At 37.7% G+C, this 142,997-nt stretch overlaps 12 protein-coding genes across 14 annotated transcripts; 9 read left to right on the top strand and 3 right to left on the bottom strand.

Moving 5' to 3' along the window:
- Nucleotides 1–37,062: 37,062 nt before the first annotated feature.
- On the top strand, nucleotides 37,063–38,828 carry LOC130719854 (putative F-box/LRR-repeat protein At1g56400). Its single transcript, XM_057570457.1, has 3 exons — nucleotides 37,063–37,995; nucleotides 38,201–38,437; nucleotides 38,538–38,828. Exons 1-3 carry the CDS (start codon nucleotides 37,063–37,065, stop codon nucleotides 38,826–38,828), a joined length of 1,461 nt encoding a protein of 486 aa, XP_057426440.1.
- A 3,971-nt stretch (nucleotides 38,829–42,799) lies between these two features.
- LOC130719853 (pentatricopeptide repeat-containing protein At5g39710-like) lies at nucleotides 42,800–44,599 on the top strand. The gene has a single exon (XM_057570456.1). It carries the CDS (start codon nucleotides 42,800–42,802, stop codon nucleotides 44,597–44,599), a length of 1,800 nt encoding a protein of 599 aa, XP_057426439.1.
- Nucleotides 44,600–51,365: 6,766 nt separating this feature from the next.
- Nucleotides 51,366–53,137, top strand: LOC130719852 (putative F-box/LRR-repeat protein At1g56400). The gene is made up of 3 exons (XM_057570455.1): nucleotides 51,366–52,307; nucleotides 52,570–52,737; nucleotides 52,847–53,137. The coding sequence occupies exons 1-3, from the start codon at nucleotides 51,366–51,368 to the stop codon at nucleotides 53,135–53,137; spliced, it is 1,401 nt and encodes a 466-aa protein (XP_057426438.1).
- A 16,574-nt stretch (nucleotides 53,138–69,711) lies between these two features.
- Nucleotides 69,712–71,502, top strand: LOC130719851 (putative F-box/LRR-repeat protein At1g56400). Its single transcript, XM_057570454.1, has 2 exons — nucleotides 69,712–70,644; nucleotides 71,209–71,502. The coding sequence occupies exons 1-2, from the start codon at nucleotides 69,712–69,714 to the stop codon at nucleotides 71,500–71,502; spliced, it is 1,227 nt and encodes a 408-aa protein (XP_057426437.1).
- A 9,962-nt stretch (nucleotides 71,503–81,464) lies between these two features.
- Nucleotides 81,465–83,248, top strand: LOC130719848 (putative F-box/LRR-repeat protein At1g56400). The gene is made up of 3 exons (XM_057570452.1): nucleotides 81,465–82,424; nucleotides 82,645–82,758; nucleotides 82,961–83,248. Exons 1-3 carry the CDS (start codon nucleotides 81,465–81,467, stop codon nucleotides 83,246–83,248), a joined length of 1,362 nt encoding a protein of 453 aa, XP_057426435.1.
- Nucleotides 83,249–86,126: 2,878 nt separating this feature from the next.
- On the bottom strand, nucleotides 86,127–92,351 carry LOC130720107 (probable U3 small nucleolar RNA-associated protein 7). Its single transcript, XM_057570720.1, has 8 exons — nucleotides 92,196–92,351; nucleotides 92,055–92,120; nucleotides 91,844–91,933; nucleotides 90,454–90,586; nucleotides 89,233–89,351; nucleotides 88,794–88,861; nucleotides 88,121–88,169; nucleotides 86,127–87,353 (listed from the first exon to the last, which is right to left on the bottom strand). Exons 1-8 carry the CDS (start codon nucleotides 92,232–92,234, stop codon nucleotides 86,325–86,327), a joined length of 1,593 nt encoding a protein of 530 aa, XP_057426703.1. The 5' UTR covers nucleotides 92,235–92,351; the 3' UTR covers nucleotides 86,127–86,324.
- Nucleotides 92,352–93,717: 1,366 nt separating this feature from the next.
- On the bottom strand, nucleotides 93,718–101,843 carry LOC130718417 (phosphoglucan phosphatase DSP4, amyloplastic). 2 transcript variants are annotated; one of them, XM_057569002.1, is made up of 14 exons: nucleotides 101,686–101,843; nucleotides 101,498–101,570; nucleotides 101,354–101,398; nucleotides 100,626–100,728; nucleotides 100,084–100,160; nucleotides 99,919–99,995; nucleotides 99,732–99,812; nucleotides 98,771–98,903; nucleotides 97,690–97,749; nucleotides 97,049–97,105; nucleotides 95,624–95,719; nucleotides 94,665–94,724; nucleotides 94,323–94,430; nucleotides 93,746–94,057 (listed from the first exon to the last, which is right to left on the bottom strand). In XM_057569002.1, the coding sequence occupies exons 1-14, from the start codon at nucleotides 101,709–101,711 to the stop codon at nucleotides 93,926–93,928; spliced, it is 1,128 nt and encodes a 375-aa protein (XP_057424985.1). In that variant the 5' UTR covers nucleotides 101,712–101,843; the 3' UTR covers nucleotides 93,746–93,925. The 2 variants fall into 2 exon arrangements, with proteins under 2 accessions (XP_057424984.1, XP_057424985.1); XM_057569001.1 differs by lacking the exon at nucleotides 101,686–101,843 and having other exon boundaries at nucleotides 93,718–94,057; nucleotides 101,498–101,632.
- A 1,472-nt stretch (nucleotides 101,844–103,315) lies between these two features.
- Nucleotides 103,316–109,152, bottom strand: LOC130717935 (SEC12-like protein 1). The gene is made up of 11 exons (XM_057568348.1): nucleotides 109,020–109,152; nucleotides 108,638–108,908; nucleotides 107,928–108,028; nucleotides 107,404–107,536; nucleotides 107,199–107,290; nucleotides 106,811–106,910; nucleotides 106,648–106,720; nucleotides 106,398–106,518; nucleotides 105,968–106,087; nucleotides 104,174–104,244; nucleotides 103,316–103,826 (listed from the first exon to the last, which is right to left on the bottom strand). Exons 2-11 carry the CDS (start codon nucleotides 108,812–108,814, stop codon nucleotides 103,642–103,644), a joined length of 1,173 nt encoding a protein of 390 aa, XP_057424331.1. The 5' UTR covers nucleotides 108,815–108,908; nucleotides 109,020–109,152; the 3' UTR covers nucleotides 103,316–103,641.
- Nucleotides 109,153–114,081: 4,929 nt separating this feature from the next.
- On the top strand, nucleotides 114,082–123,464 carry LOC130717458 (uncharacterized). The gene is made up of 14 exons (XM_057567688.1): nucleotides 114,082–114,767; nucleotides 116,476–116,562; nucleotides 116,781–116,884; nucleotides 117,054–117,104; nucleotides 118,139–118,310; nucleotides 118,433–118,753; nucleotides 119,503–119,706; nucleotides 119,803–120,309; nucleotides 120,470–120,679; nucleotides 121,108–121,296; nucleotides 121,750–121,922; nucleotides 122,218–122,370; nucleotides 122,478–122,562; nucleotides 122,632–123,464. The coding sequence occupies exons 1-14, from the start codon at nucleotides 114,237–114,239 to the stop codon at nucleotides 123,019–123,021; spliced, it is 3,177 nt and encodes a 1,058-aa protein (XP_057423671.1). The 5' UTR covers nucleotides 114,082–114,236; the 3' UTR covers nucleotides 123,022–123,464.
- Nucleotides 123,465–124,313: 849 nt separating this feature from the next.
- On the top strand, nucleotides 124,314–129,252 carry LOC130718906 (uncharacterized). 2 transcript variants are annotated; one of them, XM_057569551.1, is made up of 5 exons: nucleotides 124,314–124,469; nucleotides 125,279–125,438; nucleotides 126,260–127,331; nucleotides 128,570–128,727; nucleotides 128,846–129,252. In XM_057569551.1, exons 2-5 carry the CDS (start codon nucleotides 125,305–125,307, stop codon nucleotides 128,952–128,954), a joined length of 1,473 nt encoding a protein of 490 aa, XP_057425534.1. In that variant the 5' UTR covers nucleotides 124,314–124,469; nucleotides 125,279–125,304; the 3' UTR covers nucleotides 128,955–129,252. The 2 variants fall into 2 exon arrangements, with proteins under 2 accessions (XP_057425534.1, XP_057425535.1); XM_057569552.1 differs by lacking the exon at nucleotides 124,314–124,469 and adding an exon at nucleotides 124,527–124,804.
- Nucleotides 129,253–130,122: 870 nt separating this feature from the next.
- Nucleotides 130,123–131,847, top strand: LOC130718908 (F-box/kelch-repeat protein At3g23880-like). Its single transcript, XM_057569554.1, has one exon. It carries the CDS (start codon nucleotides 130,225–130,227, stop codon nucleotides 131,479–131,481), a length of 1,257 nt encoding a protein of 418 aa, XP_057425537.1. The 5' UTR covers nucleotides 130,123–130,224; the 3' UTR covers nucleotides 131,482–131,847.
- A 1,407-nt stretch (nucleotides 131,848–133,254) lies between these two features.
- LOC130718907 (elongation factor 1-alpha-like) lies at nucleotides 133,255–134,880 on the top strand. Its single transcript, XM_057569553.1, has one exon. It carries the CDS (start codon nucleotides 133,282–133,284, stop codon nucleotides 134,623–134,625), a length of 1,344 nt encoding a protein of 447 aa, XP_057425536.1. The 5' UTR covers nucleotides 133,255–133,281; the 3' UTR covers nucleotides 134,626–134,880.
- Nucleotides 134,881–142,997: the final 8,117 nt, after the last annotated feature.

The raw sequence follows: 142,997 nt of genomic DNA, 5'->3' as shown, positions 1-142,997 counted from the left end.
GCATGCCCTAACCGTCTATGCCATACCCACTGCTCTTCATTAACAGACAGAAGGCACTTCACATTCTGAGCCTCCAACTCAGATAATCTGATCTTATAAATGTTGTTCTTCCTCTTGCTGTTAAACAGAACAGAGCCATCGATCTGACTTACAGCCCGGCAGGACTTTTGATTGAATATAACATCATAACCCTTGTCAGCTAATTGACTTATAGACAATAAGTTATGTGTTAAGCCGTCTACCAATAAAACATTATCAATGCATGGACTACTATCTACACAAATAGTGCCAGTACCAATAATTTTACCCTTTTCATTTCCTCCGAAGCCAACTTCGCCTCCAGGCTTAAGTTTTAGCTCTCGGAACATACGCTTTTCTCCCGTCATGTGACGCGAGCATCCACTGTCCAGATACCATGATTGGTGTTTCAGTGGAGCTATCAAGGATATCTGCAACATAGATAATTTTGTCCTTAGGTACCCACTTTCTGGGTCCTCTTTTGTTAGTTACCCCAGAGGTTCTGATCACCTTGGGTGTCTCAACATAATATTTTAAAGGAATATTTGCATGATATTTAGTCATAGAGAAAGATCCCTTTTTAAGAGGATGTTTAGTAACTTTAGCAGGTACAGGATCAGGCAATATGGTACCAGAGGGAACAAAGCATTCATACAAGGATTTAGCTTTAGACACAGAAGGCTCATTTCTAATTGGTTTAGAATAGCCAATGCCATGCATTCCATTTCTGCTTACGCCATAGATCATTGAAGCCATTAAGCTTCTATCCACGCTTTTAGCTAGGAATCTTTGAAAAGACTTTTCATACTTAGATTCATTTCTACAATCAGAGGCATCACAGGCAACAATTTCTTCTAACTTAGCAATCTGGTTCTTAAGCACAGAGTTAGAGTTTACCAAAGCATGATTTTCATTTTTCAAATCAGAGATAATTTTCTCATGTTCAGAAGGAGTCTTGGAGACAGCAGATAAGTTCTTTTTCAACTTTTTATGCTTAGACAATAAAGAGTTATACTTATCCATGATATCAGACAAAGCATGTTTCAGTTCAGAGGTAGAGAAAGAAGCAAATACCTCATTTTCATCGTCTGAGTTAGGATCTCCTTCTGATTCTGAGTCAGAGTCAACAACTTCCTTTGACTCTGCTTCCTTGTCTTTGACAATTGCCATGAGTCCTTGGACTTCACCATCAGAGTCAACATCCTCTGACTCTGATTCATCAAATGTCACCATCAGACTCTTCTTGGTCTTGAAGTGCTTCTTTGGCTTCTTGTCCTTCTTTAAATTTGGACAGTCACTTTTGTAGTGCCCTGATTCTTTGCACTCAAAGCAAGTGACTTCCTTGATTGATGACTTCTTCTGACCTGAGGATTCAGACTTTCCTCTTGCCTTTCCAGAGCCTTTGAACTTGCTCTGCCTGTGCTTCCAGATGCGGTTGAGTCTCTTGGAGATCAGAGTCAGCTCATCTTCATCAGAATCTTCTGATGCTTCTTCAGATTCTTCTTCTTCAGCTTGAAGAGCCTTTGACTTCTCAACCTTAGCCTTTTCAGATTTGGATTTCAAGGCTATGGACTTTTTCCTCAGATCTTGCATCTCTGAGCGCTTCAGCTCATGGCATTTCAAAATGCTGATGAGTTCTTCTAAACTCATATTCTCAACGTCTCTTGTGAGCTCTATTGAAGTCACCAAAGGCATCCAACTTTCAGGAAGACACCTGATGACCCTTATGACATGATCTTTTGTTGTGTAGCTCTTGTTGAGAGGTCGTATGCCAGCTACAAGCAATTGAAATCTGGAGAACATTTCTTCAATTGACTCATTTGGCTCCATGATGAAGGATTCATACTTTTGGATCAAAGACAATGCCTTTGATTCTTTGACTTTCTTGTTTCCTTCATGAGACATCTTCAGAGAGTCAAAAATGCCTTTAGCAAACTCACGATCAGTAATCTTCTGGTACTCCTCATAGGAAATAGCACTTAGAAGAATTGCTCTTGCTTTGTGATGTTGTGAGTACAGCTTCTTTTGATCTGCAGTCATCTCTGACCTTGGGATCTTCTTGCCATCTGCATCAACTGGACGCTCATAGCCATCCACAATAATATCCCAGAGATCTGCATCGAAATCCAGAAAAAAACTTTCCAGTCTATCTTTCCAATATTCGAACCTTTGACCATCGAACATAGGAGGCTTTGCGTTGTAACCATCTCTTTGAGTTTCACTGGTGGTGGCAGCCATTGTTTTTCACACCGGCCCGGATCACTGAACACTGTTAGGTGTGGTAATCAGAACTTGCGCTCTGATACCAATTGAAGGTATGAAAAACGGTAGAAAGGGGGGGTTTGAATAACGTTTTCAGTACAAAACTACCACCTTAAAGATTTAGACAAATCTTTCGAGAACTTAAGTGCTAAAGATAAGAGATAGAAAAGCACACAAGGATTTTATCCTGGTTCACTTGTTAAATCACTCAAGCTACTCCAGTCCACCCGTTAAGGTGATTTCTTCCTTCTTAGAATGAAGGCAATCCACTAATCAGGTAAGAGTTACAACTGCACTTGAAACCTACAAGTGACTAACAATTACACTGACTTAGCTCACACTAAGATTCACTCTCTTAGTCTTCTCTAGGATCCGATCAACCTTGATCTCCTAAAGGAACTAAACAAACTGTTTATCAAAGGAATGTTTACAAGAGATTTGCTTCTAAAAAGCTGATCGTAAACACAATGAATTTTAGATGAAAGAAAGCTTAGAATATTTTGAATATGTCTTGCGCGTGTGTATTGCTTCTTCTTAGTTTCTTAGCCGCTTCTTTCAATCTTCAGCCTCTATATATACTCCAAGGATTAGGGTTGAGCGTTGCATGGGAAATGCTACCGTTGGAGGGCAGTTCTGGAAAATCCAGCTTCTGCTGTGGCTGAGAACGTTAGGTAGGTCGTCAGGAAGGTACACTTGCTTTTGTACTTGGATAGCGACTTGACCTTTTAACCTAGGAGACTTCTGATCAGGGAAATACTTCATATTGGAACTTGTGAAGCCGGTTGATCAGAGTCAGAGCGAAAGCACAGATCCTCTGACCATTGTATCTTCTGATTCTGAACTCAGAGGGAAGAACATGGCCTTCAGAGTTTCTTGCTTCTGGACTTCAGAGTTTCCACTATTCAGCTTCTGGATCTTCAGAGTCTTCTACACCATCAGAACATCTGAACCTTCAGTGTTTCTTGGTTATCAGAACTTCTGGATCTTCAGAGCTTCTAGCGACTGAGTCCACATCAGAGTTTGTATAGCTTCAGAACTTCTGAAGCTTTTCCACTGTTCATACTGAACATGGTGAATGCGAAAGCGTTGCTTGGGTTACCCTTTATACACAGTGCTTCTGATTTGTGTGAGATTGAGTTGAGGTCAGAGCCTGTAAATAGCACACTCAGAAAAACACGTTAGAGTACCACAATTGTTCATATCAAAAGGTTAACTTGTAATCATCAAAACATAGAGTTGTGCTACTAGATCAAAACTTGATCTTACATCAGAATGTTGGAAGGTGCTATGAGAAGCTTGTGAGAGAGTTCTTGGTGAATCTCTCTGTTGATGTGGGACTTCCTGATAGTGCAGAATTCAGGAAAGTCTATGTGCGGGCTGAATGTGTGATGTTCTCACCTGCTGTGGTCAATCAAGCACTTGGAAGAAGTGCTATTGAATTTGTTGATGAAGAAGTGTCCATGGATAATGTTGCCAAGGAGCTTACTGCAGGTCATGTGAAGAAATGGCCTCGCAAGAAGTTGTTGTCTACTGGAAATCTGAGTGTGAAGTATGCTATCCTTAACAGGATTGGTGCTGTGAATTGGGTTCCTACTCAGCATACCTCTGGTGTTTCTGCAACGCTTGCTAAATTGATCTATAGGATTGGCTAGTCTATTTCTTTTGATTTTAGAACTTTTGTGTTTGATCAGACCTTGAAGCATGCTGATACTTGTGTTGTGAAGCTGCCTGTTTCATTTCCTTCACTTCTTACTGAGATCATTCTTAAGCAGCATCCTCAGATTCTTAGGGCTGATGATGTGGCTATGTCTCGTGGTTTTCCAATCACTTTGGATCAACGTTTGTTTATGGAGCCACATGTTCTAGACATTGCATTACCAACCAACAGAACATCTGCTCCTCGTGTGAATGAATATGGCATTCAGGCCATAATTGCTGAATTACAGGAAGTTTCCAAGGCTTTGCAGGAGACAATCAGGGTGAGCACTGCCAGGAAGCTCAAAGTTGATGCGTTGCTACACAAGCTTCAAGAAGAAGAACGTCAAGGTGGTGAGCACAGTGCTGCTGCTACAGATGCTTAGAAAGCGAGTAATGAAGAGGAGGAAGGATCTGAAGAAAGTGCAGAAGGGTCTGGGGAGGAGTCAAGTTCTGAAGACTAGTTTGCTCTGGTCTTGTGCTATTTTCTTTTGTTTTTGGATGCACCCTTTGCAAATTTGTGCTAAAAAGGGGGAGTAGTTTGAGTTTGCGTTGAGATTGAAGATTCTATCTGCTATGTGGTCTGTAATATTTTGTGGTACTGTGCTGTGAAGACCTATGTTACTACTGTGAAGTTGCTTCTGTGCAGCCCTATGTGTGTTCTGAGAGTGTTAGCATTGATCTGTTTAATTGAAGACAAGTTCAAGACAATGGCTATGTTTGTTTCAAGAGGCATGTTCTGATAGCAGTATTTTTTTTTTCTGATGGCAGTATTTCTGAAACGTTACTTCTGAAACGTTACTTCTGATAGTAGTACTTCTGATCATGTGCTGTTAGCTTCTGATAGTAGTACTTCTGATCATGTGCTGCCAGCTTCTGATGGTGGTATTTCTGATACGATGATGTTCAAGCTGATCTATTTTGGTGTCATCATGTGCTAAGGCTGATTGTACCTCTGGTTGTGTGTTTGTGCTGCTAAGTGTTTTGTTCCGACTATGCTTTCTGAAGTATGGTAGTTGGTTGTGTAGTTGCATCAGTTGAGAGGGAGCTCTGACTAAGGGGGAGAATTGTTTCTCTAGTTTTTTTTTATCCTCTCTGATTGTGAGTTGTTTTAGACAAAATTTGACAAAGGGGGAGATTGTTGGAACATGTTTCCATGCATTTTGTCAAAACAACCGATTGTCGAAGCAGATGTCGTGGCATCTGACCTCGTGAAGCTAGGGCATCAGTCCTCAGCTTGTGTTTCTGTTGTGGGCCCTCTGAAGATTTATTGAAGATATGTTTTTGAGTTACTTGAGGAGCAAGTAGCTATTCCATAAGGGTTTATTTGTTGGGTTGTTATTTGTTGAAACAATCTTTGTTAAAAGATTGGTTTCTATCTTTTCTTGTGCAATAAGAAACCGAATCTATCAAGATTGCGTTTTGAATTGCTGTTACTGCAATCTGTTTCTTCAGCCCATGCCAACTCTGAAGCCCATGCTACCGCTGCTGAAGTCTATAAAAGGATGAAGACCTAAAACGTGAAGACGACCGAAGCTGATAGAGAGAGATCGAGTGTTTTAGGATTTGTTATTGTGCTTCGTTCTTTGTTAATTGTGAATCCTCTTTGCTCACTAATTCTATAAAGCAAAGAAGGGTTCTGTGTTGTTTGATTGCGTTCAAACTTTTCTTGTTCATTGTATTCACCAGTCACTGTGGCAGTGATTGAGAGGAAGTGAGAGGGGCTCTCATACTTAGGTTGAGATTCTAAGCAGAAATACACTGGGTAGATTAGGAAGTGAACTATGAACTGAGTTGTTCATGAGTGTCTGTAATTCCTGAATCTTGAGATAGTGGATTTCCTTTCTTTGGGTGCAAACCCTCCAGACGTAGGTGAAAGTTTTTCACTGAACTGGGTTAACAACTTCTGTGTGTTACTTTTTTTGTTGTTAAGTTCTGTTTTATTGTTAAGCAGTTGTCGAACCTCTTGTCCCAGCATCGTGCAGGACGATCGTATCAGAGGGAACCTGAATTACACAATCCCTCACTCTATTCCTAGAAGCAAGCAAAGAGAGGTCAATTTCAACCCAAGTCCCCAAATTACAACAATCTTCCAATATGATTGCAATTTAGCCTTAAGCAAAGGTGCACCCAAGCTTATCATGCATAAAAGGATTGAAATATAAGGTAGATTCAAGAACAAGAGCATAGAGATAGGAATTAAGTCTAGAAATTCATGAAATCACATTGAACCCAAAGCAAAAGAGAGTACTAGCCACTCATGGCTAGTGAATCCATACAAGAAATGTAAAAAAAACCTGGAAAATACAAGGTGGAAGCCTCTCACAAGCCCCAAAAGCACTTCCTAAGCTTCAGTACTTGGTAAAAATCTAAGGAAAAATCAGAAGTTCTGAACAAAATGGCCTAAAGCCTTATTTATAGGCAAAAAAGTCGAGCTGGGGCGCTTGAGCGCCCATGTTCCAATATGAAGTATTCCCCTGATCAGAAGTCTCCTAGGTTAAAAGGTCAAGTCGCTATCCAAGTACAAAAGCAAGTGTACCTTCCTGACGACCTACCTAACGTTCTCAGCCACAGCAGAAGCTGGATTTTCCAGAACTGCCCTCCAACGGTAGCATTTCCCATGCAACGCTCAACCCTAATCCTTGGAGTATATATAGAGGCTGAAGATTGAAAGAAGCGGCTAGAAGAAAAAAACACATATACGCGCAAGACATATTCAAAATATTCTAAGCTTTCTTTCATCTGAAATTCATTGTGTTTACTATTAGCTTTTTAGAAGCAAATCTCTTGTAAACAATTCTTTGATAAACAGTTTGTTTAGTTCCTTTAGGAGATCAAGGTTGATCGGATCCTAGAGAAGACTAAGAGAGTGAATCTTAGTGTGAGCTAAGTCAGTGTAATTGTTAGTCACTTGTAGGTTTCAAGTGCAGTTGTAACTCTTACCTGATTAGTGGATTGCCTTCATTCTAAGAAGGAAGAAATCACCTTAACGGGTGGACTGGAGTAGCTTGAGTGATTTATCAAGTGAACCAGGATAAAATCCTTGTGTGCTTTTCTATCTCTTATCTTTAGCACTTAAGTTCTCGAAAGATTTGTCAAAATCTTTAAGGTGGAAGTTTTGTTCTGAAAACGTTATTCAAACCCCCCCTTTCTACCGTTTTTCATACCTTCAATTGGTATCAGAGCGCAAGTTATGATTACCACACCTAACAGTGTTCAGTGATCCGGGCCGGTGTGAAAAACAATGGCTGCCACCACCAGTGAAACTCAAAGAGATGGTTACAACGCAAAGCCTCCTATGTTCGATGGTCAAAGGTTCGAATATTGGAAAGATAGACTGGAAAGTTTCTTTCTGGGTTTCGATGCAGATCTCTGGGATATTATTGTGGATGGCTATGAGCGTCCAGTTGATGCAGATGGCAAGAAGATCCCAAGGTCAGAGATGACTGCAGATCAAAAGAAGTTGTACTCACAACATCACAAAGCAAGAGCAATTCTTCTAAGTGCTATTTCCTATGAGGAGTACCAGAAGATTACAGATCGTGAGTTTGCTAAAGGCATTTTTGAATCTCTGAAGATGTCTCATGAAGGAAACAAGAAAGTCAAAGAATCAAAGGCATTGTCTTTGATCCAAAAGTATGAATCCTTCATCATGGAGCCAAATGAGTCCATTGAAGAAATGTTCTCCAGATTTCAATTGCTTGTAGCTGGCATACGACCTCTCAACAAGAGCTACACAACAAAAGATCATGTCATAAGGGTCATCAGGTGTCTTCCTGAAAGTTGGATGCCTTTGGTGACTTCAATAGAGCTCACGAGAGACGTTGAGAATATGAGTTTAGAAGAACTCATCAGCATTTTGAAATGCCATGAGCTGAAACGCTCAGAGATGCAAGATCTGAGGAAAAAGTCCATAGCCTTGAAATCCAAATCTGAAAAGGCTAAGGTTGAGAAGTCAAAGGCTCTTCAAGCTGAAGAAGAAGAATCTGAAGAAGCATCAGAAGATCCTGATGAAGATGAGCTGACTCTGATCTCCAAGAGACTCAACCGCATCTGGAAGCACAGGCAGAGCAAGTTCAAAGGCTCTGGAAAGGCAAAAGGAAAGTATGAGTCCTCAGGCCAGAAGAAGTCTTCAATCAAGGAAGTCACATGTTTTGAGTGCAAAGAATCTGGGCACTACAAAAGTGATTGTCCAAAGTTGAAGAAAGACAAGAAGCCAAAGAAGCACTTCAAGACGAAGAAGAGTCTGATGGTGACATTTGATGAATCAGAGTCAGAGGATGTTGACTCTGATGGTGAAGTCCAAGGACTCATGGCAATTGTCAAAGACAAGGAAGCAGAGTCAAAGGAAGCTGTTGACTCTGACTCAGAATCAGAAGGAGATCCTAACTCAGACGATGAAAATGAGGTATTTGCTTCTTTCTCTACCTCTGAACTGAAACATGCTTTGACTGATATCATGGATAAGTATAACTCTTTATTGTCTAAGCATAAAAAGTTGAAAAAGAACTTATCTGCTGTCTCCAAGACTCCTTCTGAACATGAGAAAATTATTTCTGATTTGAAAAATGAAAATCATGCTTTGGTAAATTCTAACTCTGTGCTTAAGAACCAGATTGCTAAGTTAGAAGAAATTGTTGCCTGTGATGCCTCTGATTGTAGAAATGAATCTAAGTATGAAAAGTCTTTTCAAAGATTCCTAGCTAAAAGCGTGGATAGAAGCTTAATGGCTTCAATGATCTATGGCGTAAGCAGAAATGGAATGCATGGCATTGGCTATTCTAAACCAATTAGAAATGAGCCTTCTGTGTCTAAAGCTAAATCCTTGTATGAATGCTTTGTTCCCTCTGGTACCATATTGCCTGATCCTGTACCTGCTAAAGTTGCTAAAAACCCTCTTAAAAAGGGATCTTTCTCTATGACTAAATATCATGCAAATATTCCTTTAAAATATTATGTTGAGACACCCAAGGTGATCAGAACCTCTGGGGTAACTAACAAAAGAGGACCCAGAAAGTGGGTACCTAAGGACAAGATTATCTATGTTGCAGATATCCTTGATAGCTCCACTGAAACACCAATCATGGTATCTGGACAGTGGATGCTCGCGTCACATGACGGGAGAAAAGCGTATGTTCCGAGAGCTGAAACTTAAGCCTGGAGGCGAAGTTGGCTTCGGAGGAAATGAAAAGGGTAAAATTATTGGTACTGGTACTATTTGTGTAGATAGTAGTCCATGCATTGATAATGTTTTATTGGTAGACGGCTTAACACATAACTTATTGTCTATAAGTCAATTAGCTGACAAGGGTTATGATGTTATATTCAATCAAAAGTCCTGCCGGGCTGTAAATCAGATCGATGGCTCTGTTCTGTTTAACAGCAAGAGGAAGAATAACATTTATAAGATCAGATTATCTGAGTTGGAGGCTCAGAATGTGAAGTGCCTTCTGTCTGTTAATGAAGAGCAGTGGGTATGGCATAGACAGTTAGGGCATGCCAGTATGAGAAAGATTTCTCAGCTGAGCAAGCTAAACCTTGTCAGGGGCTTACCCAATCTGAAGTTCGCTTCAGACGCTCTTTGTGAAGCATGTCAGAAAGGCAAATTCACAAAAGTCCCTTTCAAGGCAAAGAATGTTGTCTCAACCTCAAGGCCGTTGGAACTTCTGCATATCGACCTTTTTGGACCAGTGAAAACTGAGTCTATAGGTGGCAAGAGATATGGGATGGTTATCGTTGATGACTATAGCCGCTGGACATGGGTAAAGTTTCTAACCCGCAAGGATGAGTCTCATGCTGTGTTCTCTACCTTCATTGCTCAAGTGCAAAACGAGAAGGCTTGTAGGATTGTGCGTGTCAGAAGTGACCATGGTGGAGAGTTTGAGAATGACAAGTTTGAGAGTCTGTTTGATTCCTATGGAATTGCACATGATTTCTCTTGTCCCAGAACTCCTCAACAAAATGGTGTTGTTGAGAGGAAGAACAGAACTCTTCAGGAGATGGCTAGAACCATGCTCCAAGAAACTGGCATGGCTAAGCACTTTTGGGCAGAGGCAGTAAATACAGCATGTTACATTCAGAACAGAATCTCTGTGAGACCAATTCTGAATAAGACTCCTTATGAATTGTGGAAGAACATAAAACCCAACATTTCTTATTTTCATCCTTTTGGCTGTGTTTGTTATGTTCTCAATACTAAGGATAGATTGCATAAATTTGATGCTAAGTCTTCTAAGTGTCTATTACTTGGTTATTCTGATAGATCTAAAGGTTTTAGATTTTATAATACTGATGCTAAGACTATTTAAGAATCTATTCATGTTAGATTTGATGATAAGCTTGACTCTGACCAGTCAAAGCTAGTTGAAAAGTTTGCAGATTTAAGCATTAATGTTTCTGACAAAGGCAAAGCTCCAGAGGAAGTTGAGCCAGAGGAAGATGAACCAGAGGAAGAAGCTGGTCCCTCTAACTCACAAACTCTGAAGAAGAGCAGAATCACTGCAGCTCACCCTAAGGAATTGATTCTGGGCAACAAAGATGAACCAGTCAGAACCAGATCTGCCTTCAGACCCTCTGAAGAGACCTTGCTGAGTCTGAAAGGATTGGTGTCCTTAATTGAACCCAAGTCCATAGATGAAGCTCTTCAGGACAAGGATTGGATTCTGGCCATGGAAGAAGAACTGAATCAATTTTCCAAGAACGATGTTTGGAGCTTAGTGAAGAAGCCTGAGAGTGTCCATGTTATTGGAACAAAATGGGTATTCAGAAACAAGCTGAATGAGAAAGGAGATGTAGTCAGAAACAAGGCAAGGCTAGTTGCTCAAGGCTACAGCCAGCAGGAAGGAATAGACTACACTGAAACATTTGCTCCAGTAGCAAGACTGGAAGCAATCAGACTGTTGATCTCTTTCTCAGTAAATCACAACATTGTTCTACATCAGATGGACGTAAAGAGTGCCTTCCTAAATGGTTATATCTCAGAGGAAGTCTATGTTCATCAACCCCCAGGTTTTGAAGATGAAAAGAAACCAGACCATGTGTTCAAATTGAAGAAATCACTCTACGGTCTGAAGCAAGCTCCCAGAGCATGGTATGAGAGACTTAGCTCATTCCTTCTGGAGAATGAGTTTGTAAGGGGTAAAGTAGATACAACTCTTTTTTGCAAGACTTATAAAGATGATATCTTAATTGTGCAAATTTATGTTGATGATATTATATTTGGTTCTGCTAATCAATCTCTATGCAAAGAATTTTCTGGGATGATGCAGGCTGAATTTGAGATGAGTATGATGGGAGAATTAAAGTACTTTCTGGGAATACAAGTTGATCAAACACCAGAAGGAACATATATCCATCAGAGCAAGTACACTAAAGAACTTCTGAAGAAGTTCAATATGCTGGAATCTACAGTGGCCAAGACTCCAATGCATCCTACATGCATTTTGGAGAAAGAAGATAAAAGTGGTAAAGTATGTCAGAAGCTCTATCGTGGAATGATAGGTTCACTTCTATACTTAACTGCATCTAGGCCAGACATATTATTTAGTGTTCACTTATGTGCTCGCTTCCAATCAGATCCAAGGGAAACCCACTTAACTGCTGTTAAGAGGATCCTAAGGTATCTGAAAGGCACCACTAACCTTGGCTTGATGTATAAGAAAACATCAGAGTATAAGCTTTCAGGTTATTGTGATGCTGATTATGCTGGAGATAGAACAGAGAGAAAAAGTACTTCTGGAAATTGTCAATTTCTGGGAAGCAATCTAGTCTCATGGGCAAGCAAGAGGCAATCAACCATTGCACTATCAACTGCAGAGGCAGAATATATCTCAGCAGCAATATGCAGCACTCAGATGCTCTGGATGAAACATCAGCTGGAGGATTATCAGATCCTTGAGAGCAATATCCCAATCTATTGTGATAACACTGCTGCAATCTCATTGAGTAAGAATCCTATCCTACATTCAAGGGCAAAGCACATTGAGGTAAAGTATCACTTTATTAGAGATTATGTACAGAAGGGCGTACTTCTTCTGAAGTTTGTTGATACTGACCATCAATGGGCAGATATCTTTACAAAGCCCTTAGCAGAGGATAGATTTAATTTTATTCTGAAAAATCTAAACATAGACTTTTGTCCAGAGTGAAGATGGATCAGAACCTCTGACTATGATACTTCTTGATCAGAAGATGTCTAGTCCAGAAGGTAACTCAATCAGAGTGTGTGTGCCCACTGGTACTGACTCTGAAGCTGAGACAACAACACGTGTGTCAGAATTTCTGATGCATAATTCCTTGTGCCCGTGTGACAGTCTGTTATGATTGCGTGTAGATATGCTTATCTCCTGTGTGTGATTGTGTATTTTACTGTTACTATCTATCTTTAATTTTCAACCGTTGATCTTAAAGTGCTTTTTGAATCAACAACTGTTATTTGATAAAATCCACTATACACACACGTTCTCGTTCACTTCCGGTTTTCACTCTCGCACTCTCTGCTTTTCAAAACCGCCTCTTTCTTAATTTCTCTCTCGATCTCTCTTCATCCTTCAAACTTCATCTTCTACCTCAAACCTTCAACCTCTTCAAAATGGTGAGACAAACCAGAAGATCTACTGCAGATGCACCTCAGTTCCCTCACATGGAAGTTGGTTTGGCAACGGGTCAAAGGGGCTCTGAGAACCCGGCACAAGAACAAGTTCAAGCTCAAGAGCAGTTTGTTCCAATTGCAGAACGGGGCTGTGCCGTTCACTGTGTTTATCCTCCTGAGGAACTCCAAGTCCTGGCAGAATGGAGATTCAACCTCGACAACTTGGCTGCAAATGGGTTTGATCTTCGTCCTGAAGTCCAAGCTCAAGGTTGGGGAAATTATTTCAACCGACTTCGAGGACCGGTGTATGAGAAATTGGTAAAGGAATTCTGGAAGCACGCCGACTGCGATGATACTCAGGTGGTCTCTCACATTCTTGGAAGGAAGATCATCATCACTGAGAAGTCATTCGTGAATCTGCTAGGTGCAGAAACTGCTTATGGGTATCGGTTCCAACTGACGGAATCGAAGCTGAAACCCAGCACCAAGGACATAGTCAACCAGGCTCTGTACACCACCTTCAAACCGGGCAAGACGAGTTACAAGGTGATGGATCTTCATCCCAAACTCAGAATCTGGCACAAGATCCTGCTCAACTGCATCAATCAGAGACCGAAGGGCAGTTCCCCAGATTACATCAACTTCAACCAGAAGGCGATGCTGTTCTTCATTCAAGACAAGGAGAAGATCTGCCTTCCCTACTTCCTGTTCTCCTACTTAAAGGAATGCATCCGGAAGTCTCGCACCACCGCCTCCATCAAGTCTGCAATCAAATATATCCCTTTTGGGAGGCTGCTCTCAGACTTTCTCATTGAAAGCAACTTGGTGCAAGATTTGATCAATGCTGGTTGCACAGAGGACTTGAGCACAATTGTCAGCGATGTCTTCACTGCCAACTCTCTGAAGAAGATGGGTTTGGTCCAGAAGAAGATTGCTCCTGCTCATGAAGACACATCTTCTGAGATCAGAGGAAGAAGGATGCCTCTGAATGACTACCCACTGTGGACTCAAGCAGACAATCCTGAAGCCATCAGATGCTATGTTGAAGACCTCAGGGCTCAAGGATTCGAGATTGACCTTGATGATTTCGTCAGCAGACTTCCACCAGCTCCAGAGTTTCCTTCTCCTCCCAAGAAGAAAGCTCAGAGGAAGATGGTTCTGGAAGAATCCTCTGAAGAATCTGATGTCCCTCTGGTCAAGAAGACGAAGAGCAAGCCTGATGATGGTGATGATGATGATAGTGAGGATGGTCCTCCAAAGAAGAAGCAGAAGAAGGTCAGAATCGTGGTGAAGCCTACTCGGGTGGAACCAGCTGCTGCAGTGGTCAAAAGGACTGAACCTCCTGCCAGAGTGACTCGATCATCAGCACATTCAAGTAAGCCTGCACTTGCTTCTGATGATGATTTGAATTTATTTGATGCACTTCCTATTTCTGCCTTGCTTCAACACTCCTCAAATCCCCTCACTCCTATTCCTGAATCCCAACCAGCCGCACAAACCACCTCTCCACCACATTCCCCACGATCCTCCTTCTTTCAACCTTCTCCTACTGAAGCACCACTCTGGAATTTGCTTCAGAACCCAACCTCTAGGTCAGGAGATCCAACCTCTCTCCTTACCATTCCATACGACCCATTATCCTCTGAACCCATCATCCATGACCAACCAGAGCCCAACCAAACAGAACCACAACCCAGAACGTCTGATCACTCTGCTCCCAGAGCATCAGCACGTCCTGCTGCCAGAACCACGGATACAGACTCTTCAACAGCCTTCACACCTGTATCCTTCCCAATCAATGTTATTGACTCTCCTCCCTCCAATACCTCTGAATCAATTAGAAAATTCATGGAGGTTAGAAAAGAGAAGGTGTCTGCCTTGGAAGAGTATTACCTTACCTGTCCAAGCCCTAGGAGATATCCTGGCCCTAGACCTGAACGTCTAGTTGACCCAGATGAACCTATCTTGGCCAATCCTATCCAAGAGGCAGACCCCTTAGTTCAACAAGCTCACCCTGTCCCTGACCAACAAGAGCCCATTCAACCAGACCCTGAACCCGAACAATCAGTGTCTAACCAATCCTCGGTTAGATCACCTCACCCTCTGGTTGAAACTTCAGACCCTCACCTTGGAACCTCTGAACCCAATGCTCCCATGATTAACATTGGTTCTCCACAAGGTGCCTCTGAAGCTCATAGCAGCAATCACCCAGCCTCTCCTGCACCCAACCTCTCCATAATTCCCTATACTCACCTTCAACCCACATCTCTCTCTGAGTGCATCAATATCTTCTATCATGAAGCCTCCTTGAGGCTCCGCAATGTGCACGGTCAGACTGATCTCAGTGAGAATGCTGAAAATGTGGCTGATGAGTGGAACAATCTGAGCACTTGGCTAGTGGCTCAAGTTCCGATTATGATGCAGCTCCTGCATGCAGAGGGCAGTCAGAGCATTGAGGCTGCAAAGCAAAGGTTTGCTAGAAGGGTGGCTCTTCATGAACTAGAACAGAGAAATAAGCTTCTTGAAGCTATTGACGAAGCCAAGAGAAAGAAAGAACAAGCAGAAGAAGCTGCACGTCAAGCAGCAGCTCAGGCTGAACAAGCCAGACTTGAGGCAGAGCGTCTTGAAGCTGAGGCTGAGGCAGAGCGACTTGCACCAGTTGTGTTTACTCCTGCTGCTTCTGCTTCCATTCCAGATCCTCAAGCTGCTTAGAATGTTCCTTCCAGTTCTACTCAGACAAGCTCATCCAGACTCGACATCATGGAACAACGTCTTGACACTCATGAATCCATGCTGATTGAGATGAATCACATGATGATGGAACTTCTGCGACGCACTGACAAACCTTAGTTTTAGGATCTCTTCTTTTTCTTCTTTTTTCGTTACCTTTGTTTTCCTTTGTTAAACTCTGTTTCTTTTTATTTATTTATTCTCTTTTGTTCGTTTGTGATTATATATGCATAACTATATACTTATGTCACATATGTTTGCTAAACTCGTTTTATTCATAATTGTTTTGTGTTTACATCATATTTCTTTCCATCATATAATCTAGAATGGAGGATCTCTCCTCATTCTTCTGCACTCCTGGCGCTGCTCTGACCTATCCTTCTCCAGACGCTCCAGTACATGCTGGATGTTGCTGAGCCTGATCTTTAGCTCATCCCTCTCCAGAATCTCTTCTGACGTCTTGAGCTTCTCTTCCAAACTCACTTTCTCTTCCAGCAGCTTGAGTTCAAGCTGGCTGAGTTCTTGCACCTCCTCCACGAAGGCAAGAAATTCCTTCAGGTCTCTCTCCAACTCTGGACGCAGGTCCTCTTCCAGCAGTGTCCGTGTCAGCTCCGCGATGGTAGTTGCACCCTCTGGATGCCTGATGTTCAGGAACAAGTCCTCTTCAAAGGCCTTCTTCCTCAGCTCTTCTAGTGCTACGTTGTATGATGCCATTTTTTTTAATGCTCTTACAGTTTCTCGAGGTTAAGTTCTTGGTAACTGACCCTTCTATTTACTCACTTGACCGGTGGTAAACGTTCATCCCTTGCATTAACTCTTCTATTTATTTTCGCCTAACTCTGATTCTTACATCGTTTTCATTTTCTTTAAACTTAGACCTTCTCTGAGGGGGAGTACCTTGTACTTCAAGCTAAGTTTTTCACACCCCAAGCTTTTTGCTTATGACAAAAAGGGGGAGTACACCCAGTTTTTGATGTGTAAGATGTGTTAGTGTGACTTATTTTTCTTTTGGAGATTTTAAGAGTTCCACCTTCATGACCATAGATGTGTCACTGGGCAAATACAAGGAATACATTTCACTTCTTCTGAAGTGATTATAAGTTGACTCTGATACCCAAGACTCTGATACCTTGTCCATGACTCTGATTACTTATGCGCTCTGATTACTCGATTTTCATCTATGTCATAAGTTTTTCACTCTGAACTCTTACATCATTTAGCTCAGAATCTAGACTTTACTAACGTTTTCATCAAGTATTAGATTCAGGGGGAGCTAAGCTCAGAATCAAGCAGTGACTTGAATTCAGAATGAGCAAGATAAACTATTCACATCAGGATAAGTCTTATTCTATATCTCTAAACTCTGAGTGAATTCAGTTTAATGTTTAAGAATTGTTCATCAAAAATCTTAGTTTTGTCATCATCAAAAAGGGGGAGATTGTAAGATCAAGTTTTGATCTAGTAGTACAACTCTATGTTTTGATGATTACAAGTTAACCTTTTGATATGAACAATTGTGGTACTCTAACGTGTTTTTCTGAGTGTGCTATTTACAGGCTCTGACCTCAACTCAATCTCACACAAATCAGAAGCACTGTGTATAAAGGGTAACCCAAGCAACGCTTTCGCATTCACCATGTTCAGTATGAACAGTGGAAAAGCTTCAGAAGTTCTGAAGCTATACAAACTCTGATGTGGACTCAGTCGCTAGAAGCTCTGAAGATCCAGAAGTTCTGATAACCAAGAAACACTGAAGGTTCAGATGTTCTGATGGTGTAGAAGACTCTGAAGATCCAGAAGCTGAATAGTGGAAACTCTGAAGTCCAGAAGCAAGAAACTCTGAAGGCCATGTTCTTCCCTCTGAGTTCAGAATCAGAAGATACAATGGTCAGAGGATCTGTGCTTTCCCTCTGACTCTGATCAACCGGCTTCACAAGTTCCAATATGAAGTATTCCCCTGATCAGAAGTCTCCTAGGTTAAAAGGTCAAGTCGCTATCCAAGTACAAAAGCAAGTGTACCTTCCTGACGACCTACCTAACGTTCTCAGCCACAGCAGAAGCTGGATTTTCCAGAACTGCCCTCCAACGGTAGCATTTCCCATGCAACGCTCAACACTAATCCTTGGAGTATATATAGAGGCTGAAGATTGAAAGAAGCGGCTAGAAGAAAAAAACACATATACGCGCAAGACATATTCAAAATATTCTAAGCTTTCTTTCATCTGAAATTCATTGTGTTTACTATTAGCTTTTTAGAAGCAAATCTCTTGTAAACAATTCTTTGATAAACAGTTTGTTTAGTTCCTTTAGGAGATCAAGGTTGATCGGATCCTAGAGAAGACTAAGAGAGTGAATCTTAGTGTGAGCTAAGTCAGTGTAATTGTTAGTCACTTGTAGGTTTCAAGTGCAGTTGTAACTCTTACCTGATTAGTGGATTGCCTTCATTCTAAGAAGGAAGAAATCACCTTAACGGGTGGACTGGAGTAGCTTGAGTGATTTATCAAGTGAACCAGGATAAAATCCTTGTGTGCTTTTCTATCTCTTATCTTTAGCACTTAAGTTCTCGAAAGATTTGTCAAAATCTTTAAGGTGGAAGTTTTGTTCTGAAAACGTTATTCAAACCCCCCCCCCCTTTCTACCGTTTTTCATACCTTCAAAAAGATATTTGTAAAATGTGATTATATAGTTTAAATTATTTTTAGGCTTAATTGCACTTTTGGTCCCCACGAATAACAAATGTGCATTTTTGGTCCTAAACGTTTGAAAATAGCAGAATCAGTCCCACACGTTTGTCTCCGTTAGCGTTTTTGGTCCCTCCATTAAAATTCTAACAGAAGTTACTTATTGCACCCCCATTTTACTATTCTCACCCCTCACTATGACCAGAAATGCACATTTATCATTCGTGGGGGACCAAAAGTGCAATTAAGTTTAAAAAATAAAAAAACCAAGAAACCCATCAACCACTTCTTCTTATTCTTCTTCTCCCAATTCCCATCTCTCCTTATGCTATGTTATCTGTCCATACCCAGGTGTAGGTTCATCATTAACTTCCAATGAGAACCTGTAAGAAAAAATAAGTATAAGTTTGAAAACTAACACTGCGTATCTCACATGTTTGTGCATGATGAGTACTTGCAGGCCCTGGCAATAAAGACGTGCAACCATGTGTGTGAATGGATAAAAGATGTGGAAAATGAAATATTTTTGCTAGGAGCTAGCCCCTTTTCATGGTGATTCCCATGCAAATACTGTAAACATGTACAATAATTTTAATTTAATACAGTGATGCCAACAAGAAGTGGAAGCCATTGTGGATCATTAAAAGGAAATATTTCTCTAATCATTTAAGAACTTGATGGAGAAGAAGAAGTGGTTGGTGGGTTTCTTGGTTTTTTTATTTTTTAGGCTTAATTGCATTTTTGGTCCCCACGAATGATAAAGGTGCATTTATAGTCCCAGTGAAGGGTGAGAATAGTCAAATGGGGTGCAATAAGTAACTTCTGTTAGAATTTTAACGGAAGGGGACCAAAAACGCTAACGGAGACAAACGTGCGGGACTGATTCTGCTATTTTCAAACGTTTAGGACAAAAAATGCACATTTATCATTCGTGGGGGACCAAAAATGCAATTAAGCCTTATTTTTACTTTATCCACCTCAAAAAGACTAAATATTCCAAGTAAAAATTTATTTAATCAATAACTAATTTAAAAATTAAAAAATTTTCTATTTTAAAACTAGTGGTAGTATTTTTTTTAATTCAAATTATTGATAATAGTTAAAGGTCATAGACTCATGCCTAATAGCAGAAAGAAGCACCTGAAATAGAGCAAGAGATTACATATTTATCCTAAATCTGGTAAAAACCAAAAATCTGAAAAGTCAATTAGCATCTAAAAAATTCAATGCAAAATTGCACAACGGAAAGGAAAGAGCGGAGTTTTGTCACTACAATCCTCAAGAAAAAAAAGTCATAGTAGAAAATATGATAATTGTTTAAAAAAAAACAAGTAATAGTAGTGGTTATTTATACAATTACTAATAGTTTTTTACCGCCACTAAACGACAATTTTTCGTCTGAGAGACTAAAATTAAACTCGCTTACAAACTTAGGAACTAATTTGACCATTAACCCTAAAATAATTTAGTTAAAATGTTAAATGTTTCTTTTTTTTTGAGGGTGAAAGTGCCCAGCCCACTGCCAATGTGGAATCGGATTGCTAAGCATGAATTGTTGACAGGACAAAAGAGCATGAAGAATTGTCGTAACTTCTGCTTCAAAAGCCCGACCATAGCCAACACTTTTGGAGAAATAGCCGACTATGACATTGTCATGGTTATGAATGACGCCCCCGACACCACACGGTCCCGGGTTGCCGCAAGAAGAGCCATCCACGCTGAATTTTAGTAAACCAGAAGGGGGAGGAAGCCCCGCATTCACGCAACCACCCTTTGTGGTTTGACAGAATGGCACACAGTAATATTGCAGAAATTTGAGAGAAATTAAGAAGAGTCATAAGGGCAATCCTTCCATACCAATTTTGTCCACCAAGATACCTTGACCAGATGCGAATCCCACACCTCAAATGGCTTGAAGGCTTTATTATTAAACTGTTTGTCATTTCTGCTCTGCCAGATGGACCAAACTAGAGCATCAGGTGAGAGGCTCCAAAGCAGGGAATCGGACACAGCAGCAAGATCATTCCATTCAGTACCTAAAGCTTTAAGTGTTCCCGGAATTACCCAGCACAAACCTTCTCTATTCATCATAGCGCTCCACAATTGCCAAACATGCAGTATAGAAGTGAAGGAAAAGGTGGTTACAATTTTCAGTTAAAATCCCACAAAGACTGCATAATCCATTATCAGGAAGAGACACACCTCTTTTCATCAAATTATCCTTGAAAAAAACTTATATATTTAAATCACTTTTACTTTATCTACATCAATACTAGATATTAAAAATTTAACTGATTTTCTTACTAACTAATTTAGTGTAAAATTACACAAATTAGAGTTTTAGATACAAATTAAATTTTGTACAACAAGTGATAGTTTTTTTTTGAACAAGTGATAATATTAAAGCATGATAAAATTAAAACAATTTGAAAAGTATTTTGTCTAATAATAGGAATTTAATTATTGTGTAAAAATATTTTAAAATTTTTAATTTCTTATATTTTTTAATTCATTTTACTATATCCACATTAAAATTAGGTATTTCAAAATGTAGGTTAATTTATTTACTAACGAATTTAATGTAATTCGAAGCGGTTTCAATCGAGAGTGATTCTACCATGGCGGTAGGATGGGTGAATTCCAAGGTTAATAGGCCAGCTAATTTGCGCAATGAGCTCAATCAGATTGACTTCCTTCGAGAGCAGGTTAATTGTTTTGTTCTCCACCATGCTTTTAGAGAAGCAAATGATTTTGCTGATAGCCTAGCAAAGGAAGGGGCCGAGTGAATAGAGAATCCACCAAACATGTGACTGTATCAATTGAAACGATACGATAAATAATACAGTGGATGATCAAACGTTGTATGGAGTATTAAATCTATATCAAGTCTTATCCTATTAGGATTAATATTTTTTCCGAGAGAAAAAATTGTATTCATATAAACAAGAGTAGATAGACACGATATACACCCTCATCAAAGGAGATCAAAAAATAAGAGGAATCAACAAAAGAAGCCTCCAAAAGCCCACACCCGTAAAGTGAAGAACCCACCCAAGAGGCCCACTAGAGAAAGAAAAAAGCCTACAAAGCCTTAAAAAATCAGCCCACCAAAAAAACAACCAGATAATTAACAAAGCCCGGTAAAGCCTGAAAACGCCCACAAAAACAACAGCGCCAGTAAAGCAGCAGAAAAAAACCCTAAAAAAAACAACCTTGACCCTCCCGCTGTGTGAGCTAAGAAAGACTTCTAGCCAAAATTTGAGTAGCGACCTCACCATGGGTAATGACGTCCGAACAATCGTACGACAATCCAAGGTGCTTCCCCATCAAACTGACACTTCTCGCATGAGTTATAACGCCATAAAGATTTGATATCTCCTCCGATAGGACCATCAACTCATTTCCTTTTGCCACTACCTCCCGCCTTCCACTGTCGTCGAAGGAAGGCACAATGTCGGCTGACCCTTCTTCTCACTTCCCTTTGAACTTGTCTTCTCAGGCCGACCTCTTGGTCTGAGTGCTTTCACCGTCTCTTTGGGTGGGGAAGGTTGGGGAAAGGGAGGAGGCAAAGATAAACTTGGCCCAATCCCCTCATGGTAAGTGATAAAGGCTTATTCTTCGTTGTTTGTACTGCTGTGGAACCAAACCCTTATGATTCAATCGTAGTAAAGCAGATACGAGTTTATCGTCCTCATGGATTGTGTGAACATTGGTTGCACTAGTTAAACATTGATTTGAGCGGATAAAAAGATGTTTGATATTTTTTTTTTGTAGTTTTTGAATATAAAAGAAGGTTTACTGAGGTAACAAAGAAGAAAACGTATTTAGAAATGTCGCCACCTAATCCTTTGATTGTTTTCAACTCAAACACTTATGTAATGGTTCATTTCACTTATGATGCCGAGAGTTATCCACCTAACTATCCCTAGCCTAGGTGAATCTATCAGTTAGAATATCTAGACGTAATCTCTTACCATCTAGAAAACCCTAAAGGAATAATATTAGCTCAAGTTCTCTCTCAAAGACATCCCAATGACCAATTTTTCCTAGAACAAGGTACCCTAGGCTTGCTAATCTCCGTTGTCACCCCGGAAACTTCTGTTAGAACTCAAAACCCCACCTGTCACGTGGAAATCCATTATTGCTCCTGCCCAAGATATTCTTATTCTAGGACAACTAATTCACTAAGTGGTTTCTCTCTTGAACCGGACCCACAATTATCTTCGGATCTCATGCTAGTCCATAGAAATCTAACACAAATCAATTGATACTTGAAGTAAAGAAAGTAAAACTTTAACATGGTGTTGTGACCTAAGACATAGGCGCTCTACTTTCATTTATCTAAGCATTCACCAACTCATCTCAACCTCTCGATCTATTTACAAATTAGTGAGACTCATTTGATTATCAATTGATTGGTTAGAAGCATGAAACATAGAAAGAAACACCATACAAGAAATATTTACATTTACATCAACAAGTGAGTTTACAACAACCAAGGAATCAAGCTATAACACCCTAAACACAAAAATAGAAGAGAACATATACAAATGATAGGGAAAGAGAAGAAATGAAACCCAGAAGAACGGCGGTGAATCGACGACGAGAGGTTGTCACGGTCCTCTCACGGTTGCCGCCACGCTCCGGAGCTCCACTCCATCAATCCTAGCCCAAGGATCCCTCCTCCAAGAAGCCCAACCTCCCTTTCTCTGTTTTGGTGCCAAAATGAGAGGAATTTTAAAGATAAATGGAGAGATACTTCAAAAATATGATTTCTGGCCTTTTATAGGTGTTTGAGGCGGCCACAGGCGCTCAGCGCCCCTGTTTCTTCAAGTTGAAGAATTTTCCACCGTCATGGGTGCTCAACGCCATACTTTGGGCGCTCAGCGCTCTGCTTTCTTCAAGACAAAGATTCCTCATCTTTTTAGGGTGCTCAACATCTCCAAGTTGGTGCTCAACTGCTCATCACCCAGCCTCTCTAAAATTGCACATTTTTACTTTAAACTTGGATTCTTCATGAATTTATTACCCAGCATCAAAAGTCCAAGTTAAGCTCATGAAATATATAATATTTATACTATTTCTAATCTAAAATTAAGTATTTACTAATTTATCTCTTTTGGGGGATAAAATGATGAATAAAGTAGATAAGTGCTTAAAAAGATATCAAGATATACGTAAAATGAGCACTTTTTAGTAAGGAGACTCTAGACCAAGAACATCATCGATCTCCACCGCCCCATGAATGTCATCTACTTCACACCCTCCAAACTGATCGATCCCTGGCGAGGTGTTACTTACCCTGCAGCAGCTACTGAAACTATACAATCAATTTCATCAATGAGAATGCACATAGAGGAAATTTATCCCCCAAACTGCACCCTCTACCAAGCCCCAAGGCCATCTCCATTTCTTCAAAGCCCAACCCTGTAGCTCTGAAATGTCCAGGACCCCTCGAAAGTGGAACACGAGAAGCATAAAAATAGGGGATTGTTGCTCTAATCTAAGGAACCTTGGCGGAGCCACTGACAGGGCCGCCCCTCCCACCCTGATGCCATCGAGAGCACCGATTGCAGAAGAAGCTTGCTTCCCGGATAGAAAGTGAACAAAGCCGAAGCAAAATTGCCTCTTAAGTTTGTTATTTAGTTGAACAAAGACCCTTGAAAAGGTTCTAAACAGAGAGAAGAGGCCTCGGATGTGGTGATAGCTTATTGCCTCTTTGATGTCGTCAACGAAGAGGGTCACAACATAGCTTCGAGGTCCTTTGGAGCTTTGAGAAGCACTGCCTCTCTCGACCTTTGTTCTCCCTGTTTTTGACTCCTCACCATCGTCATCCAAGGATAAAATAGGACTGCTCCAGACCTCCTCAACCTCAGCTTCTTCTGTAACGCCCCGATTTCTCGAGGGTCACTTTAGTAACCTTTTTCAAAAAACGTGTGTAAATTTTCGTTGAAATAAAACTTTTCAATAACATTTCTTACAAATAAAAAGTAGTAACATGAGAAATAGACTGAATAATTCATTTTATTAATAAAATCTTTGGAAGCGTACAATGATTCTTTCAAATTACAACATAATGATTAAACTAGTGTTCGACCGCCCCCGAGCCAACACCACAAGAAGGTCTCTAGGTTAGGTTCGAACCCTATAAACAAACTCAGCCCACCCCCAAGTACAGACTCAATTATCACACTCAATACCCGACTCATAGGCCGCGTGCCTTCCAAGGCCTCCTCCAGCGCTCGTATCATATCATCCTGCATCCTCTGCTCTCGCCAGTCCCATAGCTGAACCATCAGTCGCGCAGTCGATGTCTCGAGCCTTGCCGCCGTCCACATCAAGCAGATAGAGGATCGCATCTCGACTGATCACACGCATGCTTGTTGTCTAGGTGTTAAGCACCCCAAACAACAAACAGCAAACAAGCAAACAAGCAAGGGTCAACTTCTAACACACACACATCATAAGTAGGGTATACTACCCTATCAATCATAAGTTCTTCACTAAGCTAACATTCACAAATATGGGAACTATATTAAGTTCAAAGGTTCACAAGTATAGGGAACTATCTCATAACTCTAAGTTTCACAAGTATAGGGAACTATCTCATAGTTTATTGTTAGTCAATGCCCGTGCACATGCTTGCAGACGCTTTGGATATCCATAAGCCAATCCCTCATTGAAAGGCAGGACAAACACGACTCCACGATCGGGGTTGGACACCTCTAACGCACTGCTGCCCAATAGCTTGATGATCGGGGTTGGACCTCTCCAACGCACTGCCGTTTCACGTTCGTCCTTTGTTCAGGTCCATCCCCTGAACGTCACCACTGACTAGCCAAGTCCAGGTCACCAGCCGTGGCCAACCAAGCCTAGTCTAGGTCACTTGGCCCACAAATGCATGTCATGCAAGTCAGTCATCATCACTAGGCCCTAAGCCCATCACATTCATCTCATATGAACAAAATATCGTAACATAGTAACTTGCATGCATATCAATAAAAGTAGCTAACATCCTAGGCATATAAGCATGTTCACAATAACACTAGCTAACATTTATTGCATCATCATCATATAGCATGTCTAGCACATATATCATCGATAGTCCTAGCATCATGCTTTCTAACAATCACAATCACAACCAATTTATCTAGGCCGAGGCCGAAGCGCCCTTACTCGCATATTCGAAAATCATAAGGTCCTAATCATTTCGCCATCATACAATCACAATCAATCATAGCCGAAGTGCCCTTACCTTAAAGGTACGCTTTCCTAGAAGTCTCGGGTTGCTCCTTGAAGCTAGATCTACACTTGGAAATTTCCTACCAACGAACGGACAGAATAACGTTACTAATCGGACAATCGAATCGATCATAAGCCCATCCCCTTGTTGATCACGAAATTCCCCCCCCCCCCCAAAAACCTTGAAAATCCAAAATCATTTCTTTCATAAGATCAAACATTCTTTTCTAAAACATTTTGCTTGAAGATCATAAGAACATTTGAAGAACTTTCGAAGAAAAACATAATTTTCGCATAGATTCAATCCTCCCAATATCAAAACCTCCTTTATAAAATCCTTTCTTTGAAGGTCATAAGAACAAAATAAGAACATCAAGAACTTCTTTAAGAAAACCCTCAAATAGATAAACATTTCTAAGCAACTTGATTAAAATCATTCTCTTCTGGATTTGGCAGATCAGCTTAAGTTGCAACCACAGAGCATATTGGGAATGACCTTGCTCAAGGCTTAGAAACTAAACTAACCTAAGAACAAGAAAAATAAAAGAAAGACAAGAGAGGGAAAGAGAGCTCACGCAAATGTAGAGGAGAGGAGAGCTCTTGGTGTGAAGAAATGAGAGGGGGAAAGGCTCTATTTATAGTGAGGGGTGAGAGCCAAGCATTAAATGCTTTTCTTTCTCCCCAAGAAGAAACCCAAACCCACGAAATTTCCAGCCCATTTTAGTGTTTCTAGACTCTTCCAACCTTCCTTGATTCGGTCCTCAAAATTTGGCTTATTTCCTAATTAAATCCCTTTTAAAACTATCATTTAAATCCTTAATCTTTTAGAATATATAAATCTGAATCCAAAGGGTTTCAAATCAGATGTGAAAAGATCCTTGGAGGTTTTAAAAGTTCAGAAATCAATCCCCCATTGATTGAAAGTCAAAGAATCAAAATCCCTAATATCTCTCCTTCATAAAACCTAGCTAGAAAAGGAAATTACTTGCAAAAGTCTCATTTTCCTTCATCCACAAGCCTTGGCCGCCCAACACACTCTCCATGCTCAGATTTTCTCCAAAAAATATTTAAAATAATAATTTAAATAAAAACCCCAAAATAATTAATGCATTAAATGCATCATTTCTCTCCTAAATGCATCAAAACTTCAAATTTAAAATAAAAAACCCTTATCAATAATGTTGGCTCCAAAAATTCGTGCATAAGCTCCATAATACCTCAAAAATATTTTCAAAATTAATTTTGATATTAAATCATAGGTTAAAATTATTTAAATGCATTTTATTTAAATAAAAACTCATTTTATTTAAATAAAACCTTCAAAAACCAAAGTAAGGAATATTCCCTCATAGAATATTCTTAAAATGCTCGTATCATCGCGCACATCAACGTCTAGAGGTTTCTAAGACTTAATATTGCTTCTAAAAATTAATCACCTTTTAAAAAGGCATAATATCACACATAGCACAAGTAATTCACAAAATATTATTTAATATTATTATTAAAATAATATGCCCTAAAACGAGGTCTTACATCTTCCACCTCGTCGTTGTCCGCCGCTGACCCGCCTCTAGCCGCCATCGTTCCATCTCTTGTCGCCAGCGGCTACTTAGGTTGAAGAAACCCTAGCATACATTTTCGTTACTCAAAATTACAATCTAGGATTAATATTATCAGGCTTTATATTATACAATATATCAAATAGCCCCAAACCTTAGGAGCTATAATTTTTTAACTCAAATTTTAGTACCAACAACAATATATTGTTTTTTCTTAAAAACCAGTGCATGCACCGGCTACTAATTGGTTTATAGTACTTCCCGTTTTGAAATAACTATCAATTTAGAGAGAAAATATTTTATTTCATAATAATCGTCCACTTAAAATTTCAATGAAGCATTTATTGATATTTTTCCATATAAATAATGCTCTTATGAGAAGAGATAAAAATAAACTTCAAATAGTAAAATAAGAAAATAAATAATATAGTTTAAAGTTAAAAATAATATTTTCACAAGAAAAAATTAAGAATAATAATTATATTTGGTAATATGTGTTCTTCTTTTTTGCACAATTATTTTAAAAGAATGTAGTAAGAAATTGTCAAATTGCATTAAATCATGTTTGAATAAATTATGATAAACACATGTATAAATATTACATTTTATAGTATCAAATTAATATGGCATTAATCACTATTATTAATATTTTTTTTTAGGTAAGTAGGAAAATACTATTATTAATATTCTAAATTTACAAAGAATATAATAAGAAAATTAGAAATTGCAAAAAGTAAAAGTCAAATAAATGGTTACGCCTATTCATAAAAAACTAGTGTTTTTTTACCTGTGCGATGCACGGGGAATACGTATGTCGTATTTTATACGTAAATCAATACGTTGAATTTTTTAAATATAATAAATAAAGATGAAATATAAGAGTCTGAAATGCGAAGTAAACGATTGGTTAACTAATAAAAAGATTGGTTAAAGAAATCTCAAATTCTACAAAACATATAAGGGGACGGATTTATCGTGTTTGATACATCAATCAATACGTTTTTTTTATACGTCAGTCAATACGTTGATTATTTAAAATATATTAAACAACGGATAAAATTGCAGAGTCTGATACGCTGAGCATAGTGGCGGAAAAGTCTTAAATTGAATCACTTGTTTGAAATTCATGCGGTTAAATAACTAATAAACAAAGATGAAATAGAAGTGTCTGAAATGCGAAGCAAACGACTGATTAACTAATAAGAAGATTGGTTAACGAAACCTCAAATTCTCCAAAACATATAAGGGGATGGTTTTACGGTGTCTAATAAACAGTAGCTGAGTTACTCTGTAGTGAGCGCGATTATGCGCGTCATTTTCCGCTCACACGTTCTCAAAAACTTCTTTGTAGACAACATTGCACATGGAGCTCGAAACTACCCCTTGCTCATCTCCACAATGAGTACCTTCAGACATTTTCTAGACTTCACCCTTGAGAGAGCGACATACAGTTGTCCATGAGTAAACACAGACCTCGGAAGGTAGAAACCGACATGAGAAAGGGACTGGCCCTGGCTCTTGTTTATAGTCATCGCAAAGCATAAAGTCACCGGGAACTGCCTTCGAGAGAACTTGAAGGGAAGACCAGAGTCAGAAGGCGTTAAGGTTATACTCGGAATGTACTCATTTTTACCCAGCCTGATTCCTGATAAAACAGTCGCAACAATTATATACTGAGTAAGATGAGTGACTCTAAACAGGGTCCTATTACACAGACCGGCTGCTTGGTCTATGTTTCGTAGAAGCATGATCAGAACTCCAACTTTTAATATCAGTCTGTGATTTGGAATTCCCGAGCACTGAACGTCGTTTAAAAACTCAGAGGTGAACCACTCCGCGTGAACCTCAGAATCCTCATCCGATCTACACGGGGTATCGTAGCTCAAGTACTCTCTCTCGACACCAGGAAGCTTTGACAGCATGTAGTTGTTGACGTGCTCGACGCCCTCGAGTGTAGGAGCGAGAATCACTCTTTCCTGAAAGTACGAATCATTTTCCAAGTTCGCCACTAAGTCCGGATAAGAAAAATTGACCAACTCAAGAAGAGGATCAGGACCCTGTCCAATCAACAAATTCGACAGAATTTCAATTGTTGTTTGAGTCTCGTCGATGGTGTCAACCGCTCCGTCGCCCACCTTAAGAATCCACTCAGCGAACTCTCTTACACTATTTTAAAAGTACTTCACGTACGTACCTCTCGGTTGGAGTTGAGCTTAAAACCCAGTAATTAATACATAAATAGATATACTATTTTTTAACATCAAATTATCATAAAACTATTGTAAAAAATAAAGAAAAAGACTAAAATTATTTTAAATTAGGTTTAAAATGTTTTTTTTATAAAAATGAAATTATTTATATGTGAAACATTCCTCCTCATGCAATTAAAATAAATAAATGTAACGAGATATATATATATATATATATATATATATATATATTAATCTTTTCTTTTTTAGTCCCAGTACGACATATATTTACTACCAAATTTTCATTATTGTATGTATATTTACTCATAATTATTAAAAACTATGAAAAATGTACTTATAGAATATATAAATGTATTTTTCTATTAATTTATACATGAATTATTTTCATGTAAAATGCTTCTCCCATGAGAGCTTCTAATTCTTTAGTTTGTAAAAAACTACTTGAGTATGACTACCTTCAGTAACAAAGCAAGTCCCCTGTTACAAAAGAAAGACCAACTCTTAAAGTCAGTCACATTTTCATCTACTGAACTCTGATAGACTATGGAAGGTGCATTAGCCACTTTGAAATGGCTAGTGGATTAAGGGGAAAATAGCTGAAAAATTAAAACCAAATCTATGAATACGAAACATTTAGAATGTATAAATTATAAATCAAAATCAAAGTTCTAAAGCTATATAAAGCACAATATGTCCCATTTAAGATCAACTTGTTGGAGAGCATTAAATCAGATACAGAGTGAGAATCTTTGCTACCATGTCCACATACAGAAGAGTTGACACATTCCATGTCTGAACTTAAACCAAATGTCTTCATGAGTCTTGGGGTGGAAGCCTTGAGAATGCTTCTTGTGGAAGGATTGATTGTGGTGGATGAATTTCCTGAAACAGTTAAAGAAACTTAAATGTAGCATATCAAGAGAGAAGCATAAGGAGAAGGAAAGAGGCAAATTGAGGCTTTACTTTCACAGTATATATTGGAACATCTTGCCAACTTCTACTTGTTAAGAGCCAAACTCTATGGCATGAATCATGGAACTTCATTTCAGCATCATAGAAGACCATCAGTCCAAAAAGTAGGTGACTAATAACTAACATAACAATAAAGCAGACGCACCAGAACTGCTGACTTTCTCTATCTATATATAGATATCTATTTTTTTTATTCCCACTAAAAAAGTGCAGACGTGAATTTGAGGAACAACTATTTTCAGGTATCAAAATAATGTCGCAATTCAACATATTGGACAAAATCTGTAATCAGAATTCCTTCTCTGCTTATTTCAGTTACTAATTACATATAGCCCATGCTTAAGTAAATATTTGGATGAAGAAAATCAACAGATCAAGGTGCAAGTGCAAGAACTTTACTTCAGGAATAAACTTAGCTATGAAATTCTTAGAAAGAAAAATGAAGCGGTTCAAGTATATAAAAAGGAACACGATAATATTAAAACACCATAAGACACCTATAACTGCTAAATTGCAAGCTTACATTTAGAAATGAAGCACAAATTTAGTTGTTTGTACATATTGGATTCATTTATCAATGACAAAATCTACTTAAGCCTTGCCAATATTGAAAAATGAACTCATGCATTGAGTCAATGAAGTTTCCCGTCTTCCTTATTGGACTATAGCTTCTCTCTCAAATAATTCTTTCAGCAACCAAATAATTACATACATGGTCCAAAAAAAAAGTAACAGTAGCAGCAGCAAAACATTTCAGTGTGAATGACTCTTTATCCTACTCAGTATCAACACTCATCTCCAATGTTTCAAATTTGAATATGAATAGAAGGAAGATAAATCAGATATCAGATGATATATAGACACCTAAACAGTAACGACACCCCGCATATTAATACCACAAAATAAACAGATACCCTAATTCCCCCTTTTTCTATTCAACAAACACAATCACATACAAAGATATAATAGCAGCAAAATTCCTCAGCACATCCAGTTTACTCCTTCAATGAATGAAATATCTCTATGCACTTTCACTTTTTGAGGATTTTTCAGAAAAGTAGTACCCTTCCCATATAAGTTATGAATTCCCAGATAAATTATCAAGAAATACAGTTTGAGATGATGGAAACCGAAAGTCATAAAATTGGATATTTGGATAATAGAAATTCAATACTAAAAGGAGTAACATGCTAAACCTTTTTTTCTCAACTTTGTGCCTTGCTTTACCCTCATGTAAATCAAAGAAAAATTCAGTCAGATTGATAAAGAAAATTCCTATCAATGGAAAATTGAGTTAGAGAAAAAGTGAATAAAAGATGTATGAATCAAAAACAAATCACATATACATTAAGGGAACAACGTTGTATTGGAACCAGTTGTGCAACTTATGGGAAATGAGTATCATTAAGGCCTAAGAGGAACAATATTCTAATTCTAAATTTCCTACAAATACCAGTTCACAAAATGCATCAATGTGCACACAAAAGCAAATCTATTAAAGCAAAGAAAAACTGGATGCACCTGTTTCTCTCCATATTTCTCTCTGTACTGTTTCTGAATATCAGAGCTGAAGTACAAAGATGCATTGTATATGAGATTAGGCTGTGTGCTTGGTCAGATTCAGACTATGAAATCGAAGTTCAGTCCCACCACACTATAACCACAAAAGAAAAAGTAAGATCATTTAGAAAATTAATTAATTTGTAAAGAGAATGAAACCAAGCTGAAACCAAAGAATTATCTTACATCTCAAGTGGCATAGTTGATGAAAACTGGTCTAACTGATTAAAGGAAGCAACGCATACCGAAGAGCGGGACGATGGTACTCTTTGTCACACTTGAAGGTGCTTCTTCATGTGTTTTGACCTTTCCTTTGCGGTGCTTGTAGTTTCCTCGACCTTTGAAGACATCATTTCATCCTTTGACTTGAACACATTAAACCAGCCACTACCCATTTTATAAAGCTTTTGAGACTTCTGTACAGATGCTCTATTTCACCAACCACTACCAGCAACAAAAATCACATAGCCTTCTTCACCATAAGATTCCAAGGAACTATCTTACATATCAAGTGGCATAGTTGATGAAAACTGGTCTAACTGATTAAAAGAAGCAGCGCATATAGAAGAGCGCGACGATGGTACTCTTTGTCATATAGAAACACAGAAGTAAATGGCTTAGAAAGCTGCCCAATCGCCACAAAATCACCAGCTGCAATCAGACCCATAGCAGTAGAAGAATATCACAGGAGAGAACATAAATAATGGACTAAATAATGCAGGTAAAATGATGAGATCACCGGCCTTGATCCAAATGCGAATCCATCGATCACCTTTGTCCTGCACATCTAAGTAGCCACTTCCTTCCAAATGAATATTGATTTAAATGTTGTAATCCAACTAAGGAATACAAATAATGCGTATGAAAATTTCACAGAATGTCAACTTTTCTCATATTCTTTTGATAATACTACAAAAGATTATGGTATACGTTTCTTGGCTGGTAATTCAATATTTGCTGCAACCTATAGCTACATTAATCATATTCATCATAATAATACTAAATAACAACAGTAAAAACAGATTTAAAATGTTACAATGAAGATGTTCTTTACTAATGCATACAGGGATGATATGAAGTACGATTTACATCAATCAATCAATTAAACAGATTGTATTTGCATCTCATGACAATGTAAAAATGTGTAGGAAAACTCATAGAAACAAACAGATGTGCCTGAAGTTTATGTGTATGCAGAACAGAAAATGCACTCAGTTAAGCAAATTCGTTCAGGAATTTCATGGAACATGTAGTATACACCAAAGATATGATAAAAGTGTGGAGAAAATTCATCCACTTATGTCATCGATCATGTTATATGCTTGGAAACAGCAATGAAAATGTGCAAATCAAAGCCAAACAAGGAAGGAATTGCAATGAAGCAGCATGAAGTAAAAAGGAGAGAGGGATAGAGTGACTCAGAGAAAGAGAGAACGTGAGTGGTCTGATGCGCTTCTCGGAATCAGCTCTGGTTCTCTCCTTGATGTTGAGCTTCCCGACGCCAAAACACACAGCCACTCCTGCTCCTTTCCTGTCTTCATGTCCTCTTCCCTTGTATTTTCAAGGAGGTTCTCATTCTTGTAAAGAATATTTATGTCACCAATGAAAATTTGATCGTTCTTCACCCCTATAGCTATAAGGCCCTGCCAAATGGAGGGGCTCGCACCAGAAAGGATGAGAGGCGAGGGTTGAGATGGTCGTGAGCAGGAGAAATAAAGAGGAGGAAGAAGAGCATTAGGTTTAGCTGTTAAGGAGAAATCAGGGCACATGTGGCAAGTAGGGCCAATGAGGAAAAGCCACGTGTTAAAAATTAAGTGAGAATTAATCTTAGAGCGACACGTCACTAACTTGGCCTGTGAGAGCGACACGTCATGCTAGAAGTTGTTCTTTTCTAATATATATAGATTCAGAAATTTTGAATTTAATGAACTACTATTTAACGTGGCTCCTCCCGTCCAAATCAAATCCATACAACTCTCTGTATCTTGTTTCTGAGAATCAATTCGATCCTGAAGTGATCAGGGAAATGAAAGTGAGTCTCACAACAAGAAAGGGGAAACCCAACATGATTCGTGCCACCCCAAAGAGGTGGAAGAAAAAGAGAGACCCACCACCACCCCCACCACCATCACCACCACAAACAGAAGCTGATGAAGACGACACCCCCATCAACTCCATTGCTTGTCTCAACAATGTCAATGCCATAGAGCGTTTCGAGGAATCCGAGGACTGCTTCATCCTCGGATTTGATCCCATTCCGACAACAACACTACTCCGAATCCTAATCCTACGACGTTGGATGCTGCTAAACTAAACCAAGTTTTTAATTAGATAATTAAGTACATTTGCATACTTATTATCTACCAAAAAAAAATTTGAACAATATTTTTCCCAATTCAATATATTTAATTAGAAAATATTGTGAGTTAAAAAAAAAATAGAAAATATTGCAGTAGCTACAAGCCGTTGGGAAAGGGGTGAAAATTTCAATAGTACTTCACAGCAGTTGGAACCGCCGCATAATAGAGGCGAAATAAAGTACACACTCTGCACGGTTAAATCCAGCCACCATATTTCTGCGCGCGATTATTTCAACGGTTGGCCAAAACGGCCGCAGAATGCCCGCCAATGCTCTTAACTATGATGTTCCAGCAACCACCTCAGCATACATTTTGCGGCAATATTATGAACCACTGCAAGTTGCTCCAAGAATTTGCTATTTTTTTTTGTAGAGATAGGGAGAATTAGGGGTGCACATGGGTTGGGTTGGATGGATTTTGGTCAAAATAAAATCCGAACCGATCAAAATTGTCTGGGTTGGGTTGGGTTGGATTTCACGAATTTCTTCTTCGGACCCGATCCGAACCAACCCGACGAAGTTTGGATTGGGTTGGATGGATTTATTGGGTCACTATATTAAAATAATAATATATATGAAATATTAAAAAATCTTGTAAAAATTATTATAAATTCAGAAAAAAGTTATAAAAATACTAAATATGTTATAATACTAAATAGCATGAAAAAGACACAAAAAATTATAGAAATAATACCACATAAATGACATATAGCCAAATATCATGAAAACATAAAACTTCATTACCAAATGACATGAAACAATCTAATATAAATAGTATCTAAAAAGTGAAAAACAACACTAAATGTCATGTCATGACACTAGAACTTAGATTTCTCCAACATGTCAAATAACTATATATAAACATGTAACAAATAACTACGAACAAATGCTCTAAGTTCAAATATGACAAATAACTACAAATACTTAAGTCTCAAAGTTTCAAAAAGTCATCACTCCGACACTAGCACTCCAAGTAGTAAAATTATAAAAATTATTATTAAATGTATGGATTCTGGGTTGGGTTGGATGGATTTGAACTGAATCCGAAATCCGATCCGAAATTGGTTGGGTTGTAGTAAAATCCATCCGACTAATCCGATTGCCCGATCCAACCCGCATTTTTTCTATTGGATCGGATTGGGTTGGGCGGGTTCATTGGATTTACCTGGCCCATGTTCACCCCTAGGGAGAATGGTCATATGGAAAATGTTGAAGAAGAAAGCGGTGAAGCCATGTTAATATTTTCTATTCGGCCATTGACGAATACAAAATATTAATACCAATCCTATATTATATAAATTTGAGTTATTTTCTCGAGTCGAAATTATTATTTTCTCTACAATTTGATGAATTCTTTTTTTTTTAGATGTTATTTGATGAATTCATGGCTAACATTCTATCTCTGATTTCCTTAGATATGAAATTTCACACACAGTTAAAGCTATTTAGATACAAATACAAATGAAATAAAAGACTTTTTCAATTTTTAAGTTTCAATATTTATTTATTAAAATTTTTAATAGACCTCTTAATTAAAATTAAAAATATTATATCTGTATTAAATTTTTTTGGAAAGGGATGACTCAAGTGGTAGAAGCTGGGGGACATATGGGTTAGGTATGAGGAGGTCCAGGGATCGATCCCTGACGGGTGCAATTTATCTTTTCGATGTAAAAAAAAAACTCTACGTTGTAAATCTATATTTAATTTTTTTGTTTATTTTAAATATATAGCAAACTATATTTAAAAATGACTTTATTATAAAATACATTTCAAAGTTAAATGTTTTAAACTTGTTTTTGTGCCCGAATAATAGATCAAGTGGTAAGAGTTAGGGTTCATATAGGTTGTGTGGGGAGGTTCAGGGTTCAATCTCTGAACGGTGCAATTTATATTTCCGATGTACCAAAAAAAAGTTTTAAAATAGTTTCATGTGCATTGAATGTGCACTACACGTGTTGGATATTATTTGTAATTAAAAAAAATAATTCTTACTAATTTTTTTATTTGTTTAAAAATTAACTTATTTACATTCTAGCTTATTCAATAATTCAAGTTCAGTCAATTTAAATTTTATTGTTACTTTCAAATAAATAAAAAATCATAAATTTTGTAATTATAATTTAACTATTAAATATCGTCCAAAATTTTTTAACTATAAAATACAAAAAGTTGTTGAAAATTTTGATTTAATGCTTTATTGACCAAACCTACAACTATCCAATATTACTAATAATACTTTCAAAAAAAAAATGTTACTTACATTTTTAAGTATTTTTTATATAAAACATAACAACTGTTTGTAAATCAATTATTTAAAATTATTTCTATTAAAATTATACAAATTAGTAAGTATTAATGTAAATTGTAAGAAATTTTTTTTTACCATTAACTATTTGTAATAATTATTTTCTTTGTTAATTAATGGTTTTTTGAAACCTAAGTTAATTAATAATTAATGTTTCATATACTTTTATAGAAGATAAAACAAATTGTTGTTAAAATAATTGTTTTTTTTACAAAATTAATTTTTTTACATTAGAAAGTATATAAATTGTGAATTTAATTTTTTTAGTAAAAAAACTCATCGTTTATGATATCATAATGCGGTTTCTGTTTTAAGGGAAAATACTTATCCGTCTAATATTCTACTATTAAATCTGACCCAAAAAACTAATGGTTTATATATGGATCCTTATTCATTTGCATTAATTTGATGGCTATCCCTATTCATTTGCATTTGGATAGTTATCCGATCCTATTAGTATTAGCCACCTATATTCTCATGGATTAATAAAACCATTGTGGAAAAAAATAAAAATAGAATATATATATATATATATTTTGACTATATCAATTACTAATAAGATGGAAGACTAAATTAATTTGGTGCGAAAAAAAGTAAAACAAAATCTGCCTGATTAACCATAAATTAAATTATTAAAAAAATAACCATAAAAGAAAATAAAATTGACCAGCCATTACAACATTTCTTTGAAGGGACAAGACTTGACCAAAAATCTTTGACAACACAAGCGTTTCCTTTTCCTCCAAAAGTGCACATTTTTACCTTCAACTTGCACCCCATTTTCATCTATAAAAGAGTCATCACAATTAACATGATTCTCCATTCACAAAAACCGTACATATTATATTGTTCACAATATTATTAACCATCGTAGCCATGGCAAAGAACCTGGACATGTTCTCTTCATTTCCAGAATCCCTTCATCTCTCCATCATCTCCTTGCTTCCCTACAAAGAAGCGGCAAGGACTTCAATCCTCTCCAAACAGTGGTTTGAAACATGGCGTAAGACAAAGATGATTGATGTGGAGTTCGACGAACTCTTCTTCGAGAAACCCGATGAGTTTGATGAATCCAAAGAAGCTCATAGAAGGAATTTCCTCAACTCTATCACTTATTGGATCTCACACAACAGAAACCAATTTGTGGACAAGTTCTCTCTCAAGGTCTCTCACCCTGAGAGTTGCCGTGAAATCATAGAGCATTGTTTTGCTTTCGCGACACAACGTGGGGTGAAAGATTTGAGGCTTGATTTCTCTGACCCAAACTGGAAAGAGAATACCATGGATGAGCATACTGCTTTGATGCAATTGCCACAACATGTCTACGACCTTGGGTCATTGCTTGAGTCCTTGAAACTATACTCATGCGGTTTTTCCATGCCTCACATGCTTAAGTTTCGGTCGCTAAAAGAGATTTCCTTGGGCTGGATTGAAATTAGTGTAACCACTCTTCGAACTTTGCTTTACAGTTGTAAGACTCTTCAGAACTTAAGCTTGAAGAAGTGTGGGGAATTAGAAAGCTTTAACATGGGAGATGAAAAGATTGGATTGAAAAGGTTAGTGATTGACAAGTGTCAATTTGAGTATACAGACATCTTTTTCGATGCTCCAAATCTTGTGTTCTTCAAGTACTCGGGAGGTGTATGGAATTCAGATATCAACATAAAACGAGAGGTCATGGAAGAGGTAGAAATAGATTTCCCCTATGAGTTCGAGCCTAATTTCAATGAATATGCTGATGAACTCTACACCATACTGAGCGATTTCTACCATGTCCGGGTGTTAACTGTGTGTAGTGTCTTACTTCAGGTAATCTTATATTCTTCTCTTCCCTCCCATAATTTCTTCTAATCTTATTACCATGACATGCTTGCTGTCTTTCACATTTTTTGATCCCATGTTAATCATAGATGTGACTTATATCATATCATATACACACAATTTTCAAAGTAGCATCATCATCTTTTTGAATGGATTGTTTTAATTTGCTTATGAATGTTTCTGTTATGGTTAGAAATACATTTCTCGGTTCTCGGTTCTTACTTGTGAATATGTGTTTCTTGTTATGCATGAAAAATTGAAGGCTATTCCATTTGGAGAAGATAAAATACGGCATGGCTTGAATGTGAGGCATTTGATTTTGAAGACTCAAATGCATCCTAATGAATTATACGGTTTTACGTTCCTTTTGGAAAGTTGTCCTTGGTTGGAGAAGCTCACACTGGAGATAGGCCCGCGAGTAATATACAATGTGAGTCAATTATTTAAATTTTGTATCTATTTTTTTTCCATCGCTTTCTAATAATATTGACTCATATCACACATTTATCACTCTTCTGTGCATGTTACAGGACTATGAACCTCCTTACAATATTGACCTTCAAAAATTCTGGGAAAGGCCTATGTTGCAAACGCCTGAATGTTTGGCAAAAACTTTAGAGGTTGTGGAGATCAAAGGTTGTACGGGAAGTTTGGATGAATTTAAGGCTTGCTTTTATTTGATCGGACTTGGAAGTTCTTTGAAAGAGATGAATATATATTTGATGAAGGATGAAAATGAGGAAATACGACGTGGAATTATAGCACAATTTGTACCTGGCTTTCCAAGGGCTTCAAAGGATTTAGATATATTAATTGCATGATTATGTATTTGAAGTTTGAACTTGTTTTTCCTAGCTGCAACTTAATAAATAAATTATACATCATCTTTGTATTTTGAGTGAAAGAGAGAGATGTAAATTAGACATTATCCTAAAGGGACTTAGCAGCTCAACTTCTATTGGCGTTTCTTCTTGAATCATCCTCTGTAGTACTCTCAGGTTATGTCTATGGCATGGTTTTGGGGGAGTTTCTTTTTCTTGGCTGAGCCTTGTGCTCACTGTTGATGTATTATGCTTTTCTTCTTCAATAAAATTTGGCTTTCTAAAAAAAGAATGCGAGAGATGTGATAATGTTGTTATTCAATGAAGCCAATCTTCCGGTTTTAAAACAAGTGGATAATGATCGATTGTAGAATTGTTTATGTGAATTAATTCATAATGCATGTTTGTATTAATCAATCCACTAGTGAATATATAGTATTTCTCTAAATTTAATGGATTAGATACATGTGAAAATGAGTATATCATGATCCCTCTTTTTAAGCTTTAATGTATGTAAATAAATAATTTAATTTTAATATATGTACTATCGGTGGCGAGTCGACCTCCATTGGATTCCAAGAGATTGCAACTCAGCAACGGATTGTTTAGCCAAAGCAGGTCTAGATTGTGGGTTAGAGGGTGTTCATTATTTGGAGTGACCTCCAGGCTTCAGTGGAAGTTGAACCTTTCATCTTAAGGGACTCATTTTCTATTTCTTAGTGTTGTTCTTGTCTAGTTTTCCGATGTGTCAAAAAAAAAAGGGGATAGTATATCAATAATTATTCATTCACACTTTAATTCTACTCAAACCAAGAGAGAAATAAAAAATAAGTGTTAGTTAATTTATAAATAAATTTAGACTAAATAGTCATGTGGGTCGGTTGAGAAACCAATATAACGATTCTCTAATCATGTGATTACTCGAGAAATATACTTTTTGTTTCTCAATTAAGATTCCTAAGATGCTTCAAAAAGTTCTTAGCGATCGCTATTGAGAAGTTGCAAACAGGATTAGACTATAGAACTGGGGGAACTACTAAAATGAATGAATAAAGACTTAAACAACTGTAAATAAACTACATAAAGCAGGATAAATAAAATGCAGGAATGGTGAATGGATGAAAGATTATAAACAAAGTAGAGTGTTAAAAGTTAACGATAAAAGAAAATGTGGAAAATTTGTGGATTTTGATTGATTGTTGAGTTTTTTTTGGTTTGTGAAATTACCATTTCTTTATAGAGGTCAAATTCAGCTAACTTACATCAGTTGATGCTGCCAACAACCCACGTTCTCATTTCTTATTGGACAAGGCGAGACCTTAGCCCCACCCCATAGGGAGGCTCGGCCAAGGACGGTTTGAGGCATTGGAGCACGCACGCCAGAGGCGATGGAGAACACACGCCATAGGGTGGTCACTAGGGCGTAAGAGAGTTCGGCCGAGTTTGGCATGCAAGACTCAATTATCACAGGAATTAACACTTTATGTTAAGATTTTTTTTTTTTAATTTTGTGCTTGTTGATTTGACTCCCTCCTTTGCTAGAGCGTCAGCCATTCCCTTCCATATTGGTTTTTAAGACGAATCAATCTTGCTTCCGGATGCAAAGTAATCCACCACCTCTATTAATCGCAGGGATGCCTTTCCAATCAAAATCACTATCCCCCCACACTTGAGCACAAAATCGGTTGTCCAAATTAAACTTTGAGTCTTAGTTTCTTGTAAGCAATAAAACTCCACCTGATTTTACAATACACCTTTCTAACCACCGTTCTCTTTGCTGGGATACCCATCCCTCTCACATTGAAAAATAGCATCTTCATTGGCAACCACCAGAACCCACTGTATTAGAGCAATTCCCCGTACCAGTATCATGAACTCCACCAACATCTCTGTTCTTAAGTCTTGCCACTGTTGCCAGTCTGCTGACAATCTGTTCATCAATACCACTGCTTGTTACACCAAGCATGGGCCTCAACAACCGAATTACTTAACCAGACAGATTCTAGAATTGAGGAGCAAAGAGAATAGGACTGTGAGGGCCCGTTTGGTGGTCATGATAGAATAAGATATGACAGGAGAGTAATCATATCTTGTTATTATCTGTTGTTTGTTGCATCATTAGGATAAGATAACACTATCATGTCTTCTATCCTATCATGTCTATCATGTGTAAAAGTTATCTTGAGGGGGGAGTTAGAATCAAAACTTATCCTAACAGGAGAGAATACCAGTTATGTATTTTCTTTCAGTATCATAACTTCAAATTAATTTATTTTAATATTATATAATTTATAATAATATTAATTAATAAATATTAATTTAACTAAAATAAAAAATTATTAAAATTATTATTCATAAATAGTAAAATAGACTACTCACTTACAAGTATTGATTTATTAATAGTAATAGACTAATTTAATATTTTCATCTCCTATTATTTCAAAATTATTTATCAACTTATATAATAATTTAAATATAAATTACTTTTGAAATAATTATATTTTTAATTTAGTTAATTTTTATTTTTTATCACGTGCCTCAACTAAGTGAAAATCAATTCGTTACAAATATTGATTTTTTAATAGTAATAGACTAATTTTCTATTTTCATCTCCTATTATTTAAAATTATTTATCTACTTATATAATAATTTATAATTTAAATATTAAGTACTTTTGAAATAATAATATTCTTGGTTTAGTTAACTTATATTGTTAATTATCATGAGTCACAAATAAGTGAAAACCAATTGGTTAACTGCATAATTTTATTTAAAATCTAGGCTATCTTCAAAACAATAAAATATGCTAATTAATAAAATTTAAATTTATTTTAGTTATTTTAAAATATAGACTCATTCATGAAAATGTAAAAAAATTAAATTTAATATAATGATCAATTTTTAAATGTATTTTTTATTCAAATATAAATTTGATAAATTTTCCTTATCATATCTTTTTCTTATCATGTGTACCTCAAACATAGGATAAGATAAAAGTTTATCATGCTCTTATCCTATCATGTTGCTATCCTAGTCACATATCATATCATATCATATCCTGTCCTGGCCACCAAATGAGCCCTAAACGTCTTGCTTTGCAACCCTAATGGAAAAACATTGTGGACCGGACCATCTAAAATTCCCGGACCACGTGGCAAAGGCCCATTTATCTCCAACAAATAAAAAATTACATCAGACATTTATATTTCATTATGGCCCACATTTAAGATTGGTTGTTTAGTATTAATTAAATCTTAGTTTATTTAGATATGGCAGGAAAATCCAAACCCGCGGGGCCGAACCCGAACTCAACCTGAAATTTCGGGCGAAACTCAATTTCTTTGGGTTTGGGTTTCATCCGAAGTGTAAAACCTGTTTGGGTTTGGGTGTGGTATTGATTAAACCCGCACCCAAACCCAAACCCGAAGCCTTATGCATGTAATTACCAACCCTTATATACATTATTAAAGTTACTAATGAAGTTTTCTTTAACGTAAAAAATCCATGAATTATGTTGTTTATTAGCTTATGTTCATGATGAACTATATTTGTTTCTTTGTATTGGAAAAATGATTATGTTTAATCAGTTTATGTTCATGTTGTTCTCTTATGTACATGTTGTTTCTGGGTCGGGTTTTTTGGGTTTTTTGCAGATTCGGTGCTTACATCGGGTTTTGGATTTGGGTTTGGGTAACCCAAAACTCAGGAGTTTGGGTTAACTTTTGCACCCGCATTGAGTTTGAGTTTAAGTGTTAAGTTCGGGTTCGGGTGTGAAAATAGTTAAATCCGCACCCACAGATCCCATTGCCAACCCTACTATTATTATGATAAGATCCCTATAATCACATTACCATACCACAATTTGTGAACAGACATATATTTGACTAAATCATAATATATTTCAAGTTTTAACCCTATAAACCCGAAATATTTAACTGATTACAAACCATTTTCATTCTTGCCGAAATCCAATGAAGCTCCTCCTCCGTGTTTCATCCACCGTTGCCACCCTCAAAACCTTTTGGAACGTCCCTATCCGCGGCTTCACTGCTGCTGGGACTGAGAAGGGTTTGGTTTCATTCAATGCAGTTGTTAAGAGATTGTGTGGGGAAGGGAAACTCAGAGAGGCTGAGGCGGTGCTTGAGAAGATGACTGACCCTGATTGTGCCACTTACAACACCTTGATCACTGCCGCGTGTGAGGAGATGAATCACAATCCGAGTATTCCTTATGTACTTATTGTTGAGCTTTATCATCAGATGTGTGTCAGGGAGTTGAGTCCCAACGAGACCACTTACAGGTGTATGATTCGATTGTTCTGCGATCGTAACAGGGTTGAGGAGGCTGTGGGGATTTTGAGGCTCATGGCTGAGAAGGGTTTGTCCCCTCATGCTGATAGTTATAGCAGGATTATATCCCGGTTTTGCATAAACAAGGAGATGGGTAAGGCCTTGGAAATGAAGGTAGAGATGCTTGACAAGGGCATCTTTCCTGATGTTCACGCGTATGATTTGCTTATACAGCTACTGTGCCACCACCGAAGACTGTTGGAAGCTCGTGATCTCTTCCAAGAGATGCTGCGCAGGGGTATGTCGCCCGAAGGGCGTACTTATGATACTTTGGTGGAGGCTTATTGTCTTAAAGGTGAATTCAGTAAGGTTTTTCATCTGCAGGATGAAGTCATACAAAAGGGTTTTTTGCCTTATTATGTTACTTCCTTTTCACCGTCTCTTGTTACATACAACGCTCTTATTCATGGGCTTTGCTTTTTCCAGAGGCCTGACGAGGCTCTGGAGATTTTGAGGGGCATGCCTGAGATGCTCTTGGACCCTGATGAAGTTAGTTATAGCGCTGTTATATCCGGGTTTCGCCGAATCCGGGAGCTGCGGAAGGCGTTTGAATTGAAGCTGGAGATGGATCAAAAAGAGACCTGCTGGCCGCTGGATCAAGTCACAAATGAATCACTTGTGAAAGACTTGTCGAATCACGATACTTTTTCTAGTCTCGTGAATGATTATTGTGCTGAAGATAAGGCGGAAATGGCTTTTAAATTGCGATATCAAGCTCAATATTTGCCAGATTCGGTTAGCTATTGTTTGTTACTTAATGGACTTCATAAGAAAGCTACGTCAAGATTTGCTAAGAGGCTTCTTCTGTCGTATTTTGTTGCTCACTGTTTGACTATCCCAAGTTATATAATATATGATATTCTGATAGAGAAATGTGCTAATAATGAATTTAAGAGTGTGGTAGAGCTTGTCAAAGGTTTCAGAATGAGGGGTTTAGTGAATGAAGCAGCCAGAGCTCGTGACACAATGCTTCACAGGAATTATAAGCCAGAGGGAGCAGTTTATAACTTATTAATATTTGATCATTGTATAGGTGGTAATGTTCATAAGGCATATGATATGTACAAGGAGATGCTGCATTATGGTTTTGTTTGTCATATGTTCTCTGTACTTGCTCTTATTAAGGCTCTATATTGTGATGAAAGGTACAATGAGATGAGTTGGGTTATTCGAAACACATTGAGGAGCTGTAATCTCAATGATTCTGAGCAACTTAAAATACTTGATGAAATTGACCCCGAGAGATGTATAATTTATGCTCTTTTGGATGTGCTAGCTGAAAAAGCCATGGATGGCTTGTTACTTGATGGTGGAAAGTGTTCATATGCTTCAGCGTCGTGTCATGGCCGCTTCACTCCCACCACAATGGAAACAACACAGTACATGCCTGAGGAGATGGTTCATGTGACCTCATCCACTTAAAGAATAACAAACAACACACCAGACGGTGCTCCTTCCCTAGTATTTCCAGAACCCCTTCCTCCATACTGAGCCAGATGCTGTTGCAAGTTCCTTGCAAGCTGAACAATTTCCCCACAACACCGTCAGGCAGAGAAATTACCCCAAGCTTTTCAAGGGTAACCTTACTAACTCATTTCTTTCACTGTTGCATTTATATCTTGTGTGTCCATGATCTGATTGTGGACTCTTGCTTAGATCTGGTGGTGGCCACTTCCTCTTCTCTCTTGTATTTTAATGGTGTATAAAGACTGGATTTTGTTGTATTTTATTGTGTCTTAATTTAATGGATTTTGTTGTATTTTTCCTGCATTTTTGGAATACATTGGCCGCTTTTAAATTTTAAAGAACTAAGATTCATTTAAGCTTTTCTTAAAATGAAGTTGGTTTTAATTGAGTGGTGGCAAGAATAAAAGTTGTTGTTGGGGGGATGTGCATCAAAGCAATTTCCAAATCTGGTATGGTTTGCAATTTGCAAAGATAACTTCATTGTTTTTAATTAGTTGAATGCTTTCAGAAAATAAGTGTCTCAAGTTCAATTGAGAAAGAGACAACAAAGAGGACCATCCTAAATGGGCTATACACTTTGTATTTTTGAGGTGTAGATTACTTTAATTATGGGGTGAAAAAATTTTTATAATCTTTGCTGCATCCTGTACTACAAAATATATATTAGGGGTTAATGTATAAAATTAATAGATAAGCACTCATTTATGCAATCTCCTATCTAAAGTTGTAAAAATTGCTGCATATGCATATCATAAGGGAGTTCAAGCAATAAACAGAGGAAGGTGACTGTATTTTCTTCCTTGCATAACTCATGGTTCACTAAATTAATATACACTTTAGTGTTAGCAACGCTGATAGGTGATACCACTATAGACAGGAAAAATTCGGTTTTGAAAAACTATATGCAGAGTTGCAGACTACAATTATATTTTGACTTTTTGATATTAGAGTTTTTAAACCTACTCAGTGTTTAGTGCTAACCTTTATCTTCTACATAATGCCTTTTATCCATGAAATCAATTTGAGTTTTGTGACCATTGATATGTACTCATACTGGTAACTATCGCTGAAATGTCCTGCTGAAGCGTTGGAGCATGCTAATTGTTTGATGAGGTTGAGTGAACACAAATTCCTTTTCCTTTATATTTTCACTGTAACTTTCATGCACACCAACTACATGATTACCAGTTTTGCTGATTAGTATGATCGCGTGGGGCATTGGGTAGTGGCTACTTATGGAATTAGCTACTTTTTCTGTGATTACCAATTGGCTTGCTGCTGTGGTGCATAGATTGCCTGAACTAATTTAATTTCTTCATTAATCACTTAAATGGTATCAGATTTTCTCCTCCCTTTTCATCTCATTGCTAGTGACTTGAATTTCATTGCGAGTCGCCTCTAATTGTGCCTTTACTGAACAATGTCTTTAAGTTATTGCTGAATGAATAAATTGTTTGATCTTTTTCTTTAATGATGATGGGAATTAGGAAGCATGATTGAATCATGCAATTAGACACTGGGCAGGATGTGAAAGATAATACAATTTGAAGCTCATTTTCATCGTTTGATATCTGCAAATGAGTGGGAATGATAGATCCTTCATCATCTCGATGGAAAATGTCTAAAGAATGTCTTACAATAAACAAACAGATGTCTATGTATCATCACCGAGTAGTGCCTTTAATTTAGTAAGCCAAGTATAAAATTGAGTTTTGAATTCATCCATGTCTTTCATCATTTAGATATTTTTTAGAGCTTTTTGGACCAAAAGGGCAATTTCAAGACAAGTCTTGGCAATGATGTACAAGCTCTATTACGAAGGAGAACTAATTTTGGATTAGGCCAATGCATACTACCTTTCAACTCAGGAGCCTGATTTTTCAATCAAATTTGGCTTAACCAAAAAAAAAAAATGAAGATAAAAGTGATCATATTCTCTTAGAACAGGTTACTCATGCATTGGAACTTCCACTGCATCGTAGAATACAAAGGCTTGAGGCTCGATGGTAATACATTGTTTTTTCAATTTATCCCCATCAAAGCTTTAATTTTTTGGAATCAATTCAAAAATAAAAAATACTCTCATATTGCAAAAATTGTTCAAATCATGTCTCAATAAAAATTACTTGATTGCTCTAATATGTATACAAAAATACTCAATACGATAAGATTCTTCAGGTGAATCATTTCATTACTAATTTTTTTAAATAAATCAGTAAAAAACACAAAAATAGGAGAAACGCATGTGAACATAGAACTAAACACAAAATTCAATGAAAAAAATGCAATATAGTTACAGATGGAATAAAACACAAATCTCCTAAAGTAATAACATGTAATTCACAAACTTTGTGTGTCTGACCATGAATCAGCTCAGTTTTCATCTTGCATGTGTTCGAGCTGTGTCCTAGTCATGTTTAATTAAACCGGAAAGAATAATATTTTATTTTGACACTTCCAATCGCACACGTGCACAGGGCCGGTCCCGACATTTTGGAGGTCCTGCGCAAATAATAAAAATTGACCCCTAATAATTTTTTTAAAAGAACATTATCTATTTAAATTGTAAATAGCATCAACAACTTCAAAAATATGTGACTAACATAAACAAAACGTCATATTCTAGTCAATATTATCCAAAAAAAAAATTTAACTACTTAAAAAAAGCCTCTCTCCTATCATTTTTTGAATTAGGTAGAAGAATCCAAGGAAACTTTCCACATTCCAATGTTAATTAAACTCTTAAATATGACCAATAAATATCAAGTTACTTGTATCTGCATGCCTCTCTTATTAATTGTGAACACCTTCAATACAGAAGTACATAACTGGTCTTGAATGCAACTACTAATTTTTTTTTGGGGAAAGTTTAATGAATTTTTTTTGGAGGCCCTGGGCAGTGGGTCTGCCTGCACAGGCCCAGGGCCGGCCCTGCACGTGCAGTCCCATGTTAGTGTCACATGCGTGTTCAAGACTGAACACTCTCTTTCCCAGGCGTGTCCGGAGATATACACTGAATCAATTTTCCAAACAGAGATGTCGAAGATCATCTACAAATGCACATCATGTGATGAAGGAAAGAAATCACCACACTACAACAAAATAGGGTTTTTACGGCGGCTAAAAGTAAATTAGGCGGCGATTAAAATCGTCGGGAAATGGGAGTGCTGGTGGTTGGCCAACTGTTGGGAAACTGACCGTCGCTAGTAGGTTTAGCAGCGGTTGGGTAAACCACCCCAATATATCTAACAGCGGTTGCAACCGTCAAGAAAGTCACCATTTCAACCCATTCAATCCTCTATTCTCGCAGCGGCTAGAACCGCCGCCAGATTAGGAGGGAAAATAACATACATTTTGCGGCCGCCATATGTGTAGAAATTAAAAAAAAAAAAACGCAATTCTTTTCACTCTACTTCCTGATTTTACATACATAAGAAATTAATCCAAACTAAGAAAACCTCCTATCGACGCCAAATCCAAAACTGATGCATAATCTGTCAGTCCTTTGTCCATCTAGCTTCACACCGCTTTGTGTTTTAGGTGTTATCGTGCACCAAGGCTTGCAAAAGGCCTCATCGCCCGAATCAAACGTCAAATCCCTAGCTAGCTTCATCATTTTCACCTATTTGTTAATCAAAATGTGTTAGAACCTAACTTTACTTCGCAAACGTTTTGTTTCATATTTGCATACAAAGGAAGTTAAGTCAAGAAGTGTTAGTAAACAATGCATGGAGTATTTGAAAATTCAATAGTACTTCACAGTAGTTCGAACCGCCGCAGAATAGAGGCGAAATAAAGTATACACACTACACGGTTAAATCCGCCGCCATATTTCTGCGCGCGATTATTCCAACGGTTGGCCAAAACCGTCGTAGAACGCTCGCCGACGCTCTTAACTACGATGCTCCAGCAACCGCCTCAGCATACATTTTGCAGCAGTATGAACTACTGCAAGTTGCTCCAAAAATCTGCTTTTTTTTTTTTAGAGATAGGGAGAATGGTCGTGTGGAAAATGTTGAAGAAGAAAAAGGTGACGCCAAATACCAATCCTATATTATATAAATTTGAGTTATTTTCTCGATGTGAAACTATTATTTTCTTTACTATTTGATGAATTCATGGCTAACATTCTATCTCTGATTTCATTGGATATTAAATTTCACACACAGTTAAAGCTATTTAGATACAAATAAAAATCAATTAAAATACTTTTTCAATTTTTAAGTTTCAATATTTATTTATTAAATTTTCAATGAACCTCTTAATTAAAACTAACAATATTTATATTTGTATTAATTTTTTTGAAAGGGATTTTGTAATTTAGAAACTATACGTTGTAAATCTATATTTAATTTTTTGTTTATTTTAAATATATAGCAAACTATATTTAAAAATGACTTTATTATAAAATGCATTTCAAAGTTTTTTTAATGCATTTCAAAGTTAAATGTTTTAAAATAGTTTTGCCATCGAATGATAGCTCAAGTGATAAGAGCTAGGGAGCATATAAGTTGGGTGGGGAGGTCCAGGTCCAATCCCTAAACGGTGCAATTTATATTTCCAATGTACCACCAAAATATTTTAAAATAGTTTAATGTGCATTGCATGTGCACTACATGTGTTGGATATTATGGGTAATTCGAAAATATCTTACCTACTATTTTTTTATTTGTGTAAAAATAAATTTATTTACATTCTAGCTTATTCAATAATTCCAGTCCATTCAATTTAAATTTTATTGTTACTTTCAAATAAAAAAATAAATCAGAAATTTTGTGCTTATAAGTTAACTATTAAATATCGTCCAAAAAAAGTTTAACTATATAAAATACAAAAGTTGTTGAATTTTTTTTGAATTAATGCTTTATTGACCAAACTTACAACTATCCAATATTACTGATAATAGTTCCAAAAAAAAAATTACTGATAATTATGTTACATTTCTTAGTAAGGTTTTAATGAGGCTCACTTCCTTGGCTCAGCTTGGTTCCCAAGGGGGGTTTTTAGTTTGAGGGGTGTTTTGAACTCATAGTCTTACCTTGAGAGGGGTGTTCTCTTGAAATCTTTTATTCAATAAATAATATTTTTGTTTTCAAAAAAAATTATGTTACATTTGAAAGTTTTTTTATATAAAACATAACAATTGTTTGTAAATTAATTATTTAAAATCATTTCTATTAGAATTATACAAACTTTGTTTTGAGAGAATTAGAATTATACAAATTAATAAATATTAATGTAAATTGTAAGAAATAATTTTTTAATTATACTAATTATTTTCTACGTTAATTAATGGTTTTTTGAAACCTAAGTTAATTAATAATTAATTTTACATATACTTTTATAGAAGATAAAACAAATTGTCGTTAAAATAATTGTTGTTTTTTACAAAATTAATTGTTTTTACATCAGAAATAGGGGTGGAAATAGGCCGGGCCGAGCCGAGCTTTGCGTGGCCTAGGCCTGGCCTGCATTCTCTTTTCGTGGCCCAAGCCTGGCCTGTGGCCTATCAATAGGCCAAATTTTACGGTTTGGCCTGACCTTTTCTAAGGCCTGGTCTGGCCTACAAGCCTGCTTAAAAGCCTTTTTAACAGACAATTATATCAAAAGAATGTCATTAGGCTGGCGGGCTAATAAGCCTTTTATATATCATTGCACTTTCTTTTTAAATAAAAATAGACACCTGCAATTCTTGTAAAACGGTGGTGGTGAGTGGTGACTTGCGGTTTGGAGGAGAGGTGGACTTGGCAGCGGCAGACCGACAGTGGTGGCTGGCTGCAGCCTGCGTCCTGTGCGGCTAATAATGTGCTATGCTGAATGTGTCTTGAACCTTTCTAATCTAGGTTGGGGTAGGAACTTAGGGTTTTCTTTTATACTAAAGTATACATAAGTTTAAAAAAAATCAAATAATATATTATTATATTATATTTATTTATATTATTAATAAAAATAATATATAAATAGGCTGACCTGTTAGGCCAAATAGGCTTTTTTAATAGTTTGGGCCTGACCTTTTTAATTAATCAAGCTTTTAAAAAAGCCTAAGCCTGGCCTTGTTAATAAACGAGCCGAGTCGAGCCGAGCCTCTAACGAGCCAAGCCATAGGCCCCTGACTAGCCGCCTGGCCTATTTCCACCCCTAATCAGAAAGTATATAAATTGTGAATTTAAAATTTTTAGTAAAAAAACTCATCATCGTTTATGACATCATAATGGGGTTTCTGTTTTAAGTGAAAAGTCTCATCCGTCTAATATTCTACTAATAAATCTGACGGCTCCAAAAAACTCAGGGTTTATATATGGATCCTTATTAATTTGCATTTTTTTTATGGTTTCCTATTTTTTCGTTACATTTGGAAAGCTGGATCGTTATCAATATATATTGACTATAACAATTACTAATAAGATGGAAGACTAAATTAATTTGGTCAGAAAAACATAAAACAAAATCTGCCTAATTAACCAGAAATTAAATTGTTTCAAAAATAACCAAAAAAGAAAATAAAATTGACCAGTCATTACAACATTTCTTTAAAGGGACAAGACTTGACCAAAAATCTTTGATAACACAAGCGTTTCCTTTTCCTCTAAAAGTTGCACATTTTTACCTTTAACTTGCACCCCATTTTCATCTATAAAAGAGTCCCCACAATTAACATGATTCTCCATTCACAAAAACCGTACACATAATATTGTTCACAATATTGTTAACCACCGTAGCCATGGCAAAGAACCTGGACATGTTCTCTTCATTACCAGAATCCCTTCATATCTCCATCATCTCCTTGCTTCCCTACAAAGAAGCGGCAAGGACTTCCATCCTCTCCAAACAGTGGTTTGAAACATGGCGTAAGACAAAGATGATTGATGTGGAGTTCGACGAACTCTTCTTCGATAAACCCGATGAGTTCGATGAATCCGATGAATCCAAAAAAGCTCATAGAAGGGGTTTCCTCAACTTTATCACTCGCGGGATCTCACACAATAGAAACCAATTTGTGGACACGTTCTCTCTCAAGGTTTCTCACCCTGAGAGTTGCCCTGAAATCATAGAGCATTGTTTTGCTTTTGCGACACAACGTGGGGTGAAAGATTTGAGGCTTGATTTCTCTGATCCAAACTGGAAAGAGAACACCATGGATGAGCATATTGCTTTGATGCAATTGCCACAACATGTCTATGACCTTGGGTCATTGCTTGAGTCCTTGAAACTATACTCATGCGGTTTTTCCATGCCTCATATGCTTCAGTTTCGGTCGCTAAAGGAGATTTCCTTGGGCTGGATTAAAATTAGTGAAACCACTCTTCAAACTTTGCTTTACAGTTGTAAGACTCTTCAGAACTTAAGCTTGAAGAAGTGTGGGGAATTAGAAAGCTTTAACATGGGAGATGAAATGATTGGATTGAAAAGGTTAGTGATTGACAAGTGTCAATTTGAGTATACAGACATCTTTTTCGATGCTCCAAATCTTGAGTTCTTCAAGTACTCTGGAGGTGTATGGAATTCAGATATCAACATAAAACGAGAGGTCATGGAAGAGGTAGAAATAGATTTCCCTTATGAGTTTGAGCCTAATTTCAATGAATATGCTGATGAACTCTACACCATATTGAGCGATTTCTACCCTGTCCGAGTGTTAACTGTGTGTAGTGTCTTACTTCAGGTAATCTTATATTCTTCTCTTTCCTCCCATAATTTCTTCTAATCTTATTACCATGACATGCTTTCTGTCTTTCACAGTTTGTGATCACATGTGAATCATAAGTGTGACTTGTATCATATACACACAATTTTCAAAGTAGCATCATCATCTTTTTGAATGGATTGTTTTAATTTGTTTATGCATGTTTTTGTTATGGTTAGTAAGACATTTCTCGGTTCTTACTTGTAAATATGTGTTTCTTGTTATGCATGAAAAATTGAAGGCTATTCCATTTGGAGAAGATAAAATACGGCATGGCTTGAATGTGAGGCATTTGATCTTGAAGACTCAAATGCATCCTAATGAATTATACGGTTTTACATTCCTTTTGGAAAGTTGCCCTTGGTTGGAGAAGCTCACACTGGAGATAGGCCCGCGAGTAATATACAATGTGAGTCAATTATTTTAAATTTTGTATTTGTATCTAATTTTTCCATCTCTTTCTTATAATATCAACTCATATTACACATTTATCACTCTTCTCGTGCATGTTACTGTAGGATTATGAACCTCCTCACAATATTGACCTTCAAAAATTCTGGGAAAGGCCTATGTTGAAAACGCCTGAATGTTTGGCAAAAACTTTAGAGGTTGTGGAGATCAAAGGTTGTACGGGAAGTTTGGATGAATTTAAGGCTTGCTTTTATTTGATCGAACTTGGAAGTTCTTTGAAAGAGATGAATATCTATATGAGGAAGGATGAAAATGAGGAAATACGACGTGGAATTATGGCAAATTTTGTACCTGGCTTTCCATGGGCTTCAAAGGATTTAGATATATTAATTGCTTGATTATGTATTTGAAGTTTGAACTTGTTTTTGCTAGCTGCAACTTAATAAATAAATTATACATTATCTTTGTATTTTGAGCGAAAGAGAGAGATGTAAATTAGACATTATCCTATAGGGACTTAGCAGCTCAACTTCTATTGGTGTTTCTTCTTGATTCATCCTCTGTCAGGTTCTAAAACAGAGCTTTCGGGCTTGTGTTTGTTTCTGCTACTCTCTAGTCTCAGGTTATGTCTTTAGGGGGAGTGTCTTTTTCTTGGCTGAGCCTTGTGCTCACTGTTGATGTATTATGCTTTTCTTCTTCAATAAAATTTGGCTTTCTAAAAAAAGAAAGAGAGAGATGTGATAATGTTGTTATTCAAAAAAGCCAATCTTTCGGTTTTAAAACAAGTGGATAAAGATCGATTGTAGAACAGTTTATGTGAATTAGTTCATAATGCATGTTTTTATTAATCAATCCACTAGTGGATATATAGTATTTCTCTCAATTTAAAGGATTAGATACATGTGTAAATGAGTATATGATGATCCCTCTTTTTAAGCTTTAATGTATGTAAATAAATAATTTAATTTTAATATATGTACTACCCACGGTGGCGAGTCGACCTCCATTGGATTCCCAGAGATTGCAACTCAGCAGCAGATTGTTTAGCTAAAGTAGGTCTAGATTGTGGGTTACACGGTGTTCATTATTTGGAGAGACCTCATGTGGTAGTTGAACCTTTCATCTTGAAGAACTCGTTTTCGGTTTCTTAGTGTTGTTATTTTTTAGTTTTCCGATGTGCCAAAAAAAAGGGTGATAGTATATTAATAATTATTCATTCACACTTTAATTCTACTCAAACCAAGAGTGAGATAAAAAAAAATTGAGTGATATAATAAATAAGTGTTAGTTATTTTATAAATTAATTTAAACTAAATACTCGTGTGTGGGTCGGTTGAGAAACCAACATATTGATTCTCTAATCAAGTGATTATTTGAGAAAGATACTTTTTGTTTCTCAATTCAGATTCTTAAGACACATCAAAAAGTTCTTAGTGAACGCTATTGAGAAGTTACAAACGGAATTAGACTATAGAACTGGGGGAACAACTAAAATGAATTTGAATAAAGACTTAAGCAACTAGAAATAAACGACATAAAACAGGATAAATAAAATGCAAGAATGGTAAATGACTGAAAGATGATAAACAAAGTAAAGTGCTAAAAGTTAACGATAAAAGAAAATGTGGAAAATTTGTGGATTTTGATTGATTGTTGAGTTTTTTTTTTTTTTTGTGAAAATGACCCTTATTTTATAGAGGTCAAATTCAGCTAACTTACATCGGTTGATGATCACCTGCGAACAACCCACGTTCTCATTTCTTACGGAACATGGCGAGACCCCAGCCCCACCCCATAGGGAGGCTCGCCAGGGACAGTCTGGGGCATTGGAGCACGCACGCCAGAGGCGAGGGAGAACGCACGTCATAGGGTGGTCATCACTGTTTAGAAGGTCTGCCATAGAAATTAAGTATTGGTTAAGAGACCTGGTTTTTACAATGTGTTGTTGGGATGCTGGATCATATAACCGTGGCAAATACAAGGGATCAGCACCTTTTTAGGCTCTATATTTTTTAGCTTCAGAGTTGGTAACATGTTTGTGGATAATTGCCACTGCTCTTTGTTCTCCCTCCTGGTTTCTTCATGCTGTCTGTTTCTTTTTCTTGTTTTGTTGCTGTCCTATATTTGTAGTTGTGTCTTGGTTAACATTAGATTCCCTTTAAGTATGTTGGGTTGGGGCACCCCTTGTGCACCCCATTAATATTATTTGGCCTTTCAAAAAAAAACTAGGGCGTAAGGGAGTTCGGCCGAGCTCGGCAAGGCCCAATTAGCCCATTTAGCATAGGAGTTAACACTTTATGTTAAGAATTTTTTAAATTTTGTGCTTGTTGATTTGACTCCCTCATTTGCTAGAGCGTCGGCCATTCCTTCCCATACTGGTATCTAAGACGAATCGATCTTTCTTCCAGATGCAAAGTAATCCACCACCTCTATTAATGGCAGGGATGCCTTTCCAATCAAAATAACTATCCCCCCACACGATAGAGAAAGACATCTTTGGTAAATCCGTTAGCCTACCATCTCTAAAAATTTCATAAAGACATCTTACGATTTGACTGAAGAAGATAACAACGAATAATATGCTTCAAACGATGGAGAAAACCTCTACTGGAGGTTAAAATTTCTCAACAAGAATTGCCACCATTTTCTCCAAAACCTGACCAACTTAGTGTTGCAGAACTCTTTGAATTATAAATGTTGAAACTGTTTTTGACAACACACTGCCGATTTCCAATTTGTGTAGGCAGAGTGGAATTATCTTTGTTCATAGAACAAAACCTATAATTTCCTAGTAATTAGCCTTCACCAAGGCACCAATGACACCAAAACTAGTAAGCCTAAAAAACTCAAATGGCTTTGGTTTCCTTGCTGTCTAAAGAAAGGGATGCAGATATAGATGTAAGTGTATACTACTACTACCAACAGTGAAGGGATCTATATAATGATTTTAATATCAACTAATTTCTTTTTTGGGGCCTAAATTTTTTTCTTATTGATTTGGGGCCTTAGGCTAAAGCCTTATTGGCCTAATCCTTTACACGACCCTGAATATACACCTAGCCGCAAGACAGTTAAAATCCAAAAAGCTGAGACACAAATTTAAAAAATAGAAAGTAATATACTTTTTCAAAATTTGGGAATGAGGCTTTAAAAATAATAGTGAGCTGCATTCAAAATTTAAACAAACCAGTCAAAAACACAAAAAATTGGAGAAACTCATGTGAACATAGAGCTAAATACAAAATTCAATGAAAAAAACAGCAATAAAGTTATAGATGGAATAAAACACAAATCTCCTAAAGTTATAATACGTAATTCACAATCTTTGGGTGTCTGACCATGAATCGGCGTAGTTTTCATCTTGTATGTGTCCGAGCCGTGTCCTAGTCGTGTTTAATTAAACTGGAAAGAATAATATTTTATTTTGACGCTTCCAATTGCACACGTGCAGTCCCATGTTGGTGTCGCATGCCTGTCCGAGACTAAACACTCTCTTTCCCAAGCGTGTCAGGAGATATACACTAAATCAAATTTCCAAACAGAGATTTCAAAGATCATCTACAAATGCACATCATGTGATAAGGGAAAGAAATCGCCACACTACAACCAAACGGGGTTTTTACGGCTGCTAAAAGGGAGTGTTGGTGGTTGGCCAACTGTTGGAAAAATGACCGTCGCCAGTAGATTTAACGGCAGTTGGGTAAACCGCCCCAATATATCTAACAGCGGTTGCAACCGTCAGAAAAGTCACCATTTCAACCCATTCAATCCTCTGTTCTCGCGGCGCCGCCGCCAGATTAGGAGGGGAAATAACATACATTTTGCAGCTGCCATATGTCCAGAAATTTAAAAAAAAAAAAAAAAAAACCGCAATTCTCTTCACCCTACTTCCTGATTTTACATACATAATAAATTAATCCAAACTAAGAAATAATGTGTACCAAATAAGATATTCACAGTATCTAGAACCAATGAGGCATCCTTTAATACACCATATAGAGAAGTTTGAATAATAAATCTTCAAAAAGATTAAATATCTACAGCCAATGAGGCAAGACAACAAAATACCCAATCTCACCGAATAAAAAATCAATTAAAAAAATCTGATCCAAATTCTAATTATGAATCCCACCGTCAAAAAAAATTATGAATCCCAAGATTGAGAGATGAATTCAGATATATAGTGGATCCCAATTCTGAATAATTTTAGAAAAAAAAAAAAAACAAACAGAATCTGCAATAACCATAAATAGATCATGAGCCATTACGAGATTTCTTATGCAGGGACACGACTTGCGACCAAAAATCTCACAACATGCGCAACCCTTCGAAAAGTTGCACCTTCAACTTGCACCCATTCCAACCTGTAAGAGTCATCCTATTTAACATGATTCTCCATTCACAAAAACCATACACATTCCGTAGTCATGGCAAAGAACTTGGACATGTTCTCCTTCTTACCAGATTCTCTTCTATTCATCATCATTTCTTTGCTTCCCTACAAAGAAGCAGCAAGGACTTCCATCCTTTCCAAACAATGGTGTGAGACATGGCGTAAGTCAAAGAAGATTAATGTGAAGTTCGATGAACTCCTCTTCATGAAACCCGGTGAATCCAAAGAAGCACAGAGAAGGGATTTCCTCAACTTAATCACTCGTTGGATCTCACACAACAGAAACCAATTTGTAGACAGGTTCTCTCTCAAGGTTTCTGACCCTGAGAGTTGCCTTGAAATCATAGAACATTGTGTTTCTTTCGCGACACAGCGTGGGGTGAAAGAATTGAGTCTTGATGTCTCTGATCCAAACTGGAAAGAGAACACCTTGGATGGTCATGAAGCTTTGATGCAGTTGCCACAACATGTCTATGACCTTGGCTCATTGCTTGAGTCCTTGAAACTGTACTCATGCGGTTTTTCCATGCCTCATTTGAGTAATTTTCGGTCGCTAAAGGAGATTTCTTTTGGCTGGATTGAAATTAGCGAAGCCACTCTTCGAACTTTGCTACACACTTGTAAGACTCTTGAAAACTTGAGTTTGAAGAAGTGCTGGAAATTGGAAAGCTTCAACATGGGAGATGAAAAGGTTGGGTTGAAAAGGTTAGTGATTGACAAGTGCCTGTTCAAATTTGATTACATCCTTTTCAACGCACCAAATCTTGAATACTTCAAGTATTCTGGACGTGTATGGACTTCGTATATAACCATAGATCGAGATGTCATGAAAGGGGCAGAAATTGATTTTCCCTTTGAGTTCGAGCGTGAATTCAATGAATATGGCGATGAACTCTACACTATATTGAGCGATTTCTACCCTGTCCGAGTTCTGACTGTGTGCAGTGTTTTACTTCAGGTAATCTTATATTCTTCTCTTTTCTCCCATAATTTGTAATCTTAATATCATGATATTCTCTTTTTTGTTCACATCTTGTCACCTGTTAAACACAAATGAGACTTGAAAACAAATGTATTCATATCATATACACACAATTTTCAAAGTAGCATCATCATATGGACACAATTTTTTGCAGTCATCCTTGCGATTAAAAAGTATATATACGCTGCACTTGAGTTCGCACTTGTGGCTATAACTGTGCATCTATTTTATAGTATTTTGCACTTGACGGCCATTATATTTATGCAATAGTACTACTTTCATCAATTTTGGGTTTTGGAATTTCTATTGGCATCAACTATTTGTATATCCAGTGTGTCACTTGGAGAAACTTCAGGTGACACACAATGATAGCCCACTATGAGTCCTCAGAAAGGAAACAACTTCATGGATTTTCTTTCTACCTACTGACACGATGGCCTCCTGTTAAGGGTTTCTAATTGGAACCTTGTGGTTGTCAATCAATGTATCTTTGCTAAATAAACATCATCAAGTGTAAATGCAGGAAAGCAAGAGAAACAGAATCTTTTAAGACATGGATTTTTGGAATATTTTAGATGCCAAAGTGGAAACCCCTTCCTAATTAAAGAAAAGCATCATCATCTTCTTGAATCGATCGTTTTAATTTGTCTATGAATGTTTTTCTAATGGTTAAAATAACCATACTCGCTTTCTTACTTGTAAAAATGTGTTTCTTGTTATGCATGAAAATTTGAAGTCTATTCCATTTGGAGAATCAAAAATTCGACATGGCTTGAATGTGAGGCATTTGATCTTGAAGACTCAAATGCATCCTAATGAATTATACGGTTTCACATTCCTTCTGAGGAGTTGCCCTTCATTGGAGAAGCTCACACTAGAGATAGCGCCGCGAGTAATATACAATGTGAGTCAATTACTTTAAATTTTGTGAGTTCAAAATAACATATTTGTTATAGAATTATTACATGTTTTATGTGTTGGTGCTTGTTACAGGATTATGAACCTCCTTACAATATTGACCTTCAAAAATTCTGGGTAAGACCCATGATGAGAGCGCCTAAATGTTTGACAAAATCTTTGAAGGTTGTGGAGATAAAGAGTTGTGCAGGGACTTTGGATGAACTTAAGGCTTGCAATTATTTGATTGCAGTTGGAAAGTTTTTGGAAGAGATGAATATATATGTGATGAAGGATGAACAAGAGGAAGCACGCCGTACAGTTATGGCAAATAATTTACCTAGCTTTCCAAGGGCTTCAAAGAAACTAAAGATATCAATTGTATGATTTTGTATTTGAACTTGTTTTTTCTTGTTACTTAATTAATATATATATTAGACATTGTCTTTGTATAGTATGAGTGAAAGAGAAAGATGTAATAATGTTGTTATTAATAAAGCCAACCTTCCCCTTTTAAATCAAGTGGATGTTGATTGATTGTATGAATTAATTCATAATGTTTTTATTAATCAATATTCCAACTAGGCAGGCAACTGCTCGCACCAGCAATGGATTAGATATAAGCTAAGTGAGTAGCATATCATGATTCCTCTTTTTAAGCTATTATGTAATGTAAGTAACGTTGCTCCTCTGGTACCTTTGAGAATGAGAAGGCTCAGTACCATATGGTTCATTCTTTAAATAATTAAGGACTAAATTGTATATTTTAAAAAATTATTACAAATAAAATCATGGCAAAGTAAAGTAAAAGGCATGACCTTTATTTTGAACGGGCACTAAAGAAACAGCCTAAATTAAATGGAAGAAAAAATTTGTGTGAATAAATTATTATTCGAAAATATACTCTTACACAGTGGCGGAGCAAAAGGAACAAACTACTTCCAAGACCCTCCAAGGTTTTCAATGTCTTTTAGGATATAATGTGTATGCATTGCTAGTATAAAACTTTATGAAAACATTCAATAGTAATAGGTTGTCTCATCCTACCCTCCTTTCTTGGAAGGATACTGTCTTGGGGTATAGGAAGGTCAGTTACTCTTCTTTCTTCTCTGAGAATGAACTGAGGTTGCTTGATGATGTTGGGTGCTTTGATGCTGAGGATACTAGAGTTCCGGATAGGTTCATTTTTCCAGAGATTTCGGGCTCGGGTTTTGGGTTAGCTGGAGGGAATAGAGAGATAATTGGAACAGACATAGACTTGTATGATTGTTTGGCTCCTGGCTCGGTTGGGAAGGTGCAAAGAATCAGAGATGGCTTGGATGCTGGCGAGGTGACTGATAAAGGTTTTTTCCTCGTTGTTTGTACTGCTTTTGGCTAAACCTTTATAATTCAATCATAGTAAAGCAGATACGGGTTTATCGTCCTCAGGGATTATGTGAATATCAGTTCCACAAGCTAAATATTGATTCGAGTGGATAGAAAAGATATTTGAAGAATTTGTTTTTGTGGTTTTTGAATATAAATGAAAGCAGTAAAAGAAGGTTTACAGAGACAACGAAGAAGAAAGCGTATTTAGAATGCATTCACCTAATCCTCTAATTGCTTCCGCTCAATCACTTTTGTAATGGTTCATTTCATTTATGATGCTGAGAGTTATTCACCTAACTATCCCTAGCCTAGGTGAATCTATCAGTTGGAATTCCTAGACGTAATCTCTTACCATCTAGAAAACCCAAAAGGAACAATACAACTCAGATTCTCTCTCAAAGACATTCCCAACGACCAATTTTTCCTAGAACAAGGTACCCTAAGCTTGCAAGTCCCCGTTGTCACGTCGGAAACTTCTGTTAGAACTCAGAACCCCACCTGTCACGTGGAAATCCACTATTGCTCCTACCCGAGATATTCTAACCCTAAGACAACTAGTTCACTGAGTGATTTCTCTCTTGAACCGGACCCGCAATTATCTCCCAATCTCATGCTAGTCCATTGAAATCTAACACAAATCAATCGATACTTGAAGCGAAGAAAGTAAAACTTTAACACAGTGTTGTGACCTAAGACATAGGCGTTATACTTTCATTTATCTAAGCATTCACCAACTCATATCAACCTCTCGATCTATTTACAAATTAGTGAAGCTCATTTGATTATCAATTGATTGGTTAAAAGCATAAAGCATAGAAAGAAACACCATGCATGGAAGATTTCCATATACATCAATGAATGAACTTAGAACAATCAAAGAGTCAAGCTATACAAATCTAAATACACAAATAGAAAACAACAACTACAAGGGAAAGGGAAGAAAGAACTGAAACCCAAGAGGAGAAGACGTAACCACAACCATGGAAGCTCTCCCAAGCTTTCCATGGCTTCCGGGAGGTTGTCACCGTCCTCCCATGGTTTCCATCACCATCTTGAAGCTCCAATCCATCCAATCCTAGCCCAGGGATCCTTCTAGAGTCGTGCCTAGCTCTCTTGCTATGAGTTTTGAGAGAAAATGTTGAAAGATCCTCAAAAAATCTGATTTCTAGCCACTTATAAGTGTTTGAGGCGGCCGACGACGCTCAGCGCTCCTCAGAGGCCGCTCAGCGCCCAACTTTCTTCAGAATTGGGTTTTCTAGCTGCCATGGGCGCTCAGCCCCTTTCTGGGCGCTCAGCGCTCTGCTTCTCTAAAAATACAAATTTTCACTTTAAACTTGGATTCTTCATGAATTTCTTCCCTGCATCAAAAGTCCAAGTTAATCTTATGAAATATATAATATTTATACTATTTCTAAGCTAAAATTAAGTATATAATAATTTATCTACTTTGGGGGATAAAATGATAAAAAATGCAAGCATACAAGTCAAATAAGTGCTTAAAATGATATTCAAATATACGTAAAATGAGCACTTATCAGTGACAGGGGCGGAGGTAATGCTTGGTGGTGTTAATTCTGTTTCATCTCTCTCTGTCGTGCAGGGGCTTTGGGAGAATGGGTTGTTTTCGATCCTTCTTCAAGGTCCCCCGGCTGGAAGGTGGAGCAGAAGCTTTCACTATCGTGCTGATCTTCGTTTTTCTTTGCGCGCTGCTCCCTCTCTTCTCTCGTTGTGTGTGGACTTAAGGAAATTGGTTGTTCCGAGGACCATCCCTCTCTTGAACCTGCTTTCTGTGGTTAAGAGGGCAGGGTGTAGGTGTTTGGTGAGCACTGAATCCTTTGAGCAAGTCGATGCAGGGTCTGGAGCAGCAGTAGGGATAGCCTCACCACACCACTTTACCCCTTTGTTCCTACCTGAGCCTCTTCCTTCCTCAGGTTTGGCTCCTTTTGTTGGGGACGAGGAAGGCGTCGGTTCTTCGCAGGAGATAGGGCATGATGATGTGACTCCAGTTCAGCAACCCCGTCGGCGTGGGCGTCCCAAAAAGGTCCCCTCTCTTTGCCAGATGCCCCCGACTGGTGAAGAGGTTCAGGTCGAGTTTGTCAAGGGTATTCTTCCCTCTTCTCCTTTGTTCGTGTCGGATTCTGATCAGACTTGCGGCGGGCGTTACTTCACGCGATCGAAAAAGACATGGCTTGTTGGCAAAGTCTTGGGTCTAGAGTTTGAGGGTAAGGACATAGATGCCATTCGAGGCCTGGAAAAGGTTTATGAGGAACATTTTAGGTCTTGATTTTTGTATGATTCTCTTGGGTTGTTTTTGTTTTAGGTTTGGGGTTTCTTTCTGGCTTTTCCCCTTAGCTTCGTGGTTATTTGGTTAGCCATGTGTTTGGTCTGGTTCTGTGTCTTGGCAAGGGCTTTTAGGTGTAGTGGGGTTTCCTTTTGTTCTTCGAGTTAGTCTTTTTTTGGCTCTCCTCGCTTCCTAAGGGTTTTGTCCTTAGGGTTTTTTGTGGATAATAATACATAATCTTTTATCTTTCAAAAAAAAAAATAGGTTGTCTCATCAGAAAATAACTACTTTTGAGATATAACTATTTACTTTTGAGTATAAATGTAAACAAATTTAAAATTAAATTCTTTCTTCTAGATATTATTGTGAGTATGGCAATAGGCATGTGTGATATCGATAATTTTGTCACTATAAAAATATTTATTTTTAGTGGCTGTTTCTTTTACATTTTAGCTGATCGATTTTTAGTGGTTGTTTCTCTTACGTTTTAGTGGCGGTTTTAAACTTCAAGCTTTACAATTGTATCTACATGCACAGAGGTTAGGAAACCCACGAGACATAAGCCCTAATATTTGAATTTAAATTACAGATAAGACCTTGAAAGCTTAGAAATGAGTTACACAAAATTGACAGGCTTATGAAAGTAGCCAATGTTATCAAGGTTGTTCATCATATCTTTAGAGAAAGAAACATTGTGGCAGATTATCTTGCCCAAAAAGGTTATTGTAGAGAGGACGAATTATGGATCTGTGGATCTTTGTAATTGTACTTTGTCTAATATTTTCAATGAATAAAGTTTAATAAACTGCCCCCTTTTCTTGTGTAAAAAAAAAACAGAAGCCCCTCTTCATGTAGTAACAACTTGATAATAACAAGTTATCTTTTACGTCCCTGCAAGATGATGTCACCATCAATGACATGCTTGTCTCTAAATGTGAAAAACTTGGCAGCGAAGAGTGGTTTAGTCATAGCATCTACTAGTTGGTCTTTACTTGATATAAGTGTGTAACAATGAGCTTACCCTATAAATTGGTTCCCTCGCAAAATGAAAGTCGTCAATGGCTAAGTGTTTCATTCTTGAGTGGCATGCAGACTAGGTTTGGACATAATATAATATATATATATATATATATATATATATATGTGGTTCCAATATTAAATTAAATAACAATGTGACCAAGCTCAGAAAGAAGAGTGGTAAGCCAAGTTTTTTATGTTTGTTGCATTATTTACTATTGCAAACATTGTGATACTTAATTAGTCTCAGTGGATGATCGAGCGACAATACATTGTCTTTTTTATGATCAAGAGACTAGATCACCACACATGAAAATGATATCGGCTAATGTAGATGTAAAATACTAAATTCATCAACATTTCCTGCACAATATGCATCACTAAACCCTTCTAGATGGGACTCCTAGATGTACCCTTGATAGGAAGGAGGTTCACTTGGTATCAACCTAATGTTCATGTGATGAGTAGATTGGATAGAGCTCTTGTATCGGCGGAGTGGATGGAGACTTGGGCAAATTGTTATTTACAAGTTATGAGCAGGGACACTTCTGACCATTGTCCCTTGATTCTAAAGATCTCTTCACATAATTGGGGTCCAAAACCTTTTCGAACTCTCAATGGTTGGCTTCAAGATTCAAGGCTCAAACCTTTTGTCGAGGAGGAGTGGAATAGTTTGCATTTCCAAGGGTGGGGAGCGTTCATTTTCAAGGAAAAGCTAAAGGCTCTCAAATCTCGGTTGAAGGTTTGGAACACCGAGGTGTTTGGGAACTTGGTATCACAGCGAAAAGCTCTTGGTCGTAAACTTGAGGACCTTGATAGGAAAGCGGATGAAGAAGGATTATTGGAGGAGGAGAAAGTAGAAAGGATAGCGGTTCAATCTGAATTCTGGAAGGTGGCAAGGCTCAATGAATCCCTTCTTTATCAAAAGGCTAGAACAAGATGGGTCAAGGAGGGAGACTCTAACTCTAAGTACTTCCACTCTCTCATTAAGTGGAAAAGGAGAAAGAACACAATTGTGGGACTCAATGTGGATGGTACTTGGCATGAGGAACCAGCGGCGGTAAAGTTGAAAGTGACTCAATTTTTTGAGAGGAAATTTGGAAAGGATTCCACATCGGCACCTAAGCTTGACGGGATCCATTTCAACCAACTATCTCAGACCGATAATGCTTTTCTCACAATACCTTTCACTATGGAGGAAATCAAGGAAGCAGTGTGGGATTGTGACGGGGATAGGAGCCCTGGGCCGGATGGTTATAACTTCAAATTCATCAAGACTTTTTGGCAACTCTTGCATTTGGACTTGAAAAAGGTACTCGATGATTTTTTTCGTAGAGGTGTTTGGCCGAAAGGGAGTAATGCTTCCTTTATTGCTTTGATCCCTAAAATCGAATCTCTGACCGGGTTAAATGACTTTAGGCCCATCTCCCTTGTGGGCAGCATGTACAAAGTTGTGTCGAAGATTCTTTCCAAAAGATTGAAACTTGTGTTGCCTAAGTTGATAGATGAAAACCAATTTGCTTTCCTTGGAGGAAGGAACATGTTGGATAGTGTTTTGATTGTTAATGAAATAGTGGACGAAGCCAAGAAGAGGAAAAGACCAACGCTTGTATTCAAGGTTGATTATGAGAAAGCTTATGATTCGGTTAGATGGGACTTTCTTCTTAATATGCTCCAAAGGATGAACTTCAGCGCTCAGTGGATTAATTGGATCCGAGGTTGCCTTGAGTCTAATTCGGTCTCAGTGTTAATCAATGGTAGTCCTGGCCCGGAATTCAAAATGTGGAAAGGCCTTCAACAAAGGGATCCGTTGGCCCCTTTCTTGTTCTTGGTAGTAGCAGAAGGCCTCAATGGTCTTCTCAAGAAGGCGGTTCAGCTTAACAAATTCACAGGCTACAAGATAGGAAGGAGCTCAGATGTGGCGGTTTCAATGCTACAGTTTGCGGATGACACACTTTTCATTGGTGAAGCAACGTCACAGAATGTCCTAACCTTTAAGTGTATCTTGGGATGCTTTGAGTTGGCCTCTGGCTTGAAGGTTAATTTCTCCAAGAGTAAGTTGATTGGTATATCTGTTGTGGAGCAAACCTTGAGAGACTTTGCCACTACCTTACATTGCCGGATTGGAGGTACCCCATTTAAATACTTGGGGTTACCGGTTGGTGGAAATCCTAGAAGGGTAGCATTTTGGGAACCGGTGGTGTCAAGATTAAAGAAAAGACTAGCTTCTTGGAAGAACAAAATCTTGTCCTTTGGAAGAAGGATTTGCTTGTTAAAGAGTGTCCTAACGGCAATCCCACTATTCTATCTTTCATTCTTCAAAGCTCCAACACTAGTTATTAACACATGCCACAAGATCGTGAGAAGATTCTTATGGGGTGGAGCCGCAGGCAACAACAAAATTGCTTGGATAAGTTGGGAAAGGATTTGCAAACCAAAGGAAGAGGGTGGTTTGGGGGTTAAGGATTGGGGTAGGTTCAATAAGGCACTTACTGGGAAGTGGAGGTGGCGGCTCTTGATTGAGAAAGAGGGCCTTTGGCTCAAGGTTCTCTTAGCAAAGTACAATGGTCCAAATGGTTCTCAACCTTCAGCTTGGTGGCAAGATCTGAAGTCTTTGTGTTTTCCAGAAGGGCATGACATGTGGTTCGAGAATAATCTGAGCAAGCGAGTAGGGGAAGGAAATGGTACGTTATTTTGGTCTGATGTATGGATAAACAATATGAAGTTGAGACATATGTACCCGAGGCCGTTCTCCATTTCAACCCAAAAGGAGTGCCTCATTAAGGATATGGGCTCTTGGCACATGGGGGTTTGGGGGTGGCATTTTATTTGGAGAAGGGAACTACGAGAATTTGAAATTGACTTGGTTAATCAGTTGCTGATCACTTTGCAGGGATTTGTACCTTCTTTGAATACTCTGGATAGATGGATTTGGCAGCCTAATCCCGAAGGTTTCTATACTGTCCAATCTGCATACTCTTCTCTACAACCCGCAGGCAACGATAATGAGGAGGAAGTCTTCAAGAGATTATGGTCCATATCAGCTCCGTCAAATGTCTTATCATTCACTTGGAAGGTTTTTCACGATCGAATCCAAACTCGGGACAACCTCAGAAAGAGACAAGTCATTCCTTCACAAGCAGATTTCCGTTGTCCGTTGTGTAGGTTGCAAGAGGAAACTTCAAATCATCTTCTCTTCTCCTGTCCCGTGGCTTGGAACGTGTGGACGGCTTGCTATAAGTGGCTCGGATGCTCCACAGCTCTGCCCAAGGACGCTAAGGCTCACTTCTTGCAGCATAGTTATCCTTGGAGATCGCACACCCAAAGAAATGGAGCCTGGGTTATTTGGACAGCAATCATTTGGGCCATCTGGAATCTCAGAAATGCGTGTATCTTCAAGAACACAGAGATGGATATAGAAAGGGTGCTGGATGGGATCCAATTCCGCTCTTGGAGCTGGCTTAAAGGAAGACATAAGGATTTTCACTCCTCTCTTTACGAGTGGCAAGCTCAGCCATGTCTCTGTCTAGAAGCTCTTTAACAAGTTTTCAAGCCTCTGCTAATCTGAGCGTGGGATTGAGTTTAATGGCAGTTAACTTAAGCTTTCTCTTTGGCTTTGACTTCGCTTTGGCATGAGTTTGTCTATGTTTATGTTCTGGCTTTTTTCGGGTTTTTTCAGGCAGTGTTGCCTCTGCTCTGGTCAGTTTTTGTTTCTTTGTTGTTCCTGGCTTTTCTTTGCCTAGTTCAATCTTTGTACAGTGGTTGGAGTTCCCTTAATACTCCTTTTTATATCATTTTGGCTTATCTAAAAAAAACTAAACCCTTCTAGTGATAAATTAGGTTTTTTTATAAGCCAAATTTATTGAATAGAAGTACAAGAGGTATTTCAAGCTAAATTTGAATTTTCCCAAAGATAAATTAGATGTATGTGCTTGTTGTTGTATGGCATGTCAGGTACCTTTTCCTTGGAGCGAAGGCATGTAGCATTTGGGTATAGCATGTGTTGTTGGAAGAGGAAGATTATCTGCAGGTGTATGTTCTCTTCAGTTATACCTCAAAATCGACAAGCTTGTCATGCAACTCTTTAAAGGTAATTGGAGTCTCATGAGCAAGAATTGCAGCAGCAACTTCAACTTCATATGAATATCAATATCTAGACCATTTAAAGTATAGAGGACAATTAAGATCAACTTTTTTTTTTATCAACAAAAAGATGTGAATTAAAGATTGATAGATGATGGAGAGCTCATCGGATACGACTTTTATTTGCTGTAGATATTATGTCACCAGGTGATCCTCTTTAGTGAAATGAGACAGTTTTTCCTTTAAGACAGTATAAGACTATGTGACTACTTTAAAAATATTTCAATTAAATAATATTTTTTCTATTGCACATAATTTGAAAATATTATGTACTAATTTTTATTTGTGAAATAATTTAATTTGAGACACCTATATCTGACTAGGATTGCCACGTGGGCTAGTGAGTTGATAAAAAAAAATTTCAAAAAGGGTTTATGACATCATAAGGAGTATTTTTAATCAATTTTTTCAGGACTAAAAACTATAAAATAAAAAAATTATAGGAACCATTTTAAATTATACAGTCATTATGTGACCATTGCTTCTACTGATCTTTTTCCTATTATTTTTTCTTTTTTATTCTTGAATGTTATCCAGCAATTGTCAACTCTACTTTATTGGTTTTTTTACGGGCAATTAGAAATATATTAAAGAGAAGTACAATGGGTACTTCAACCCAATACAAAGAGAAGGAATACTAAAAAAAGAAGCTACAACAATTGCAACACTTGCATAGAACAAAAGAACCTTCTACTACTAAACTAAACCCACATCCCTTAAAGAAAGATCTTAGAAAACAAACCTCATTAAAACATTACTAGGAAAAACCTAGTGAAGAAAAAGAGTACTAATTTTCTAAAATCAAAACGTAATCTTCAAAGGGAACCCAATACAAACAAAACCAATCCTATTGCAATTTCCACAATCCAAAAACTGCCACCAGACCACCCAAAAACAGAAACTACTCCCATCAAAATTCACAACTATTTTCCAAGCCAAGAAATACGTGATGCACTTCCTGCCTCTGGACCCAGCTCAAAATAAATGTGTTTCTAGCACCCCTTATGGCTTATGCTAGCATTTAATACAATTATTGCTAATCAAAAAAAAATATACAGGACCAAAAACTCATTTAACCCTTTAATTTGTTTACGTTCTTATTCAATAATTCCATTCTAACATGTTTAAATTGTTACAGTTACTCCTTTTATATAAAACAAAAAAAATCATAAATTTTATAATTATATTTAACTATAAAATAAGAAAAGTTGTTGAAAATTTTGAACTTATATGATTATAATAATTTATAGTCCAAACTTTCAACTATCAATTACTAATAATTATTTTACATTTTTAAGTATTTTTTTTGTAAAATACATTTTTAGTAAATTAATAATTTTTAATAACTTTCATACGAATTATACAAAATTGACATCAATTGAAAAAAAAAAATCATCATTGTGCGGTTTCACTTTCAAGTATTTTTTTTTTTTTTGATAAGCAGGTTTCACTTTCAAGTGAAAAATCTTATGGATCCTTCTTCATTTGTTTTGATGGTTATCCTATAAGCCACCTTTATTTTCATGCTTATGGAAAAAAAATTAAAATAGAATATATATATATATATATATATATATATATATATTGACTTTATTTATTACTAAAAAGATGGAAGACTAAATTAATTTGGTCAGAAAAAAAAAGTTAAATAAAATCTGCTTAATTAAAAAAAAATTAAATAAAATTGATGAGCCATTACAACATTTCTTTGAAGGGACACGACTTGACCAAAAATCTTTGACAACAAAAGTGTTCCCTTTTCCTCCAAAAGTTGCACCTTTTCACCTTCAACTTGCACCTCATTTTCATCCTATAAAAGAGTCACCACAATTAGCGTGATCCTCCATTCACAAAACCCATACACATTCATCACAATAAGAGCACCGTAGCCATGGAAAAGAACTTTGACATGTTCTCTCCCTTACCAGATTCTCTTCATCAATTTATCATTTCCTTGCTTCCCTACAAAGAAGCGGCAAGGACTTCCATCCTCTCCAAACAGTGGTTTGAGACATGGCGTAAGACAAAGAAGATTTATGTGGAGTTCGATGAACTCTTCTTCGTGAAAACCGGTGAATCCGATGAATCCAAAGAAGCACGGAGAAGAGATTTCCTCAACTTCATCACTCATCAGATCTCACACAACAGAAACCATTTTTTGGACAAATTCTCTCTCAGGGTTTCTCACCCTGAGAGTTGCCATGATATCATAGAAAGTTGTGTTGCTTTCGCGACACGACGTGGGGTCAAAGAATTCAGTCTTGATTTCTCTAATCCAAACTGGAACGAGAACAACTTTGATGATCATGAAGTTGTGGTGCAGTTGCCACAATATGTCTATGAACTCGGGTCATTGCTTGAGTCCTTGAAACTGTACTCATGTGGTTTTTCCATGCCTCATATGCTTAACTTTCGGTCGATGAAGGAGATTTCTTTAGGCTGGATTGAAATTAGTGATGCGACTCTTCGAACTTTGCTACACACTTGTAAGACTCTTCGGAACTTAAGTCTAAAGAAGTGCAGGAAATTGGAAAGCTTTGAGATGGGTCTGGAAAAGCTTGGGTTGAAAAGGTTAGTAATTGACAAGTGTGAATTTGAATATAATGAAATCTATTTTGACGCTCCGAATCTTGAGTTCTTCAAGTACTCTGGAGGTGTATGGACTTCGGATATCAACATAAACCGAGATGTCATGGAAGAGGCAGAAATCGATTTCCCCTATGAGTTTGAGCCTAAATTTAATGAATATGGAGATGAACTCTACACCATATTGAGTGATTTCTACCCTGTCCGAGTTTTGACAGTATGCAGTGTCTTACTTCAGGTAATCTTATATTCTTCTTTTCGCTCCCATAATATGTAATCTTATTACCATGATATGCTTGTTTTCTTGCACAATTTGTCACACAAATGAGGCTTGAAAACAAGAGTGATATAGTAATTAGTCATATGTTATCATATAATCACAATCTTGAAAGTAGCATCATCATCTGTTTGAATGGATCGTTTCGATTTGTTTGTGGATATTTTTCTAATGGGACATTGCTCTCTTCTTACATGTAAACGTACGTGTGTTTCTTGTTGGGCATGGAAAATTGAAGTCTATTCCATTTGGAGAAGAAGATAAAATACGACACGACTTGAATGTGAGGCATTTGATCTTGAAGACTCAAATGCATCCTAATGAATTATACGGTTTCACATTCCTTCTGAATAGTTGCCCTTGGTTGGAGAAGCTCACACTAGAGATTGGCCCACGAGTAATATATGATGTGAGTCAATATATACTTACTTGAAATTTTGTATATATATGTATCTATTTTTTTTTCCATCTCTTTCGTATAATATCAACTCATTACACATTTATCATTTCTCGTGCATGTTACAGGATTATGAACCTCCTTACAATATTGACCTTCAAAAATTCTGGGTAAGGCCTATGTTTCCAACGCCTGAATGTTTGACAAAAACTTTAAAAGTTGTGGAGATAAAGAATTGTGCAGGGACTTTGAATGAAATTAAGGCTTGCAAGTATTTGATTCGAGTTGGAAAGGTTTTGGAAGAGTTGAATATCAATGTGAGGAAGGATGAACATGAGGGAACACGCCTTGAAGTTATGGCAGAAAATTTACCTAGGTTTTCAAGGGCTTCAGAGAATCTAAAAATATTTATTATTGCATGATTATGTATTTGAAGTTTGAACTTTTTTTCGCTGCTACTTAATAAATAAATTAGACACAATGTCTTTGTAGTTTGAGTGGAAGAGAGAGATGTAATAATGTTGATATTCAACAAAGCCAATATTCCGGTTTTAAAACAAGTGGATTTTTGTTTTGATAAGCTTTAAAACAAGTGGATGATGATTGATTGTACCGTTTATGTGAATTGATTCATAATGTTTTTATTAATCAATCCAACTAGTTGGAAGCCTATGGGTGCATTTCTCTAAATTTTTACAACGGCTCGCACCAATAATGGATTAGATACAAGTGTATATAGGTATATCATGATCCCTCTTTTTACGCTTCCATGTAAGAAAGTGCATTATTTAATTTTAATTTTTTTATAAGCTAAAGCACTGCATTCAAACAGGACAAGGGGTGTCAACCCAAATACAATGAGTAGTGGTCGAGTCAAGAAAAACTAGAACCAACTAGAAAAGAACAAGAAAACAAGAATAAAGAAAACATGAGAAGCATATTAGAAGCAAAAGAATGAACAAAAAAAATAAAATATAAATAAATAAATGACATGATAGATAATGTGATAAGAAAAATAAATCTTTATCCTAATCTCATATGAGAGATGTGCTCTTATAAATTATTTTTAATTAATCACAATTTCCGTTAATAAAAAAAGATAGATAGTGTGATTGAAAATGTGGATTCATATGAAGAAAAATTAATGGAAATTAGATTGATCAGAAAGATAGTGTGAATGAATCATTACTCAATAATATACACACTACTTCCATCAAGGTTTTCCATTTCTATTACGATATAATGTGTATATATTGTTAGTGTAAACAACGATTTTTTGTTGTAGTGTGGAGTTAGATATATTGATAACTCGCATAATCATTGACCTCTTGCCAATTGATTTTGAGTAGCTTTATCAAAATCAGAAGCAAATTGTGCAAAAGCTTCTAATTCTACGAATTGTGCCAATTACAATTGTTTCATGACTTTAATTTGAGCCGCCAATCCAACTCCGGAAACAGAATTTATAGCTAGTACTTGTTGCTAATTAATTAACTTTCTATTCAGAACTTGACTAGAATTTTTGTAATTGGAAGGCTCTGAGTTTAGTACCAACAGCATAAAGGAGAAGGATTACAGAGAAATAGCTAGAGCTAGATTCACTACTTCTTGCGTGTGTAAAGACACAACACGTAACAATCGGAGCTCTAATTGTCTGAGACTCTGAGTGAACCTCCGAGAATACATTGCAGAATCTAAAAGAAACAAACATGCTGTATAAATAGAAAGCAACAATATGAGGAAGAACAATGTGATAAAAGACTGCATATATTATTGGCATTTAACATGAGCCAACGACAGAAATTGAAATAGAGAATAGCAATGACACAACTTAAGGTGAGAAAATCCCCATAGAATTTACACCAAGCCGCCACACGGTCAAAATCCAAAAATATATATGACACAGGAACACGAAAAAAAATAGTAAATTGGGTTTCAGAGTTCAAACAAACCCGTAAAAATCACAAGAATGAGAGAAACTCATGTGAACATAAAATTTATGGGGGAAAAAATACAGCAATACAATTTCTGATGGAATAAAACACAAATTTAATTCCTGAGAATATGTAACTACACACTTTGACTGTTTAGCCATGAAAGAGTGTCAACTTAGTGTTCAACTGGCATGTGTCCGTGTCGTGTCCAAGCCGGAAAAAAAAATGTCAAGTAACCAATGGTAACTTTAATGTTTTATATTATATTCTAACACGTCCCTCACGCAAGAGCCCTTTGGGCTTGAAGCGTGGATAAATGCACAGGTCAGACTACCATGTGCTTAATTAAATTTCACATTTTAATTAGAAAGTGAAGGGAGCAAGAATCGAATTCTAGACCTCTCAGTCATAGAGGCTCTGATATCATGTCAACTAACCACTTATCCCAAAAACTTAAGTTATTGGGTAATGGCAACTTTTAATGGTTTTATATTATATTCTAATAAAAAATTATTGAGACACTTCCATCATGTGTCTCACGCGTGTCATCCCGTGTCGGTGTCACATATTGTCCGATCCAGACTTGTCCGTACTTCAAAGATATACACCCTCCGGACACATATATAAGCAAAAAAGATATCTTAGGTTCATTCATTAACGACAGGATAGGATATGATATGTGAACATGATAGCAACATGATAGATAAGAGCAGGATAGACTCTTATCCTATCCTGTGTTTGGGGTGCACATGATAAAGACAGGATATGTTAAGGAAAAATGTATCAAGTTTATATTTGAATAAAAAATACATTTAAAAATTGATCATTCTATTGAATTTATACATTTTCATGAATGAGTCTATATTTTAAAATAACTAAAATTAATTTAAATTGTATTAATTAGCCTATTTTATTTTTTTGAAGATATCCTATATTTTAAATAAAATTATGCAATTAACCAATTGGTTTTCACTTAGTTGTGGCACGTGATAATTAACGATAAAAGTTAAAAAATTAAGAATATTATTATTTCAAAAGTATTTTATATTTAAATTACAAATTATTATATAAGTAGATAAATAATTTTAAATAATAGGAGATGAAAATAGTAATAGGAGATGAAAATAGAAAACTAATTACTATTAAAAAAATCAATATTTGTAACCAATTGGTTTTCACTTAATTGTGACACGTGATAAATAATAAAAATTAACTAAATTAAAAATATTATTATTTCAAAAGTTATTTATATTTTTTTTTTTGATACAAAAGCAAAGAAAGAAAAAAGAGAAAGGAGGTTAGACCCTCATGAACGAAGTACCCATGAGATCAGCCCTCAACAAATCAGCTACACCATTCACAGGCTCATCCCAAACCAAGCTAGCTGAAGTAGACGACGCTCCGAGCTTGGCTAAGAAATCCGCCACAGCATTCCCTTCCCGTAGAAGGTGATGTCTATGAACAATCCAATCTCGACGAAGTAAGCATTTAATCTGATTAATGATAGCTGCATAGGAGTGGAAGACCAGTGGGTCCTTAGACAGCAGACTCAACGCCAAAGTAGAATCCGAGAACAAATCAACACGTCGAAAACCACGATCCCAACAAAGGCGCAAACCATGCAAAATAGCCAACAGCTCCGCCCGGAGACAATCCGAGATACCAATAAAACCAGCAAACCCAAAAAGCCAAAGACCATGTTGGGACCGCACGACACCACCATAACCAGAGGGTCCTGGGTTTCCCAAGGAGCTCCCATCCGTATTCAAAGCAACAAAACCCTCCTGTGGTGGTTGCCAACGAACCCAACGCTCAACCGTCTGAGAAGAAGGGCGATGATACACGCTAGCTATAAGGACCCATAGTGACCGAGCCTCCCGAACCACCTGATGCACAACCTGCACCTTCTCTGTGAAAATGAACCGACAACGGGCCTTCCAGATTATCCAAGCTGTTGCTAGCACAATGACCAAGCTAAAGCCATGGAACATAGACAGTACATCACTGAACTGAGGCATCAAGAAGAACTGAGGAGGGAGAACGAAGCCGATGGCGTGCCAAACCCGACGTGCTTCAGGACAATCACGAATGGTATGTAAGAGAGTCTCGTCGGCTCCATGACAGCGAACACAACGACCATCATGGCCTGGGAGGTGGCGGCGCGCCAGGAGTGCCTCAGTTGGCAAAGAATTATGAAGGACCTGCCACATAAAATACCGAATGTTCTCAGGAATCTGTAGACGCCAAATCGCTGCCCAGTCATGCAAAGGATCTACTGGTGGACCCGGTTGCACTGCGTTCTGAGTATCCCGCAGCCAAGCATAGCCCCCTCTAACACTGTACAACCCATCCAGAGTATGGCTCCAAATCAAACAATCTGGTGTAGATTCATCAAGGAAAATATTCGTGAAACTGAGCAAGTAATGGGCCACCACCTCTGGAAGAACTGTGTACAAAAGCTGTAAATTAAACCGTCCATCAGAGATCAACTCCCTTATGGTGAAACAAGTATCGTGGATATCAACATAAGATACCAAATCACAGAGCCTACCCATAGGAGACCAACTATCATACCAAAAAGAGGAGCTCCCATTGCCAAATCTCACTGCAAACCCACCTTTTAATATACTCTTAGCTTTCATAATTGATCGCCAAAAATAAGACCCACCCGCATTTTCACAAGTGAGAATGGAATGTCCAGCCACATGGTGATGATCCTCGATAATCCGAACCCAAAATTTATCCTCATTTTGCAACAGACTCCAGAGCTGTTTCCCCAACATAGCCACATTGGTCATACGAGCACTACAGACGCCAAGACCTCCCTGACTTTTTGGCCTAGTGATCATGTCCCATCCCACCAAAGGAATACCTCTGTTGTTCCCATTCCCCCATAGAAACCGTCGAACAACAACATCAAGCTGGTCACAAACACTCTGAGGGAGCCAGTTAAGCTGCATTACATACACCGGAATGGCCGATAAGACTGATTTAGCAAGCGTGAGACGTGCAGGCTTGGTCAACAAATTAGCCTTCCAAGAGGCTAGTTTAGCAGTCACTTGGTCAATGATAAAAGTGAAATCCTCCCTCCTGACCCTGCTTTGGTGTATTGGGAACCCCAAGTACCTCCCAATATTATCTGTAAAAGGAATGGATGTAATGGAAGTAATACGTTCTTTCAATGCACCATCCACACACCAAGAAGCAAATGCCCTTGATTTTGCCACATTAATCTGCAGACCCGAAGCCCCACAGAACTCCTCCAATACACGATGAATAATCCTGATCTGCGAGACCTCGGCCTTGGCGAATAAAAGGACATCATCTGCAAAAAACAAATGAGATATACCTAGCCCCCCTTGCGAGATCTGAACCGGCTTCCAACGACCATCGCTAACCTCATGGTGAATCATATGGGCAAGACGCTCCATACAAAGCACAAATAAATAAGGGGAGAGGGGGTCTCCCTGCCGAAGGCCTCTCGTGGCACCAAAAGGAGGAAGGCGGGCCCCGTTCCAAATAATAGAGAGGGATGAAGAGGACACACAGTGCATAATCAGGGTGACAATAGAAGGGGGAAAACCAAACTCCACCAAAGTATCTCGGAGAAAAGTCCAATCCACCCGATCATAAGCTTTTTCCAGATCCAGCTTAAACACTACATTTCTACTCCGCCGCCTTTTGTTACGCATAAAATGTGCCACCTCTTGGAAAATTATTGCATTATCGGAGGTCCCTCTCCCAGGGATAAAGCTACTCTGCAACGGCCCCACAATATCCTGCAGGCAAGGTCGAAGGCGAAGGACCAACACCTTTGTAATGATTTTATAGAGGACATTACAAAGGCTAATGGGGCGTAGCTCACGAAAAGATGAAGGGACATCTACCTTGGGAATAAGAGCTACCAGAGTGTCCGAAATAGACCTATCAAAGCTCCCTGTTGCAAAAGCGTCTCTCACCAAATGCCAAACACTATCTCCAATAATGTGCCAACAAGATTTAAAGAAGATAGCCTGGAAGCCATCTGGACCAGGCGCCTTGAAAGACCCCATAGTGGAAACAGCCTCCCAAACCTCCTGCTTAGTCACATGATCCGCAAGCCGAGCAACATGATCAGCACCCATCTTAGGACAAATGTATCTGGAAGCATCCAAAGGACACGTGGCAGAAGAAGAGCAGAACAGGTCCTTGAAGAAACGAATCGCCTCTCGCTGCAAAAGCTGGTCATCTCTGCACATCTCTCCAGAAGGTAAAGCAAGTGCATGAATCCTATTCCTCCTCCGTCGAATGAGAGTTTTGGTATGGAAATATCTTGTATTCCGACTCCCATAGAGAGCTTGTTGCTCCCTAGACTTCTGAAACCAATGCACCTCCTCTTGAGCAAGGGTATGCTCTAGCTCCACCTGAAGCTGATTATGCAACAAGGAGAGAGAAGCGGAATCCACCCTATCCAACCGAAGTTGGATCCCCCGAATACGTGCCTGAAGGATTCTCTTCCGCTTCATAATATGCCCAAACACGTCAATATTGAAAGCTAAAGAACGCTCCTGGACCATGCGAAGGTTGGTAGGGAGGGCCTCCTGCTGGGACCAAGCACTAGCCACAACCTGCTCATAATCCGAATGAGACAGCCAAGCCGCTTCAAACCTGAACGGACGTAATCCTGTAAAAAGAGGAGGGCCCCCACACCTAACCAACACCGGAGAGTGGTCAGAATGGAAACGAGTAAGGTTTTCGGCAACAGCATCAGGGAAGAGAATAGTCCAATCAGGATCCCCAAGGCACCAATCCAGCTTTTTATGCATGACAGGGATACCACCCCGTCTTTTAATCCAGGTGTACTTGAGCCCAATGGTGTGAACAGGAACTAAATTGCAGGTTTGTAACATACCAGCAAACAAATTAGCCCTAGCCTGAGAAAAGATACCGCCACGCTGATCAGTGCTCAGCAACGAATCGTTAAAATCACCAACCAACATCCAAGCCTGATTCACTTGCTGCCGAAGAGAAGCAAGATAATCCCAGCAAGTTACACGAGATGAGGGAATCGGGCTAGCATAAACTCCCGTGCAAACCCAAGAAGATCGACATGAGCGCACTTGCACCGTGATTGTATCCTCCGAGGAAGCTATCATGGTAAATTGAGAGGCATTCTGAAGTGGCACAAGACACCATAGGCCACCGGAGTGACCCCGTGCTTCAACGACGTGAATCGCCACAAAACCCAAGTCATCCCAAAAGCTCTTGACACTCCGAAACTGGACATGAGTTTCCATTATAAACACTAAATTTGGTTTAAATTTCTGAAGAAGACTGCATATATGCCGCTTCACTCTAGCACTCGCCGCACCACGAGTATTCCACGCCAAAATAGAGAAGTCGGTGTCAAACATCATGGAACACATTAAAGGAGTGGGTGCGGGCAAAGAGCCCTTCACTGTTGCTGCTGTGCATCCGGAGGCTCATCCAAAGGAACCTCCCCATCCTCCAATTCTGGTACCGCACCCAACCCATGCTGTGGGACAGCGACATCGGCGACGGAACTCACCGCTTTGAATGCAAACTCATGTCCCTGTTTAACATGGAACAAGCCACGAACAGCTTGTGTCTTGCCTCTTGTTGTAGCCTTCGTGAACGACTTCTTCGAACCTGATTTCTCTGCAGCAGACGAAGACTTAATTGTCACCGGCGTGCCTGCGTCCCCACGGCGGCGCTTGAGTGGTGTTTGAGGTGGGGATTAGTCGGTTTCAAAAGCTGCACTAAAAGGATTAGTTTCAATGGTTTGCTGACCTGGATTAGTTGTGCTTACCTGGCCATCATTGATCACAATTCCCTTACTTTTCTCAACAAACTTTGCTGTCCCTGAATTAACGTTATATATATTCCCATTTAAACCAGATTTTTTCTGATTTTTCAATTTTGAATTCTTTCCTTTTACAACCGTCCAGCCATCATTGCTCTCAACGACATCCTTGCCATGATTTGCGCGAGCGTTCCCCTTCTTTCCCTCATCGGCGGCTGGATGTGAATGGCTAGGGTTTGCATGTGCTTGCTCGTTTTTAAATAATAGGAGATGAAAATATTAAATTAGTCTATTACTATTAATAAATCAATAATTGTAAGTGAGTAGTCTATTTTACTATTATGAATAATAATTTTATTGAGCAATAATTTGCGGTCATCTTTAATTTCGGCTTGGCAAAACAGAGCAGCCAAAAAAAAACCCGTCTGCTAGGGTTTCCCTTTCTTTTCCTTCAACGGCGGCGCCGCCTCCCCTCCTTCACGGAGGTGGCGCCTCCCACTCCTGTTTCCCGGTGATGTTTTCTTCTTCTTGTGGCCGTTTTCCCCTTCCTCTGTTTTTGTATTCAGCTATGTTCTCTCTTCTGTTTCTCCTCTTTCATGCTCTGTTTTTCGCTTTCAACCTGCTTCAGTTTGGGTGGCCGTCGCGCCGCCTCCTCCTGGCGCGGCGGCAACCCCCGTTTCCACCCTCTGTTTTGCTCTTAGTTTTCTTCCCGTATGCTAATATATCGGATATTTACCTGAGCCTCGACGGCTGCGTCCTCGTTTCGCTCCTTGCCGCATCTGATGTTCGCTTCCTTCCGCTGGGTGCTGCCTTTGCTGTGGTGCAGAGTTCGGTGGGGATTCGTTCTGGTGGCTTCTTCTTCAGTGATGCCATCGCCGACGTCCGGTCCTCCAGATCTTCATCATCATCTTCCATAGAGGCGAAGTCTTCAAGAACATGGCTCTCTTTTGGCGACCCTATCTCAGATTGACGGTTGCTACTCTCCCTTGTGTGCTGACCTGTGCTCCTCAGATTCTTCCCTTCTTTTTCCTCTTTCGCCAGATTTTGGTCAAATTTGTGCTTGCGGTTGTCTCCGTAGTTGGTGAGGAGGTTGGGATGCGTTGGGGTGTGCACGTTGGGGCTGGTGGAGGGAAGTACTTGTCGCTCTGCTCCGGTTGGTTTTGTCTGGCGGAGGCTCCTCACCTTGCCTTTCTGCCGTTTGGGTTTGCTTAGATCTGTGCGTGCCTGTTGAGGCCAGATCTGCCTAAAGAGTCTTGTTCTCTGCCTGCCTAGATCTGTGCGTGCCTGTTGAGGCCAGATCAGTTCGAATTCATGGATTCGGGCTCCCTGGCAGCGCCGCTGGTCTCTACCCTTACTGGTGTCTTTCCTAGTCAGATCCTCTGTTTGTGAGTGTGGAGGGTTCGTGGTTGATGATGACTTTTTGGGCGTTGTCGGTGATTTTCGGTTATTGGTGCTCGGTATCTTGGTCCGACCGTAGGTTTTGCTGTCTCTTTGCTGCCTTGTTGTTGATTGATGTACTGAGCTTATTTGGGTCCCAATGTCGAGTTGAGCTCTATTTTTGTTGGGTTTGTGTGACTTTTGCCACACCTAGGTCCCCGATAGATGCTTTTCTCGTAGGTTTTAGGTGTTTTTTTCACCGGGTAGAAGTCTTAGGACTTTCTTTGTAACATTGTGGACTATACACACGAGGTGTGTTATCTGTACTATCAACTTTTTATTATATATATATATATATATATTCTGTTTTCAAAAAAAATGAATAATAATTTTATTTATTTTTTATTTTAGTTAAGTTAATATTTTTATATTTATTAATTAATATTATTATAAATAATAAATTATATAATAATAAAATAAAATAATTTGGAGTTAGGATACTGAAAAAAAATATATAACTGATATTCTATCATGTTCTATCCTAACTCCTCCCTCAGGATAATTTTTACACATGATGGACATGATAAGATAAGAGACATGATAGTGTTATCCTATCCTGCTGGTGCAACAAACAACAGATAACAATATGATATGATTACTGTCATGTCATTTAATATCTTGTTATGACCATCAAACGGGCCCTAAAATGTTTTTTTTTTGCTTATATATGTGACCGGAGGGTGTATACCGCATCCGGTCACATATATAAACAAAAAAGACATTTTAGGTTCATTCATTTAATGAATGTATCTAATCATTAATAACGACTAGATACAATGAATCTAAAATGTTTTTTTTACTTATATATGTGATCGGAGGGTGTATAGTGAATCAAATTTCCAAACAGTGATGTCGAACCACAAATTAAATGCACATCAAACATGTGATAAGAGTAAGAAATCCCAAATTTATGAATCACAAGATTGAGAGATCTCAGATAGTGGTTCGCAACTCTGAATAATTTTTGAAAAAAACAAACAGAATCTGCAATAAACATAAAATAGATCATCAGCCATACGAGATTTCTATGCAGGGACACGACTAATCGCGACCAAAAATCTCACAACACGCACAACCTTTAGAAAAGTTGCACCTCTTCACTTCAACTTGCACCCAATATTCCAACCTACAAAAGAGTCATCCCATTTAACATGACCCTCCATTCACAAAAACCATACACATTCACAGTAACCACCATAGCCAACTAGCCATGGCAAGGAACTTGGACATGTTCTCTTTCTTACCAGACTCTCTTCTTTTCATCATCATTTCCTTGCTTCCCTACAAGGAAGCGGCAAGGACTTCAATCCTCTCGAAACGGTGGTTGGAGGCATGGCGTGATTCAACCAAGGTCATAGAGTTCAACGAACTTTTCTTCGTGAAACCCGGTGAATCGGATGAATCCAAAGAAGCTCAGAGAAGGGCTTTCCTCAACTTCATCACACACTGGATCTCAAACTACACAAACCAAGTTGTGGACAAGTTCTCTCTCAAGGTTTCTGACCCTGAGAGTTGCCATGAAATCATAGAACGTTGTGTGGCTTTCGCGGCACAGCGTGGGGTGAAAGAATTGAGACTTGATTTCTCTGATCCAAACTGGAAAGAGGATAACTGGGATGATCATAGTGCTTTGATGCAGTTGCCACAACATGTCTATGAACTTGGATCATCATCACTTGAGTCTTTGAAATTGTATTCATGCAGTTTTTCCATGCCTAATATCCTCAACTTTAAAACCATGCCTAATATCCTCAACTTTCGGTCGCTAAAAGAGATTTCTTTGGGCTGGATTGAAATTAGCGAAACCACTCTTAAGATTTTGCTACACACTTGTAAGATGCTTGAGAATTTAAGTCTGAAGAAGTGCGGGAAATTGGAAAGCTTTGACATGGGTGAGGAAGAGGTTGGGTTGAAAAGATTAGTGATCGACAAGTGTTGGTTAGAACTTGAATGCATCCTTTTAATCGCACCAAATCTTGAGTTCTTCAAGTATTCTGGACGTGTATGGAATTCAGACATCAACGTAAACCCAGATGTCATGGAAGAGGCAGAAATTGATTTTCCCTTTGAGTTTGAGCCTGAATTCATTGAATATGGCGTTGAACTTAGCACCATATTGAGCGATCTCTACCCTGTCAAGGTTCTAACAGTGTGTAGTTTATTACTTCAGGTAGTCTTTTATTCTTCTCTTCCCTCCCTCAATTTGTAATCTTACTTCCATGATATATATGCTTGTTTAATTTTAACTTCACAGCTAGTCACATGTTAGCCACAAATTAGGCTTGAAAACAAAGAGTGATATGCGATATATATGATTATTTTTAGAGTAACATCATCATCTCTCTGAATGGATTGTTTTAATTTGTTTATGATTGTTTTGTAATGGTTAGAAAGACATTGCTCAATCACTTCTTACTTGTAAACGTGTGTTTCTTGTTATGAATGGAAAACTAAAGGTCATTCCATCCGGAGTAGAATCGTTGCGCAGACAATGTGACTTGAATGTAAGACATTTGATCTTGAAAACGCAAATGCATCCTAATGAATTGTTGGGTTTCACATTCCTTCTTAACTGCTGCCCTTGGCTGGAAAAACTCACATTAGACATAAGCCCGCGAAGAATCTACTCATGAGTTAGTTACTTTAAATTCTGTACATGTCTCACTTTCAATGGTTAAACACTATCTAATTTTTCTTGTGGTGCAGGATTATGAACCTCCTTACAATGTCAACCTTAAGAGATATTGGGAAGAGCTCACTATAACTCCTCCATGCTTGAGAAAAACTTTGAAGGTGGTGGAGATAAAGGGTTGTGCAGGGAGTTCAGATGAAGTTAGGGCTTGTCTTTATTTGATTGGAGTTGGAAGTGTTTTGGAAGAGATGAATGTCAATGTGATGAAGGATGAACAAGAGGAAACACGTCGTGAAGTTATGGCAAGATATTTACCTGGCTTTCCAAGGGCTTCAGAGAATTTAAAAATATCAATTGCGTGATTATGTATTTGTACTTGTTTTTGCTGCTACTTAGTAAATAGATTAGACATTATCTTTGTTGTTTGGGTGAAAGAGAGATGTAATAATCTTGTGATTCAATAAAGTCAACCTTTTGCTTTTAAAACAAAGGCTTAATCCAGTTTTTGGTCCCTAACCTTTGTCATAAATATGGCTTTAGTCCCTCGTCGGAGTAAAGGTGGGGATTGGTCCCCAGTTTTTGGCAAAATGATTGGGTTTGGTCCCTCCGGCCATTTGGGTCAACGTCGGAGCTCCGGGAAGCTCATGTGGCATTGTCACGTCATTTAATGAGAGCTTATGTGGCTTTTCTTTTTCATTTAAATTCTAAAAAAATATAATTAAAACCCTTAAATCCCCTTCTTCCTAATTAATCCTTCACCTAATTAAATCATTCATTTAATTAAAATAAAACAAAAATCAATTAACACTAAACAAAAAACAAGCACTACATGATTTTATGCAATTACCCTCTGATTTTCTGCAATTACCAAGATTAACTGATACAGGTCCTATCAAAACTACATGATTCTTAACTAGGTTTGGTTCTTTCTCTACTTTGATTTTTAAAACCACCCTGTCAATTTCAGATTTAGGCTTTCGACTCCATGCCTTACTACCATTAACTGTAGTTGCTGCCTTTTGATCATGATGGGTTCCATATTGTTTATTGACATCATTTTTTGAAATTGGAGTGGGCAGGTTTTTATGCAAACCATTGGCCACATAAAAAAGGGAAATGAAGGTGAATAGAAACCCAGAAAATCATCATAGAAAAACCCAGAAAAAAACCTTTCCTCCTTCTTCCTCCTCCATTACCAAGAACAAAAATCCACAATATCCAAACCCAAAACCACAACCAGAAGAAGAGAAAAACACAGAACAATGAAAAAAAAAAACTCAATCTTTAACCCCATTACCCATCTGAAACCACAACTCCAACCCAACCCGCATAGTTTCGCTGCTTGGGGAAGAAGAGATAGGGAATTCGCGATTACTTCAATGATGGCTTGGTGGAGGTAGGTCGCGGTGGCTATTAACAGTGCGGAAGCAGATCTACAACGTGAAACCCAGATCTATACCGTGAAGGAGAGGGAAACAACCAAACAAGAACCAAACCCATCTCCGACCCAGAACCACCGCCCATCGCCGCGAGTCGCCGCTCCATGAACCCAGAATTGCGAGCTCGCCGCTCTCTTCCTCTCGATCCCATACACTCTGTTCTACCATCTCTTTTTCTGCCCTATCCCTTTGTCTGCTTGACTGGTGGTGGTGCGGTGGAGAGAGGACAAGAAGAAGACGAAGAAGAAGGGAGTGGTAGGGTGGGTTGATGATGATGAAAGATGATGATGAAAGATGTGTGGATGAAGGATGTTATGTGGATGAAGATCCAGAAAATGAAGAATGGTTTTTTTTTTAATTAAATGAAGGATTTAATTATAAATTTTTAGAATTTTAATGGAAAAAAAAATTCCACTGAAGCTGACTAATTGACGTGGCAACGCCAGATCAGCAGTCGGAGCTCCGGCGTTGACCCAAACGGCCGGAGGGACCAAACCCAATCATTTTGCCAAAAATTGGGGACCAATCCCCACCTTTACTCCGGCGAGGGACTAAAGCCATATTTATGACAAAGGTTAGGGACCAAAAACTGGATTAAGCCTAAAACAAATGGATGATGAATTGATGATTGATTGCTGTATAAAGAAGTTAATATATTCACTTTAATTAGAGAGAAAATCAAACAAAATTGGTAACTCAGTCATGATATCCTCTAAACTGAGGTTAATTAAATGTCTTGTGAAGGGTTGATGATGTGTTTTGTATTAATTTATGCCTAGAATCAATTGTTCATCTCTTTCTCTAATGTGATATTGCCTCTTTTGTTTGGTGTGTAATCTACTGTTGACTTGGATTTCATGTTGCTCTATACCACATACATTGAGTGAATTTATTTCTTTCATGGTGTTTTAGTGCAAGGTAAAAGGTGAAAAAAGTTTTGTTTTGACATTCTGTTTTATGGAGCATTTTGCTCAGTCACAACAATATCATTTGCAAACAACAACCTCTTGATTTTCCACTCTTTTGTGGGTCTCACTAAGAATAGATTATGGACATGGATTGAACCTAAGTTGACAAGTCATTATCATACATTTTCTCAGATGAGTGCATGTCTTTTTTAGTTTATAGAGTTATAGACCAAGTCTTTCCTTAGGATATGCTTTCATAAATATGTGACATTTTTATGGTTATATTCTCACATGGACATAAGGTTGGAGCTGAAAATAAATAAATTCTGGCTTATAAAAAAAATAGAGTTGAATAGAAATTTTGACTAGGGATCTCAGCTATCTATTCTAGTGGTGAGATTTTTTTAGAAAGCTGAATTTATTTTCAAGATAAAAATATTACAAACGAAGCAGTAGGCTTGAAAGTTTAAGAAACCTTCTGCTAGAAAGTAGAACAGATAAGACATAGTACATAAAAAAGAAACTAGAGCTACCACAATACAGCAGGATTTTGGACCCACATGCTTTCCATCTTGCGGTACTCTTTCCAAAGGTCATTTAAGAGCAGAAGTCTCTCCTTTCTCAGATCTTCGGAAGCTCCTTCATTCTCCATTCTGGACACTAACTTATGTAAACCATCCTCCATAGTTTATTCTAGTGGTGAGATAACACGTTAACTTCTTAAAATTAAGAAAATGCTCATTAACTCTTAGTTTGAATACCTGTAATTTATTTACACATCTTGTGAAGAAATAAGGTTCTCATTCACTTTACAGAGAAAACGTGAAAAGTTTAGTTCACTAATTAAAAAAAAAATCGAGATTTAAACAACATCACGTATATAAATATGCGTATAATCATAATTTCAATCATTAATTTTATAATCAATGACTATAAGAGGAATTTAAGGCAAAATTTGGATATATGCCTTTCTCAGAAAGGCAATAATAATCAACATCAAAGGCTAGAAACAACTACAAATAAAGAGCTTAGAAAACAAGAAAAATAAAAAGGAATAAAAATACATGAGTTCATCATAGGACAAAGTTTAATTATGATGATGGTTTTTTACGAGCAAACCGCTGTAAAGATACTGGCAATTCAACTCCCTCAGTAGTTTTCTGTTTCTTTTTTGATATGTTTTCCTCCTCCTGAATTTTCTGCTCCACGAAAGGTCTTTTCGCTCTACCAATTGCCTCTTGCTTTTTGTGAGCCACTTTACCAGGCTTATTTCTTCCTTTTGTTTTCTTCTTCAGTTTCTTGCTCTTAACAGCTTCAACAGCAGCTTCCATCTCAGCCTCCTTCTCCTGCATGCTTGGCTTCTCTCTTTTTGTCAGTTTCACCGACCCAATTTTCCTGGGATCCAACATGATTGTCTCTGGTGGAAGCTTATCAAGAAGAGACCGCACTTCCTTTTCTCTCCTCTGTTTCGACGTTTCAAACGGGTTCGCAACCCATGAATCGAAGTTGGGTTCCCCTGCTCCTGGAATAAGAATACTTGACCACCCCATTGAATGCCCTATGGCTAGAACATCTTCATATGGTCGAAAAACTAATCTTCCTACCTGGTAACCCTTCGCCATGGAATGCATCATGTACTTAGAGTACTTCTGTGTACCGGAAACATCCCTCAGAACCTGGGTAAATGAACCAGTACCGCAAGCAAGCAAGCCTTTTTGACTGAAATCCATAGTATTTGCATGGCCTGGTAACGTTTGAAGAGCCTCAAACTTCCTCAAATCCCAAAGCTTGATTTTTTTATCTTGCCCAGCAGTGGCCATTAAGTGGCCATTTGAGTGAAATGCCAGTGCTGTGACAGGCCCGCGATGACATAGCATCTTGACAAGAGGAGAAGAACTAGTCGGCTTCCACATAGTGACTGTACCGCTAGAGTGACCTAAAGAAACAACCGCATTGAAAGGGTTTACTTGCATCACGTTTGTACGTCCTGAGCCAGTTCGACAATTACCAACCATAGTACCCATCGTAACATCCTGATAGCGAAGCTGCCCAAATTTGTTGACAGTAGCCAGGAGAAAATGGTTTTCCAGAAACTGAAGCCTTAACACTGAACCATGTTCCTGGAAAAAGGAAATAAATCAGGCTCATAAGTAGAGTTTCAGGAGATTATAAACATTTCAAAAAGCGGACAAGCCTCAATCCAATATTCAGCAACACCTATTCTATAAACTAACCTATCTCAATTAATAAACGGACATATGTGCAAATTAGGATGTCACAATTTGAAGCAGCATTACTACTACCTATTGGATCCATACATCACAATCAGGATTGTAGGTAACTAGTAAACAAAAGGGCAGCCCAGTGCAATAAAGCTCCCGCTACGCTACGCGCGGGGTCCGGGGAAGGGTTCAACCACATAGTCTTATGTATGCAGTCTTACCTTGTTTTTTACACAAGACGTTTACAGGACTTGAACCCGTGACCTCAGTCACAAGGCAGCAACTTTTTACCATTGCGCCAAGTCCCCCCTCCCCTCGTTTTCTGTTTGAAGGTACTAGTACTTAATGTTATCAAATACCTGCCATAGCAGTATCTCATGGTGGGTTTTTAGCTCTCTGCCATGGCCGATATCCCGCCATCATTATTGGTCAAATATGGCGGGTTTTTGGCTCTCTGCCTCCTGCCACTAACAACACTACTAATACTACTACTACTAAAAGAAATTTAATGAACCTTCAGATGATGATCCCAAAACAAAAGAAAAATATCAACCAGACGACACAAGAAACTTAAATCTCCAGCACATCAAAATGGATGGTTCAACTCCAAAAGAAGCATTGCAAACGTTGAGAATTTAAAAATATTGCACAAGCAATACACCAACCTTGAGGCAGTGAAGCTCAACACCTTCACGATTATAGATGTACGGGTACCTGTCAAATTTCCAAATTTCTAGAGTCATGACAAGATGAGTGTTTCCTCAAACAAAACTAGATAAAAAAAATTCAGAGAGAAATATTTCTAATCAGCTTTTCCTAATGACAAAATATTAAGCCACACATAATCTTACAAGATTTACATGGATTAAGCTCATTCTGCAACTACAAAATAAGATAGATAGACATAAGTAAAAATCTTAAAGATTTATAAAGCCCTGGCTGTAATTTCATTTGGAAGGAAGGGAAGGATGTACAAGGAAATATGTAAGAAGAAACATAAAACCATAGGTATTCGGAAATCATGAAAATGCATGTCCTCATTGACTAAAGTATGCCAAAAATAACCGCAAAATGAGGTATTCACATCACTTTATGTGTCAGAAAGCACATATAACAGGCAGAGTCAGTGTGCAATACACATTGAGGACCCATGTCCCCGACATTTTTATAAGTTTGTTATGTTACATTTTTTAAAAAACTTCCAAAACATAGTCCCCTTGAATTACTCTTACTTTGCCATCCAGAGATGCTTTGTGTTGTAACTGTATAGAATCATTATATACAAAACCAAAATTTTAAATTGAACAGTTAGATACCAAAACAGGGTAGAGAAATTACTTTTTCTGGGCAGCGGCAAAAAATAGCTCATTATGCAAAAATGCCACATCACGCACGGTTTCTCTCACCTGAAAAACAAAGTCAAGAATAACTTTCTGTAAATCTAAATAATTTGGATCTCAGCTAGCATGTGATTTAGGGCCAGTTTGTAACTTCTTTTTTCATAAAAAACAAGGGCCTTTTCAATTTAAATACATTCTCAAAAGAATTTATAATAATTAGATAAGTTCTTTAAAAATAAAAAACCTAAAAAAAGCTGCTTTAGTGCTTTATCAGTAGCTACAAATATGAGCTTCTTAAAATTCTCAGCACTTAATGATGCCATGATGAGCATCATCAATAAAAGCAAAAAGTCAGATTATGTTCTAAACAAAAGTTAACAAGAAAACTATTAGTTTGTAAAACCCTAGGAGCAAGCTCATCTATGAATGAGCATTACCTGAAACTCTTTGATTAGGTTCAGACTCATCATGTCCACAATTCCCAGATGGCCCTTACGCCCACCAACAGCCATATACCGACCACTTGATGTAAAATCCAGAGTATATGGACCAAGTTCTGCAAATATGGACAGTGAAGAAACACAATAAAGGGCAGATCAAGAAAATAACAAAACCATTTCCATTCAAGAAGGGTTCTGTGTGCATATGCCTCATTATAATGTGGAAGATCTATTTCACCTCTAGAACAATAGTTTGGCTTTGCAATCAAATAACTTGGAATTTTCATCATGTGAGAACAGAAAATGAAAACAAATTTAGTACATCATGCTTCTCATACCATGTCCCACCAACTCATGAGGTTAATGAAGAAAACAGATTTGCTTTCAAACTCATTTGTATTTGAATTGATAGTAAAAGATCTAACTCATCTCTAGTACAATGTTTGGGCTTTGCAGCCAAATAACTTGGATTTTACATCACTTGAGCACATAAAAAGAAACTAAACTTAATAATTCCTTTCCAGACCATGCCCCAACATTGCAAAATATTACTGAACTATACGTAAATATACTGATCAAAGAACTTACAGGAAATAATCACTATATCAAGATTAATTATGGGTCATATATTACACACTCCTTGCCACAGTAAATGAATGCCTTATGGCTCATGATTAGATAAATTACCAACAGAACACCCAAACAGAAAATCTTTCCCTTCACAGTTCATATGCCCAACCAGTCACCTTCAGAGAACAATTCACCCCAAGTCTGAAGGTATTGCTGTTTCGATACAAATAATCAAACCTTAAGATATTATTGGCTCAAAAAATTTCACATTCTTGACTATAAAATAAGACAACATAATATCATTGGCCGCTCAACCACACAGATCAATATCATTGGCTCATAATATAGTTGATTAGCCGTGTAGGCCACCAACACGTGACGGTGGGAAAAAAGGTAATGAATTCTTATTTAATTTCTACAATTCTACTTATCCTTAATACTACCCCTCTCCAACAAGTACATAAAGGAACTTCTACTTGAATGAACAAACGAGTAATGACACAAGAGTCGGTGCATATTGCATCAAAACCTAAAAGTTAAAATATGGAAGGAAAAAAAAACATTACTTATATTATGTTACAGCTTACATCAGAGACATAATTCCAACCTAAACAAAAATATGAACAATTACCAATCAATTGATAGTACCTGGTAAAACAATATCATATTGATTCCTTGAGCTTAAGATATCTACTTCAGAAGCTATTGTCTCCTGTTTGATCCTCCATGTATTCTCCACACCATCAGCCTCCAGATAACCTCCTTCACTTGGCATAAGCCACTGCATAATTGTGATTAGATTATTAGAAAGGCAGGAGCTTATAAAAAAAGAAAGGCAGTAACATAGGAGTTCAAAAGCATGTAACGGTACAAATATATCTGATAACTATTAACAACTAACATCAATGACTACAAATCACACAGGATGAAATTTACTTTTTTTTTTTTGCATGTAACAACACACTAGCTACCCTGAAAATTGGAAATCCAATGGACCAATTACCCCGTGGATTCTCAACACACATAAGCCTATATTAAATACTTAAAATCAATATAGAATAGGTAATTAGCATCAAGAAGATCATAAATGTTAAAATTTACTAAGGAATGTACTCAAACGTAACATGTTACTTGAAGATTATTTGCACCAATTAACTATTTTGTAAGCTTGGTCGTGAATAACTTGACGAATGCCAAAAGATGATTCGCAACCGTCGCTAACTGTAAGCAAAATTAAATAGAAGAAAAAAGGTATTATTACCCATCAAGTAGAGTTGAAAATTACCACACTGGTCATCTTGGTCATGTCATCCCTTGTACTTATAAATGAGCAAGAACTAACTCCAAAATGTTGTCATGGATAACATCTTCCTTAACTACACTGTTACACAGCAAATTTTTTGTGCTCATTTGTTATTCCTAATCCTACCCCTCTTCAGCATTATATATTGAGAAAGAGTAAGGCCAACACGCCTTTATACTTTTCTTAACATAAATAAGGGTAGGCAAGGCATTTTGATTGTAAAAACAACTATCTTCACCAACCTAACAGCTTAGGTAACAACTTTGTCTGAGTAATTTGTCCGTAAACTACATAAATTTCACCATGCACACAATTCAAGTTTCATAAAATTCTTCACACACCAAGTTGAGCTCAGGTTTCAACTCATTCATTAATCGAGTATAGTCCATGCCAGCAAATATTTGACTTGGCTAGGCTCAACGATAAAATCCACCACGAACTAAAAGTGTAAAAACCCTAACATTGAAGGGTTAGAGCTTGTTTCCATACAGACTAAAGAACACTTATTGGAACTTATCATCTAAAAAAAGCACTAAATAAGCTCCAATAAGTATTCTAGCCTCTATGGTCCGCATCCAAACGGGTTCATTCATAATGCATGAAACCGAGTCACCTCATCATGCCAAATCCCACTATAAACCATAGCTCTGAATTGAAAAATGGAATCAAACATGCCCACATCAATTATCAACTCACTAATGTACGGCGGCGCGTAACAAATAACAAAAAACAAACCTTTTCAGCCATGGCAGCAGCTTTAGCAGATTTGTCATACAATTTCTCTCTATTAGTAAGTTGGGTCTTGAGCTTTTTATCCTTCAAACCCTGTAAACCACACAGTCCATAAATAAATAAAGATTAAAAACAACTAACATTTTTTGAAGCAAGCACAAAACATGAAGTGTAATGTAATGAATGTGAATGGTGGTTCATAGTTAGTTGTTACCTCCAAATTAGCACCTTCTCCTCTGAGGTACTTCTTTACTCTCAGGTCTAGCTCATTGGAAATTTCCTGCAAAAAGTAACAGGAAGAATAAATCAATGATTGAAGAAGAACGGTTCGAAGGGGGTTTTGGTGTGTACGTACTTGTTCAGTGGGAGGAGGAAGAGAATCGGTGTCGCCCATCTTGCCGCCGAGGAATCACGCCACAACCACCGGAAACGACGCCGCAGAGTGAATCGGAGAGAGAGGGAGGGTTTATTCGGGGTTCTGCAGAGTGAGTTTCAATGGCAATTGGGTTAGTGTTTCTTCTGAAGTAGAATGGTATCGGGTCTCGGCCCAATTATCACAGGTTTAGGGCTAAGCTCTCTCCAGGCCCAACCTAACAATTTAAAAAAAAAAAAGATGATTTGTTTTTTCTTAACTAATAGAGTATATCTGATAGTCGTGGGACTAATTTGCCCTGCAATTTGTGCATTGAGTGGTAGGTGGATTGCCAAAGAGTTTTTTTTTTTCATTTACAAGTTTTGAGAATTGCACATCAATCACTTACTTAAAGGATAAAGTGCTGAATCAATATGTTAAGTCATTTGATAGAAAAAAAGATTGATTGATGATGGGGACAAAGGAGAGGATGCATGTAGGGGTGGTAATAAGTTAGGTCAGACTATGTTGTGTGAAAAAGTCATACTTGATAGTTTTGATTTTAATGTCTAAGCCTAACATATTATATATCACATATTGTTTTTTAGTATTTATTTTTGCACATAGGGATATTTTACCAACAAAATTATTTAGTGTGTGAAAATATTAAGCTTTGGGTGTGCAAAAGTTAATCCCTACGGACTAACTTTTTTCTGAACGTCCCTAAGAACTAGCTTGATTTCATTGAAAGTTAAGTATAATCTGATAGCTTATTTAAATGTCAGTTTTATTATAAAACCTAAAGCCAAAAATCATGTTTGTAGATAGGACGTCAGATTTATAGATATATCTATAAAGTATAAACAAAGTAGTACGATTATAAGCTATTATGTTTGGATGAAAACATACTTGATTAAGTTGACTTTGCTAGGGTCTAAAAACCTATTTAAAATCTCATTTCAAAGTAAATGTGTTTAAATAGGCCATAACCATATTTCTTCTTCTTCTTTTTTTAAGTCATAACCATATTTCTAAATAGACTTATATTCATATAATAGCGGAAAAAAATTGTGGCATCATATTAATTCAATTTCACTCTTTTTGTTCAAATCACATTTATATTTAAAAAATACTTTTGACTATCATTCACAAACACAAATTCGATCACCCAAATTTTATGTTGTGCAAGAGACAACAAAAAGAAGAAGAAAAGCTAATCACACAAGAAAACTACACTTGTGGGATCCGCCAACAAAAATTCAACTAGACCAACAAGAGTGCAATGAATGCTAAGCTAATCCTCATTAAAATTTCTCTTTTTTTTACCAAAATAATATCTCATTTTTTGACAAGTCCGCACAAGTGTTACCATCATGGTATGTAATGCACAGCTCAATCACAAGATAAAGAATGGCTCTGCGCAACACAAGAGTTAGTTTGGCATACAATGCGCCTACAGCCATGGCTCCAAGAAAGAGACAACCCTCAGTCCATGGTCTCTGAAACTTAATTTTATCAAACATAATTTTACGAAACTTGAAGACAAATTGTAATAAGATTTAATAATGCTACAGAAATTAGATTGCTATGGCACTTGAAATCATAAGATACAGAGATCTTGTGATCTAAGGTTTAAATTCAGTTGTTTTATTAGATATCATATTACATTATATACGTGCGTCTTCTGTTATTAGTCTATACATACATGTGAACAACCAAGTGCATTTGATGGTTCACAGATCCTCATCAGGGAAAGCTTCAAGAAACTCTTTTATTCTTAGGCGTTCATCCTTTATGAGATCAGGATCATCACCAGTCAATCTCTCCCGAAGGGAGGCATTAGCACCGTTCGTACCATCAAGGACCTGTTCAGAGAAGAAGCACGTGAGATCAAGAAACTAAGTATATGTTTGGATTTCTATTGAACTAAACACGATGCACGTTATAAAATTCTGCTTCTCTGTTTGTACGTTAGGATATGTGAAATCAAATACAAACAGAGAAACACACAGACTAAAGATGCAGTGCACAAGCTTCTAATGATCTAAAAATGGATATTGGAAAAAACTAAAGTCAGATAGTAAAATAACTCTAGCTTTTCCAAGCTAAGTAGTGGAAATTGAAACTTACTTGAACAAAATTGTTGACGTGGCCGTCTTTGTTGGGAGAGGTTACAAGCTCATCCTTATTGCATGTCCATTCCCCATCAACAATGTACTTGTACTCGTACCGTCCTTCCTGGTAAATAGGGCAAGAAGATGAAATTCATTTCTCATCGATTTAATGAAATAAACTACAGATCTGCATATGCAGAAACTAGCACGTGCATTCCAAGTTTCCAACTTCTGAATTCTTAACGGCCAAGATACCTTTATAGTGATCAGATCTCAAGCTATTTGGTCGTTCATCAACACGGAAAAAAATTTCAAAACTAACAACAGCATAGTTTTAAGTTTTAACGAGTGCACTTACAGGTAATTCCCTGTTAAGAAACCACGAACCACGTTTGTCATCAAAATTTAGAGGCATTCTCTGAAAAGGGATCAAGATATTTGAGTAAAGATTCAGCATGAAATCATGTCAACCATAAGGTTTAGCATATGTTTAAACATAATAATAAATAAGTCAAACTATGTAATTCAGATCATACTGGCAAGACATCAGTAGTCAGGTCAACTTTGTACAACCCAGGACCAAACTGGGAATTTCAAGAGACTTTTTTTAAATTATTTGGACAGAAATACTGATAGCAGCAGTGGTGGAAAAAAGAGAGAATTGGTAGCATCCAATAAGCAATTATAAGCTGCTAACTTATAGGGGCCTTTACTTAAAATGTATCATCTACTAAACAGACATTGATGCTTGAAGTGATGTGTTAGCTCTGAAATGGAGTTAAGCACACTACTTCAAGGATTGACTAATGGGGTCACATGTGACTATGTCAAAAACGAAAAGAAACAGATAGATAGAAGATAGAGGACAATAGGGGAAGCAGATCGGGCCTAGCATATATTACTTGATATCTAGATATTCATCATCCAAGTATTTCTTATCTATATTATAGAAGTGATGTGATAGCAGATCTGGCCTAGCATATATTTCCCTTCTCAAATATTTTGACACTGAAACATCAGCCACCAGTGATTCAATTAATCAAAATGATTCTTCAGTCTCACATTGACAATTGCCAGAGGCTACACAAGATATTTTCAAAATATTCTATAATAAAAACCAACATGAAAATCCCAACAGAAAACCAAAGACCATACATTTGTATATGTTTCAAAGCAAAATAAGCAGTTAACAAGTTAATGGTGGTGATGATGACATCTGAATATCGGATAATGTTGCCATGTAATGTAGCATTGCACTTTCTATAATAGAGGAACTGAGACATTTCTCAAATCTAAATAAGGAGGCTGAATCATCACCTGCCCCCATCCAATATCAAGTCCAGAAATCTCCACTCTAGAGCAATTTCTGTGTTCCCATGACAAAGTGACAGGCTTCTTACTGAGGCCTGTAAGCTTTAAGTACCATAAATAAATAATGATTAATGGTATGATTAAAATAAAATCAGCAGACACACACACACACATATACATAGAATCAGATATTTGCATTATATTAAAAGGGAATAAAGATATCCAAATAACTAAACAGATAATTTAGTATATTCAACCATATCATTAAATGGCATGTAACATCTCAGGTCATGGTACCTATTCAAAGGGTGGCATTTGAATGAAGCAGTCAAATGGTCCAGTTACAAAAGAATGTTCTTTTTTATATCCATGGTCATTTTAGGTCCCTTGACAATGCTATAACGTACTTGAAATGCAAGGTTTGAGAATAAAACAGGGGAATGTAAGATTTTCTGGAAGTGTGCTTCGTGACCTATGTGGAGTGGTGCATTTAGCTTAATCAATGCTCCAGTTTTAAATTGGAATTTGTTCCACTCTTTTTCATACCTTTATCTTATATTGGGATATTTCTATTACACGATCCAATCTTCTTCCAAAGTACTAATTGTGGCTAGAATTATGGTCATGTAGTTGAACTGTTTTTTTTATATTCATCCTCCATTGTATTCTCTTTTTCTCTCCTCTTATGCTCACCCAACTTCCTAAACAGGAATAAAATAGTATGCCTTCCATGTGAAAATTTACTCCATCAAACTGGCTTAAAATGTTACCCGACTATCCAATATGAAGTTTTCTTGGAATATGCATCATTCTAGACACCCCAACGGCCCAACCGCAAATTTCTATCTTTTCATTCCTTTGCACTACTCATTGTTGTAGATTCTATACTCTGTTCAAATCATTAACATCACCAAATTTTCTATATGAAGTTTTCTTAGCATATGCATCGTTCTAGATTAGACACCCCATCCGCAAATTTCATCTTTTCATGTCTTTGCAACTCACTGTTGTAGATGCTAACCTCTGTTCAAATTATTAACAGTAGGTTAAGGCCTCTCCCTACTTGAAAATTGTGTGGGAAAAAAAAAGGTGAGTTTTGAACCCATGATCTTAATGGGAAAGAATCGAGTCATATCTAGGACAGTGTGATGATCTGTTAGAATGATTGATAGAGAAAACCACTTCCAAGGTCAGGTTTCTTATAAAAAATGATTATTGTCCAATGAAAAGATAAAAAACAAAGTCAGGAACAGCATCAACTAAATTATAGCATTGGACTTCGTACAATAAACTAATAATGTCAGCTTTTAATGTTAAAAGGATTCATAAGGATGATCACACCTGTAACGGAATAATAAAAAACTATTGTTCAAAGATTTAGAGCACAGCACAGCACAATCAATAAACATAGAAAAAAACAAATAGACTCACAATATCAGCAGTTGCACTTTTTATGGCATCCAGTTTTGGAAAGCACGACCTTTTGCTCTGCAAGAATATAAAGCACAAGAAAACTCAAGTTACTTCAATTTCCTTTCCCTCTTGTGATCAATTGCATTATAAACTGGCTCAGAAAAACTATAATCATCAAACTACTGGAACGAGAATTCTAAGACATGCAGAAAAGTAAAATGATATTAAATAAACTTCATAATGTATAAATAAAAAAATATTCAGAAAATATGCCACAAACTGAGTTGAAGAACAAAGGTAAATAAAATATCAAATGAGACTATGAGAGTGCTAGAAAAGAAGATATGAGAAAATAAATCTATCAGTAGGTTAACTCTCCACCACCATAACTCACAAATACCAAAGTAAGAAACTTAATATTCCAATCTAATAGTGATTCAACTATCTGTAACTGTTGTAGAATTGATAATTGCTACCTAATCATTATGCACAAAAATTATAAATGCTGTAAACTAAATTTGAGAAACAAAAACGGGAAGAGTTACTTCAGTATAATCGAAGCAAATAGGAATACAAAAAACCAAGGCTCATATAATCCACCAAGACTCCTAATACACTAGAAAGTGAAACAACAAAAAATAAGTATAGAGTAAAGTTACCTGAAGTAGTCTATTAGCCTCATCAAGTTTATAACCCAGAACCCAAAACATATATGCCAACTGAAACAAAACAAAATGTTAGTACATGACCAATTGAGATCAACTGATACTTATCATTTAAAATGTAGCTGGGCTACAGAACAGATAAGCCATGATTCATGACATGCCAAACTATTTGAGAAGAAGAAAAATCAACCCTACTGACTTTTTAATCTCTATTGTCATGACAGTTTGATTGACTAACCCATTTTGCCTCTAGTTTATCTGGATCTTTCTTTATATTGATCAATAGGTAATTCTACGATGTAAAGCAATAATGAATATACAGTCCACAAAGCTCATATTTTCTGTTTACAAATTACAATTCTCTATAAAAAAAATATCAATTTAAGGATTTCCATGCTACCTTCTCTCTCTACAAAAACAAAGCCAGCTTCAGAAAACAACTATAGATGAAATTAGGAGTGATTACAACCATATGGCATACACTCAAGCCATATCAACTCAAACGATTCTAGTAGTTAGGCGAGAATACAACCAGATGGCATGCACCTTGGCCATATCTCATATAATGATTTTCATGTTTTACACGAAAAGGATAGACAACAAAAAGGGTGGCCTAGAGCGTGAGGCTCCAACTATTGTAAAGGTTGGGGAAGATCAGATGCACATATATCTTAACCGTGACTGGAGAGTCTGTTTACGTGACCAGAACCTGTGACTGCCAAATCACATGGCAACAACCATAAGGTGGTACTAAATTAGATTTGATCTATATGCCTGTTTCAAAACTCATTTGAGTGATGAAAGTGAAAAGTTTCAGCATTGAAAATGATTTATGGATGTATCGAACAAATCAATATTTTAAGTGTTTAACTGCTGAACTAAAAGCATTCAGCAAGCTAAACATCTCTGAATACACTCAAGCACTAGTCCATTCTTTATTTAGCTTATTAAATGAGAAATTATTTCCTTTGGTATACCCAGAAAACCAAGTGGCAAAACGCTTGGTTGTTATTGTTGTAGACATATACCCAGAATTCTGGAGCAACATGTACATCAGAAATGAAACCTATCATACCGCAACAGCCGGAGCTCTTCCAAGTCCAGCAGTGCAATGTATATATGTCACCCCTCCATTGGAGGTAACTGCCTTGTATAATTTGCTAACTACAGCTGGAAGCCGCATCCGTAAATCAAATGCATCGAAGTCCCTGTTACATCCCCATTAGATCATCATTGAATTTGAAAAGGTGCATGGCATACAAAGGAAACAGAATGTGTAACGCAAAAGATATCACTTTTTAGCTATGTATACCATGACGACATAGAAAAACTAGTAGTAGTTACTAATTACACAAAATGTACAACATACATGAAATGCAGAAATGACTAAAATTAACCAGTAAGGTCTTAGGAAATTAGAAACTATATATGCAACGTGGCATTACCAACTAATCTTGCCCAAAAACCCATATGCTGTAAGGAGTAAAATAATTTACAAAAGACAACAAAGTAACAGAATTTTGGGCAGGAATTATTTCAGCTAGTTTCAAAGATCGATTTCACAGCATCCAGTTCAATATCAATTTTTAATATCAGTAATTCTGGTCAATTTGGGTTTCCCAGAGATATCATTGATAAAATATTTACAAGATAATATCTTCATTGAATCGTAGAATATTTTAAAATATTTAGAATCCTTTTTAGTAAAACATATTTAGTATATACTGTGCAAATGAATAGTCATTTGATTGAGAAATCAACATTTGGAGTTATTTTCTAATTTGTGTCCTTATTTAATTGGAGTTTGTAGTCAGTCTTCTGCAGTAGTAATGTTCTTGGCTTATGCCAGCAATACTATACAATTTACTTAACCTAATTATTAGGGCAGATAGGACCATTGAATGAGTATTCTATATCATATTATCAACACAACATATCAATCCAATATGATAATGTTCAGAACCTCCATCTCCCTTTCACTCCTTACTGATCTACACCCTATAATTTCTTCACCAATTATAATGTGAATTACTGACCTTATCTCAGCACGCAAGTGTTGAATGTCATTGAATGTCTTAGCATATTCTTGTATGGCTTTGATATCAACTCCGAAATATCTACGTAGTTGTAAAGAAACACAATGGTTTTGTTTGATAGATTAAAAATGAGGTATTTGTCTCAAATGCTAAAAGTGAACCACATTAAACAAATTGTTCAGGATACTCTAAGTCTGGATTTTGTTGCAAGCAAAATATAGTTTTCACTCCGATTTTCCTCAGTTTATCAACATCTTCAGGAGTCTGGTAATTTAAGATAAAAATAAAAGTCAGAAGCAAACTAGATTTGACAGAACTGGTTCAGGTATTCATAAGTGGAACAAAAACAAACCTGTAGGCATGATCCCACAATTAAGTCTGGACGGATGAAGTTGTAGTTCATTCCTAATTCATGCCTATAAGTCAAAACTGCATAAAACTTTGTTAGAAAGGGTTAACAACATTAAATATACAAAGAAAAAAAAAACAGGACAGCCATGCCCATGACAGAAGTAATCTTTTAGTTAACCCAAACTACTACTACTAGCTGAATACAAATATTAACAAACTTAAGGCTCTCACAATTTATCTTAGCTAACAAAATGAAGGTTACCTCCCCAATTTGAAATATTTTATGACATTTTACCCAAAAAAGAAACTACAATTAACTTGAAGCTTAAATGAAAGACAATCTCTTTTTTCCTCTAACTGCCTTCCAAGTTATCTTTAAATTTATGAGAAACAATTAAAGAAGACTTCACTATGAATGGATTTATATTGAAATTTTAGATTTTGTTAGAGACCAATGCCTAGTTTGATCAATATAGCCAAGTCCGCCTAGCAAGGTAAAGCTTGGTTGTTGCTGAATTAGAACCACAAAATGATTAAACATACCAGCACCCATGGCTGCTGTCATGTCATGACTATATGTCTCGGACTTTTCCTCCTTCACATCGGAGCTACTTGTCTCTGCACTGGGTACAGAACCAGAAGTGGACTGCAAAAGTAAATTCCAATCATGCTCTTTAGAAAACACAAGAAATGTGAAGCAGAGGGGACACAAGTAGCTGATACTCATCTTCCTAGATTCCTAGTTAGGTTATCTGACCTAAGTGATAATTAATGAAAAGATGAATATCCCAGAAATACCAAATGGCCTTCTTGTTTTTCAATTCTAATTACTTCTACAGTGATATATGCTTGTTATCTTTATTTAATTTTGTTCCTGTTCATTCACCAAAATTACAAAATGTGCAACTTATCAAATGACATCATCATCATCATTGATTTTGGTGCATTTCAGAATATCCCATTAACATTCCATACACACTCACATGCTGTTTAATACTATTCCTACAGATAGAGTGGACTCTTCACACAATCTCATCATTCAGCTTTAAGACAATTGAGCAACCAGATACCAATCCTATGATCTTGTCAAGTTAAATCTACTCTTCAAAGTGCTTGTGAAGTTTTAATAGACTAGTAACATCAAACTCATGTTGATAAAAATGAACTTCAAATAACAAAATCAATGGACCCTTATGGAATCAATAAAAAACCTCCATGAGATTTAAAAATAATAATATAAAAAAAAATGGGAAAGTAAATCTCAAAGCTACCTTGATTGCCATGCTTCGATTATGATGAGAACTATTGAAGATTCCCTGTATCCACCATAAAAAAGATTGAGACTTTCACATACCCATTAACGCATTAAGAGGAAAAATGCAATCTTTTAAGCAAGCAGAGAGAGAGAGATGTACCATGGAAAGTGTAGAGAATGGGAGATTCTTGTGGTGGCGCGCAACAACTGATTCGAAGGGAAGAACAGAGGATCTGAAAATGGAGAAAGAGAGAGAAAAAAGTGCATGCAAGAATCTCATTCGATTTGGACCATAAAAGAGTGTTACAGTATCATATAAGAATGAAAAAGTGAGGAGAATTAACGAACCTAGGAAGATTCTGAAGACAGTTCATGATTGGAACAGGAGTTCTGAGCAGAGTTTGTGTGTTGTGTTGTATGTTGAAGAAGCTCAGTTGTCAAGTGGGAATTTATATAAGATGCCTTTCAGATCAATTCATAGATTCATAGTCAGATATTTTCTTCTTCTACTCTCTTCCTTGAACTTTTATTCATGTGGAGCCAAAACCAGAAAAAGACAACACTTCTTAACTCTCAATCTCTTACTGTGTATTTGGATTTTTTAACTCGAAAGGGATCCACGTTGAAGTTAAAATGTCTCAAATCTGTTTTTCCGATCCATGTTATAGTCGACTTGGTAAATTTTAGCTTCTTGGTTGCGCTTTGAGATACCTAAAATTATGTTTGCATTGGCTTTAACGTCAAAACAACATGCGGTCGGTGATTCCCTTTCTACATTTGCTTCATTATTTTTTGGTGCTTATGCTTCATTAGGGTTAAATATTGTAAAATTTGATTTTATCTCTTGTTTTTAAAAAAGAGTTTTAGTTGTAGTTACTTATTTTGTTAAATACCCTGAGTTCAATGTTTGAGCATTACATTACTATTAATAAATTGTAGTTATTTAAATATGGTGACTTCACATTAAGAATTATTTAATTACTCCACTCATTGTCTAGAATGAAAATTGGGCTATTTTTTTATACATCGGAAGAGGAAAATTGGGCTATTGAACACAATAGGGAGCTAGAAAATATTATGAAAAATGGTTAATCAAAATAAAATAAAAACTAGAGATTTGTGAGAGTTGAAAATATATTTACACTTGTGACTTGATGTCCCTGAAATTCAATTTGGAGAATAATCCTCTGTTCTTTAATGAACAAGAAGAAAAGTGTTAAATAATATCTTTACAGTAGAGACTCAATTGAAATGTTGTATTTTTATTTTTTGAGACAACAATCTTCACATTAATGAATTTATTTTTTAAAATTGGAATGACAATTTAAAGGTGTGAATTGTGAGCAACGTGAAATTGAGTTCACCCACGTGAAACGCGTGAAACATGCACGGGAACTAAGTGAGTATTATATTTTAGGAACACTATTGACACTTAATTTCTAGCACTCTACCTTTAGTCAAAATTTTCTTGTAAATTATATGGTTTTACTCTCAATTTAGCGGGATCTAATGATTATAACTGCATAGGTCGAAATAGAATAGAATGTTACTAGTATATTCCTCTTTGACAAAATCACATCAACTCATTTTAATTCAAATATCAGTTTAGTATACTCCATGATTTGAGTTAAAGCAGTAAAACACACTTTCTCGTTAAGTCACACCACAATTTAAACGGGTGAAAACAATAATTTGCAAACTGTTATCCAAAACCAAAAGCTAAGGCACAACTCCTACACTGATATTTACATTCTATAAAGTTCTCTAAATAAATTTTGAATGACTTATGATCGAACATAAAAAATGACAGACACATTTTTGACATATTCTTATCATATTTTGTGTGATAGCAAAATAAAAGGAAAATGGAAAGATATCCACATACACGCCTCTTCAATGGATCTCATCACGTTGGAAACTTGGTAGATTTTCACACTTAGGTTGAGAAGTGCTTCTGAAACAAGCAACATGAAGTAGCTTTCGTGAAGAGAAAATTAATTCTAAAATATTTCAACGTGAAAACAAACATGCTCATAGTTACCATGCAGCCTCAAGTGCAACATGTAAACTTGAAGAAACAATTTGATTATTCCTAAAGTTTTTTCTAATTAAAATTACATATCAATAATGGCCTTTAGGAATTTTCACCAGAAAAGAAAAAGGAAGTAAATGCTTGTAATGCAGTCAACAGCCTACATCTAGGTGTGTAATCCTGAGATGAATGTTGATACCACTTGACAGCTTCCAATCCAACAGCATTGAGGACAGGGTCAATAATGTCAATGTGGTCACATCTACTGATCATCACAATTCAATGTCAATTTGATCATGAAAAGAATGGGGATTGGGATCTCTTATCAACCTTGGTCTTGCTGGTTGGTTTTTTCCCATGGGAAAGTTCCAGAATGAATCAGAGTTTTCAAAGAATATGTAGAACACAATAGCTGATGCTATGAATAGTCCTACAAGCACCACATAGATCTGCCACTCTGCAGGTTCGCACAGGAAAATTTAAATTGATTAGACATTATAGTATGGCCACAGAAGGGAGGAGTCAATGTTGGTATCTGTTCACATGTGTGTTTGTATGTGTGATCTGGATCCTCTCATGTGGATACGGCACATGAGACTGTCATGTTAAAACTTTGTGTCTATATCTCTATCTCTTCATACCTAATAAGCAGGTGAGACTCTAAATATTTTTGAAGAGAAAGATAGACACAAAGTTTCACATGACTGTGTCATGTGACATGAGAGAATCATAATCCGTGTGTGTGTTTGTGTGTGTGTGTGTGTGTTTGTGTGTGTGTGAGGGAGAGAGAGAGAGAGAGAGAACCTTTCCAATCTTTAGGTACATTCAATTTAGTGACCTGAGCTCCCCATTCTATTGATGTAGTAAGTACAACCCTGCATAGAAATAATAAAAGACTAGGTGAATATAGCCAAGAGCCCAGGACCAAAAGAATGGATTTATTAGGCTAACAGTTTCTTTTTCCAGGTATGATATTACTGCCTATGACCATCCAATCAAACTTCAAGTAAAAAAGGTAATGTGAGGAGGTTTGTTAGATACAGACCCGTTTGGAGGATTTAATTTGAGATTATCTTATAGCATAAGCGATTGAGCGCTTATGTAAGTGTCTTAGAAAGCTTGTGTAAATAGTTTATGATCTATCCTACCTATAAGTTGTTTTGAGCTTATTTTCATAAGATGCTCTTATTCTAGTTTATGAATAAGCGCTTATACCTACTTATAACATATTTGGAGTTTATTGGAATAAGTTTATCAAATTAGCTTATGCATAAGCTTAATTAAGTTGTTTACCCAAACACACCCATAATCTATAAATAAAATTTATATCAATGGCATAAGCTTTTAGCTGAGATTGGTTAATTGACATCAAGATTCAATTTAAAAAATGCACATTTGCTCCGGCTAATGGTAGAATGGAAAAGAACTCATCGCAAATGTTACACATGCTTGTTGGGGAAGTATAACTTATACTATATCCACATTCTATCTAAGGTGCTAGTTAGGTTGTACCGTTGTACCTTGTTCAGACCAAACACAGTCTCACTATTCAGTATTATTATTTACGGTCAGGATCCCACCAAGTTTATAGACCCCTTTCTTAAAAAGAATGAATCTGTGATGCTTGCCTTTTGTCAGATTTTCCTTGCTTTCTCAAACTAAAGCTAAAGTCACAACATGACTAAATATTCTTAGTGCAACTTATCATGCGCATAGCTAATTGTCCACTCAATGCATTCTAAATTTATAGCTTCTAAATATGGGATTCAGAGATTTCAGAACCACTGACATTAGAATTCTCTACCTACATGAAGGACCAGAAATTTAAGAAAGGTAGTGGGGGTGGGAGTGGGGACTCATTTCAGGATTTCAAAAGCAATTGTGGGAGCCAATAAAAAGAAACAAGTGCAGACCCAAGGTAAATTACTGATGTTGTTACAGTTGATAGAGCATATTGCCATATTCATATTATTGCAAATCATTTAGTTGTTTGCATAACCATCAGTCTTTTTAATTTTTATGATTAAAAGATTTTCCTTAGCTTCCAGCTTTTTGTTTTGTAAGTATCATAAGGATTAGTAGAATTCTTCTTTCTTATGTTTACAGATTAGCTAAAACTGCCCTATGCCCTAACAACTAAGTGTGTGTTTGTATACAAGTTAAACCTAAAGCGAAAGTACTTTTAGTTCTCAATCATAGAGAGGTCCAAAATTCACTTTTTATCTCGAAGTGAGTGCTAACGTCAGTTTGCACTGATGCCAACGTGTATCAGTTGAGTGCAACGTGAGCAGACTTTCATCCTAATCTATAAGAAGATCATAGTTAACTTTTTGTCTCTAAGTCAGTGCTAACACCTGTTTGCACTGTTTCCAACACGTATCCAAACATAGACTAACACTATGATGTTCCTAGATTATTACTTCTATATCCAATAAATGGAAACAATTGGTTTGAGCAATTCACTCAAAGTCTATAAATTCATAGTCTAATTTATATTCCAATATTCAAACAAATAGATTAACCCAAACTTCTTGTTAATGAAAAATGATATTTACCAGTAGAAGTGACAAATTAAAGTAACATTGCATAGAGATTTACCTTTCAGTAGGACAGAACTCAAGTGTTGCAATATTTGTACCGAGGTGTAGTCTCTTGCTATAATGGTGTATCTGCATTTTTTTAATTTCAACTACACATATGTCTCCATCTTTACTGCCCCTGAAATTACAAAAGTCTGATGAGCTGAATATTTAGTGTTATACAAGTAAAGTGCAATCAGTTACAGGACTTCAAATTTTTCCAATCAAAATATAAGAGTAGTTTATAGCTGATGTACCACAGACTCCAGTAACATAGTTATTTATAACCACACAACAAGCAATCACTTATTCTTCTTTCAACAGCTAAATTTCCCACCCCCTACACCCAAAATTATAATAATTGACCAGGGCATTGACTTTGTGCCCAAGCTACAAGTTGAACGACCATTCATAAGCCCAAAAGTTAAAAGATGACTAGAGGTTCTTACATAGAAAGGTATTTCCCATCGTGGCTAATGGACATTACAGAAGCAGACTTTCTAAGCAGCCTCTTATGTCCAATTTTGTTCCATGTGCTCATGTCCCATACTGCAGTGAAAGACTTATCACCTGCTCAAAGATAGAAGTATCCATAATAAAGGCCATGCATTCTTGATCAAAAGATAATTGAAGAATATATAGAAAATAATATAGAAATGAGTACTATAAGAATATACTTGAAATAAGATACTCTTATACCTTTCTGAACCGAGCCAAATAAAAATGGTTTGGTTCCATCCTTGGAAAAGCGACATAATTCAATTTTTTCATCCTAAAGAAACAAAAAGAAAAATTGGGATCAAGTGGTTCAATTAACTGCATACAGGTCTTGCCACAGGTACTTAAATCAAATACAACATACCGAGTTGCGAGACAAAGTAGTCAAAGGAACACCATCTTCAATCTTCCAGATTCTCGCAGAACCATCAGTAGAAGTTGAAGCCAGAAATTCTGAGTCTAGACTGAAGTACGGCACAAAATGAAGGAAAACAGTAAGTATCAATGTCATCAAAGTTTCAGAATGAAGATATTTATAATTTAAGCATGCTTTTCTTGTCTTAAAAATCATATCTACAAAGCCAAATTATTGCAGGCATGACAGTGCAAAGAAAAATTATCCATATCTGGTTGTAAGAACCAGAGAAAGATTACTCTAGCTCCACTTTATCAAGCATTTGTTACAATTCTACTGGTTTCTTGCATTAATGTATCTTTTAGAAGGATCCACGTAGACTTGTTTAGTATGCTACCTAAAATCCATATCCCGGACAGATTTGTGTGCTTTTGGTTCATCTAAGATCATGCGCATGCTAGGCCACTCCATAATTCTTAGATGTCCATCCTGCAATTGTTAAGGACAGAAGTCAAACATCAAGGATCAAATTCTAAAAAGAAAAACTCAAATTGTCAAACAGAAAATAAAAGCAATTGGTTGGACTTGATGGTGGTGCTTACCAATGCCCCAGCAGCAAATTTAGATCCATCAACACTAAAAGTAATACATTTCTGGGGACCAATACCCTGTAGAGGGGCCAGTTCCTTGGCCATGAGCTTCATGTTTTTGTCATGACCATACAGCTCAAACAACCTGCAAGCCATGAAGAAATACTTCAATTACATAAGTTCAGTTTATTATCCAACAAAGGACAAAATAATAACTCAAGGCAAATATCAGCTAGCTACGTTCAAGAAACAACTACAATTATTATGTCATACATTCCCCTAGCTCCCGGAAATAAGAACAAGAAAGAAAGAAAATTTGCAGAAATGTGTCTACGGTTTTAGATTGTCCTTCAAATCTTTAAATAGTTAGAGGAAGATAAAATGTTGGACTTCTTAACCTGAGAATATTGAATGTGGCAGTAAATTGTTTTGAGAATTGCAACATGGACACAAATTATGAAAGTACTTTCCAATAGATGAATTCAGATAGAAGAGCAAAGTTTTAATCCAAAAAAGCTTGTACAAATTAAGCTTACTTGCAGCTACCATTGCTCAAAGAGCACAGGAAATCATCCCCACTAGGATGCACTGCAATAGCAATAGGATCACCTTCCTCTGCTTCTAACACAAAAGTGGCCTGAAATAGCAATCAAACAAAAAGGTCATTAGAACCAAAGCCCCATCCAAACTGCATTTTCATTCAGCAATCCAGAAACTCAACACTAAAAACACTTTTCAGTGGAAGTGAATGGTCAATTTGGTCCCTGAAAGATTTTGGGACTGACAAGTTAGTCCATAGAAAAAGAAAATAAGCTTGAAAGTCCCTGGACCTGAATGTGTAAAACGCCAATCAAGTTAGGCCCCGCTGAAAGTTTTGATCATCTAAAACATACGCCAAGTTAGTACCCGTATGACCTTACTTGACTGACGTTTTACACATTGAGGGACAAGTTTATCATTCACTCCTTTTCAGCAACAGAAATTGTGCATAACTATCTGCTTCAGGGAGGAAAAAAAAAAACTATTTCTCAGCTGACACCAAAAGGGTATGCACCAAACTAGTCATATTACATGCAGTTTACTCTATAGAGCATACCATACACACATAAACAAACACAACCCATATAAAAAAAAAATACAACAACAACCGTTTCTTTAAAACGAAAAGGGTATGCACAAAAGAGATTAATATTTTGAATAGGACACTCTATTGTCTATACAAACATATAGTGATTGAGATGAATACCAGAGGGGAGGTAGACAAGGAAGTGGTATTGGGATCGAATGAGAAAATCTGAAGCAAAGAAGGACAAGAATCTCCACGCCTGGACCTTCCCAGAACCGCTAGATTGACATTCTCAGGCCTCCGAATCCACGACCCGCACGTAACCGGACCCTGCGGTGACCCTGAATCATTCTCCATCCAAGTGTTCAAAAGCTGGATACCCAGATTCAAAGTTCGATTCTTTTTCCAATTGGGTACTCGAAATCAAGCTTTTTTTCTTCTTCTGAGATCGCTGAATTTGATTGTTCAGACAATTCAACACACATAAATAGAAATATCTGAGATAGAGAGAGAAAATGAAATTAGGGTCAATGAGTGCAAGTAGGACAGAAAGTGGCTTTGCCTTGTTGCGTTTGTTTGATGATTATTTAATGAAACAAGGTGCAGAGAGTGTAATGTGAAGCATGCTTGTGATGTCTCTCTTTATCATGCGATGTTGTTTGTTTAGACTATGGTTTAGATTTTAGGGTGTTGATGATGATGATGAATTTTGGGATATTAAGACTTTAGAGAAGATTAAATTAATTAAATTAAATTATTGAGGTGATATGTTTGTTTGTTTGTTATTATATCTTTTGTTTGAAAAATTTGAAGTGATTTGTTTAATACATGGGAGATAATGGGTTAATAATACAATGATGAATTGAAGAAACATTGTCAACTCTTGGAATATTCGTTAAAGATTACGCGGTCGCAGCATTGGGAAAAGGTCTTTGGGGTTGTGACTTGTGCCGTATGGTGACAAATAAAATACTACTACTAGGTTCACATAATGGGCTTATGAGAGTGAGTGGTGTTTTAGTACTTTTAGGTTTGATTAGAACTAATTTTGAAATAATTGATTTTGACCCGTTGGAGAGAGCTTATTTGAGTTTATCTAATATTTTCTTCGATTTTTTTTTATAAGGAACACTTTGGAAAACAAATTTATCATTTTTATAAGAAACACTCTTATTAAATTATGTCAAATAATCAATTCTAATGCAAAGAGACTTATTAAGATGAATGAGTTTGAGGAATTAATTTTGAATAGAATTGATTTTGTACATCTATTAAGATGAATGAGTTCGATTTCCAATGTTGAGAAGGTCGAGTTATAAAGGAGGGCTTCCTAAGTCATGCTTTTGTTAAAGGCTTGATGTCTTTAGAGTTTGTGATGTTGTATTAGGATAATTGATGGATTAATCTAATGTAATTGAACATTAAGTCAGCACACCCCAAATGATTATGTTCGTAAAGAAGCTTGAGCGAGCGAGCACTTGTCGACTGATTAAGCATAAGGGGGCCGTCATTAATGAAGAATACATGCTTTTTAAAAATCTAATGAAAATACGTGCAAGAAGTCATTAAATATATCATTTTCTATATTTTGTGTCAGGTTATAAATGTCATAATGAAACCCCCTCTCACTAGATACATCTAATATATAATCTCATATTGTGACTAATGAGAATAGTTTAGTCTATCACCATATATTAAATTTAAGTTTTAATTTTTAAATTCATGGAGTTATGTTACGTATTTATTTCTCCGATTTATTTGGGTTTATTTGAAATGTCTTGTTCACTTAAGAGTTTGTTTTTTGATTCTTTGTGAGTTTGAGTTTGTGTTACTCTCATTTTCGTGTTCTTTACTTTCTTTCTCCTTCTTCGTGCTCACTTTGACAATCGGTTTTTTTTTTCTTTTCTGAATCTCATTTCTAGACGTCACCACCTCATGCAACCTCGTAGCTATGTAGTAAGTCTGATTGCTTTGTTTATCTTCGATTTGAATTGCATGATATAATATATATTTCCGACATTATTAATCAAAGGGTTTTGCTTATGGTGAGTCAGTTTTAAAACTGTTCACCGTGGTCCAATTTATTCTCCACCATCAGATATAATTTTTTTAATATTAACGGTTTAGATTAATTAACAATAAAAAGTTCATTTATTAAATATATATATCACTTCGCCAAAACACCATTCTCACTCTTCCTCCACCCTAATCCTAGCATAAGTTTTTTCTCCTTCTTCTGAAAACCCATCGCCGCCGACCAACTCTCTCCCTCCCTCCCTCCCTCCCATGGCAGCATTGCCACCACTTCCTTTCCCTTCTTGATCACATCCTCGGTTTCCCCTCATCAACCATAACCACACCACCACTCTCCTCCTCGCCTTCACCACTCAAGATCGCACACCTAAGATACCCATATCTAGAACTAGCTTCGTGAGGGAGCGTTGGTGTTGAAGCAGAGAAGTGTAGCAGCGGCGTGGTGGTGCATTGGTGAGAGGGGTGGTGAGGGTGACGCGGGTCTATGAAAGTGAAGGAGGTGGCAGCGCTCGTGCCATGGGAGGGAGGAAGGGAAATTGGTGGTTAGGGTATTTGGAGAGGAAAATGAGAGTAAGCAGCTTTTGGGATTTTTTTGAGAGAGATAGACCGACTTAATTGTGAAGATGTGAGGAAGGAGAAAGATAGAAAAAATTGTGGACAATAAGACATTTTTATCTTATGACCCATAAATGAAATTTGGACCATCGTGGGCCAAAATAAAAAAATCCCATTGTAGGGACGGAGCAGCCTAAACAAAGTTATGCAATATCCATAAAGTTCAACAGTGGAGAAGAAAATCATTTTCTACACAACCTTCCCTTAATCACAGTGTATCAAGTTGCTTGCCATCCTTTTTTATTTGATGATCCATCAACATGAATAATCCAACAATATGTCTTTATTAGATTAGACTCATGAGTCATTTTTCAATATAAAATTATATAATACCTGAGCCTTCAAACCATGACAAGGCTAGTAGGAGGTATCATGCTAGGATAAATCAACTGACCAAGCTATCATCCGATCAACAAGATCAAGCTTATGGACTACCTACCTAATGGGAAAATCCTTGTGGACCATAATCTTCTGTGCTTGGGAATATTGTCTCAATCTCCTCACAATTGCAATCAAAGCGAACATTGTCTTCTCCGATTTCTCACACTTTGATCACAAAATAAACTAGCCTTTTCCCTTTAAGAACTTCTCAAATAAGCACGATGGTAACTATTTATGTTGTGTTTGATTTTCAGTTTGGAAGTCCGTTTGTGGAATTAGAATTTGAGATCACACATTCCAATACCTAAATATGAAAGAGACTTCGGACCTCCGTTGAGTGAAATCACTTTCAAACAGAAAACCAAACATGTCGTTGATTGCTAAGTAAATCAATAAGACATCCCATGGATAGGTTCGAAAAGAATCCATGGAGTAAAGAGAATTTTCTTTAAGTCTTGTAAAGCTTGTTTGCATTGTTTGTCCCTGTAGGGGATTCAAGCACCTCGATTGCACGAAGTAGTAGAGCAAGAAATCACAGATAAAGAACACAACATCTTTGGTCACGCAGTTCGGCCAAATTGCCTACCTCTGCGGCTATAGAGTAGCTATAGCTTCTTTGTATTACTTGTGGCATGAAGCATGTGGTACCAAGTACAACTTTTAGGGTTACATTGTTATCCTATTTATAGTGGATTCTATTGATCTCTATTTTACAATAAAATCCTAATAAATCATATAACAATCCCTTAAAACCTTTTACAATCCACATTAAATCAAATCCTAATAAACTAAAGATTTTAGCCCAAAATATAATGAGCCAAATCTCAACAATCTCCACCTTGGCGAATTTCGGACTCCCCTATGAAGATTTGCTGCTTTAGTTTCCTGATTCTGATTTCTGGGATTGAACTCCACCTTGCTCAACACCCTGTTGCTTCACTCCTCCACCTTGACATCCATCCACATCTCCTTCCCTGGCGTGGCCATCGCCTCTTGAAAGTAGACATATCTCCACCTTGTTCCGTGTCTTTCAAATCCGTTGGTTTCTCCTCTCACAACGTCTTTTGCAATCCTTGTTGACCTCCCTTCGCAGCGGAAGATATCATCTGTCACTATGGTTACCAACCATCGGCCCCTCTGCAGAAGTTACCCGGCCGTTACCATGGTTACCAACCATCGGCCCCTCTACGGAAGTTGTCCAGCCGTTACCATGGTCCCACGAACCATCAGCTCTGATACCACTTGTAGGGGATTCAAGCACCTCGATTGCACGGAGTAGTAGAGCGAGAAATCACAGATAAAGCACACAACATCTTTGGTCACGCAGTTCGGCCAAATTGCCTACCTCTGCGACTATAGAGTAGCTATAGCTCCTTTGTATTACTTGTGGCATGAAGCATGTGGTACCAAGTACAACTTTTAGGGTTACATTGTTATCCTATTTATAGTGGATTCTATTGATCTCTATTTTACAATAAAATCCTAATAAATCCTATAACAATCCCTTAAAACCTTTTACAATCCACATTAAATCAAATCCTAATAAACTAAAGATTTTAGCCCAAAATATAATGAGTCAAATCTCAACAGTCCCCAATGAAAATAATTCCCATTTTTTCAGTAAGAGAAATAAAGGGAAATGTCAAATGTGTTGCCCTTCGCCATGAACCTCGTCATAATAGCTACTCAACCAATTAGTTGTTGCTATCTTTCATGGTCTTAAACTTTGCATTTCATGGTCTTAAACTTTGCATATGCCTCAATTCTTCAAAGAGTGAACATGACTGAAGCTCGTCATAATAGCTACCCGCTTATTAGTTGTTGCATATCTTTCATGGTCCTCAAACTTCTATGCATGTGTTCGAATTTGCTTCAATTCCTCAATGAGTAAACATGAGCTTGAACACCAAAGGCGTAGAAATATATATGCTCATACACAGATGAATAACTAAATTCATATTAAGCAATTAGATATAGCTTCTTTTTGTTGTTGTTGATAAGAAATGGTAGAACATATACCTCCAGACCATTAGGCAAGACGTCATTGACATGTTGGGGTCTTGGGGATACCAACAAAAACTCACTCTTAAGTAAGAGCGTCAGGGGTATCTCCCGAACCCTCGACCTATGGAGAGACGAAAGTTAAACTAGAAACTTATGGTTAGTTATATAATTTTTTTTGTTACAATATAAATCCAAATTGACCATAGAACTTATTTATTTGAATAATATAAGTAAGTTGATTTTTTTTTAATTTAAACCGTATTTATATACTTCTTATATCATTCTTGAGCCAGATTAGTCATGTGAGACTCATTTCGCCGTGGAGACTAGTAGTTAAATGAAAAAAAAAGTAAATAAGGATATAACATTTAAATTTAAGTAAAAAATATTAAATTTTCTTAATTAAAAAAGTAGTTATTCTTTCCTTCCGTACATGCACTTGTAGTTACTAATCACTACTAGTACTAGTTACTACAATCAATTACAACTAATAACTAAATTTATTTTTTTGAAGTTACTACTAATAACTTGTAACTAATTCAATTAAAATAAATGTAGATCGACATACAAAAGAGTTTTAGTTTTTAGAGTATGAACATGACATTGAGAAAGTGAGAATCGAGAATCAAATATTAACGCCAATGCCAACTCTTCTTCTTCCTTCACTCGTTTTCCCTCTTCACTCTCTGCAAATCACGTTGATTTAACACATTTTCCCTCACTTTCTCGGCAAAATTCATCTCCGATGGGCTTGTCCCGCAACTCGTCATCTCCGCCGGAGATCGACGACGCCGCCGCCGGAGGCGGTACCGGCACCGACGTCGGATTCCACTCGATCCGAGGCAGATTCCCTTTCAAACGAAACCCTAGCCACAACCACCACCGCGACAGACAAAAATCCTCCTCCGATCGCCAATTGCCGAGGTCCAACAACAACTCCACCACCACCGCCACCCGATCTCACCTCCACAACCGCTTCACTCGTAAGGGCCTGCTCTTTCTCTTCCCCTTCTTGAAGTCCAAGTCCGGACTCTACGCTATGATAATCTCCGTCGTCTTCCTGTTCGCTCTCGCTTCCATGGTGATGCAGAGCTCCATCACCTCCGTCTTCCGCCAGCGGACCGAGCGCGGGAGGCATCTCCGAGAAGGGCTTAAGTTAGGGAGCGCGCTTAAGTTTGTTCCTGGAAGGGTTTCACAGAGGTTTCTCTCCGGTGATGGCCTCGATCGGGTTCGCTCACAGCCTAGGATTGGTGTTCGTGCGCCGAGGATAGCTCTCGTGAGTTCCCCTTTCCTTTCCTTTGGTGTTTTCTATGCAATGCTGGTTGTGTTACTTTCTCGCTTTCAATGCTGTTTATTCAATACTACTGGTTTATGAATGCTTGAATCTGGATTGAAAGTTACTTTTCAGTGTTCACTGAGTTGTATTATTTTAATTTGAGGACCCAAACAGAAGATTTAGTTGTTCTCTGATCAGGGTCATGCTTGCTAATCAGAGCTTGAGATGGATTAGTAACATTAAATGCTGTTCTTAATTCCTTAATTAGTGCCTTTAGCTAGAGTACTCAGTAGCATTTGACTATTAGTTGTTCGGTTTAAAGGTTTGGTTCATGGAATATTTTTGCTTGAAGGATTGATCCGAATTACGAGAGGACTGGAGGATAGTACATTTTGTTTGCTTTTGGGTTGTGATGTTTTTTTTTACAGAATGGTTGGTTTCATTTGATTATTTCAAAATTGTTTATTTAATATGGTGTAGGTTTTTTTACTGCTAGTTTTGACAAAGCCAGAGAAATTCTTAATTGTTTTAACAGAGTATATTTTGTTTTAATGAATTGTAACCCAATAAAAACTTAATAAGTACACCAAAAAAAGTAATTACTTGATGGACAAGATATTCATATTATGGATGCATTTTAGTTATGACAGGAGAGGAGACTCATGCTTTTCTTCCCAATTATCGAATTATGGGCTCTGCTCTTGTGGGTCGTTTAGCAGAAATAGCCTTTTCCCCTGGTTTTTAAATAAAATTGCCCTTCTGATTTTGGCGAAATGGAAAAGAAATTGTTCTGAAATGTTGCGGAAATTGAAAGTCAATAATCTTAAGATGTCTATGTCTTAGATATATACCTGATCAGATTTGGACTTCAGAATTTTACTAGCTGGAAATAACAGATTTTGCACTAGAGTGAGTGCATGTATATAGTTGAAGGTTATGTTTTGGATGTTATGCTGGAAATTTATAAGGTTAGCCTTAATCAAGAATGAGTTTTAAATGCTATTTTTGCGTATGTATAAGAAACCTGTGAATAACCAAAGTTCAGACTCTGGAGTGAATTAGTACTTTTGGCATTTTTTTTTTTCTGATTCCCATAATGTGAATAAAGATTGTATGAATTCTTGGTGCAGCAATGCCTGTGCAGCACATGATGTCACCTACAAATGAAGTTCTACCCCTTTGCCGTGGTTATGCAGCCAAGTGGCACATAGTTTGCTTAGGCTTTGTTTGGGAGCTTTTAGGGGAGGGGCGGAACCCTTTGAGGGGAAAGGGGGGGGGGGTAGGTCCTCCCCTTGTTTGGAAGTTCAAAAGTCCACAAAAAGTCCCCCAGTGTGGGGTAACTCAACAAAATAATTGAATGAGCGTTTTGGAGGGTTTGCAGAAATTCACCAAATGCTTCCATCCTTTTTATGAAACTCCCGAACAAGTGGAGGGCTCTCATAAGCCTCCCATTTCCCTTCCCTCCTCTCCAAAATCTATCTGGTTTTCTTAATTTTGTACCACCATTCTATTTGCCCCTTTATCCAATTTTCTTATAAAAAGGAAAGTAAAGATTGATTGCATTAAGTTTTCAGCTATTAATTTGGTTGTCAGAAGTCTAAAAATTCATTTGCATCACTTAGAATAGTATCCTGCATGAAATGCATCTTATTAAAGATTGCAGTTTTGCATGCTTAGTGTATTTATCTGTGCTTGTTTTGTCTGTCAGATTTTAGGGCACATGATGATAGATCCTCAGTCATTGATGTTGGTTACTTTGATTCAGAATCTACAGAAGTTGGGTTATGTTTTTAGGGTAAGTCAGTTGCATTTTCTTTATGATATCATCTTATCATTTCCATAGATGCTGATGTTGCTTTAATTAAAAAAGCTCTCCAAATAAGTGTACATGAATCATTGTCAGAAGGCTTTGTCCCTGACCTTAATGCTGTAGCTTGTTAACTTATATGTATGGTATTATACTTAAGTAAAGATTTTGAGAGGACCATGCTTTTTCCCCATGTCTATTAACAGATATTTGCAGTAGGGCATGGGAACGCCCGCTCAATATGGGAAAATATAGATGGTGGTCTCACTCCTTTGAGTACAGAGCAGCAAGGCCGGATTGATTGGTCAACGTACGTGTCTTTTTATATATTTACTTGTCCTGTTTGATGTTAGGGTTACCTGTATCATTTAAAATGTTTTAAAATTATTTTTCTTTGGGGTAAATAAGCGTTTGGCACAATTTCTTTTTGTAACTTGATAGGTGGTTGACCCTCCCTTTTCCTTTTTGGTCTCATGCAGTTTTGAAGGTATCATTGCAGACTCCTTAGAAGCAAAAGAAGCCATTTCAAGGTGGGGTTACTTTTACTTATCCAATTCAATTCTAAAGTTGCCAAATGTTTGAGATCTGGACTCGCATGTTGGACTTATGATGGGTATTTTGGTCTCCAAAAGTTGAGATACTGTTGCTATTCTTAGGTGTTTTTCCAAGAAATTTTAAATCTAGTTGCCTGCTTTTTTTAGTAAGTACTTGGAAAATATTACATGAATATGTTTCATGTTGATTAATTGAACTTTTGTACTTTCTTTGTAACGGGTAATTGATAGAGGACGTATTTTGTTTGAAATGAAAGTCAGGGGTCAAAGTTTGTTTACCTTGTTGTAAACAATGTTGGATAGAAATGTGATAAAACTGGACCAGAGTCCAGAAATAGGATGAACATGTAGGTTTTGTTGCAGAAGCAGCCCTGATCAGTACCAAAGTTACGTATGTGCTGATTTTTTTTTATGTCCTAAATATTTCAATGGTTAGGTATTTTACTTTTATTTTTATGTTGATTTTGATAATTTGAACTTTGTGGAGGTGAGGCTTGTATATAGAGTAAGCTTTAACCACATTTTGATAGATGGACCCACTATAGGGTTTCCTTGATCTTTTTTTTTGCTAAAAGTTTTGTTGTCTCAAATATACATTCTTGTTTGCCCACTGGTGTTTTCCCCTTGTATGCATGAGTACACTTGTATGAACTTATCCTGAGAAAATAAATTTGTCCGGAAGGATATTTTGGTGGTGGTTTAGGTATTTAGTAAGGATGTGATATGCTTTATTCATCCATAAAAGGTTGATTTACTGACACATGCTTCCCTGCTTGCTAGTTCTAATATAAAAAATAAATATAACCATTCCTAAAATATTTTGGACCTTTATTCTATCATCATCATCTTGAAATGTTGATTGATGTTTAGACGGAGTCCAATAATCTGGATTTGAACATTGTAGCAGTGAGCATCCTTTGGCATCTTTCTGTTCCTTCCCTTTGGTTGTAGGAGATGTTTCTTTTTTTGAAGTTTTAGTACTATGATTAGTGAGTTTTATATTTGTGCAGCCTTATGCAGGAGCCTTTTTGTTCAGTACCATTGATATGGATTATTCAAGAAGACAGCCTTTCAAGCCGTCTTCCAGTTTATGAACAAATGGGTTGGCAGCATCTTGTTTCTCACTGGAGAAGTGCTTTTAGCAGAGCCAGTGTTGTTGTCTTTCCAGATTTTACTTATCCGGTAAAGAAGCTGTTACATATGCATAGAGACACCAATATTGATTGTATTAGGATCACTTCTATATTAGGCTCTCCTTAAATGTTTTGAAGCTTTTACTCAATTTTTGAATCTTTGTGTATCAGATGTTATATAGCGAGCTTGACTCTGGAAACTTCTTTGTGATTCCTGGATCACCAATAGATGTGTGGGCTGCAGAAAGCTATAGTAAGACCCACACAAAGGATCAGCTTAGAGAACTCAGTGGATTTGGTAAAAACGATATGCTGGTTCTAGTTGTTGGAAGCTCAATCTTCTATGATGACCTATCTTGGGACTATGCTGTCGCAATGCATTCCTTAGGGCCTCTGCTGACAAAATATGCAAGGAGAAATGATGATGCTGAGTCATTTAAATTTGTTTTCTTATGTGGCAATTCAACTGATGGTTATGATGATGCTTTACAGGTAGTCTTTCTTTTTAAGGTGTTCTGTGCATTATGTTCTATTGATGCCAACAACGTATAAGGCATTAACCTGCTCATTATTCATTAAAGTTCATTAGAAGTTTAACAAATATCCTAGAAATTAATTGATAAATAATTAAGTACTACACAGAAGTCTTTTCTCATTAGGTAGGATTGGCAACATGGATCAAATGACATTGTAAAGTCCTATTATAAACCATATTGAATGACAACTCTTCTAATTTAAACTATTCTTAATAGTTTGTCTTAGAATTTTTCTTGGTTTCCCTCTACTGTTAGTTGTCGGACTACACCCTATCTGATGTATTCTCCTTAGCGGGGCTTATATAGGTCTTCTCCAGTCCATACATGCCTATTAAGGCACAATTCTACCATTTCCCATGATGGTTGCTACCCTGACTTTCTTTCTAATGAATTAATTTCTAATCTTGTTTTGTATATCCACTAATCCATCATAACATTCCCGCCTCTCTAACATTGAGCTTATTTTCTTGTTGCTTCTATTCTACAGAGTTATGTGGCAATATTTTCGCTTAAGTTTTATGGTATTTACATTGAATAATTTTAAATAATTATAATTTCAAGTAACTTCAATTTTCCCTTAAAAACTATGAATTATTTTAGTGGCAATGCTCTGTTTCATTATGTTTAACTTATCTTTTGCAACATAATCTCAGGTTTGATATTTTGTCTTAGAATTGTTTGCTGATCCCTTGGCTTTTGGTGTAGGAAGTTGCTTCACGTTTAGGACTTCCTCATGGTTCAATAAGGCATTATGGCTTGAATGGTGATGTAAATAGTGTGTTACTGATGGCTGATATCATCCTATATGGTTCTGCTCAAGATGTACAGGGTTTTCCTCCTTTGTTAATAAGAGCAATGACTTTTGAAATTCCAGTCATTGCACCTGATTTTCCTGTCCTAAAAAAATATGTAAGTTTGTTCTCATTTTCTTTTATCCATCCATTGATTTCTGACTGTAACTATAGCTAGTGCTTCATTATCGATGATCTTTTTCTCAAATTACAGATTGTGGATGGAGTTCATGGGATATTTTTTTCTAAACACAATCCTGAAGCTTTGATGAATGCTTTTTCACTTTTGCTTTCAAGTGGAAGACTTTCTAAATTTGCTCAAGCAATCGGATTATCTGGAAGACAGTTTGCTAAAAATATGCTTGCTTTAGATTGCATAACTGGCTATGCAAGACTTCTGGAGAATGTTCTCAGTTTTCCCTCAGATGCTTTACTGCCTGGTCCTGTTTCCCAGATTCAACAGGGGGGATGGGAATGGAATTTTTTCCAAAATGAAATAGAACTAGACATTAAATTACGGACGATGGATGATGAAATTTCCTATGGAAAAGGTACCATTATTCATGCTGTTGAGCAGGATTTGGCAAGCCTTAACTATTCAACTAGCTTCCTTGAGAATGAAACAGAGGTTCCAATGCAAGATAAACTAACCAAATTGGATTGGGACGTTCTGAGAGAAATTGAAATAGCAGAAGAGAATGAAATGCTTGAAATGGAAGAGGTATAATAAAATGATTGTAATCTTGCAATTGCAGCAATTAATTTTAACTTATATCTTCCAACATACCTTTTAAACTACCACTGTATTTTTTTATCCTTTCGGAATTCATGATCAGTTTTAGAGATACCGGGTTCTAAAACATAATTTCTTTCTATTGCAGATTGAAGAAAGGATGGAGAAATATGTTGGAGTTTGGGATGATATATATCGTAATGCTAGGAAATCTGAGAAACTAAAGTTTGAAGCCAATGAGAGGGATGAAGGGGAGCTTGAGAGAACAGGACAACCAGTGTGCATTTATGAGATATACAGTGGTACTGGAGCATGGCCTTTTTTGCACCATGGTTCTTTGTATCGTGGGTTAAGCCTTGTGAGTATCTTTGTCAATAGTTAAGACGATTTATAACTTGGTTCCCTTCTGGTATTTTGTTTTCTTTCTTTTCCTTTTCATTTTTGCAATTTATTTTACACTTTTCCTGAGATATTGATTTATATATCATTTTACTCTCTAGTTCTACACTAGTACACTACCATTTTAAAATAATTCAAAATTAGAGTAGTGCTCTTCAATTTTATTGCCTCTGTTTTCGCTTATAAAGAGAGAGAAAAGCATGAATATGCTATTAAATTGACTGTTTTGCTTATCTAATACATAGTTTCTTTTTAATAAATAATCTTTTGCTCTATTTCCCTTTGAAGGAGTTTCTTGTTTGAATTTAATTGAAAAGGGTTAATGTAAAATGTAAATCTACTGGAAACCCTTTTTTTCTAATAATGATAAAACATTATTTCTGACAGTCTAAGAGATCACAGAGACAAAGCTCTGATGACGTGGATGCTGTTGGCCGTTTGCCTCTTCTAAATGACACATATTATCGGGACATTCTCTGTGAAATGGGAGGATTGTTTGCAATTGCTAATAGGGTGGATAGCATTCACAAGAGGCCTTGGATTGGGTTTCAATCATGGCATGCTGCTGGTAGGAAGGTATTCCTTATGATATTTTTACTCTTAGAAGCATAACAAATCTCTGTGTTTATGTTTAGTGATGCTAATTAGATTTCAGAATTTTAATTGGGCCATTTATGCCAGTTTTTGGTTTGAATTCCTCCCCACTTTTTTTGTTTGCTTCAATCCCTTGTTTTTTCTGTCAGTATTTTTTGTCCCCAGAGACAACGGGCGGAAGCAAAATAAAAGTGGGGAGGCACCCAAACGGAAAACTTGAAAAATAGAGGGAACTAAAAAGTTATTTAAGCCTTAAAATTTTTTTAAGTTAGCCTTAAATCTAATAAAGAAAATTACTACACCTATTTATTTTTAAGTTATGCTTCAATTGGTGCAAGAATAAAGTTTTGTTTTGAGAAAATTGGGCCTTCTTTGCTTTTTTGTCACTGTCCTTTTTAGAAGTATTGCTTGATACACATCATTTTGGCAAAACAGGTAGCACTGTCAGCGGAAGCTGAAAGGGTTTTAGAAGAGACAATGCATGAGAACTTGAGAGGAGATGTGATATATTTTTGGGGACGTTTGGACATGGATGGGAGTATCATAGGAAGCAATAATGCACTTACTTTTTGGTCCATGTGTGACATCTTAAATGGAGGCAACTGCAGGTATATGATATGGAATATAACATTATACTTTTTGTTCGTTGCTGTCTTTCAGTTGCTTAAGATTTTCAAGCACCCGACCCCACCACCTTCCCTTGTATTCTACTTTCTGCATCTAGTATATGCGCTGCCTACACATTAAAATGTTTTAATCCAGTTAGCCTTTTTTGGTATGACAGCATAAGTTAAACCTGCAGTATAATAAATAATATTTGGAGGTTCAAAACTGAGTTTCATGGACTTTAATTGATGTTATGTGTTTCAAACTCGTCTGATACTATGCTTCCAATTGCATCAGAACTGTGTTTCAAGATGGTTTCCGGCAGATGTATGCATTGCCCCCTCATGCAGAAGCACTACCCCCCATGCCTGAAGATGGTGGTTATTGGTCAGCGTTGCACAGTTGGGTGATGCCAACCCCTTCTTTCCTGGAATTCATAATGTTCTCTCGGTAATCAATGAATATATATTAGCTTTCATAAGAGTCGGTGAATAATTAAGGGTTGTTTGCTGATATGAATAAAACTAGAAACGTGAAATGTTATCTATTGAGTGCAGGATGTTCGTTGATTCCATTGATGCTGTGCATACAGACTCCTCCAGTAAATATAGCATGTGCTTGTTAGGCTCTTCAGAAATTGAGGTAATTTGTTTGCTGTTATTAAGGTTTCATAAATTATTTGTATTTCTTATTTTTGTTCATCCTACGCAGAAAAAGCACTGTTACTGTCGAGTGTTGGAACTTCTCATCAATGTATGGGCTTATCATAGTGCACGAAAGATGGTATATATAAATCCGAATACTGGTTCTATGGAAGAGCAGCACCCAATTGAGCAACGGAAGGGTTTTATGTGGGCAAAATACTTCAATTTCTCGTTGTTGAAAAGCATGGACGAAGATCTAGCCGAGGCTGCAGATGACGGTGATCATCCGAGGGAAGTTTGGTTGTGGCCAATGACAGGGGAGGTGCACTGGCAAGGGGTTTATGAAAGGGAGAGGGAAGAAAGGTACAGACTAAAAATGGATAAAAAAAGAAAAACAAAAGAAAAATTATACGAAAGAATGAAGTATGGTTACAAGCAGAAATCACTTGGACTATAAGAAAGAATAGACATGAAATTTACATACAACAAACACTTACTGAACCCAATTTTGGTTCACTCGGGAAAATCGTCTTGCAAATTGGAGAGAAGCTTTGATTCTAACAACATTGGCACAGATCACAGAGACAGTGTTCTGTTTCTTTCTTCATTAACTGAACAGTTATACCCAACGCTCAGTCTCAGAAAAAGGATGAGACAGATAGCAAAGGAGATTCCTATCTTCTGCTGCTCACTAGTTTCGCGGCCTTTTTTCATGGTCAATTGAAGCAGCATAGAAGATGCAGGTAGTTCCACTTCCAAGTGTACCCATAGTCTATAGAAATTCATTCATCAATTACATTTGATCTTAGCTTAAATTTGTATTCTTTCAATTCTGTATATTTGATAAATTAACATTAGTGGCAATTTTGAGTAGAATAACGGATGGTCTTTACTTGAATAGTTTCAGTGTTGCTGTCATTGTTACATGCTAAGCTTCCTAAAACACTAGAAAGGGAAGGAAAATGTAAGTTGAGGTGAAAAATGTACCAATTACATCCTTCGACATAAGTGTAATGTCATGAAAATTCAATGAAACGAAGTTGCACAAAGGAACTAAATAGATAACCAATTTTTGTATCATACGGAAATATAGTGATTATTATGGAATATTTTTTATGAAACCATCATGAAGCTCATACCTGACTTTGCAAAGTACTTTCCACATACATGATTGCGCTCTTCTCTTTGGTTACTCGTTTCATTTTTCATTAAGTGTGTTTAGTTTATTTTTTATGAAGAAAAATATCTACATATATGTTATTTTCCCATTTTAATACTTTTTTATTGATAATCAAAGTTAATCACAAACAAACATCTAAAATAATATTAGTTTGATTGATAAAATATTAGTACTTCAGACAACACATAGTTTGGAGTTTTCTGTTTTTGAAAATTTCAAAAATAAATTAAATTGGTGAGATTGTTCCAAGGATTAGTCTTACGACTACCTATTGTGATTGATATTTTCCCACTTAGAATTTAAAAAGAGTTTTAATTGATATTTATCCAAATAATACATTTGTGGGATAATAAATAAGGAAATATAACATACATTTTAAAGGGTAAAATATGAAAATAAATAATATTTTTTTGAAAATAAAAATAGTGTGTTTCTTCTAACGACAATGTGTGGGGAGTTAGTGCAATGCATGATTTATGGGGTTTTTGCTAGAATGAAAATAAATAAATAAAAAATTGAAAGTAAAAAAAAAATTATAAATCGAGTGTAATTTCCCAATAAAACAATAGTGTCTCCCGCGCCCCTGTTTGGACTTTGGACCAATCGCTATCTTATTCGTATCGTCGTACACTCGTATCCCTTCACTTTCATTTCAACGTTGATTGATGACTTACGAGTGAGGGTTTTGGGTTTTCCCTTCACACTCCATACTCACCCACTTCCTGGTAAGTCCCTTCCCTTTTTCTCTCAATTTTACTTTCCTTCTCTTCATTTCCCAATTTTATTCTTTCTTCACTGTCTTCTCTTTTGTTTCTAACACCAAACCTCACATTTTCATTTTGGGGTTACAATTACAAACCTAATTCACATCATTTTCTGCTGAACATACTATGGACCTGTGGAATTTGAACTGGCCCTAGCTTATTTTTTGTCAGAATCAATTTTGCCACCCAGCCACTCAAATAAGCTTATTTCCAAACACGCGCTAACTCTTTTTTGTTTCCGTCTGCGCGGTGCTACCGTTACAAATCTCGGTTCATTGATTAGCACATTTAGACATGTTAGTCAATTATTGTTAATTGTTTTATTTTTAGCTCTTGATGCATTCATAGACTAGTATAGATAAGATTGACTTCTACTGTAGTATCACTTGTTGGGGTTTAGCTCAAATTTAGAAAGTTGCTACATGCTGCAATGTACACAAAAATGGAAGCTGTTGTATATTTTTCTTTCTTATTGTCGAATTCGATGCTGCTATGGATAATTATATTTCGTTCGCACTTCTCAGCTAAGCTGCTGTTTGGTATGAACTATGAAATGATTTGTTTCCCTTCCGATATTGTCTGTTGTAACTTGTTACGCTCTATTGTCTGCTGGCAATTGAGGAATTATTTTTGTGATATTGAAATGTTTCTTGAGATGTTACGTTCCAGTGCAATTGATTTTCGCTAGTGATGACATTTCTAAGCTATTATCAAGTGATGTAAAAATTGGGTGTTTTGTAATAGTTCTGGTTGGGCTATTCCACGTGCAGGTTTATATTCTAAAAGTTGTGCAAACATGATGCATTCTGTAAAGGGTGGCTGGCGCCACTCATTTGCCCTTGCCAAACATAATGAATCTGAAGGAAGAAAGACTAGGATTCGACGTTCAAAGGAGGAAAGAAAGGCAATGGTGGAATCCTTTATAAAGAAGTAATTGCATTGCATACTAGTTTCTTTTTATCCAGTATTATAATTATATTATCCTTAGATGCATTTAAAAATTAAATTTCAAAATGTGCTCTGACCATTGTTCCTGCTTCTTTTTTTCAGATTATTAAATTTACTTATTTAATCCACACTGTCCTTTCTTATTTTCTTCGTTCTCAATTCATGAATATATTATACATGATACCTCCTTTCCTTCTTCTTTTTTTTTCTGAATATTCAGCAGTCTAATTTTGCAAGATGAGATTGATTATTAACAATTTATTTGTTGTTGTCTGTGACCTTGTTACCACTTGCCAGTTATGATTAATGTGTATATATGAACTAGAAGAGAGTTTAACTCATTTTGTTAAAACTAAGGGCAACATGTTAGAGACATTTGTTATGTTTGACCTTTTGAAGTATGTTTTATGGTTGGTTATTTTCATGTTTTCTTGCTGTTTATTTTTCCAAGGTTAGCCATACTTTGGTGTATCCTTAGTTTACAAGTTTGAACCTGCAAGTAAATCTACTGCAATTTAAGAATATATTCGAAACAATGGAACATTTCATTGGTTCAAAGTTTGAACTTGACTCATTATTTGAGGCATATTTACCTATCTCTTAATAGTGCAAATGTGATGCGAGAAGTAACAATGCTCTTTTTGTTGATATTTTGTGTTTGATTAGTGCCGCTACATTTGAATACTTGAACTATTTCTGATTCCGTTTTTGTTCTCAGTTGTAATTTAAGTCAAACTTTGGAGACCTGTTTTTTAAATGATCTTTTTAATTTATTTATTTACTGTCTAGATACTTGTTTCCAGGCACCAAGAGGAAAACAATGGAAACTTCCCATCCCTTAATCTTACACATAAAGAAGTTGGTGGCTCTTTCTACACAGTGCGGGAGATTGTACGAGATGTAATTCAAGAAAATAGAGTGTTGGGCCCTGCTAAGTTCACTTTAGACGAGCAAAGCATTGATCAATTTTTCGAACAGAATCCATTGGGTTCAATTGCAAGAGATCCTCAACCTTTTCTGGAGGCATCCTCTAATGAAAATCATCCTGAGCTTAGCAAAGTTAATGATATAGATGGAAAAATGCTTTCTGTTTCGGATGGGCATTATACTGAAGCTGAGCATCAGGTGGTTGGCAAAGGTCATATGATAAATGTTGGCCATGTAAATGTGACAGACAAGGAGCCCATTGAAGCTACTGTTGTTTCTGATGGGTATTCTGAGCATTCTATGGATGACGTAGGACGTACCATAAATCATAGCCAGGTTGACGTGACAAGCAAAAAATCTGTAGAAGCTACAGTTGTTTCTGATGGGTATCATACTGGGACTGAGCACAATATTGCTGACAAAGGGCATGCCATAAATGGCAGCAAGGTAGGTATAATAAACCAAGAATCTGACGAAGCTAATGTTCCTGAGATACAGGTAAGTGAGCCTATGGCGTCCAAACAGAGTGTTGAACAAGAGTTGGCAGTTCCTGCAACACTGGATGTAGAGACATTTCCATTAAGGTCTGTTGCTCGGACTACCGATGGAATAGAAGGCTTTGAAGAGTCAAGGGATAGGAAAATGTTGGAACCAGAACAAGGTGGGGAGAAGTCTGAATTAAATGGGATAGAGCCTGCAAAGGATTCTGTGTTATTGGATGATAAATTTGAGGATGCCCTTGGAAATGAAAAATTAAAGCAAGTCTCTAACACTGAGCATGATAAGGAGAAAACTCTGGGAGATACATTAGAAGAAAACACAAACCATTCGACGCCTAATGAACATTTAAGTCATGAATTTGAAGATTCCACTGACCCTCAAGTTAGAGTATCTCTTCAAAACACCTTTGAGACCACTACCCAAAGCAAGATGAAAGATGGAGCCAAGGTAAGCTTTTATCATTCTTTTTGTTTTTTTTAGTTGTCACGATCACTTCACTCCGGTCTTCAGTAATTTTCACTTGTTGGCATGTGTTTCTTAGGTAGTTTATATGTTTCGGGTTAAATTATCGCGTTTACAGGCAGAAATTTGGATGTTACTTGGAATGTGCCAATTTTGTGTTTCAATAAAGATCCATTCACGCTTAAATTCAAACTCCACCTTAGAGAGATAAAGAAATAGAAGAGAGAGAAGGGAGAGATAATTAGTGATGTGATAGGAAAAAAAAAGAGATATAGAAAAGAAAGGAAAAGTGAGTGGAAATGAGATAGAAGAGAAAGTTGATGTCAATGTATAATTACTCTTTGGGAAAAACTATGCCCACCATCCTCACACATACTCTCATCATCCCCCGTTTTTGAAAAATTAAAAATATCCCCAACTTCAAAACTCTACCATGCCCTCACATCCCACACATCCCACCATCCCCGCACATTCTCTCACATTGACATTCACCATCTTCTTCATCAACAAAGACATCAAGGGCACCCAAGATCTTCCAACAAAAAACATTATCATAAAAGATTCTTCCTTCTTCCCCTTTTTCCCTTTACTTTGTTTATTTCCATTTCATTTTGGATCCCATTACATGCCTCAATTTTGTGCTCTGATTTTTTGCTCTGGTTGACTGTTATGGTTCTTCATGCATTCTTAAAATGCAGAATGTATTTTTTACCCTGCATTTTTGTTTGCAGAATGGAAAAACTACATACCACCTTTTAACTTGTTGTATGTAAATAATGTGTACAGCGTTTTAAATTGCTGAATGTAAAAACTAGATACCGCATTTAAATTGCTGAATGTAAATCGTCTGTCATGTACCGCTAGTAATACATACCACAAACATGAAAATGGGGTATGTATTATTTTCTAACTCAGCATTTACAAAATGAGGAGCATAAGTTTAAATTTTCCAAACCGAATATTAAATTGCGGTATATAGCATAAAGTATACATACCACAATTTAGTTTGCGGCATGTAAAACACTGAAGGATAGTTTTTGGAAACGGGAAGGTGGCGTTAGGCTAGGAGTGGTATTAATAGTTTTGCCCTTACTCTTTGTGCTCGAAAGATCAAGAATCATGGATCTATAAATAATTAACAATTTATTAGAAACAATAGTTGCTGACTACTTCTAATTATTTGAGGAGAAAGTTCCTTGTAACATTTGAATGCATTTTGACAGATAAGCACTCCAAATGGCTTTCAAGCCAAGAACCTTGGCCAGACTCACACTGAGGGACCAAAACCTTCAGAGGAAGTCCTGCATAAAACTGATAAACATGGAGTTGATCTTCGCAGTTCCCAGAGAAGAAGCAACACAACTGTAGACAGGATCAATCTGTAAGAATATAAATTGATTTGATCTTGAATATCATACTTATTTGAAATTTATGGCGGTTAATGTAGTCGGGTTGTTCTTTTGTAACAGTTAAATTTTCCTTTGTTGTTTTCACTGCAGAGAATCATGGGATGGAACACCTAAGAACTCTCCAAAACGAGACCCCAACCCTCTTGTAGCTATTTTGGAAGCTTTTGTCAGTGCGTTTTTGAAATTTTGGTCGCAGTGAAGATTTAGTATTTGTTTTCTTTTCTCTTCCCTTCCATTGGGGAGATGATGTCCTAGACCTGATAAAGAATAATTTTAGCGAGGTTGATGTGTTCTGTTTTTTTTTTTTTAATTCCAATGATCTTGTTTCAATAGTTGAGCTGGTTGTATGGCATAAGTAACCATTTGAGCTGTCTTTGGTAAGCACATGAAATGCTAACCTCGGTTTGTTTAGCTTCTATAGAATCCATGATCCGAGATATTAGCTTACATGGTGCAAGTATATTTGGAAATACAATTGAAATTGCGTTCGAGTTCAAGTATTGGATTCTCGTTACTGTTATGAAAAGTGCGTTGGTGAACGATCGATAAGTATCAACATGTGTTCATGGATCAATAAGAACTTGAAAAAATGTCTTATCAGCTAAATCATATTTGTCCCTCTAAAGTAATTTAGATGGACATCCAATTTGTTTGAGTGAAACTCCATCCCCCTTTGAGAGGAGAGTGACGGTGCAGCAAGATGGTAAGGTTGTTGATCGGAGTAAGCCAGTTTAATCACTCAGGGATGTGTTGATTGAAGAGGAAGCAGTGGAACCATGATTGAGAAGGAGGGTAAGCTTGTATGGTGAGGGTGTCGATGATGAACTAGCAGTCTGAGCGCCGCATGTGAGCCTGAGAGGGGTCCTTACAAAGGCACTGGTCCTTACAAAGGCACACTGATGCATAAGTTAGTGACTGAGCCATTTAGGAAAATCTTTAAGTTAAGAAGGATAGATAGTGTACTTGACTCCTCTTGAGTGAGAGCCTTATATACCAGGGGGTGTCATGAGTGCATATACTTTGAGCACGCCTGAAACGTCGGATCTCTCTGTGCCACCAGTTGTCTGCATAGATCCAACGACCAAGGGTTTCTCGTTAATGAGGACTAGACCATGAGTGATTAGATGGGTGAGGTGATAAGAATCTTGCATCCACAGATGACCAACTCGGTTTGGTCGGGCCGTGCTCGGGTGCGGTTGGTGAAGGATGATCGACTTTGATACTTGATCAGGAATAGCGCAGCTCGGTCGGCCCAGGAGTTAATCGGTTGCACGACCTCTCAGAACGTCCCCTAACTTTGGCCCACACAGATTGTGGGGCTTGAGGTTAAAAAGGTAATTTCGTTTGTCGGAAAGCGCGTCCGGATCGATCTAAAACCGATCGGTTGCGAAGTCTCTCGAAACAATCATCATGCTCTTCTTCATCTAATCCTTGTTGACAACCCTTTTCCTAGGGTTTCATTCTTCAACATGGAGTTCTTGTTCAAGCATTCTTGTTCATCATCAAAAAACCAACCCAAAATTCCATCCATGTCAAATCACCTCCCTCAAGAGATCTGGGCGGAAATTCTTCACAGACTCCCACCCAAAACCCTAGTGAAATGCACCTCCGTCTGCAAATCATGGCGATCCCTCATCACCTCCACCTCCTTCATCTCCCTCCACCGCAACCACTCACCCTCCTCCCTCCTCCTCCAGCTCTGCGACGAGCGTGCTATTCCCAATTTCATCCACTACTCCCTCCGCCGCGACGACCCTTTTCTCTCCGAATCCTCCTCCCTCCGCCTCCCCTCCTCCTTCAACCGTGAATTCTCCGTCGTCGGAATCTGTCACGGCCTCGTCTGCATCACCTCCACCGAAAACTGCCGTGATCTCATCATCTGCAACCCCTCTCTTCGTCTCCATATCACACTCCCCGAACCCTCCGACTACCCTTCTCTTCACTCCGCCTCTGTCGCCTTCGGTTTCGATTCCCGGAACAATGACTACAAGGTTATCAGAATCGCTTGCATGCATGATGACGAAAGGTACGGTGTTTCTTCGCCTGAGGTTGAAGTTTACTCTCTGGCTTCTGGGTTTTGGAATAGGAACCGTGTTGTTGCTGCTCCTGTTAGTACTCTGTGTTGTCTTGGTAGCTATTATTCTCCGCATGGTTTCGTTGATGGGAAGGTTCACTGGGGCGCGAGAAGATGCATGAGGGTGGGTGGTGATGATGGATGGTACTATTTTGTGTTGTCCTACAATTTTGAGGATGATGTGTTTGGTGAGGTTATGCTGCCGGAGACATTCGCTTGTGCCAGCTCCGATATGCCTAATGTTACGGTTATTGGAGGCGGCGATGGGAAAGCTCTCACTGTGTACCATGTGGATGGTGTCATGCAGTGCTCTTGTGATATCTGGGTCATGAAGGAGTATGGTGTTGTGGGGTCTTGGAATAAGGTTTTTAGTTTCAATTTGGTGGGTTTTGATATGGAACTAACCTCTTTTGGGATACTTGTGACCGGCATGACAGCTCCGCTGACGCCTTTGTGCGTGAGGAATGGTGGAGAAGTATTGGTGCTCATGGATGAGGCGGGGAGTGGATGTCTGTATTCGGTAAATCTTGAAAGGAATGAAATTACAGACTGTCAAATTGGAGGAGAGGAGTTCACATGGTATCTTTATTCTGGTTACTATGCTGAGAGCTTGGTTTTGCTAGACAAAGCACGCGGTTTGGTCTCTTATTGAAGCAGAGGTAACTGTGACCTATCCTGAAATATGTTCACAATAGCTCAATTGGATGCTCAATTTGTTTTAGGCAAATGCTAGTGCCCTAAAGGTACTCATTAAGTACTAAATGTTGTATCTCAATTGTGAGCAGGACCTTTCTGTTGTATATTTATTGTACAATGGTACAATTTACTTCACCTGGTTGCTTTCTGAATGGGAGGCATACCTCTCCTTAGGTTGTTTGAGTGCATAAACAAATGGATGGTATGCGTATATGTAGTGTAATTGAAGTCTTTGTCTCTGTTTCTTGCTTATGATGTTGTTTATGTTTTGAATTCCAAATACCAACTAGTTTTCTTGCTAATACAATAGCTGTATTCTGTCTGCTTCAAGTTTCTAGTAAGAACTTCTGTAACAAATTATTAATTATTAGAGCTTGTGTGGCGCCAAAACTTCTTCCTGTATTTTTGAGATGTTCCCTAAAAGAATACATCATTCTGTGCACCCTGCTTATGATCGTAGTTTTTGCTTCCATAGTCTGACAGAAAGCTTTAACCAGATTCTGTTGGAAGTTTGTTGTCCCGAGTAATATGATATTCTCTACTGAAACATTGTTATCCTATTTCTAGTTTTTATCTGCCTGGTCTCTTGTTAAGATTTTCATTTCTAATATAAATCAAACTTCTGGGAGGTTAAGGAAATAGGTATCCTGATAACAGATGACTCAATCTGATTGCAATCAAAGCACAATTTTCAGGAGATATTTATAGATTGTCTTCCCAGACCACTAGTAAAATGAAAGTCGCTCATCTCTGTTTCAAGCTTGAAATTTTGAAACCTTGGAATGTGGAACAGACATGTATGTATGTACTTGTGTGTTTATTAAGTGAGATGGAGGGTTCTTTAGGTAAGTATGGATTTGTTTATGCAACCATGAGGCTGGTCTTAAGTAAGCTAACCAATTTGATGGGGAGGACGCATGGTGTCTTTGGGCACCATAATGGCTTTCAGCGTAAGAGCTTAGTTTTACTAAAGAAATCAAGTGGTTTGGTATCTTATTGAAGAGGAGGTATACTTAGGATGGATCATATATTAGGATGCTCATGTGTGTGTGTGGGATTTGCTATGATACTCCGACTAGATTTTGTGAAGGAGTAGCATTCAACCTCTTTTTTGTTATGACAAAAACACCATCTCTTTGTTCGTGATTAATTTATTCATGTAATTTCATTTTAATTAATATTTTGAAATCAATAATTTCTCTCAACTCGTTACCCACTCTCTTTCACCTAATCTATCACCTTCTTCCTCATCTCCGAATCTTTAATGCTAAAATGACTGTCTTGTAGTGTAAACTCTAGACTGAACCCGAGGAATGTTACATACATAAATAAGGTTGGAATTTCTTGATTTGCACTTGGAATTAGATGTATTGAACTTCAGGTGGAAACAACGGAAACTAGGACTAGGAGGATATTTATTGGCAATATTTGAATATTTATTAATTGTTGGAAGAAGATTAATTATTGGAGCTAAATTCTTGGACTCCAAGGCAGAGACTAGTATGAACCAGCTTCTTTGAAACTGTCATGTTGAATTCTTGCACTCCAAGGCAGAGACTAGTATGAAGTGAACCTCTTCGAAAATGTCATACCGTTGGAGTTGAATTCTTGAAAATATGTCATATTATAAAATAACTCCTACTACGAACTCTTCTCCACACTCATTCTCTCTCAATCAGATATATATATATATATATATATATATATATATATATATATATATATATCTTTTTTGTTTTAAGACTCAGGCAGAGAGATGGGTAAGGAAAAGTTTCACATTAACATTGTGGTGATTGGCCATGTCGACTCTGGCAAGTCGACGACCACCGGCCACTTGATCTACAAGCTTGGAGGTATTGACAAGCGTGTAATCGAGAGGTTTGAGAAAGAAGCTGCTGAGATGAACAAGAGGTCATTCAAGTACGCTTGGGTGCTTGACAAGCTCAAGGCTGAGCGTGAAAGAGGAATCACCATTGATATTGCACTGTGGAAGTTCGAGACGACCAAGTACTACTGCACAGTCATTGATGCCCCTGGACACAGGGATTTCATCAAGAACATGATTACTGGAACATCCCAAGCTGATTGTGCTGTCCTTATCATTGATTCCACTACTGGCGGTTTCGAAGCTGGTATCTCCAAGGATGGACAGACTCGTGAGCATGCTCTCCTTGCTTTCACTCTTGGTGTGAGGCAGATGATTTGCTGCTGTAACAAGATGGACGCCACCACTCCCAAGTACTCGAAGGCTAGGTACGATGAAATCGTGAAGGAAGTCTCTTCCTACTTAAAGAAGGTTGGGTACAACCCAGACAAGATTCCTTTTGTTCCTATCTCCGGTTTTGAGGGAGACAATATGATTGAGAGGTCTACAAGCCTTGACTGGTACAAAGGTCCAACCCTTCTTGAGGCTCTTGACCAGATCAATGAGCCAAAGAGGCCATCAGACAAGCCCCTCCGATTACCCCTTCAGGATGTCTACATGATTGGAGGAATTGGAACTGTGCCCGTGGGGCGAGTTGAGACGGGTTCCATTAAACCTGGAATGGTGGTGACTTTTGCCCCAACTGGGCTCACAACTGAAGTTAAGTCTGTGGAGATGCACCATGAAGCTCTCCAAGAGGCCCTTCCCGGTGACAATGTGGGATTCAATGTTAAGAATGTTGCAGTCAAGGATCTCAAGCGTGGGTTTGTTGCTTCAAACTCCAAGGATGATCCTGCCAAGGAGGCTGCTAACTTCACCTCCCAGGTTATCATCATGAACCACCCTGGCCAGATTGGCAATGGCTATGCCCCTGTTCTTGATTGCCACACCTCCCACATTGCGGTCAAGTTTGCGCAACTTCTGACCAAGATTGATAGACGATCCGGAAAGGAGCTTGAGAAGGACCCCAAATTCTTGAAGAATGGTGATTCTGGTTTGGTTAAGATGATTCCTACCAAGCCCATGGTGGTTGAAACTTTCTCCGAGTATCCTCCACTTGGTCGTTTTGCTGTCAGGGACATGCGTCAAACCGTGGCTGTGGGAGTCATCAAGAGCGTGGAGAAGAAGGATCCTACTGGAGCCAAGGTCACCAAGGCTGCCCAGAAGAAGAAGTGAATCATACTGCAAGAGGTCTATCCTAATGAATACAATAAATGGTTTAAGTCTGCTCCGTCATCTCGCAACTTTTGTTCCCAGAACTGGGTTCTAGATCGACGGTGGCAAAGCTATTTCCGTTCTGTTTTTTTGCTTTTCTTTACATGTAAAATAAATAAATGTATCTAAAAGATCAGTCTAGAGACTTCGATAAAGGTTCTCTTGAGATCTTTAAGATTAGTGGTTTATAAGTAACAAAGTTATGCATTTCTAAGACTTTGAAACACCTTATTTTATCTTCGATGTAGTGTTCAAACTAGATCAAAGTGATACCTCCTTCCCTTTTTCTTTCTGAATATTAAGCAGTCTAATTTTGCAGGATGAGATTGATTATTAATAAGGTATTGTTGCCAATTATGAGTATGTATATTTATGAACAATTGATCCTCAATTAGTGCATCAACTGGTTTGCATCTGGAAAGATAAAGAATCATGGATCTAAAAATAATTATTAGAAATGATAGTTGCTGACTGCTTTTAGCTAGCTATTGGAGGAGAAATTTCCTTGTAACATTTTATTGCATTTTGGCAGACAAGCACTCAAGATGGCACCGAAACAGTGCTTTACCCCTAGATGTCCGGTCAACTGCTGCGCCTCAACGCATTTCGGGGAGAACCAGCTAGCTCTGGGTTCGAGTGGCATTTCATACCTCAAAAATCGATTTTTGTTAGAATCATTAGCCGAAGCAGTGATAATTCTAAGGGATTCCTCCGGGAAAAAATAGAGATGTCTCCTACGTTAGCTAGGAGTCCCGTCCCGTCGAATCAATAATCAATAGAAGTCCCAATAGAAGTTTACTGACCTGGCTCTTCAATCGACGATCTACTGTTCCCTCTTAGTTGCAGATGCCCATGCTTTGATTCGAAAGCCCTAGCCAGTGATGAATCCCCAGTAAGATCGGAGTCTTTCATTCCTCCTCCCTTCAGTCCAGTTTGAACCCGTCCCAGCAACGAAGACCTTCCTACTTACAGCAAGGTGAGGCTCTGCCCTTCCCCTAGAATCCACTCCGGGTCGGAGGAGCTGCTAGTCCAACTTCTTGAGCAGCCGAGATATTGAACAACGAACATTTGAGCAAGCTACCTTGCCTCACCCTGAGATGAGAGGGAAGGTCGATTTGACTCGAATCCTGGACCTGATCTTTAATCCTACACCGGTTAATGATGCGATGGGATAAGTTTTTTTTTCATCAATGCTGGCCCAGTCGAGGCTCGTCCATGCCCAATCCCAATGGACAAACCTCTGATCTGCCCCTAGCTCTATAATCCACCCGTCTTCCCCAGTCCCTGAAAGCCCTCCTATCCGTCGGCCTAGCCCTCTTTCTCAACTCGAGTCTGAAGTTCAGCGGCTTTCATCATTGACGAAGACCTGCGCTAATAAGACAAAGAAGTGGGGAGTCTATGCCTTTTCATAAAACGAAAAGCTTTCAGTCCTTGAATGAATCAGTAACAACGAATTCGTGGAATGAAGGATCAAGAAACGGATAGGGAGGGGAATGGCCTTTCCATTATTTATTGGTGGACCTTCCCGTCGAATTGAACCGGTCACGGAGCTCTCCATTGAGTTGTTTAGGTTCTGGAATTCCATCTCTAGTTGGGGGTTTCGGTTCGAAGGTTATCAAATGTGGTGCGGGTTCATCTCTCTCGACCTGCTGTTCAGGTTCGACGAGAAGGTTGATCGAGGGGACCCAGACTTTAGATCTCTTTCTTCTCTATTCTATGGCGGGAGGTTTCTTTAGTATCAAGAGTGTGTCGGGGAGGCCAGGGAAAGACGGATTGGATCGAGAGGCGATGCCTACTCTACTCGTTACCACTAAACGACGAAGCCAAGAGCGGAAGGAGGGACTTGAACCCTCAACCTCAGCCTTGGCAAGGCTATGCTCTACCATTAAGTTATTTCCGCCAGCTACGGTAGTGGTGAAGCACTACTGAGCAATTAACGTATCACTTGATACGGACGACTTCTCTTTTTCCGCCGGACCACACTCTTAACCTCCGATCGGGCTACGAGCACGAGTAGGTAGGCGGCTAGGGGGGAGGGGCGGCTGCCTTTTCAATCAATCTCCGGCCGCCCCTGACCTAATAAGGCCGCTATTGGTGCGAGTTGTAAGGAAGGAGTCTTGGTCTCGAGTCGAGCTGGGGCGTCATTTCATTCTCGTAACGGGGGTGAGTGCACCGCAAGATCAGACAAGTGACTCCCTCGCAGCGGTGGCATCTGTCTTTTAAGTTCAGTCATTTCCTAAGATGGCTCCTCTTATTATACGATAATCCAAGCAGATCCGGGAGCTGAAACATGAGTATTTGTCTCTTTTTCAACTTCAACAGGAATGCATCAACAAAACTGCCCTTCCATATAGATCGTCGTGGCATGAACTTTGTCAAAAAATGAATTTCTAGCTAACTCCTCTTCCTATTGATCTTGATTAGTTCCAGCTTGTTGAGAGTTCTCTTTTCTTTCTAGACCGGACCCTTAGACCGTCTCCTGAAAGACCTGCTTATCCCGCATGTGCTTTCGGAGCCCCCCACTCATTCAATCACTTGCTTGTGATTGCAGCCATTCCCCGAAAAAGGGAGAGACGAGGGAATCGTCCGCTCCCGTTCATGTGACGAATCGAACATCGTTAGGTCCCGAATTCTGCGAACCACCGGACCTAGACCAAGATCTCCATTACGTCGTACGATATATCGATCCGAAGAACTTACTTTCAGTTGTAAGTCATCCATTCTGCTCCTATCTAAAGTGATGCTAGGCTGCTTCACGCAGGTGCGCTTCGCTCGGCCACATGATGAACATGTTTTAAGCTAACTGCATGTCGAGCGCTTAAGCTGAGCTTGTGGTCACTCGTTCCTCGCTTGTTCCAATCCTAGTAAAGAGCTTCAGATCCGATTCTACACTACATACGATATTCCATTCCGGCCCTCCCCCGCTCTTCGCTTGGTTGTACAAAGAGCATGCCCGAGGGGGCTACTACGCTCATCGCGCACTTGCATCACCACCTGAGCTTCGCTACCGCTTCGCCCAGCTCCTACGCCTACCACGAATCTTGAATCATCACGTGGCTGCTAAAGCAAGCTAAGCTTCACACGGCCCTGAGGAAGCCAAAAGACCCTCTCACGGCCGAAGGCTCCGCAACACGTTGGAGAACTTTTAGATCCCGCCCTAAAACGCCCATTTTCCTAGAGTTCCGAAGTGATCCTCATTCTCACCGCAGCCTTCTTACTTAAGCCGAAAGAAAGCCGGGCAAGAATCGCATTGGTAGTACGAAGGGGGAGCAGAATCGTATCTGGCAGTGGTTCTTCGGATCGATCACAGATTCTCGGCCCCGTCGTTTGGCTTCCACCCCAGTTGACCTCTCTTGTTCTCCCCCCCCAACCACAACCGGGTGGAGGACTCATGTAAACTTATTCCTGTAGGTCCCCGTTCAGGAAGGCATTTTTAACATCTAATTGGAACAGAGGCCAATCTCGATTCGCAGCAATAGAGAGCAGGAGACGAACAGACTTCATCTTGGCTACCGGGGCAAAGGCTTCCTCGTAATCTATCCCATATGTTTGAGTAAAGCCTTGACTAGCCTGACCTTTTCCTCCTTTCTCCCACAAAGCTTCCCTTCACAACCAGTCCCATATCAAATTTGTAGAATTCGAGATGGGGAGAGTCAAAATGATACAAATGCGCATTTCCTCTCTGAATCGAGAGGTATCAGATCGAAGTCACATAAGTCATGTATTATAATGAAAGTGATTTCCGGGAGAACAAAGTTTATTTATGAGCCAATTCTGGCATGAGAGGACCAATGAGACAGAACACTGTTGGATGCATTCCTTCGCTAGCAGGGCTTCGGCCCATCTCAATGGAAGAGTCTTCGGTCAGTAATCTTGTACTCTCGACCGGCTCGAACCACTACGTTATCCATGTTCCGGCTCATCCTATTCATGTCACCAGAACCTGTAATAAACAGGGAATCTTTGGATATCAGTTCGAAGGGAGCGCCGAAGAAAGTTAAGTAGCTCCTACCTACAGGAGCATCTCCTTTTTTTCGGGGGATCGGGAAGAGGAAATCTGGTCTGAGGTCAACGGTAATATGTCACCCAGCTTTAATGATAGTACTATATTTCCCTCCGGAGCTTCCCCCAGCTGACCCCGGCGACTTCCCTAATGAAACGAAGATAGCATAAATTAGGGAGGCCGTAGATGAAAGCCTCTTCAGTAAACTCTTTCCGCTTCTGAATCTGGATGGCGGCTTTGGTTGGAGAAGAGAGTGTTTCAGTTACGGTTTAGGGCGGGGGAGTTACTAGACGTTCGTGAAGGCAGACAGGCGCTCGTAGACATCAAACCGTTTTCGCAGAGCGACTTAGAAAAAACAAACCACTTCTTTCTTGTTTTTGTTTTGAAATGCGCTGCGTACAGTTCTGGGGGTTGTAGAACAACTACTTGTTCGCCGTTCTTTTTCCGTTAGCCAGTATCGATACTCTAAGACTCCTTGCGCTTAGCCCACCGCAGGTGCTTTGATAGAGAGTCACTTTCGGGTTGTGGGGCGCAAGGGGATATTGAATAAATTCCCTCTTTGCCAGTAGCTAGTTTAGATATGGCAAGCGGTTCGAGTCAAGTGTCAGTTAAAGAACCAATTGTTGGCAAGAGTCACAAATATGAAGTAAACGACTTGGTCTCTTCTGGAGAGTTAGACAAAAGAAAGTATCCTTCTGTATAGGGGAAGGAAAGGCTCTCGCACTAGTTGTTCTGTAAGAAGGGCTTTCATTAGCGTGAGAAGGCGGGTTTTCCGGATGTTGGCAAATGGGCATGAGAAGGAGCATCGTTCCATGCTGGAGATCCTTTACTAAACCCCTACCCTAACCATTATCAGAGCCTACCATGAACCACGCTTTGTTTATTTTTCTTTTTTTGGTTGTGCGAGCTCCGGCTACCGCTGGGGAGAGGGAAAGTTACGGAGCTACGCACTGGCGGATAGAGACCAATAAGGACACCTAAAGATGAAGCAGGACGCCACACCAGATAAGAGAAAGATCAAAGCCCGAAGCCAGCAAAAGGAGTCCCAAGATCCGCCGAAGGAGACAGACCTAAGGAAGGAGCGAAAACGAAAAGAAGGAAAAAAAGAGGTAGATTTCCCTAGACCCTATCATAGGGGCCCGCCCCATGGGGAAAGGGACAATAGGCTGGGGGTATACAAAACTCCCCCGACACCGATGAACTAACGGCTATAGATGGATACCGGTATCGCCAGCAAGCTTCATTCTCGAGGAGCAGAGCCCTCTGGAGGTCGTCCAAAGCCCGAATCTGGTCTCGGGTATTTTGCATGTTGCCACCCGCTCCAGATTGATGGGCGGAAGATATTCCCCTCAGAACAGCAGCATAAAAGCTATCGCATAAGCGCAGAACAGCACTTTTTATTCATTAATTAATAGCAGAAGTACAATAGGGGGGAAGCTTACGTACACATAGAAAAACCAGCCAAACAACTAAACACAACATTACAACAAAAAGTTAACAAACAACATATTAAAGACTCTTCTAGGTCCCCCTGCGGCTGCTGAGGGCCCCCCTCACAATGAGGTCTCGTTGTTCTTGGAGGAGGGCCCTCCTCCTTTCTTCCAGACCGCGAATGCGGTCCAGGATCCGTTGCATGGCTGCAGCCACAAGCGCTGGATCGATGGGAGGCAGGTGCTCCCAAAAGGCAGCCAGGGTTTGCAGCCGTTGGGCCTTCTCGGTATCGATGTTTTGAATTTCTTGATCTATTTGGGAAAGTCTTTCAGCAGTTGCTGGATCCATCTCCCTTTGCTTTGCCAAATAGATCAAGAAGCGTCCTATTTATAGGCGCGGGGGTCCATTAAGAAAAAAAAAATCCTTAGTTTTTTCGCGGGTATCGCCACGCGGCTTAATCCCGATCACTCCCTCAGGAATAGGAGGCAATAATAGAACGCACATCAGAGAAGAGAGTACTCCCTTTATAAATAAACAAGGCCCTCCGCGTCCTTTCTTAATAGATGGAGCAATCCTCACTCGACAGCTCGAAAGCGGATCAGTACAAACCCACGTGATCCGTATTCGCTTACGTACCAGGCGTGCTTCGTCGTACCCTAACTACTCCTCTTTCACTGGCTTCTACTTGTCTTTTACTGGCTTATTTGTACCCAGCTACATGATGGAACTCCCCTCGGCCAATCCTCACTCGACAGCAGCTCCGTCCTAGCATGGGCGATTGAAGTAAAGCCTCTGCCTCTATCGCTTGATTGAAAGGATCAGACACTGTCCCCTACTTTTGACAGCAGAACGAAAGAATTATATTCTTAAAATAAGCAAGGTAATTTTGCTTTTGCCGATTGCACTCGGATAGCGGCCTGGGCCGTCCTGGAATGGGAAAAAAATGAATTAGATGGACTGGACTTCGATGGGCTTTGTTTGGAAAGCCAGGAAAAGGTGGCATTTCAGGGCTTTCCAAAGCTGAAAATAGATCTGAATGCTAACATTGGGCTAACCTTCACTCCACTCCAATAGAATGGGGAAACGAGCAGAAGCATATTTTGTCTGCCATCCCTCAGGGCAAATCCGTGTTCATCACAGGCTCTGCTGGGACTGGTAAAACCCTATTGCTTGAGGAAATTCTCAAATTACTAAATATATTATATAGCCAATCTGTGGTTTTGTCATACAATAAGATCCAATTTGTTTGGACTCGTTAGGTTTGGCCCATTTTGAGTGAGGCCGAACGTGTACACCTTTTGTTATGAAGATGTGATCTTATCCACCGATGGGTCGTCGTTCTAAGCCCAATCCTCTCATCGTCAGGGTAGGATATCCATAAACCTTAAATCACGGGAACTTCCCCTTTTTGGTTGACAACCTATGTTGGGCTGACTAAGCCCACTATCCTACTACTAATAGGGTCCCATCTTGTGTCGGGTTAAGGCTCCACCTCATGTTGGGTTAAGGGCTTAGTGGAACCCAATTTCTTCACTTATAGTCTAGGGCTTTGCTTGGCATTGGGCTTTAGTTAAGCCTACATCTATTTTTTTTGGTCTGAAATAAATAGACGCATTTTCATTCAGGCAACAAGAAAAAACCCATCGATATGTCTTTCTTTGATGGTTCATGTAGGCGTCGGGTCTTTCATTCGGGCCCTATTGGGGCACCCTGTGGGCCAATGCGTATAAGCGTCGGGCTTTCTTAACGTGGCTCATTTGACGACTCAGTACATGGATGTCACGACTCTATTGGCATCGAATATCGAATCTTTTCTACGTAAGCTGGTTGTACAAAGTTTGTTACAATGTGATTCAGGTGTATTTGTGTGCTCCGCAAGGTAGCCAGAGCCAGCCAGGTTTTCATTAAACAGGCATGATAGTCTTCAACTGCAGAAAAGTAGTGCGGAGAACTAGCCAGAATTGTGCCTGCCATCAAATTCGGTGACGCATGGCGGGATTCCTCTACCACTCTATAAATGGAGGCTCAATAAGTGTCTTCTTCATCAAATTCAAATCAAAGAAATTTCGTAATAGCATAGCTATGGATGTTGCAACTTCCAACAGGCTTTCCGCAATTGATGCGGAAATGCGTCAAATACAAGAGACGATTCAAAACCGCCGGAGAACTCTCAATTTATTTTTAAGGAATATTCGAGCGGTAGATTCAGCTGCGGCAGACGAACGCATTCGCACTTCCGCTGCAAACATAAGGAATTTTGAGCTAAGGCTGGAAGTGCTGCGGAAGGAGCTGCTCGAACTAATTTAGGAGGCTGTGTCCCGGCTGTCACACTCGGTGACAGACAGGGAAGACTAGAAAAAAAAGTAGTTCCTTTATCTTCTTTCTACTTGTTAAAGCCTATCCTTTTACTTATTTCTGTTTCGAAAATAATTCATGTAGTTAGCATAACAGAATGCTTTTAAAGCTCTAGTTCTCTAGGAAAGTCATATGTGGTTGTTTATGTAATTTAGTGTTTTATGTAGTAGTAATTAAGAAATCTTTTGGATAAATGTTTTTTCTCGATTGATAGAAGGACGGATTCTATTGTTTTGAACCTTGCTCGCATAAAGTCGGATTGAAATTGAAATCCAACAATCAGGATGGATAGAAAGACATACCATCTGACCTTTGATTCTCTGGCCGAGTTGGAATTGCATTTTCAGGGGTAAGAAGTTTTTACAGAAGTAAGTGGGTATAATAATATAATTTACTGATGCCTACCGGAAAGCTCAGTAGGGGCTGAGCTAGACAAGCAAGCAACTGTCAGCCCTCCAAATAGGCAGGGGAGAGATCCTTACCAATACATTTTAGATCCGGCTTAAAAGACAAAGCAAAAAGCATCTCTTATATTTATACAAAT

Source organism: Lotus japonicus, chromosome 5 (assembly GCF_012489685.1).
Source record: "Lotus japonicus ecotype B-129 chromosome 5, LjGifu_v1.2".
In the NCBI taxonomy this organism is placed as follows: domain Eukaryota; kingdom Viridiplantae; phylum Streptophyta; class Magnoliopsida; order Fabales; family Fabaceae; genus Lotus; species Lotus japonicus.
This window is presented reverse-complemented; position numbering and strand designations above follow the sequence as displayed.

Coding starts and splice junctions, on each gene's coding strand:
- LOC130719848 (XM_057570452.1), top strand. CDS start 81,465: ATGGCAAGGAACTTGGACATGTTCTCTTTCTTACCAGACTCTCTTCTT. Junction 82,425..82,644: donor TGTGTAGTTTATTACTTCAG/GTAGTCTTTTAT, acceptor TGTAATGGTTAG/AAAGACATTGCTCAATCACT. Junction 82,759..82,960: donor GCAGACAATGTGACTTGAAT/GTAAGACATTTG, acceptor CTTGTGGTGCAG/GATTATGAACCTCCTTACAA.
- LOC130718906 (XM_057569551.1), top strand. CDS start 125,305: ATGATGCATTCTGTAAAGGGTGGCTGGCGCCACTCATTTGCCCTTGCC. Junction 125,439..126,259: donor GTGGAATCCTTTATAAAGAA/GTAATTGCATTG, acceptor ACTTGTTTCCAG/GCACCAAGAGGAAAACAATG. Junction 127,332..128,569: donor AGATGAAAGATGGAGCCAAG/GTAAGCTTTTAT, acceptor GCATTTTGACAG/ATAAGCACTCCAAATGGCTT.
- LOC130720107 (XM_057570720.1), bottom strand. CDS start 92,234: ATGGGCGACACCGATTCTCTTCCTCCTCCCACTGAACAA. Junction 89,352..90,453: donor ATATGATATTGTTTTACCAG/GTACTATCAATT, acceptor CCATATTTGCAG/AACTTGGTCCATATACTCTG. Junction 87,354..88,120: donor TTGAGCTTCACTGCCTCAAG/GTTGGTGTATTG, acceptor TCCTTTTTCCAG/GAACATGGTTCAGTGTTAAG.
- LOC130719854 (XM_057570457.1), top strand. CDS start 37,063: ATGGCAAAGAACCTGGACATGTTCTCTTCATTTCCAGAATCCCTTCAT. Junction 37,996..38,200: donor TGTGTAGTGTCTTACTTCAG/GTAATCTTATAT, acceptor TGTTATGGTTAG/AAATACATTTCTCGGTTCTC. Junction 38,438..38,537: donor GCCCGCGAGTAATATACAAT/GTGAGTCAATTA, acceptor TGCATGTTACAG/GACTATGAACCTCCTTACAA.
- LOC130718417 (XM_057569001.1), bottom strand. CDS start 101,617: ATGAGATTCTTGCATGCACTTTTTTCTCTCTCTTTCTCCATTTTCAGA. Junction 94,725..95,623: donor TTGATATTGGATGGGGGCAG/GTGATGATTCAG, acceptor ATCCCTTTTCAG/AGAATGCCTCTAAATTTTGA. Junction 94,058..94,322: donor ACGTCAACAATTTTGTTCAA/GTAAGTTTCAAT, acceptor TTCTCTGAACAG/GTCCTTGATGGTACGAACGG.
- LOC130717458 (XM_057567688.1), top strand. CDS start 114,237: ATGGGCTTGTCCCGCAACTCGTCATCTCCGCCGGAGATCGACGACGCC. Junction 119,707..119,802: donor TTCCTGTCCTAAAAAAATAT/GTAAGTTTGTTC, acceptor CTCAAATTACAG/ATTGTGGATGGAGTTCATGG. Junction 120,310..120,469: donor AAATGCTTGAAATGGAAGAG/GTATAATAAAAT, acceptor TTTCTATTGCAG/ATTGAAGAAAGGATGGAGAA.
- LOC130717935 (XM_057568348.1), bottom strand. CDS start 108,814: ATGGAGAATGATTCAGGGTCACCGCAGGGTCCGGTTACGTGCGGGTCG. Junction 107,291..107,403: donor AATTTGCTGCTGGGGCATTG/GTAAGCACCACC, acceptor TAACAATTGCAG/GATGGACATCTAAGAATTAT. Junction 106,911..107,198: donor GTCCGGGATATGGATTTTAG/GTAGCATACTAA, acceptor GCCGTACTTCAG/TCTAGACTCAGAATTTCTGG.
- LOC130718908 (XM_057569554.1), top strand. CDS start 130,225: ATGGAGTTCTTGTTCAAGCATTCTTGTTCATCATCAAAAAACCAACCC.
- LOC130718907 (XM_057569553.1), top strand. CDS start 133,282: ATGGGTAAGGAAAAGTTTCACATTAACATTGTGGTGATTGGCCATGTC.
- LOC130719853 (XM_057570456.1), top strand. CDS start 42,800: ATGAAGCTCCTCCTCCGTGTTTCATCCACCGTTGCCACCCTCAAAACC.
- LOC130719851 (XM_057570454.1), top strand. CDS start 69,712: ATGGAAAAGAACTTTGACATGTTCTCTCCCTTACCAGATTCTCTTCAT. Junction 70,645..71,208: donor TATGCAGTGTCTTACTTCAG/GTAATCTTATAT, acceptor TGCATGTTACAG/GATTATGAACCTCCTTACAA.
- LOC130719852 (XM_057570455.1), top strand. CDS start 51,366: ATGGCAAAGAACCTGGACATGTTCTCTTCATTACCAGAATCCCTTCAT. Junction 52,308..52,569: donor TGTGTAGTGTCTTACTTCAG/GTAATCTTATAT, acceptor GAAAAATTGAAG/GCTATTCCATTTGGAGAAGA. Junction 52,738..52,846: donor GCCCGCGAGTAATATACAAT/GTGAGTCAATTA, acceptor ATGTTACTGTAG/GATTATGAACCTCCTCACAA.